The 143577-nt window shown below is 38.2% G+C and overlaps 2 protein-coding genes across 8 annotated transcripts; both read right to left on the bottom strand.

Moving 5' to 3' along the window:
• Positions 1–614: 614 nt before the first annotated feature.
• Positions 615–43422, bottom strand: HGFAC (HGF activator). Its single transcript, XM_027718427.2, has 14 exons — positions 43310–43422; positions 41698–41752; positions 39687–39783; positions 34263–34336; positions 29327–29440; positions 28119–28250; positions 26641–26751; positions 14191–14365; positions 11855–11940; positions 10311–10551; positions 7726–7865; positions 5522–5662; positions 4368–4516; positions 615–1927 (listed from the first exon to the last, which is right to left on the bottom strand). Exons 1-14 carry the CDS (start codon positions 43373–43375, stop codon positions 1757–1759), a joined length of 1752 nt encoding a protein of 583 aa, XP_027574228.1. The 5' UTR covers positions 43376–43422; the 3' UTR covers positions 615–1756.
• Positions 43423–52959: 9537 nt separating this feature from the next.
• RGS12 (regulator of G protein signaling 12) lies at positions 52960–142545 on the bottom strand. 7 transcript variants are annotated; one of them, XM_027718417.2, is made up of 18 exons: positions 142430–142542; positions 134030–135976; positions 119462–119581; positions 99516–99537; positions 91146–91315; positions 87849–87941; positions 86734–86877; positions 83585–83764; positions 82203–82356; positions 80905–80981; positions 79901–80101; positions 78882–78955; positions 76369–76495; positions 75347–75443; positions 73829–73896; positions 73182–73335; positions 69951–70568; positions 52960–58076 (listed from the first exon to the last, which is right to left on the bottom strand). In XM_027718417.2, the coding sequence occupies exons 2-18, from the start codon at positions 135884–135886 to the stop codon at positions 57718–57720; spliced, it is 4515 nt and encodes a 1504-aa protein (XP_027574218.1). In that variant the 5' UTR covers positions 135887–135976; positions 142430–142542; the 3' UTR covers positions 52960–57717. The 7 variants fall into 7 exon arrangements, with proteins under 7 accessions (XP_027574218.1, XP_027574219.1, XP_027574226.1 ...); XM_027718418.2 differs by having other exon boundaries at positions 69990–70568; XM_027718420.2 differs by lacking the exon at positions 52960–58076 and having other exon boundaries at positions 70476–72084; positions 142430–142545.
• Between the last annotated feature and the right edge of the window lie 1032 nt (positions 142546–143577).

The raw sequence follows: 143577 nt of genomic DNA, 5'->3' as shown, positions 1-143577 counted from the left end.
GTATTCATAGCTGAAAAACATAGCCAAGCACTTACATCTGTCTGCTGGAAATTTGTGTGGCACTTGCATAAAACTGGGAGCACCACCAGCTGAAAATGGTCCTTGTGCCCAACTTGCAGATGCCTTCCAGCACAAAGTGTTATTTCATGTTTCTATCAGCTCTCAACCTATAGAACAACCTACAGAGGGATTCAAGGATTTTCCTGTAACTTTATACACAACAGACTAAGTCCCAGAAACAAAGGGTAAATGTTTTTATTAAACAGTTTACATCATTCTTCTAGATTAGCATTGTTACATATTTGTACTTACACAAATTCAGGGTTTGGTTATTTTTCCTTACAAAGTTTCTTTTAACTGCAGATATCATTCACCACTACTAAGAAACCCATGAGGACAGTGCCAGCACTATAAAACAAAACACGTGTCTGAGTATCTAGGCACCAGTTAAAAATTCTGTATCTTAAAGCACAACTTTGCTTGAAACACTTAAGAGAGTTCATAAGTGTTCACTACCAGGGGAGAAATACATTTCACATCAACACTTCAAATGTACAGAGCTGACATGGCTAAAGATTCCAGTATTAAAAAAAAAAAAAAAAAAAAAAGGCAGCTGGAATTTTCTTTGTTGTTGTTGTTGTTGTCATTGAATAATTTTCTTTTTTTGCTAACACAGCTGATTCCATGGCCTCTAAACAGGTATATATTTTAATAATTTCTTTGATTGTTCCCATAACAATTCCACAGACCATGACAGCAAGGCCTGTGATTTATGATACCACCAAATCCCCAAGGAAAATTTCAAGCTGCTCCCCCAGCTATCCAGTTGAAAAATCTATTAAGAAAAACCTCCTTTTTGAATTATATAAGCAGTTGAACAACTTGTTAGTACAAAATCTAAGACATCTTCACTGTCAAATTTAAGAAACGCTTAGGGATTTATCATCAAGGTAAAGTATTTCCATTGCTATCTTCAGGACAAGGAGCAGATCACAGTCTGAAAAAGGTCCTGGCTGTATCGACCTAAATCAGGTGCTCCAACTTCCAACACTTTTCAGCAAGAAACATTGAGCTCCCAGGAGGGGAGCTGAAAAAATTGCACACCAGATTCAGCAGAGCTCTGAGGCACATTCTCAATTTTACATCAGTGGAACATAGTAATATGTTAATACAAAAATATGCTTACGTGTTTGGTTGAAACAAAAACTAAACCCTCTGGGTTTTTTCCCCAGAACTGGTTTCTTGCAGTTAGCTGAGGAGCAGCTTTACCTACGTTATTCTATTGGTGTCTCTTGACCTGAACTTCAAGAGATGACTTCTGAGGGAGAGGGAATTTCATTTTTGGTGCTCCTCCTATTTATTTCTCTATCTTATCTGAGAATACAAGTACAGTGTTATTATGGGTTGGTTTGGGGGATGACCAGAAACCACATAAACACATCAAATCACTTTTTATGTAATCCACCAGGCAGACAGAGAGTTGTAGATTTTTGTGCGCCATCTCAACATGTTTGGGTTTTTTTTTTTATTAAGACAAATAAAGACAGTCATGTACGTTGAGCAACCCACAGCCCCAGAATTCTAGATCAAGGCTGCTGACATCAGATTGATCAGGCCTACTTTTGGTGATCTGGCTTGGAATTGCTATGAATTACCATGACAGTTTTCATACCAGCTTATAATAAAATACTTATGCCACTTTAATGAAACCAGAAGACTCCTGAACCCTGCTTCAAATGCTAACATATTTAACTGTTCAACTAGTTTTTCGGGGGGCTATTTTCTCATTAATCCAGTTTACATAGTTTGTCACTCGTGTATATACTCCGGGTTTGTTGACTCTGCCACAGCCATCTCCCCAGCTGATAATTCCATAGAGGTAAGAGATTTCATTTTCCTCACAGGCCAGAGGTCCACCAGAATCTCCCTGTATTAAAAGTAAACAAAGATTATCTAATTTGATAGAAAGCAGTCAGAAAAAGATCAGTTTGGGAAAGTCCTAAATTAGGAATGTTTGCATGTGAGATTTAAACTTTAAAAAAAAAAAAAATGGAAGCATCAGTGTACTGAAGTTTTGTTATAGAAAGCTTGTTTAGCCATACTCATGTCTAATATAATGGTGGATTTTTTTAAATACACATTGAACAAAAGTATCAGATTTTGTTTAAAAGTAGCAAATTCTTTTAGATTCAGACACCTCATGAAAAGCAGGGTTGATTGAGATCACTTTCAATGGGGGTAAGCAAGTCTTTAGGGATTGGCACTATGCTGTAATATCAGCACTGTATGGATGGGTTACGTGGGTCCATTTGGAGAGTTTCTCAATGCAGTTTACTGTAACTGTCAGAGAACATGATAGTTTTCAAAGAAAGGTGTTGCATATAGACACACTTTTCCATGTGACTGTGGGATGCTGTAATTTTATGTGGCATATGGGGTTTTGGCATCTGTTGAATTTGATGCTACTGAGCATTTACCTTGTCACTAAAACCATAAACCAAAAATCAGCCCAAACTACACTACAGCAAGGATCAATTTGGAACACTTTTACCTATTTTAAAGCTTACAAACATTCAGGATTTGGGTTTTTATTGTCGTTATTGTTATTATTACTACTCTTAGACAGACTTTCTACAGGAATTAAAATGTTAGAAATGAAAAATGTGTACCATTAAATGGTACTGGTGAAAGAGCCACCACTCGTATTGGAGATGAAGGAGAAATATATTTTTTTTCCTATTTCAAAAGAAAATTCCTTCAGCACAAAATACATAGGAAAATTGTGTTGCCTTTACACTAGGAGATTTCTGTGATAAATGATGGACGTCAAATGAACTCTTGCACCTGAGATCAATTTACTTCTCAGAATTTTGCTTATTTTCCACAATTAGTCTCATTGATTGCAATTTTGGTATCAGTGCACTGATCAAAAAAAAAATTTCCAAGAAAATCTTTAAAAAATAATCAAGCAAAACACAATATCTGCTTGGCATTTCTTGGTCTTGAAATATTTTTATACGAAACACATGGTTTACAGGTTAATACCCTAAGTGTACATTGAGAAAGCCTGGAGGTCAGCTACATCTGTTGTGACGTTAAGAGGCCTACAGTATTTCTCCTCAGACCACACTACAAGTCTGACAACAGGGAAAAAGATAATTATTGATTCACTAATAATGATTTCATGTCATGAGCACTGTTCTTCAGCAACATCTGTGACTCTAAATTGCTCCTTCTCAGACTTTGCAATTCTCTCCAGATGACCCATCTTTGTGCAGCTCCTTTCTCCTTCCCTCTTTTTTCTTCTTTCTCCCTCTCATTCCTGATCTCTGTTTTTCCAGGACAGGGAGAGAGAATCGGCTGTGATCCTGCCTCTTGTGTTTGCACTTCCTGGGTAAGGCAAGGAAAGCTGAGCAAGCAGGGTAGTGCCCAGGCTATAGTATGAACACTTGCAGACAGTAACTACCATCAGTATTCAGCCTGAAAATCTTGAGCCACTGCTGGCTGCTGCCATTTCACTCTTGACACCTTTCTTTGGATAAGTTTATGACATATGTATGGGGCTATAGGGCTTCCAGCATACATTATGCATGATATTCTTTGCTGCACTTAATCTCACTGCCAACCATTAGCTGTGTGTTGCCTTTTCACAAATTTATGCTAATACAGCATAACCCTCCTCCTTCAAAATGAACTGAATATAAAATCTGAAGTTTTATGTAAGAAATAATATCTGATCCTTCATTTTAAAAAGTTTCATCTCTCACCACAACAATTCTGCATCCTTGTTCAGAGCAGTAAGAACATGCAGTTATGTGATCGTTCCTTGAAGGACTGAGGTTGCATAACACAGTTTCCAATTGACTGATGTTCTACACCATTCAATCCCATCCACTGTAGAAACCTCAACTCTTTCCTTCTCTAAACTTCAAGACTGCTCCTCACCTCCTACCCAGGTGTCCTTATTTCCCCTCAGGCAAGAGGCAGCAGCTCAGGGAGTTGGCCCCACACGGGTTCCTGCCGGTTGTCCTGCCAGCACATCCCTGCCAGCTGGCCAGGAAACCATTGCCACCACGTGCAGGCTCACCCAGGAGCTAAAGTAACACATCCAGTGCATTGCCACTGCCTTTTGTGAAGGTAGGAGTAATATAACACCCTGTAGCTCTTCTTAGTTGACACGGAACAGGTTAAAAAATAAAGGTGGAAGCAAAGAGTGCAGCCACTCTTCTTTAGGAGCCACTTTTCTTGAGGAGCATTTCTTTTCTTTAGGAATACCGTAATATCAAAAGTATCAATTGTAACACTGCAACATTTCTGGCCATAATATACATTTCTATCTTCTGCCTAGAGATGACTCACAGCATTACCTGACAAGCATCAGATTTGCTATCAAAGTAGCCAGCACAGAACATATTTTCAGTGAGTTCTGTTCCATAAATTTCAGGACTTCTGCACTTCTCCTCAGGAATAAGTGGAACCAGTGATTCTTGCAGGACATCTGAATAACCAGTTATATCTTTAAAAAAATCACAGGGAGGAAAAGAAAGTCAGTTTTGTAGAATGTCAATAACATGAAAACACAAGGCACAATACAACATATAAACACCCAACACCTCTCAGTAATCATGTTGTGGATATCTTTAAAAGAAATAATCTTTATAGTGATCTTTCTGATCCTCCAGTCAGACTCTATGCCATGCCCAGACATTAATCCACTTTGGATTCTCTCATTTCCCAGAGACTCAGTCCCCTGGCACAGCTGTCCTCTCCCCTTTCCAGATGTGGTAATAAATCATCCATTTATCGAAGGCTCCATTACTTCTTTTAGCCTTTAGAGTACACATTTAGACCAGGACAACATTTGCTCATACATCTCTTACCAAAATGAGGCAGCCAACCCCTCAGGCCTTCTCATCTATCTACATATGTCTCTGCATCAAAGCAGCATGATCAAGCCTCATAATCCTGAAATTCCCCATCTAAAACGATAGGATGGATTTTTCTAGCTTTCTCAAGCTGGTTGTAAGCACTAATTAGCCCAAAGTCTATCTATCCCTCTCCAGTAGTTGTTTCCAAAGTTTCTTGATGGTGAAGTTAAAAATCCCCTCCATCACAGACTAGTAAATTGATTGTGTTTGGTTTGCAGTCCTTGATACCTACGTGGAGAAACCAGGGGTAGGATTCACTTGACTAAGGTGCCAGGTGGTTGGCACCTACAAGCAGCTACCTGCTCCCCTCCCAGGCAACATAGATCTAGTTAGCTCATAGCTCATCTCATCCTAAAATCAGTGCAAACATTTGGTCAAGGGAACTATACTCCAAATTCTAAGGACTATAACAGAAGTTCAGGATGACTATTTCAGATGTAAGTATTGTAAACATCTAAAGGCAGGTAAAAAGAATCTCACCAGAAGTCCCTTGCAAAATATTTTACCAAAGTCTCAGTTGTATAACATATACTTGAGCATTATGTTTTTATCATCTTCTTTTTTCTGCAGACACCAGCTCTCATTTTACTCACTCTCATGCTTGTGTCCCCATCCAGAAATCTGACATTTCAACTGGTCAGGGAAAACAGTGTTACTTTCCGGCAAGCAGATGGGCTGAACAAACTGGGATTTGACAGCACAGCGGGTGCCATTCTTCTTCAGCTTAATCAAAGCTGCAGAACAGAAAATACAGGAGGAAGAAAGTGACTGTTCCCTTTCTCTAATGGGATTGGCAGCAATGGGTCTCAGATACAAATTTAATTATCCCCTAAGCCTCTCTTAATTAAGATATTTCAATCAAAGACAGACAGACTCAGCTCAACAGCACCTGATTTCACAGCAAATTGAAGGCTGAAACATTCAGCTACTCCCCTTTTGGGAATATTTATTTTATGCTGTGCTCACTGAGCAATTTTGCTTCGCTGCCTTTGTAGAGAAAGGGGAAGGTAGAAAATACATGTGTATCCTCCCACCTTATAGTTAAATAACAGTGACATATCCCCAACTTTCTGCTGAAATAAGTGGGATGTGCAAGTACTCACTGCTTCTGAAAGACTGGCCACTGGCCTAATTCCAATTCCATTTAAAAAATTAATTACACCAAGAGGTGTATTTTATGCTCAGTTATCACTGAGTTCAGCACAATTCAAGATCTTGAAAATAAAGGAATAAAAACCCAGCATATTTCAAAACCAAGCTTCCAAAAAACCCTTATTAACCCCTCAAGGGACTGAAAGCAGTGTAAATATGAAGCTGTGCAGCATCATGAGATTGATACTGAAAGATTTTAAAACCCTGTAGCAGATTCCCCTGTAGCAAATCTCTTTGGAGATGGAGCAGCATAGGGAGCTTTTTATTTGGTGGAACAAGGGCAGCATGTTGGTTTGGCCACACCACTCAAAGAGAACAGAGCTGAGGTAATGTTGACACACCTATTAAACCTTCCCATCACACTTTTTGGAAGCTCAAGGTTTTGTGAGCACATCTATGGAAAGCAAGTGATCCCACTGGATAGTCTTATTTCTCTACCAGTTACAACTGTTGGCCTTGGTGGAAGAGTATCTCACAGGTTGAGAAGCCCACACAAACCTTGCTCCGATACTCAGCAGCTTGTTTGTCCTCGCCTTCCTGCTCTTCCACACCAACTCTGCCTGTTTCTGAATCTCCCAAACTTCCTAGCAAACACTCATGTGGTAGTTTGTTTCCCTTAGAAAAGTGTTCAGCAGGAAACAACTCTTCTGCTGCATCAGTAGAAATCACTGACTGGACAGAACACAACCCCACATCTTTCGCCCCAGTTTCTGCCTGCTTGTTTGTTTTTGCAATTGGGCTCGTCTTAGGCACTCCACGTTCAGCTCTCCCTCAATTTGGACATTGCAAACTTGTGAGGCATGCCAAATTTCAGAGGCTATGAGGTGGTTTACATATGAAATGGTTTACACCAGGATATTTCAGAGCAGAGTAATGCCTCAAATCTAGTTCATCTGCTACACTGTGACAGAGCTCCCACCAACACAGAATCTGAATGCTTTTTGCATTCAGAAAATATTCGCCATCTGGGTGCAAAAAAGCCAGTCCATGCCTGACCTGAAATATTCCTAATGTCGAGCTATTAAAGTCTCATAGACAAAGTGCTCACACAGCTTGATACTCTGGGGTGATGTGCCACCTTTCACAAGAGCAGATCAGAAAATAAGGAGTGAGTTGCTGTTCCATTGTCATTCTGACTAATATTATAAGGTCAATCAGAAGGGCATTTAACTTCTGACTGATAAGACAGCCAATTTTTAAACCTATCTCAGTGTAAAAAATGATTCTTAGTAAAACAGATTTTCAGAGCAGATGGGGTTATTATATTCATCTAGTCAGATCCTTTATACAATACAGACAATAGAATTTTACCAAGTAATTCCTGCATCAAGCCCACAGTTTCTGGTTCAGTTGAAAAAATGCCTAATCTCACAAAGACTTGAAGTGATGATGAATCTGCCACACATCTAGGTAAATTGCTCCAAAGGCTAATTATCATAATTATTTTAAATTTGCAATTTATTTTTCATCTGAATTTGTCTAGCTTTCAGATGCTGCTATAACTCTGGTAGAACTAAGAACCTCTGGAATCAAAAGCCTCTCCCAGTATCCATGATTTTTTCACTAGGAAGGCAGTTTTTAACACACCAACTAAACTTGAAACTGAGTATACAGAACATAAAACTGTAGGAACAAAAATACTCACCAATATCATGGTCAGTAGGGTTGAACACGGAATACTCAGGATGCAAGATATATTTCTCTATTTCAAATGTCTGTGTTACATCAGTTGTTTTGTTAAATATTTGCTGACCCAGAACTACTGTAATAGTGGATTTTAGGGGGCTATAATACAAAAGAGAGAACAAGCAGTTCTGTGATTGACAGGACAAATGCAGCCAATTTTCCAATGGCTATGTATCCCATGAACTGGTATAACCTCAGCCTCCCATCACGTCCATTATTTACCCTCTCCTAACACCTTGACCTGTTTCCCAGGCTTCCTACCTACTGGGAGTAAGGAAAAAGATATCTAATGTTACAGTGAGACCCAGGCTTTGTGGGTCCTGATTAGCCTCATGAAAGGCTTCTGCTTCTTGACAGAAGGGAAAGGCAAGCACAGGCACTGCTGCCCAGCTGCTGTCTGGCTAACAAGCATCTTTGGGAGCTGTAAACACTTCTTGTTCTAGAAACTTAACTGAGTCAACTTCAACCAGACTTTACCAATGAGTACAAAAATTACGGAGAAAGAAATGAGGGATCAAAATATGAGTCAGTGGTGGATATCTCATTTCTCTGGGAAACCAGTCTCCTGAAAAATTAACAGTCATGGGCCAAGATTTGAAAGGTGCTGGCACATTGGCAACTCGGGAACATCTGGGCAGCCTCCACGTAAAATATATCACCACTTCTGCTCTGAGATTAGATTGATCTGTGTTAATTCTGTTGTCCAGAATCAAAAGCAACCTGGCGAAGGAAAGTTCCAACAGTACATGAATCTAATGGCAAACACCATAACCAGAGGAGAACACAGTTTCTGCGATTCACATCATCTTTTTTGACTCTCAGTTTTTGACTTTAAAAATACCATAGTCCTCTCATATACAGTGTCCTAGGACAGAAAACTGATAAGGACCAGTAAGTACAGCACTTGGGAAGTAAGGGACATTTGGGAATAATCAGGAAATTATCAGTGTCTGGGGAAAGCAATACATTCTCTATCTTTGAAGCAACAGAATTCACATTTCACTCATTTTAAAATCAATTCAATCTGCATCTGCATAATTCTACAATGAATTTAGTTAGCAAGTGTCTTCAACATTGCAGCTCTCATATGTTTTGTTATCCAGAGCTGTAGAAAATATCTGCTGTCACACATCATCCATGGATGCAGAGTGGTTAATATCATTGCAGTTTCCCTGCAGTCATGGACTTAGAGGAAAGAGATTCTGGCTCATTGCAATGCAGAGTGCCAGCAGCAACCCTTCAACAAGAACTATGCTTAAGGTTAATAAAGGAAAAGGCAATGTTTATTTTATACATGAGGTATGAAGAATACAAGAGGACAATAAAATGTTCTTTGATCAATATGCAAGGCCATGATTTTCTCAGTGTTGTTGCAGTAGTAAACCAACCTCCTTGCAAATCAAATTTTGGGCCTGTAAGACAGAATGGAAGTTCGCCTAGATTTTAGAAGCACTAAATGGTTCTACTGTGATTTACAAATAGCTCATTCAGGAAAAGAAATAAAACAGGAGGGGTTGCAGAAAAGGGAAAACAAAGAAATAATTGAGCTGCACAGGTATCTATTGTCGCCTAGTGGAAAACAGTTGGAATTGTGACTACCAGAGGTACTAAACAAACAAAAGAGAGCAAATTACAATGCAGTAATTATGGAAAATCTTTATGTACCAAACCAGCAGCTGGAAGTGGGTGGAAATGTCCTGAATAGCTGCCAAAGTTAGTAGCTATTTCACAACATTTGAAAAACAAATGCATTGTGGCTTAAGTTCCAAATGCTTCAGTACAGCATTCACAGTGGTATTATTAGCTCTACAAGCTATCAGTGTATGTATTCTGGCACAAGGTTTCTGTTTCTCTTGGCTTCTTTACTATGCAAAGGAACAATAGGTATGAAATGATGTAATATTTTTCCCTTCAATGTGATGAAACTGAAATCAGGGAAAGTATTCAACATTTGTAGACAATTAAGTATTTACAATAAAGTAAGAACATCCTATAGTGAATATTTTCTCCAGTGTCCCACAGGAGAAAAAAACCCATCTCTTAAGAAAATCAGCCTCAAAAGTTTAGTTCTTCCCTGTGGCTTTTTGTAAAGCCCAGTCCATTATATTTGTGTCAACCAACAGTAATTTATTGTCTCCAACAAATCACTGCTTGGCTGTTTCAGTCTTCTTGAACAAAACACAGCAGTGAGCATAGTCACCTCTGTTATATCTCAAAATAGCCATAAATATTTGAACAGGTAAGTAAGAAGAAGCAAAATACTTCTATCCCCCTGCAGATTCTTACACGTGCAAACTCCCATTCTATGTCCTACTTCACCCTACCTTTTTCCTTTAGTCAGTTCATTTAGCTTCTTTGAGACTCCTTAAGGAACTAGATTATGAGATTATAGAACTCCAAGCTATTCTTTAGCTCATTAACAGCATTCAAATTGCCAGAAATTCCTTTTGATACACTGGTCCTCTATAATTTCATCTTCTTTCTTACTTGTTTCAGTTCAGGTTTGTTATGAGGACCCACTGTCGCATTAAGGGGTCGGTTTACCTGTTAGCAAAGCAGTGTGCTGCTGACACAACCCAACAAGTCTGAACCAGGCTTCCACCGCAGAAACTCCCTCCAATGTATATAGCTGCTGTCCAGGGATGAGATCCAGGCAGAGATGAAGATCCCCCAACAATCCTAGGTCTCACAAAACTTCTTTTTTTATGTCTTCTCCCACATGGTCTTCTGGTAACTGTGTAAGTACCTACGTTGTCTGGAACTGGTGGCCTCCTTTCCCTGCTTGCTGAGATAAAAAGGGATATGACATCAGACTATAAATCCGTGTGATTTCTGAGGACTATAACTTTTATAGATGTTTTTAAAAGAAAGATTCATTAAATTATGGAATCACAAAATGGTTTAAGTTGAAAGGGACCTTCAAGATCATCTTGTTCCAAACTCCCTGCCATGGGCAACAACACATTCCACTAGACCAGGTTGCTAAAAGCCCCATCCAACCTGGCCGTGGACACTTCCAGGGATGGGGCATCCACAGTTTCTTTGGGTAACCTGTTCTAGTGTCTCACTAACCTTCCAGTAAAGAATTTCTTCCTAATATTCAATCTAAATCTACCCTCTGTCAGTTTGAAGCCATTACTCCTTGTCCTGTCACTACAGGTCCTTGTAAAAAGTCCCTCTCCAGCTCTCTTGTAGCCCCCTTTAGGTAGTGAAAGGTTCTGTAAGGTCTTCCTGGAGCCTTCTGTTCTCCAGGCTGAACATTATCCTTAAACATTCACATAAAACTGAATTTTATTCAGTTCCTCAGGAGACTTGCAAGACAGAAGGCTATGCCTATTCCCAACACTGGCTACATGTGTACTAGTGTAATTTAAATTTATTTATGAACATTCCCAGACACTGTTTCATTTACCAGTACAAATACAACCTTCCCATTATACATGATGCATCACATCTTCATTTTTTGATTCTGGACTGAGCTTTGACATTGAGATAGCAAGGACCAAGGCATTTGTGTTAATATCATCTACCAAATGCTTTAGAACCATAAAAGAGAAATAAAAGGAACACATTATAAACCAACTTTTCAAATTAAAACTCTGTTCTAAAGGTTGGCTTCAACGTTATTAACAGGTAAATATTATTTGAGGGGAAGAGCAGAATCTTTAGTTTTTGGAATTAAATACTATGTCTCATACGTTTTCAGAATACAGACTTTTCATTGCTCACAGAGGCCCATTCCCTTCTCTGGGCCCATAATTCCCAGAGCAATGACAATTTGTACCAAAGCATCAATCATTTCTGACACTTTGCATGTTCTAGCAGAAAAGTCGAGGATGTTGGGATTATTGTGACTGAAAACAGTAGTATGACACCACTGCTGATTCAGGACAAAAATCACAGATTTTATCACAACTCCAAAAGATGCAAAAGAAGTCTGTTGTCATTTGATTTACTGTAAACAGTATAATATTAAACACTCCTGGGTACAGTAGAACATTCAAAATTATACCACGAAAGCTTGTTGTTGTATCAATAAATCTTCTTCATTCATTCATAACATGGATTTTAAGAAAGCCTTTACATACCACAAGTTGGAATGTCACAATACTCCCAAGACAAACTGTTGTTCTTCATGATGTAACACCATGGCTTCTCATCACCATCCGGATTTCTAATTAATTCAGGGGGAGAGAGAATTACAAGCACTAACCACAGTGTTGTTCCAAGCTTCCCAGAGGTTTTCTGCTTTTTCCTCTTGCCCCATACAGAGCACTGACAGTACTCTCAGGTTTTGAGCCATCTGACAAAGTGCTGAAGTACCTGCTAACCCCTACAAGGGGAATTCTTCATCTTAAAGCTAACCAAGCCTAAGTTTCTCTAGGACCTGAAATACAGACACATGACTAAACACCTATAAAACTTGCCTACAAGTATTTGGATGCATGAGCATGTTCACAGGGTTTAACTACAGCCCACACTGAAGTGCTTTAACAGATATGAGCTCAGCTATTTTCAGAATTAAATCCCATAGGAGAGATTCCTTTTTTTAGGTTATTTTTTAAGTGAGGAAATTCCAACACAGGTAGATTCATAGAAAATCCATAACAAGAATAGCTATCAAAAATGAATTTGCAAAGCTTAGGTTCCCATTCCCTGGAGACTCTGAGGAAATGAAAAACTACCTCAAGAAAAAATTGTATTCTTAAAACGGGGGGCGGGGGGGAAGGAGTAAAGGAAACCATTTAGCCCTTTGTTACCTTGGTGTCAAACAGGTTTTGGTTTGATTCCATTAGGATTTTTCTGTGGTACAGCGTGATTATCTTTATCAATGCCTTATAGGTTACCAGAAATTTGCCCAGTTTACTCCTTCAAGAGTATAAGGGGACTTTGAAGACCCAAAAAGATCTTTACTAAACCAAGAAAAATAGACAAGGTAATTTAGGGCTTCAGATAAACAGTAATTCTAATTTCAGTTGGATTTATCACAAGCACTATCTGTTATTGTAAGGTTCTTCAATAATTTTTTTCTTTTTCAATCTGACTGCTCTTCAGAAAAAGATTAGAGCACTTTCAAATTCTCAGAACTGAAGAAGCAACACAGGTTGAGTCATCTTCTGCCAACAATGTTTCTAAATTTGACTATTTGAAGAAGATATCTGCAGGATTATATAGTGCAGCAGAGATATCCCCAGAAATTGTAACAAGCTGACAAAAAAGTGAAAAGCTTTTTTCTCAGCTCTACAGAAGATGAACACATCAGCTCCTACACCATTTTGTTCTTTGCATTTCAAATCTGAAAGTGAATATTGGGTATAAATGATGTAAATCAAAGGGCTCAGGTTTTATCAAAGCATAAAATATGTGCCAGATAAATTTCCATGCTGTGCTGGGACACCATAAATCAAGTACTGAAGTGCTTGCATGAAGCAATTTGAGAGGGTTTAAAGGAGGGGGTAGAAATTGCTTATTGTTAGTTTGTGTTAGATAGAGAAGAACTATTTCAGCATGCATGCATGAACAAATTAGGAAATGCAGTGCATTCTGATTTTCCTGACACCCTGGTCTAACTTCTGTGGAAAAACTTCTAACTTTCTGTGGAAAAAACCAACCAAACAGAAAACTAACAAATAAAACTTTATACATCAACCAGTAATTTATGGAGAATCATCCAAAGTTTGCCAGTTTTAGCATTTGCTCATCTCCAGGATGAGAGATGTTCTCTCTAAATTGGCCTCATCTAGACCTCAGAAATAGGGGGAACATAAGGTGACTGAGGAGAAGACATAAACCTATATAGCACAAGCTATTTTCAGTGTAGCTCAACAGAAAATTTCAGCAGAAATATAGTTTATCAGTATGTGGTTCAGACAAAATTGGAACACTGTGAAATCTTATTTGGCAATATCTTTGCTTTGTAAGAAATCCAAGAAATAAATTTGACATCCCTTCTCAATATTATTTCAATATAGTGTTTTGATTTTTCATTTTCAAATATTTTTTCTCTTTTGAAAATATTTTCCTTTATGATACATCTTTCACAAGCAAAGAATTAGAAATTAAATTTAACCATTTCAATTTAGCTACTGCATTGCTTTCTCCTTTTGGACAGTCATTAACGAACAATTTCAAAAGTTTTGCACTATGGTCTCATTTAAAAAAATAAACATCCCCCAGGGAAAAAAAAAGACTTGGTATTTCCAACATTATTTTGTGCCTGAGCTTCTCTTGGCAGACCCAGCTATTGATTTAGCCTATTACCAGATCTTGTCTTCTGTACAGTCCCTCTTGTCAGGCTGCTGAATTCAATCTAGACTTTCTGAGACAGTCAAAACACCTGCTTTGAGATTCCTGGCCTTTCTTCTTTCCACAATACATCCACGTCTTGCTGCACAAATGCAGAGCAAACAAGAACTTTCCTCACCTGCAGTAAGGGAATGGGCCCAGGCCAAGCTGTACTGCTTTCCCAGTGCTGTCAACGTGAAGCTCTTGGTAAAGCAGGTCTGAATTCCAAGGCAAGCAGCTGTGCCCAGAAATGGTTGTCTTGGCCGTACCTCTGTACTCCGTGCCATTGCCAATGTAGCACCGATGGCTCGGAACTGGCAGAGAGAGAGACTGGTCAGGAATCAATGCTAGCTGCATGTTCAATACTTACTTCACAGCTGTGAGGTCCTAAATGAGAGCCAGCAGGCCTAGTTCTGTAAAGTGCCTTTGATGTTCCACGGGAACTGAATGCATCAAATGAGGATTTTTCGATAAAGTAACCCAAGCAGTTAAAACTTCTGTTTAAAACTAGTAGTAAGTTAACCTCATTTTACACATGCACAGATAATTATTCAAGAGACGGAACAGCAGAAAATTAGACCTAAAATCTGTACTATGTATGGAACATTTCAGTCAGCAATCTGCAGCAAAGTCAGCAATATGGATGGGATTCCTCTGGTCTAATTTTAGACACAACTGAGCTCATCGCTGGGGACTCCCTTTTTAGTCAATTAAGAGAAAAGGGATTGCTAGTGCCAAACTGATCCAGCCTGTTTGAGGTGACTTTTTTAAGATGTGGTGAATCCCATACACTCCTGTCCACATTAACTGTATCACCGATGACAATATAAAATGCTTAAGGTAACCAGCTCAAATAGAGATGTATGTGTTGAAAAGTACTGAAAACAATCCTGCCCTGCTAGCAAGTGATTAAAAGGCCTGATTTTTGAAAGTACTTATTATGGCCTCATATATACCCATATATATATATACACCATACCTGTATATATTACATACATGTAGCTACATAATGCAAACATATCTATTTTGCAAAAATTTAACTAGTAGGTTGAATTTCCTTATTCGAAAGCCATTTCTTTGTCACCTGCATGTGGGTTATTTCTTCAGATCGGTCTAACACATACATATTCTATGACCTATATACTCAGCTGCCAAGATCTATCAACAGCACATACCAGCATTAGGCTGAAAAACATATGGGGATGCATTTGTATACAAATAACTCCACTGAGCAGAAAGCCTACACCTCAAAACACAGCTCAGAGTATCCCAAAGGAAACAGAAAACCATCTAATGCACAAAGAGGATTAATTGTGACCAAGCCTCAGAAGGTTTCTTATCCCAGCTATGTCACTGTGACTTATCCTTGACATCTGCAAGACTGGCGGAATCTTCTTCTAAACTTCCAGACATACTTAAAGATATAACATCACGATATTGCCTGACTGTTGAAAAACACACTGTGAGGATGATCCATCATACTACACAGTGTAGACAGCTATTGACAAGGATCTGTTTGTTCTGACAGAATAAGGTGACACGTGAACCAGGGCCCATAACCAGCACTGAACTGGTGAATTGCAGCACTGAACTGCTGATGTCAATTATTCTTCCAAGTCATCAGTGTAGTGACAGACCCCAAAACCACAAGCAAGCATATGGCATAAACTTGGGAGCTGGAAGTCAAGAAGTTTGGTGCAAGAACTTCAGTGCGAGTTAGCATACAAACACCTAGCAAAATTCACTCTCTAGCTTGGCCTGGCAGACACTTTTGAGATGACGAGACCACAGTTTGTCCCACCCACACCCTGAACCAAATTCCCTTTATTTCAATTACTATGAATAAAACATTAAATCAAATTTATATTTTAACAAGCATAATCTAGGAGCTCACAGAAAATAATTTGTGAGCTATCATTTGTATTGCTAGTAATAGTAACCATGTCTCGGCAATCCTGCCATGTATTTTCTGGGCAACTTGCAAGTTATGCTGCTTTGTTTGCCTGAAACAGTGTCATGAAAATACCGCCATCGTGCTGTATGCTAAATTCTTTCATATTTCAAGTGCAAAATGCTGTTTTTATTTGTACTCTACTTATTACATTCAGAAACAATTTAGAGTTGACTATATTTATGAGGATGAAACAAGAGATTCTGTTTCAGTGTAAACCAGGGCCATGTTCTGCAATACCAATGGTTTGGACATCTTGCAGATAGTGTTTAAAAGTTGTGCTCATCCTTGTCAGTCTTAAAATCCAATGTATCTCTGTTTCATCAGGTCTGCCAGTCATTGCTAAAGCTGCCAGCATATTTTAACTGGAAGAGTTTGGCTCCTTTTTAAACCATTCCTCACGTTCTCCTTCTGTAACTGAGAAGTTTAGGTTACATCTTGCACTTGTTGACAGGAACAGTAATATCTGTCAAACAGTTTTTTGTTTCTTTTTGGTTTTATAAGGAGTATTTTGGGCACAGACATAACATGACTTAATCTCATGTCTTTTGGAGAAGTTTCTGAGTCAGTGCAGTTGTTTCATTAGTAGCTTTCCATTGGTCTGTGCTTCACTCCAGCAACCTTTATCTGACTGGTTGGCAGCAACACCCTGGTACCCACAGTGGCTCTCATTAATGGGTTCTTCATTGTATAACTATGGCCATGAGAAGTATATGCAAAACCCAATGCATTTTATCACTTATAATTCAGGACAAACAGTTTTCCAAAAAAAATCTCTGCAACTATTGAAGTCATATGGACCTTTTTCCTCTAATTCTCTTTTTGAGCTGTTACAGCACTGAAAAAAATCTCTTTTTCTCTCTTTGTCAGAAATGATGTGTAGATGATCTGCTTTCAGTAGTTCTTAATGGGTTGCTCTGATTGGGAATTATTCATTCCCAAATCTGTATAGGTTGCACAATGTCTGATAACTCTGAAACACATTTATTTTCTTATGTGTAAGAAAGTAATGGAGGACATAATATGCATTTTTTTCTTCATTCACTTCTCTGTGCTACTGTCAATCACTGTGTTGAGTAGAAATGGCCTAAACATTCATATTATGAAAGTTTTAATGCAAATGCAGATTCAAGTTACTCCACAGTCCTATGCCACTATCACTATTGCTCATTTCTTTTGGGGAAAAAAAAATTAAAATTTAAAACTAGAAATAATTTCCTGTCGTGTTTTATTTTTAAAATCCAAGATATTGCAACAGTTCACATAAAACATTTCAATTGTGTTAGGGTGGCATATTTTATCAGCATGTCACACCAAGTCTTTGCCTTTTAATTTTTCAATAAAAAGCAGGTTTGGACCTTAAAATTAACATCAACCTGAAATAGCAGTTATACAACCAATTCTAATTGCTAACTGCCTGAAAACATTTCACAAACTTTTTATCTCCAGATCTTTTTTCAAGTTCTATAGTTACATACCTGAATATTTTAGGAGTTTGCTTTGGAAGTCTTTCTGCAGAAAACAATGTATCTTTCAGATTTTCTTTTCCTCAGAACATCTCATCAGCAATTTTCCTAATGTTTTTGAGCTTTGAATGTATTTTCCTTCCAGATACACATAAGCTATTTCATTCTGGTAATAAAAATACATTTTTCCCCTGATAGTCCTAATTCTGGGACAGCAAAGTTTTAAGTAACCCTTTCATTCAGAAACACTTTGTTTTTTCCCTGACAAACCTGTAACGCTTTTATTAAATACAATGTTAGATTTTTTTCTTTTATTGTTCTATATAAGCAGAAGACAGGAAGGGAGAGGGGAGGAGAGGAAAAGGACATACATTTCCTCTCTGCTTACAAATGCCTTTACAAGTGGTCTTCTCCAGTGCCTAAAATATCAATTACTCCAATGGAAGAGTTCTTAGAAAATCATAAACTAAAACAAAACACTGGTGGAATTAAGAGAATATCCTTCATCCAGAGCTTTCCTGGAGCACATTTCCACTCCTGTTGCAGTGTCTCAGGAAGCTCCAGAGCTGGAAGCTTCAAAGGCTGGAGTGCTTTGAGCCTAAGCCCTGCGTCGCCTGTGCTTGTCTGAGAAAGCACTCCAGCACTCACTAGGTAGCAACTGGTTTGCAAGACAAGGGCACTCATATATCTCCAAAGTCTTCCTAATACATCTACAAATGTATATTTTCACCTAAACCTGTTTCATTTATTAAAAATCATAGAATCATAGAACATGCTGAGTTGCAAGGGACCCATCAGGATCATCAAGTTCAACTCCTGGCCCTGCACAGGACACGCAAGAATCATACCATGTGCCTGAGAGCATTGTCCAAACACTTCTTGAACTCAGACAGGCTTGGTTCTGTGACTGCTTCCCTGGGGAGCCTGTTCCAGTGCTCAACCAACCACCAGATGAAAAACCTTTTCCTGGTATCTAACCTAAATCTGCCCTGACAGCTTCATGCCATTTCTTCAAGATGAAAAGCAATGAACAATGACATTTTATGCCTCTGTATAAGTTTATTGCTTACACAGCCTCAGCACTGCAGGATGTGTTGCTCTTCAAGGTATCCTTTACACAGATAATTTCAAGTTTCCTTTCTGTGTGAGCTTGGACTCATCAGATTCTTGCAGAAGGGTCTGCCTTTTCTTGATTCACCTAGAAGTTCCCTGACCCCCTTTCCTGGGTATCTGTGAGATCCCCTCAGAGATGAAAGACATGAAAGCCTTTGATTTCAGGGAGCTGCAAACACAGCTAACCACTAGACTGGGCTGGCAATAAATGTGTGACAGAAAGGAGTCTCCAGTATTCATAGAGATTGCTCTTACAGGCATCTTATTTCATCAAATATCAGACTGAAACACAATACACACAGATATACACCCTGCTACTGAAAATCTCTGTAAATATCTGGGAAGGTGCCCAGGTGGGCATAGACATCACAGAAGAAAGCAGTTGCCATTTTTTTTCACTCTTTAATGATAAGAATATGAAGTTCAATGACTAGGGGCAGAGGACTGCAAGGCAACAGCCTCAGGACTCGACTGTTCCTGGCTTGAAGCAAATTGCTTCACATTTTAACTCCTGTCTGTGAAAGTGAGAATAACAGCACTCTCTGTAGCTTTCAGAGTTTGAAAATTAAAGATGATATGCCACAAGTGAAATATTAGGGAAGCTATATATCTGTATGGCTGTATTTCTGTATCATTCAGTCATACACTTATGAAATCTATACCTAGATTTCAATGTTTCTGTTTGGGCTCATGATTTCATACAACAGTGGATTGCATTGATTTATAACAAGTAATTCCAATAATTGTGCCACTTTCCAGTTTGTTGAATAGCAGTAAAACCTCTAACACTGAAATGAATCCCTGCTGAAACTGTAGCCTGATTATAACACATACAAACAATTTGTCTGAGCCAAAAACTAGGCAGAAAGGTGGAAAAATTGGCATCATTTTGTAATGAATTAAATCTAATAAAAACTTACCATGTAAAACAAGAATGGATCTAAGACTGGGGTAACAAAGTGATTTACATAGCACAAAAATATCTCTTTCAGTAACATTCTAACATAAGGATGGGATACTTCATTTACTGAAACTAGACTTATTTTTTAATATATTTCTTCTTCAAAGTATCTTTGTACCTTCAAATTTGCAAATGCTTAGATCAACAGAGCTAAAATTGAAGAGATTTATGTTTCTTATAAAAGCTAATGTACAAAGCTACCTTCTGAGTAAATTGAATTCTTTAATATAAAAGTTTAAGTCCAGCAATCTATAAACTCTACCAGTATTTTCTGACAGCTTGGAAAAGTAATATTCTAGATAAGAGAAAGGACTGTCTCTTCCATTTCATTTTTCTATTGATTATCTTCAATTCTAGTACAATAGTTATGATTTACAGAGTCATGAATGCAATCAAATATGTAGGTATATAGAGCTGAAAGGAGCAATGTATTTAGGAAATAGGTTGTCAAGAGGTAGAGGAAAGAAATTCCAGCAGCAAAAAGCAAAAATTCCAGTGCTATATTACTTTGACAGTGAAACAACCTATTGCACAATCTACCTTACAGGATTTTCAAGAGTATCTGAGTGCCTAATGCATAGTGAAAGTTTTCATTCTATACCTATACCCCTAGGTCATTATGTGTTTAGAGTATGAGCCAAAATAAGTCTCTGGACAGGAATAGAAACAGACTGTATAGTAATTAATGATGGTCAGCAGATGAGCAGTTGCACTGCAGAGGGACAGTAATGAGTGGGGTGGTCTCTGGAGCCCCCAAAGCATCCTGTGTGGGCTGGGAGGAGAAAGCAGGCAATGGGAAAGACAAACAATACAGTAATCCAAGGATGAGCTGAAAGCCTGTGAGCTGCTGTACCATGTCTTCCACATCTTTCCTTCAACCACCTTCCTAACTGACAATTATACAGGAAAACAGGTTGTATGGATTAAGAGATGTCAGTCCCCTCACACTGCAAGAGAAGATGTGCCCTCTGTAAAACATAGTGAACTGGTACCACTGTCATGTCTCAAATAAATCAAAAATAGGATTAAAAACACCATTATGGCTTTGAATTAACCAGCACCCAGTAACTAATACTACTGCTGAGTCAGGCATTCAATCACAAGAGTAAGGACTAAGCAGCTGCTTCATATTAGCAGCTGCTGATATTAATCATATTAGTTTATACTAGGATTACAACAAAGACTTGTGATCTAAAAAGGTACCTCTGTAGGAGCACAGAGGACACCACAGAAAACCTATTGCCCATCAATATCTGGAAAATGCATTTCTCTGTAAAAATAAAGAAGCCCTCTGTTGATCTCAAACCTACTCCTATCTGGAAATATAGACTCTTTCTTGAGAAATTTTTGCCTCTTTCTTGGAATTTGCCTTATCACTCAATCCTTCCAGAGTTAATCCTTGCTATATGCTTGCTACCAGTATAGCTCATTATCTCATTATCTTTAGCCCACATTTGCCAAGGTCTCAAATGTAAATGACTAATCCATAACCTCCATGCAAACAATGCTTCCTTCTTCATTTATGTTTTATTCTGTATTAGCCAAAATGTTTATTATTATCCTAAACCTATAAAGAAAGCTGGGAGATCAGAATAGTCTCGCTATTATTGCTCACATCTGTCACCTGCATAAATGACACCTTATAGTTGTTTTTTTGCAAAGCCACAGTTATCTCCAGGCTCCTGTTCACCATTCCCTAGATTGGCACTATCTCACTGCAATGAATCAGAGGTGGGTACTTGCTTGACAATGCCATGCTTACTTATTTCTTCATCTTCCAATCCCCCCTTCCATTTATCACTGCAGGTGACAGTCTACTATGTAACTTCTTTCTCCGTGTAACTCCAGCATTATTTGAATTATTTTGGAATAATTCAAAATTAAATGAAAATCCAACCCACCATTACTATTTCTGTAGTGGAGCCCTGGGCTTTTTCTTCATTATCCTTGCATTATTAATCCATGCCTTCCCTTTATGCATCTTCCCAGGGGACCCATAAAACTTTACCTCTGCAAATAAAATAGTCACCTCTCCAAGCTATATTCAGCCATAACTGTGCTTTTTTATCTGCTGTTCCATAATAACTTCATTCTTTTTCAGCCTAGTTTTATTACTAATCCCAGTTCTTCAGACATGCAAGCAACAAGCATCATCTCAGCCCCACTTAGAAATCCTCTTCAAGTCTTAGTCACAGACGTACTAGTCCAAGTTCAGTGGAGAACTGACTGACTGGTTGAAGACTCACCATTGTAAGCCAACAGACCTCATTATTGTACTTCACCCTATTTCTTTTTTTTTGTCTCTTGTGATCCTAGAAAATAAAAAGTTAACACTAGTCCAAAAACATTCTAGCAGATAGTAAGTATAAACCAAAAATTAAGATGCATTATCTTCCATCTTCTTCAGAAGAAAAAAAGTTTTAAAACTTTCCTTCCAGCCTCCAGAGCTGAATTTACTTTACTAAAGTACCTTTTTTAGTAGAAAACTGCAAACACCCTATTTCAGTAAAAGAACCACTGAAAAGGTGGGTTTGCTGTCATTTTTACTAATTCTATTGCCTCATACTCCCCCAGTTTAACCCCCAAAGATGTGGCCAAGAAGGTTTTTTTCATGTATGTAATTATATACTCAGCTATTCTGTCATCTTCCTTTTCTAAGAATCTTCAACCTACATCTGACATACACCACATCTCCTTACATAACCATAAGCCTTCCACAATTAGCATTCCAACTCATACTTTCTTTAAAGCTATGGTGCCACTCTAATTCCAGTACCCATAGCCTAATTGGGGGGGGGTGTGTGTGTGGAGGGAACCAAGAAACCAAAACCAAACACTAGAAAACATAAAGAGGTTTCAGAAATATCTTCACCAACTTCACAGTTCATCATGACCAAAATACTCTCAAACCAGTATTGCTACCTAAACCTAACCTAACCTAAAGAAAACTCAAAATGTACAATCCTCCATGCAGTCCTCCCAATACTCTCAAAACTACTGTAACCCACAACCACAGCGACACAAATCCAAGCAGGCTTTCCATGTGAGACAGACTTTCTATGTGCTGCTTTCTACTTCTTCATTAGTTTAATCATGAAAAGCACCAAAATCTGCCTTTTAGTACACAGCTACCTTGTTTTCACAAATAGTTCCACAAGAACATACCTTAAACTGTTGCTGAGTCCTGATAAAACAATTGAGCCATAAATAAACCCCAGATTTGCTGGTACATTGGGGTACCCCAATGTACCACCCAATGATTAAGGTAATCCTACACCATAAAAATCCAGTTGAAAGCTGACACACCATTGAAATATGTAGTATTAAACCCCACATATCAGCTATTCCTGTATCAGCTATTCCTCTGATAAACAGTAGCACAACAAAGCCACTCAAAAACACTAGAAGTTTCAGGAAAAGACTTGACAAGTAAACAGAATAAAGATATCCCACTAACATATCCTCCAATAAAACAAGAATAAATTTAAAATACAAATAAGTACCCCAAATTTACTGAAAACCCACACCCAAAAAAAGCAGTAACAAAGAAATTGTAAGGAGAAGAAAGTGATTTTACATGGAAATTGGGCAAAATACGTATATTAATTTCCACTCACATATCAACTGAGGCAAATAGTGTGAATGTAGTGGTAGGGTTTCAACCACAGAGAACAAAAAGAACCAATCCCTTGAAAAAAAGTTCTACATCTCTCTCCTTTACCCTTCAACTCCCTTTAACTTCTCCATAAATCTTATTATAATGAGTTATCTGTCCTCTGGTCAAATAACTCCTCCTGTTTCTTTAGCTGTGTGTCCCTCTGTGTTCACCCAGCATCTCCACTATGGCTCCCATCTGTTCAAAGAAACATAAAATGTCAAAGTAATTTTAAAATTACATGTTTATAACTGTTTGTCATCAGTTATCACCTCCAATGAAGTTAAATATTCTGAAGTTAAATATCTCCCATAAAAATTCCCTCTCCACTCCGTATAACAACTTGGGCCAAACACAAAATATCCCACTCCCATCGTCCTCAGGTTTCACTTCTTGCTCACATTTAACACTGCCAAAGTGGCTGGGCCTGGGCCCTTTTTATTACTTTCTCTGTACGAGGAGACAACCATTGCTACTCATGGTTGGATAGTTAATTCTGCCTCTTCACCTAGAGACTGGATTCAGAGCTCTCTCAATAAGAGCTCTGTTTCCAGAGAGAATAAAGCTACTCTTTTAATACAAAATCCTTATTTCTGAAAATAGGTGCATATTTAAGAGCAATTATTATGAATTAAACTTAATTAACCGTGGATGCCTGAAAAATTTTAAACAGCATCTGTTTGGGGAGAGATTTGTTCACAATGTATCTAATTTCCTTTGAAATCAAACTTTGCTGATGCACATAAATCTCAGAACATTTTTTTAAATGGCAGTTCTTTCTTTAGCACTGAAAGTTTCTTCTTTAAGGGCAAGAAAATAATGTATTACCACAAAGAATAGAAATCTATATTAGAAACTGTCTTTTGTATATCTATCTCCTTTGTTATGGATATCTCCTATGTTACTTTTATCACCTCCCGTATTTTTAAGTCAGATCATCCTTTTCCAGTAGCTGCATGGTCATTTACAATAATGGCTTGGCAATATATATACACATATATATACATACATATATATACACACACACACATATATAATGATTGTTTGCAAGAAAATTTTAAGATCAGTGAAAAGATAATTTTTTAGCGCTGACAGGGACCCTGTAGTCCAAAAAAAGTAATGGACAGATAAATAGGTATCTTTAAAATCAAAAAAGTTATGATTATTCCATTACTCACTGTTCAAAGGGGAAGAATGAAATTACCAGGCAATAGGTTTTTAGTTAACAATAGAAAATACTGCTTCTCATCACATCTATTTAAATTCTGGAACTTCTTGACATGGCATGCTGTGAAAGGGAAAAGCATAAAGGAATTCCAAAGAGTTTAGACAAATTCATGGAAAACAGGTAAAAGTCTATCAGGTATGATGGTCCAAGCATGTGCTAAGAAAATCCTCAACTGGGAGAAGTATTTCTCACTAATTTCCTGCTACCTTCTTTACTCTTCTGTCTACTTTGACAGTGCTTGAGCTACAGTCAAGTTACAGACTTGTGATCTGCCTCCGGATGGTACATTGTTCATTAATATTTGTGAGTATAATGTTAAGATAAATTAGCTGTTTTTCCAGTTGATTTCCATATCAAGAGTAGTTATTCTTTGTATAATTTGAGGGCAGAGGACATCAGAGAGACCCCAAACATATCACAGTTCAATAACAGGTTGGGAGACTTACTGTTTATTAAATTGATTGATTTCTTTTTTTTTATAAAAATAAAATAAAATCAGATATTTTAGCATCACACCTTGGGCTTAAGGTGGCCTCTATAACTGAATAATTCAGATTAAAGTACTTTTAGGAGACACTGTAACATTATCTGAATCAAGCATTATAAATACAAGCTATTCAGACTAAAGGGTAACTTCACAATTGTGTCCTGTTAAACAAGGAAAACTATAGAAGACAGTAAGAAGGAGACAAAGAAAAAAAGCCAGCTGTGCTTACAGCATCAAATTGAAGGGTTAAACAAAAATGTAATGCAACACATATTTAAAAATCAGTTCTGTGTGCTCTGAGGTTAGTACTCCTAGTGCTTTCACCAGAATGCCATTGCCCTAGTGTGATGATACCATCAGGTCTAGAGACCTGAGCACTAATTCATTTGCGTGAATTTAGAATGACTAAATCCTGGCAGAGAGGGTTTTTTTCATTTTTTTAAACTTGTTTCCAAGGCCCTGACACATAAACACACTCCTTCAGTTCCCATTTTATGTGGGAGTGTTAGGCAGCTGAACACAGATGGATTGTAAGCATCCAAAGCCATTTGTTTAGCAAATCAAACGTTTGCTTTATTATTTTCAAGTGATCAAAGAGCACCTGCTTATTTCTTGTTCTAAGCCAGTCAGACAGAAACCGGTATCACAGCTATAACACTGTCATCCTGATGTTTATAATCCAGGCCCCAGCTAAAATAGTGCTCCTTATGAAGAACTTAAAAGCATCACAAACCCATTTTGCATAATTCATCAGGTACCTTGTGAGTGAAGGTTCAGGACCAGTTTATACACCATCCAATTTGACAATTCACTCCTGTTATTTGTTATTCCAGCTGTACTGCTGGTCTCCCAAATGGATTTTTATTTCCAGCTTGAATAGTTAGCTGCACAGTTTGTTAACTATCAGAATAAAAAAAGAACACCAGATACAAATTGCAGTGTTCATTACCATTCGGACCAAATAGGTGCCCACCATAGCTACTGGGAGTCATATCTTCAATTTTGATGAGCCATGGGATTTATGCACTCAGCCACTGATATAACTCGAGGATTCAGTGTGCAAACAAGCTTTACAAGCAGATTTAACCCCTGCATGGATAAATGTTAAGTCTTCTGGAGGAATGTTCTATCAAAAACTGTGGAGCTTCTAATAAGCAAAACAGGACTAACACATAGACACCAAAAAGCATATTTCTCTGCCCTAACCCACCAGAGGAAGCAAGTGTTTTTATGTAAGCTGTACTGGGCTAAATGTGCTATTAAAATTCAAGGTAACTCAAAAGGTGTGCATTTTCTCTTTGTCTACTTCCCACAGTAATCTAGTGCTACCAAACACAGTCAGCTGCTAGATTTTGTCAGAGCATAAATTCCAGTTTTATGAGGGGATGCATGGATCTGTGGGGAGGCAGTTGCTCTAGACTACAGCTCTGTGACTGATCCTGCAAAATGGAAGCATGAACTTACCATATGGGCATGAGTAATTGGATTAAAATTTCTGTGATTGATTTTCTATAAAGTTAAGGGCATGAACAAATATTTTTAGAAACAGAGTCTCAGTGTGTGTTGTGTTTTACACTGTGGAAATACATTAGACCCTTGTTCTGTGTGACTCTTCAGTTGTTACAAGAAACGTCCTCAAATGCAGAATACAACAAGGGGCAAAACCCACCAGCTTCACACGCAAATGAAAACTCCATATTCCATTTGCCAGTAGGTTGTTATACTTACCAATATTGCAATACTTTCCCCCATAATTTTCTTTGCAATCGCATACCATTTTCCCACTGAAGGTAACCATTTTACACTCTCCACCATTCATGCAAGGATCATGAACACAGCCTACAAGCAGAAACCAAAGATCAAACCAAAGGTACAAATTATTCAAGAGAGTCAGTCCATTTTATTTTACTTAAGTACATCTTCTCTGTGCATACACATTTTTGGGAAGAATTTTCTTTTTTGCTCATCTCAGACCTACACTTGATATAAATCAAAGGAAATTCGGCTGGTTTCTGCCCACTAAGGTCTGTCTCATTGTTTTTACTGCTATTGGATAATGTCAGCTATTGAAAAATATTATTAATGAACAATAGATAAAATGGGGGTGGTGATTATTATTACTAGTGGTGATGATATTAACACTTCTTTCTCTGAGAGGGTTCTACCAGTTCCAGGCTTGCCACTAAGCTGTATTAAAACTTCTAATAACACATCTAGTAGGCAGTTCAGTTAAATATTTTAGATCTCTGATTGGGAAGTATTAAGTCCTATCAAATTTTGCAACTCTCCCATGGACTCCTGATGTCCTAGAAAGCCATTGACTCTCCATGCTTTAGTTTCCAGTTATGTAAGGTGGGAATAAAAGCACGCACCTATTTCAAAGGGCTTTTATGAAGCTTGTCTGTACTGTAAGTTACTTGGGAGTCTGAGCAGGGTAGAAGTCAGCCAGACTGAGTAACAGAATAGCCATACCAGAGCACCTATAGAGGTGAGGCATATGGTTTGCCTTGCAACATCTCTCCTTCCAAATGGAAGGTGATGTGCTGGCTTCATCGGGTAAGCGAGAACCCCAAGTGCATGCCCTGTGCCTGGCCAGCTGTGTTGAGCACCTGGTAGCCCTAAAACAAGGAAGAGGCTTCATAACCTAAGCACTACCCCAGCCAGGAATGGGTAAGTTTGGCCAAAAATCATGGGGACTCTGGGGTCAATGCAGGTCATATGGGATCCTGGAGGTGGGTGAAGTTTACATGGTAGCAACTTGAGAGTGGGATAGACTTGAGAAGAAACGCAGAGGTGAAACAGCAATATGAAGGGATTGTAGGTGTGCAGAGAAATATAGAGCAGGGCGTGCCACTCAAGCATGTTACAGTTTTGGAGGAGAAATTTTAGCATTTCTACTATATAATCTGTGGCATATTCTTACATGCAGCAGGTCAGGATTACATCCCTCTCAAAGAAAACCCTGCGGTGTGTCCCTAAAATTCATCATAAGGCATATAATTACTTCCTCGGATAAGGATGGACATATTGAAGTGATTTCCTGGGTCAGTATTACTGCTCATGCATGGAAAGGAAAGCTAAAATGTTCTCTTTTAGGGATGGTATGTGAGGTGCAAGAGCAGCACTATGGTGTGTAACACCACGCAGGCTCTAATATCCTCACTGTCCATGCAGGCCTACATCTGTAACACAAAATAGTGCCTTACCTGTGTGTTCAACACGCTCGCACTCGATCTGGCCGTTCACACACATGCACTGCTCCACAGTTCCGTGTTGAACTCTTGACCAGCTCACACCCACATCGAAGAACTCATAGAGATTGTCGTCAAAACATTTCTCTGAAATGAAGTTTTACAAACAACACAAGCTTTCAGATGTTATTCCTTGCAAGAAACAGCGCCACAATCTCCATCATTCTCTGTTCATCCCTTCTTTCCTGTTGAGCAGATCTATGTTTGTTGGCAGTGCTTCTCAAGTAAGCCAGCCTCCAGAGTGTGGAGGCACCAAGCCACTAGAGCAGAAGCTCCAAGGACCTGGAGACAGAGGTGGCTTTCGCCTAAAGCATGACAGCATCATCATTACTTAAGCCCTTCCAAAAGTTCGTTCAGCAAACAGAAAAAGTCAAATCGGTGGTATACACTTGTGTCTGTGCCACTTTAATGTATCATTCACTGAAAAAGGCTTCTTTGTTTATTGTCAGGAGAGAAGTCTAGAGCTGGTGGGGGACTTGGCAGTGTAGGGCTAATGGTTGAACTCAATGATCTTAAGGGTCTTTTTCAAACTAAACAATTCCATGTTTCTATGAAAAGCCTTCATTAAACTTCAGCAAGCACAACTGAAAACCCTCAGAGAAAAATCCAGACTCTTTGCTTGATGTGCAGCAAATTGGGAGTGACATCACCATAAAACTGGAAAAATAACCCAAGCAAAGCTTTTTGGCCTGACTCTACTCCTTTGAAAATGACTGCCCTGAAGGTGGAGCAGCTACCCAGGTACAAAGCCGACATCACAGGAAAAGTTGTAACAGACCCATATGTGCATATACATAAGGAATAAGGCATCACCTGAAATTGTGTTGCTTTGTCATGTCTTTATGCCCTACCTACTAGATATAAGTAATTTCCAAACATGTAAGGGTTATTTAAACCTTAAAACAGCAAAGGAAGGGGAAGAGGCTTTTTGTGCTTCCCATGCTCAGAGCATGCTTGCATTTATAATTGTACAGTCAAGCTATTTTCAGATGTCCTGTCAGGAATGGATTGTCTGTCACAACCATTTGGAAATCCACCTACACAAACACTCATGCTATAGTGGTCTCTCCCATCAAGCACTACCTTTTCATCAAGCAAACATTAATGAGCTTTACTTACTACTCATATTTCGTGTTGTAACACCCATGGAAGAAGATACTTACTCAGCTGACAATCCTCGCCTGTGAATTCCTCGGGACAGGTACAGTGGTACATCCTATGGCTATGGGTGAGAGAACAGGTACCTCCATTTTGGCAAGGGTTGCTTGCACAGTGATCTAGAGAGGCCACATAAGAGGTTGTTGTTAATAGGTGCCAGATAAGTCAGGCTTTGCTGTGTTAGGCATCCACTTGATTGCATGAACCATTTTGGTTCAAAGCACAGTGGCTTTAATACCACCTATTAGGCTAAAACAAAGTTTATCCAACCAATTTACATTGGGTTTGTTTTCAGCTGTATAGTAGCTATATTTATCCGACTTTTAAGAACCATATGGTAAATCACTGAGCTGAATCTTCACCCCTGGAGTAATTATCCAAAGATGGTAGGTCCAGGCATGCCTGAAGTTGCCAGAGCTGGCACTGCAGTGAGGAAGACGATGGGACAGGTGTCCACAAGATGGAGCTGTGCCTTTACACTGGGGAGGGAGGAAGGCTGCAGCTCTGCTGCTGCCCAGCATTCTGTCCTGCAACCTTCTCATTGCAACGTCAATCACCGGGATTAGGCATCTCTCTTTCAAATTACAAGGACAACCCTTGACAGAAGAATTTGCTATTGCTATTTTTGGATTACGTCTAAAACTGATGGGCAGCTAGAACAAAGAGGGAAATTATAAAGCAAAACACAAAGCACATCCAAGTAAATCAGGCCAAGAAAAATTAAATTGGACCGGTCTAGTATATCTCTGTTTACTAAGGAATTTTCTAAATCATGGGAAAATGTGGTGGGAGAGGAGCATATGAGCCAGGATAACCCTCTAACTCCCGCGATAGAAGCTTTACGTGGCAATGTGCCATGCAAATGTAGTAAGTCTTGCTGTCCAGGCAATGTTCCTGATTTCAGGCAGTGTTGAGGGATGTATCTCCCCTGAAGTTAACCAACAGCATGTTTACACCTGCTCCAGAGCTGGCCCAACAGCTTGTTTGCATTCTAATCCTCTTTTCTAATGCTCATCAAACTCTGTGACACCAACTGTAGAGTTACTCAATCCATGTGCTTCTTCAGCTAGAGAGCACGGTCCTAAGCACGGGATGCAACATATAGAGGCACAGGCACACACATGCAGGGCTAAGGTGAAGCATAAATGGTACATCCTGAAGTTTGCTAAAACATTGTGAATGTGAGGTTCCCCGGCACAGATCAAAATATTTACTTCAGAAGAGAGTGATGTAATTCCTATCAGATAGCAGGTCTGGGTGTATTCACTGGGAGTTTCACTCCAGGATAACATCAAGGGAAAGCAAGTAAAGTCAGTGCCATTCCTAATCTTCCTGCTGTTGATAGTTAGGAAACTTCTAGTGGTGTAATGTTTCCTCAAAGGAAAATCCTGTATTTCCTATTCCCATTACATCCAAACCATGACTTGATCTCCAAGACATCTTCTGCTGCTACAAGTGCTCAAGTAGTTTTTTGTACCCTTGTTAAATCTGCAAAAAGCACTTCCAGTCTTCCATTTCTTTCCCAGTGACTACCTCACTACATCCCACCCACCACTCTAGTCTGACCATCCAGGGGTGTTCAGTGTCCCTTCCCACCTTTCCTGGAGTCCAGCAACAACTTCTGCTCATAAGCATCACAGTTCCCTGCAGGGAATCCTGACCACCATTAACTATCAATTAACTGGGGAGTGCTAAGTCCCTGCGTTCTCAACACTATCTAAAGCACCCTCATGGGCAAAACACTCTGCTTGCCAGCAGTTATCTTGACTTCAGCTTCACATCTCTAAGTCTCTACTGAATGAGCAGTAGCCTTGTCTCACCTTTCTACCCATATCTCCCAACAAAAACTTTCTGCTTCTGCCACCCATCTTCCCCAGAGCCCCTCCTGGGGTGATGCCTCTTCCTCCTGCCTGCACAGCCCACACTGCTCTACTTCTTCTTTCCATATCAGTCCAGATATACCTTAAAAATACTCACTGTCTGGCACTTTTTTCCCAGTGTTTGGGCCTCCCTGGGGTTTTGGCCATTTGTCCAAGATTTCCAGATATTCAGAGCAGTAGTTCTACCAGACTGCCCAAGATCTGGAAGTCCCACAAATAGAGGCATTGCACATTTGTGCATATGTGTACATAACTGCAAGCTGTGGATGCACAGCCCAGCTGGTCCATGTGTGTGAAGGGGCTCACATTGGGCAGCTACTACACACACCAGAGGTATCCCCTGGGCAGAGGAGGAGGATGTCTGGAAACCTGGGCAAATAATCCCTGAAGGCAGCAATAATGCTCCCACAGATAGTAGGGGGAGTTGAACAAGGGCCATGGCTGTTGATAAAGCAAGCTCTGACTCTGCACAGTGCAGTACTAACAACTCCCTCCAGCAGAAACTACATACCTGAGCTTCACTTTATCCTGAAGCTTAAAGGCTGTCTGGTTAAACTTTCCCTGAATTTGGCAGATGCATTTTTCTGTATCAATGCCTCCAACACTTGCTTAGCATTGATTTGTAAGCGCCTCCAAAGTTTTGAAGTAGGATCCCCACATATACATCGTATTCTTGGCCTGGAGAGTGTTTGTGCTTCAACCTTTGCTTTCAAGAAACTTTATCGCCGTCCTAGTTGACACACTTCTCACCAACCCCCCATGGCCAAAGGATACTCTCTCCCTGAAATTTCATTTCATCTTGTTTTTCGAGCATCTTTAAAATGTTTGAGATTTCCCCAAAAATTTAATATTTTAGTGGATTTTTTCCCAACAAAATCATATTATTTTAAAGATCAGCATTGTTCAGTTTGATTGCTTATTTATTCCCAGCTGTCTTCCTCAGCAGATGACCTTTCTTCCTGTTTGCTTGAAATTCCCTTCATCCATTTTGTCACTTTTCCTTTCAATCTCACCATAAAACTTCTCTCTTTAAGCTATGGTTGATAATCTGTTAAACATTTTTTAAATTCAAATACAGTGCTTGCTGCTTTAAAAAAAAATAGACATGTTTACAAATAAAACAGCAGCTAAGACACTTTCATTTAATTTTTAAAAATTCTAAATACTTCTAGAAATAAAGATTTTTTTTTCATTTTGCAACAGCTAGCAGTGATCTCTTCCAGGTATCCCATCCATTTTCTCTTTTCTTTCCTCTCTGACACATATAAATCCTATTTGGGCTTTTTTCTGGAGAAAAAACAGTAGCCAGGGAAAGCCCTCACTGATGTTAAGGTGCATTGACAGAGATACCCCTCAGCGAGAGGCAGGCAGACAGGGTGGCTTTCTCGTTCCAATCCACCCTACCCAACCCACCCTGCCTGTAGGTAACAGGCAAAAATGAGCCAAGAATTCTAAAAAGGCTTGCAGGCAGCGAAATATCTTGCAAGACAATGGTGATGGGCAGACAGAAGGACAGAGGCTGCACGAGGTACCCCCAGAAATGCAACACTAGGTTTGGAGAGCTGTTTCAGCTCCTGGAGGAGTCTCTTTGAGTCAGCCAGCTGTCACTGTGACAGTAACTGTTTCACTGGAGGATTAAAGCAGTCACGAGTTGCAGTTACCAATATTTTAAGCTCTGGGAGGCCACTCACGAATAACTAAGTGCAGCCCCCATAACCTGGCTCTTGTAAGGCATGAACTGCCTATAAAGTCCACGTTCATGTCTGACACACTTACATTGCAAAGGCACATACAGTGCTGCTTTTTTTTGGGTTGGGTCATTTGCCTCTGATCTACTGTTAATCTGTTATAAAGCCGGGCTGGAAAATAATTTAAAGTCAGGAAGTTTAAAAAGGTGATGCTATGCACTGCTTAATTTTAGACTGTCAGCATGATTCAGCTAACGTTGGCTTTTCAAGTGCTCTGGTAGATTGCAATCAGCTTGGCACTGAGACTCCTGACACTGCGGAGAACTCCCTGAAAGGGGATGGTGGAAAATACCCTTCCTTTGAAAGCGGAAAATGAATGTCTCAGGGCATCTGGTCATATCCTGCAGACTAAATAAAACAGATTGAGATTAAAAGTAGTGAGATGGCAAAAAGAGGAACATGATCAGCATTTAGACATAGATCCAAAAAAAAAACTTCAGGGGCATCAAGTTTAACCAGAGCAACACCTGATTTGTCAGTGCTGGTCTGTGTCTATATGAACTGAGAATTAGATGTATGCTTTCCTTATAAAATGAGATTCTCCAACATCCAGCTGGGATGGAGCTGGGAAGACAGAGACAAGAAAAGGTCAGTCACTGAGGTACTGCTGAGGACAGGGATGCATGTTCCCAACTGAACTTCTTGGGATGTGGTGCTTTCACTCAGTGTGTCAATTAAAGTGACTTATATCTATATATATAGAAAGGAGAGTCTGCCACAGACCTTGACTTCCCATTTTAGACAAATTTCTGCAGTGAGGTAATTGTAGCACTGGTGTGTGATGACCACATGAAGCCATAGCACTGTTCAGCTAAGTAATCCTCTCACTGTCCCTTGGGACTCTTGCAACGAATGTGTCTAGCCTCTTGCCTTCTCTGACAGAGCCCAAAGCCCAAGGAAGTCTGGTTTTGAGGTCTGCTTTTTCCCAAATGTTTATGTGCCTTCTAAACGATTAACAGGTCAAACAGACAGAAAAAGTAGCTGATTAAATGAAGGAAAAGCTAATAGGCACATCCAAGCTGTGCAGGAGGAGAAGATGTGCTCAGCTCCAGCTGGAGTTCAGATTTCCACGTTGGCGTTACCATAATTTCTCTCCATGACTTCAAATTAGTCAACAGAGAGTGAATTAAAGACTGTGTGATATACACAATTTAATACTATGGTTCTGTAGAGTCACAGAGAGATTATGGAAACAGCTGATGTGAAGGCTTGCTCTGTGTACACCATATAAAAGGCACACTGGAGGCACCATCCCTCCTTACTGCAAAGGAGGAGCCAGGTACCTGGAGCAACCCAGCAATGGCTCACCTTACCTGAGTGGTCTTTGTGCAACAAAGCACAGTGTCCCCACCTCCTGTCCCGGTCAAAGTTAGGTGTTGTTGAACACCTGAAAAGAAAATTAAAGGTGAAGTTTAGTGCAGCTTTAAATAACTGAAACTTCATGGCCTTCACACTTTGGCAACCTGGAAATTCATACTTTTTTTTTTCTAATTAACATTACTTTCATTCAAACTCTCTTAACACCAGAGGGAGAAGTTTGCTTTCATTTGTTAAAGTTGCTCTGCTTCATTCCTCTCAAATTAAAAACAGATAAAAAATGAGATGTAGAAGCAGGATCTGAGATTTTCGACAAACCCTCCAGAAAAATGCCAACATTATTTCTATTTCTAAGATTAGAAAATGAAAGACAGAAATAAAAATAAAACCAAAGCAAACAAATTATGTCTTCTTTACTCATTACAAAACAAGCAAAAGAGGACCCAGACTATTTTTGATGCCTGATGGTTACTTTAATAATCTGTGGAGGCAGGAGAATGTCCACAGAGGGACTTTTCCTGGCTTTCAGTGACAAATGTATTTCACACTCAGTTCCTTTAAAACATTCTTATTTTGGAACTTGCTAGATGAAATGAGGAAATAACTGACATGGTGGTGATTTCCAGACACACAGATAAAACCTCCCCTTTTTTTTCAGAGCAGAGGACTGAGTCCTGCACACCACGTCGCCTGTGGGAATCCTACCAAGGCGAATTTTGACAACTGTTTTCTGTACACCTTCCTTGCCCTCACTGGTCTGTTATCTCCAAGGCTCAGAGCACTCCAAAAAGCATTGAGCTGCTGTTCTTCATTTGCAGAAGTAAACTTACAGGCTTCCCCAAAGTCACACAGGGAACATGTGACTGAGATGAGGCTGAATCTTGGGGGTCCAAGTCCTGTCCCAATGCACCATCCACCAAAACATCCTCCCTAACCAGTTCTAATGCAGAGAAATAGATATCAGCTACATGGCATTAGAAAAATTAGAGTTTACTTTATTTAATGTGCCTTATGATCTATTTTTATTATGCATGGTTTTCTCATACCTTGAACACTTGGGTGATCAAATAGTTTTTCACCCCAGGATGTCACAAGCTAGATTGAAATTTTATTGTGGTGCATGTGTACCATTTTAACTGCCCTACTTTCCTTCTAATTAGATGCTATGTGGCATTTAAAACACTTAATTCCTGTGGAGCATTTGAACAGGCCATGTATATTAAGTTTGGTGACCTCGATTATATAAGGTGCAGTAACAAAAAGGTGCTTGGTAGTCTAGTGCAGATTAACTTGGCACATACTTAAAGAGGCTGTTTTCTCATAAGCATTAAGGCTGTTGTGACTCTGTTGGGAACTGATGGAAATTTCTCAATGATCCTTTGGTGGGAAGTAGATTGTGCTTTTTTAAAGGATGGTCTAGTGTGCATGAAGATTAATATGAGGAATGAGTTAAAAGTGTTCTCAGCACTGCCCGTGTCACTGTTGGCAAAACCATCTCTGACTGAACACTTCGTCTGTGCCAGCCATGATGGGGGAGGAGAATCCACACTTTTCTGACTTTTCTGAATGACATAATTTCTGATTTAGCAGAGTGATGTTACACTGGGCAGCATGGAATAGGCAAATGAAAAAGGCTCTGCATAAACCTAAGAAATGTAAGAGAACTCTGGTCATTATGGGGGGAAAAAAACATTTTTGTGCAATTCAATGCTCTCTGGAGCCTGTCCAGCAACAGTCAAGTTCTAAGGAAAGGGGGATCTCAAATTTTTCTGTCTAAAATGTTTTTTGTTATCAGAGACCCTGACAGAAGCTCCTTCTATCAGCTTTTCACAACCCACTGATCCTCCCACTCAATGCTCTCCACAGCCAGTCCCCTCCTTCCCTATTATCTTGCAGTGACTACAAAGAGGTTGGTCCTACCTTGTGATGCCAAGCTGCCTCCTCAGTGTCAGGCTTCTTGCCCAGTCACATAATCCTTCTATATGTTCCACCACATATCTCTCCCTGTCTGGGACAACCTCAGCACATCCTCAAAACTACTTCACTTGTCTCCCTCCTTTTATTTTCAAAATGCCTTCTTTGCTTTGAGGCTTACCAAAAATGTGATGATATTTCGGTCTCAGGGGATGTGACCTCCAGCAGCCAGACCAACCCAATAGGCTTATTATTTCTTTGTGCTATTTGCAAATGCACCCATGCTCAAAATTTATGAGATAGCAAATGTCTTTACATCAGCCTGTCATTTATTGTTAATAAAAAGTGAAAACTTTAAGACACAGACACTGAACTAATTACACCAGAAAAGTCCACTTTCTAGGGATAGATTTAAATAACATTTTAAACCTATGCATGGTAAACAACATAGGAATGGACAAATAAAATGGTATATCACAGATGAGGCCTCACTGGCTGACAAGATAAATGGAAAGTGGGTTATCTTACCCACTTGGGAGCCCTAACAATAGGATGTCTTAGAGAGCAAGCAAAGGCTCAGGACAGACTGGTGGAAGGAAAGAGTTCTGCCATCACACTTGGTGCTGCTACTCTTTTCAAGACTTGGAGGTTGCCTGAAACCTTTTTAGGTGTTGTCCTGACCATGAGAGATGTCCAGACTTCACCTGACAACACCAAACCTACCACCTTCAGCACCAAAAAAATATCAAGCCTGGTGCTTGACATGTCCCAGCTCAACCCACATGTACTTCTCCTTTACAGGACTGCCATAAACTCTCCAGCTTGTAATCCGGCTGTCCATAAAGCTCTCCTCTGCACTGTTTTCAATCTGTGGCCGAAGTTTCAAAAGTTATCTTCTTGTACTCCAGGGAATATGGTAAGATCATTCCCTTCCTATAGATATCTAAGTGTACCTTTGCACAGGGGACCCACATATCCAGCACCCAAGCATAGGATAAGGCTTCTCCAGGGTATGAATCAATACCTTCCAATTTACAGCCAAAATCTCAGGCTAGGTCTGCTCCTGCCATTCCCCTTGAGCAGAATCTTGAGGAATCCATCCCACCATGAGACACAGGGGCAGGGTGCTGGCAGCTTCCCTGCAACCACAGCTCGGTCCAGTTCAGACCACTGTCCCCATTTGCTCTCACAGATGTTCACTGCACACCCATTTTGTCAGTCTCCACACTGCTCTGTCTTTCTGGAGGTACCAATGAAATTCAGAAGCAATTCCAGCTGGCTTTTTTTCTCCTTAGCACAAAGGGAAAATTTACATGATATCTTTAGTAAGTTATCATGTAAGACTTGGTAAGAGGACACTAAATAGAAACTTATCTGTGAAAATAGCTTATAATTAAAGGGAAATGCAATACAGGATGCTGTTAAAGGAAGTCTATTATTTAAATACTGCAATTATTTTGTCTTCTTTCCTGTATTTTCAATAAATATTTATAAAGATACAACTTGTTTGTTGCTCCCAAAAAAAGTAGGGAGGGCTTTCTGCAGTCAGGAGCTGATTTATGTTGAAACACAGTATCTGTGTCATAGGTACTATGAGAAAACATAAAATTAAAGCCAATTGGAGAAGGTTTTGGCCTGCACTGTGAAGTCTTGCCTTGAAGTATGACTTGAGTACTAAGGACGTGAACTTAGATGCATAAGCCAGCACTCTCCTGGTCTGGTCTCCTTGCATTTGCCCCCAAAGAGGCATGTTGGACCCAGCCTCCCATCATCTCCATCCTTACTAGCAGCTTGCAGGCAGGCAGGAACAGGAAGGACACAAACCTTGCCTTCACCTGCTGTCTGCCAGGTCCCCCGAGATCGGTTATTCAACATAAGTCCAGCCTGGGTTAGTGCCAAGTCACACAAAAATGCACGGAACAGGTTTCCCAACTGCTATTCAGGGCTCTTTTACCGGCATCTCTGTGCCTGAAGTCACACGTTAAGTTGCTTTTAGCTTATAAGCAATGCGTAAACACTGGCCAGAAGGTCACCCATAGGGTGAAATGGCCTGTCAAAATCAAACAGCTCCAGCTGTCCTCCTCCTCGTCTCCCTGCTTGTAAATGGCTTTTAAAAAATCGGAAGCATGAGAACAAGTTGTCCAAGGTCAGCTCTAAAGTGTGCTCTAACCTTGGATCCCATCTATTCACAGGTTTTTCCATTTCTGTGGCCTAACTGGCTAAAAACAAATACACAGAGTGTCATGTATTAACAGGATACATCTTAAGCACTGCACGAAATTAAGTGGCTCCAAAGGTCAAACTCTTTGCAGCTACAGTTCATCAAAGACGGGGTTCAGATAGGAAAATTATTCCAGTTCCCTTTCTTTAGTTAAGATAGTCTCAAATTCTTGTTTCCTGGAGGTTTTTCTTACCTGTGTTATAACTGTGGATATTGGGGGAATTCCAAAGTGGTCTCCTAGCCTGGAGCTCTATGTCTATTTGTGTAAGCAGTTGTGTGTTGTGTTGTTTACATTAGACCAGCACTTACACTTGAAACAGATGTGTCATCAGAAAGACACCACAGATCATGAAAAAATTAGACAGACAGGTATAAAAAATGAGAGTTCTGCCCTGCATGGGCGAGTAAAATAAACTCTAAAATATTATCTCCGCCCTGAAAACATGCAAGTGTTTGCCTTTCACATATATGCTCATCTGGGCATATATTTTCACATTACGGGTGCCCACATATTCCCTGCTTTGTTGCCTTTGATTTCTGTTAATATACACCTATTATATGGGTTTGTCTGCAAAGTTAATCTTGTTTATTCAATGCTTGCTTCAGCAGGGTTCCCGTCTGAGTGCCCCTACCCCAAAATGAGTCATGAATACTTTTAACAGCTTCTGCATATGTAAAAGAGTAACCTTTGCCCAAAAGAAGGAGACCTGGCCTTAAACACACTAGGAGAATAAATCATTACCCAACAAACAGGAGTAACCTCACTTCTTAGTACTGCACTATCCAAAAGGGGCCTGGTGCCAATCTGGACAGAAATTAGAGATACCATGGGGAGGGAGGGCAGGGAAACCAACTTTCCTCAAAAATCAGATGTTCTCTGCTGCAATACAAGTAGTACCTGCACAAATCAAATAACTCCTCAACCAGGTGTCCTCTCTTGCAGGTGTCTGGATCCCTCTCCCTCAGCAGAGGGTTTCTGTCAGGTTCTGCTTTTTCTGTGCAAGCTCTTGTCACTCATGTAAGTCACAGTTCCAATATGAAGGGCAGTGAGGCAACATTTCTGCTGTTCCTGAGCTTTCTGTGGTGCTGGAGATGCAGTGCCTGGGTTGCCTTCTCCCTGAGCACGAGCCTTGACCCGAGGGCCGTGACTATCAGCAGAACTGCACTGGTCTCCTTGGGCACAACACCAAGCTCAAATGAATTATTCCAAAAGCAAGATTAAAGCACTAGAGAGATGACATTTTCATTTGAATACTGTATTCATTTATGAGCAATGTCAACTTACCATTTCTTTCTGGAAAACGTATTTGAAATACATGAGTGATAAAACCTTCCACCAAACCGGAAAGGAAATTTGCATAAATTTCCATCCTCTGTAAACACTGAAATACAAGAATAAAAAACTCATCATGCAGCTGAACACCAACCCACAGGTATATATATTATATGCTATTATATGGATTTATGAAGGTAGATATCTATAAGTTTTTCAGCTCTACTTTTGACTGCATGTCTCTGCAACTTTTAATGCATAAGAGGCTTAAAATCCTATATAATGACAGAATCAACAAAGATTAATGGACTCTGCAGTAGAATAAAGATCTCAGATCATTTCAGTTCAAAATAGATTGCAATTTCTGGTACAGCAAATGCCAATTATATTCATTAATTGCAATTATCATTTCTAATTATGTAGTATTGTAATTGCATATTAAAATAATTTCTGAAGTTGTATCCTTTCAAGATCCATATCACATTGTAACATCTTTTTAAAATAATTAAGGAACCAGACAGTACAAACTGAAATAGAAACAGTCAGGAGGAAGAAAGTTTTAAAGGTTGGGGGTAGACAGATATTTTTGATCATACCACTCTCCCTTTGGGATAAGCGTATTCCTTACAAATGGGGAGAAATTGATGGGACCAGTGTCTAAAAAGGGCAAGTTTTACATTCACCACGTCAGTGATGGCAGTCTAAGGAAGGGTGGTGGGAGTCTAAGGAAGTCTAGTGGGAGTCTATCAGAAAAAAATCCTTCAAGACAAGTCTTGAGAATGAGAGAGGCTGAAGATAAAAAAGACAATGAAAATCTGTCAGAGCTTATTTAACCATTAAGCTAAAAGCAATCAGTTTTGAAAGCCTGAAGCTTGAATGGGAAGCCAACCACTGCCATAGTAGAGAAATGGGGCATACATACAACCAAACTGGCAGCACAGCACATTTCCATGTCTCAGAGACAATGTATGGCTGCTCCTTGTCCTGAGCTTACCCTTTCCATGCTGGCTGGGGCTCCTGCAAACTCTTAGGATATCTGTTAACCCTCATGAACCAAGACTCATCATCTCAAAGAGCTGCCAAGGTCAGTTATCAGAATTATGGAAAAAATAACCCCTCCTTGTGGTCCAAATCCTTCCTAATCAGTTGGAATTACTGTCACTCCCTCTGCCCTAACTATCCCCTTCTCTGTCAATGTGAAATAGTCACTACCAGCCCCTCTGCCATCCTCTTGTTGATCCTAGTTTGCATTGTCTGAACTAATTAAGCAAATGTTCGAATACCAACCTTCTCTATCCAATACCTCTCGTTATAAGTAGTTAGGAGAGTTGTGAAAATACATCCCCATTCAGAAGACATATTGCATCCCAAAGGCTGTTGAAGACTGTTATAAGCTATAACGGTACCACTAATGGCCTGATTCACATAATCTTTAACAGTAAAAGCACAGCAATAAAATAAAATAAAATAAAATAAAATAAAATAAAATAAAATAAAATAAAATAAAATAAAATAAAATAATAAAATAAAATAAAATGGAAGTCTTCAGTGCCTGCACACACCCAGGATGTTTGTTGGCTGCCATCAGAACAAATGCAACCCAGAAAGCTGCATGGGGCTCAAACCCTTCTCCCACAGAGAGATCAAGGGCTGTGGTAGAAATTGAACCCATACATACAAAGAATTTATATGCTTTAAAGTGACAGGGAAGACATAGCTCTGATTAAAGGGAGTTACACATCTCCAGCCATACCACGTTATGAGTAAATATAAAGCCACACCAGCTCAGACAAACTAAAATCTCATCAGCACCTTCCCATTAATCTGCACCTGAAGGAAAATTACCTGAGATTCCTGAGCTAATCCCAAATTCCCCTTTAAACAGAAATTAATATTGGCATAACCATTCCATAATCCTTATTCATGTTGAAACAAAGACGGGCTTCCTACCGACTTGCACAGCACAGACACACACAGGCAGATCATTCTTACTGTCATAAGACCTATTGGATTTGACTTTTACCTTGTCGGCGAGTGAACTCATGTTTTGAGCCTTTTCCTCCCCCAGATTTGTGGCGCTACAAAGAGAAAAAGAGAATGTGGATTGGAGAAACAAATTCACGCTGGGAACTATCCTGTTGGGACAAATGTATTTTCCAGGGTGCCCTGAAACTGCGTTTCTCCCAATGCTTCTGCAAATATCTCATTATTTGCATGTGATTTTTGGTGGGGCACAGTCTGGTGAAAGAGAGCGGATACACGTTGGTTCGTAAAAGATCTCTGTTAAACCAGCACAATAAAACAAAGGCCAAAGTTCTGCTCCTTTATATCTTTCTATTGCCAAGCGACACACCTCCTATTTCTCTCGGCAAGAAGCATACATGCACTCTGGGGCCAGTTCACAGTTACAAACAGTATCTCAGTATTTGACTTTTCCTGTAGTTTTGCTGTATCCCCCAGGGCATTAGTTACAAAAGCAACCTCCAGCTGTGTTTGGGTTTGCTGATCAGCAAGCAAAGAGCACTAGGTTGAGATGATTTTAAGCCACAGGAAATAATAAAAAATGGTAATACACATAAAGTGCTGCTGCCACTAACAGTTGCCAGTGCTGGCAACTAAACTATAGCAAAATAAAAATATTAAAAAAACAGCAAAAGAAGCAGCACATCATGAACATAGAAGTGGACAGGGGACGTAACAAGTGAGGGTTAAGAAAAAGCTGTTGCTGGGATATATAGGAAGGGCTTGAACCATTCTGCAGAAAAAAACAATTTTTGCAGTCTACACTGACTCTGCCAGCACTGAGCAGTCTGCAATTGCTTCAGCCAGGGATGATCTTTTCCTTGGCACCATGAATATTTCTCTCTGCTCCCACGTGTAATATCTGAGGAGATACTTCTGTAATTCTCTGGGATAGTTGGGATTATAGCATTGTTTAAGTATATCTTATAGCATTGTTTAAGTATATCTGAGTTAGTTTTAACCTAGCTAGTGAAATAGGGCTGATCATAAGGTCCAGGCTATTAGCTGTCCTGCTAGTACATGGTGGATGCCAGGCCATGGTGGGGTTTAAGCCAACTAGTAAAGTCAAACCATCATGGCCACACTCAGCAGTGCTTCAAGTGCCTGGCAGATATACCACAGAAAAGGCACAAAGCACATGATAAAAAAATGTAAAAAAATGATGTGGAAACAGAGAGAGGTCTGAGAAGAACAAGATAGCTACCTAAGCTGGCCTGTTCAGTTACCAGACAGCAGTAAAGTCTGTCAGGGGAGCACTCTCCTACCATGCTACTGCAGGTACCTGGCTTGTGTCAATACATTTCTGAGATGTATTTTCAAAGGATTTCAGTTTTTGCGGTCTTTCCTCCCCTCCCATTCCTCGTCCCTGGCAGGGCATGGATGTAAGCAATTGCTTTAAACACAGAAATGTAGAGTACCATCTATCCCCCAGGCCCCCCATTTAGTCAGCACTGCTGCCAACCTTCATCTAGCAAATCCATTTTGGTTTCCATTTGAAGCTCTCATCCTCTTGGTCTGTTTGGTGGCTTCACTCATCCAACCCCAAGGCAACATGGTCTTGCCAGGCAGCACGTAGCTGATCCACCACTCCAAAACAGAAGAATCAGACTTACCGTCTTTGCACAGTCACTGCTAAGAGTCAGAGCCAAGACAACAGTGAAAGGAGCACAGACTTTCATCTTTGCTTTCCTCTCATGAAGGTTTTGCCTGGTACAAGGAAACTACCAGGGCTGGGCTGAAGTGGAAGGGTGAATTAGCAATGAGCTTTCATAAGGGACTGTGATTTACTTCACTTTAGGTATTTTAGTTTTTTAAGTAAGCAGAGCTGTTATCGTTGTTAATCATTAATATCTTCATGGATAGAAGGGAATGACATGTAGGGAGAGACTCTCCCTAAACCACAGGGAGTTAGTTAAGAGTTTACAAAGTGTCTGACCCTCAGAGATGATCCCTAGTGTAATCAGCAAATATTGAATAACACTTCCAGAGGAGCTGATCCAACGCTGCTTGCAACCAGAGATGATTTATTATCCAGATGTTCCCCTTCTCTCTCTCTTTAGGAGCTAATTAAAAGCATGGTGTATCAAAAACAAGGAGCTCAAAGCAAGCCCACTCAGGAGATGGGATTACATTGCAAAATATGGACCAGATCAATGCCAATATCAAACACAAGGATTACTCATTAACAGATGGTTACCTGCCCAGCTGTGACTTGCAACAGTAGCCTTCCAGCAACAGATTGGGAAAGTTACAAAGAAAGAAAACAGCCATTATTCTGAAAACATATTTTGTGTACCAAAAAGCTCCCTTCTGCCACCATCTGAGCAAAGCCATCTCTGTCTTGTAGAAGCCTGTCTGAGAAAGCTGCAATGCAAAAGCATTTTTAATAGGGATGCAAAGGGTATTGCTAAAATGGAGATTTCACCGGTGGAGTGTATTTTAGCCCCACCTTGCCTCACAACCAAAATCCACAGGTTTGGCTGGTACAACTGTGCCTGTGCTCGAGGCTTTTGCCAGCCATGTCCTGTCAATCAGGGACCACACCTCTTCACACCCAAAATCCCCAGAGCCACAACAACAGAAAGAATACCATAGTCCTTGCTTAAGTTGTGTGCTACCCTTTGAAGTTTCACCAGCACAGCTATGGAAGGGATATGATTATTTTTAATTTTTTTGACCCAACAAGACCATGGCAGTAGGGCCCAGCAGTGCAGCGGAGCTACTCCCTGCACAATTTTGACATGATGGTTTATCACGTTGGAGGGAATTTGCACTGGCTGTGCTATCACACTACTGTGGCCTTCATCACAGTAATAGCTCCTGTTAGTACAAGTAGGCATATATAGATTTATGGACTAAACTTTCCTACTGTGAGCAAGGCTTGGAACAGTAGGAACAAGGCAAATTTGGAATTTTCTTCCCAAAATCCGGCAAAGACCAAACAAGCAGAAAAAAATCTTTGCCCCTATGCGTTGCTTGTTGCTGGAAGACTTGAAGTAAATAAAGGTTCAGAATAGACTTGTGGAATAGATTTGTCTTATTTTAACTCATTTCAAACGTGGAAATAGGATGTACAGGCAGTCTGATCTGCCTGGGGTCTCCTGGCAAAGCTGGAACAGATTTCCACTTTCTACCCTCATTCTTAACTTTGGCCATCAGGCTTCAAATTAGTAATGCCTGTACAATGGCTTGTAGACATCTGCTTACCACCGAGGCTACTGAAGTTATGCAAAGAAAGAGCAAAAGAATAGCATTAGCTGCTGTTCCATGTGGAAATACCCTCTTCCACCCACTTCCAGAATGAAAATCATCCACTTCCAGGACCACAAACACTGTGTTTCTATGGTGACCAAGTCACCAGGTTGTAGGAAAGCATTTTTGCATACCTAAAAATAACAGAGAAGAAAAGGAAGAATGCTTTCTGTGTCCGTGTGTATACTCCCAGTTGTTGTAGTTTGTAGGAAATGATCTACATCAAGAGCTGCAGAGTGACTTTCTGGGGAGTCACAACTCTAAGCTTTTAGCTCAAACTGATTCCTTAACATAAGAAAAATGAAGAAGCACCAACACCAGGAACCACTTCAGCTGATAGGACGGTGCTGGCACAAAGCAAAAGGAAAAGACATCAAAGCCAGGAGTTGCAACAGTTGCCGGAGGAGCACCACCATAAAAATGGGAATTACCCCTGAGTAAGGTCTGAATAATGACCAAACAGCGATTTCAGGACTCAGACAGATCTGAATCATTAAAAACCCTAACGGCTACATGTATGCTGCCTGCCTTGGTTCAGCAGAGAGGTGTCTGAACAGGTCTTATGGCCACAGCGAAAAGGCAGAATTTGAGGTGTGGTTTTTTGGTAAATTATGTTAAATGATCAGTGACTCTTTCAGGTATTTATAACCAGAAGAAACTCTGCCTGCCTTCTTCAGGCTTTTTGTAGAATCAGTAAAAATGAAGTATGCCACACCTTTTTTTTTTTTTTTAAGAAACATTGTATCATTGGCAAGAAACTACTCAGAAAACTGAAGATTAAGTTTTGATATTTGAATTCTTATACACTTCAGAGAATGCTGGGCATTTGGGAGTTCATAAGTGTGAAGAGTATGATCTTGGTTAGAGATGTGTGTCACATGTGAACCTTGTGGCCATGAGCAGCACAAGTGTGCACAGAGAGACAGCTGAGGAGCAAACCTGGGGAGAGAGAGCTGAGATGTGTGAATCCCCTACACTGGTCTGGTTTTATGCCATTCCAGATAGAACCATCCAGCAGCACGGGCCTGGGTGAGCTGGGAATGACTCCAGAGGCAGAGAGGCACCCACTCTACCAGACTACATGTTCTTAAGACCTCTAGGGTGCCTGCCATGAGTGAGATGTCTTCTGCTGCAGGGAGCAGATGCTTTTTGGTTTGTATCCCTGCAGCCTGTGAGACCCAGGGCACTGTCCCAAAACCATCGTCCCATGGGTCGGGCTGATGAGCTGCAGAGCTGCTCTCCATAACCTTCTCAAGTCAACTCCTCTGTGACTCACTATTTCCAGTGTAGTGACAGAAACTTCCTATAAAGGGAAATAAGAGTCAGGTGTGTATGGAGCTAATACTGTAACAACAAGGAGAAACACAATGAAGATACGGAAACAAGACGTATGGTAGTCAAGATAAACTCCCTAACTTTAGATTTTAGACTTCATCTAGTGCCCATTTCAGACAAGGCTCTGCAAAACACTAAATAAATACAAATATATGTGTGTATACATATACACATATATATAAAAGAAAGAGAAAATCTGGAAATAGGAGCTAGAGGAAAGACTTGGGTTTGGGGGGACAGAATATTTGGCAGCTCTTAGGCAACTCATCCCACAAACAAAACTGAAGCTAGAGTCTGGTTCTTGTTTTCAAAGAAAATTCCATTTTTCTTTTAAAGGAAGGTATATTCTGATTCTTAATTTTGCTGCACATAATATTGAACATTTCCTGTGGACATATAATCCAAATGTATTTGGAGCCAGATTCTGCTACTACTAAAGACAGTGAAAAGTTTCAAAATAAGACTAGGAATTCTTTATCATGTTTGCAGGCTGTAATCTTTCTATATCAAAGACTAAAATCCCTTAGTTTCAGCAATCATTTTCCCCTTTATACTGACATCATGGGAAAAAGAAAAGGCAAATAAACCCACAATAAATGAGGAGAAACAGACAGAAATCTTACTGCAGGCCATGTAGTACATACTGATAATGCTGCCTCATACATTTGCCTTTTCTTCACTTCCCACATTGCAATGTTTTTTATTTCTTAAAATTTAACAGTAATTAATAAAAGCCCAGACTGAGTCCAGACTCCAAACTGCTTAGTAATAATGACATAATATTAGCAACCATCCTTAATCATTAAGTATCAACAAGAAGTAAATTAACTGAGTCAGCCATCAATATGAAATAATAAAATTTCAGGGTTTTTTTCCGTCAATTAGTTGACTAGACATAACTGAAAAGACAAGTCTAAACACACACAACCCCCCCATTTGCATTCATTTCTATGTACCAGCTACCAAGAAGACTCTGAGAGGGCTGTCCCATGACTGCAAGGTCATGTGTTCTCCATTTTTTCTGACCATTGTAAATGTTTCTGAGAAAACTTCCACTCAGCTACTACAAAACTGAAGAAAAACTGTAAACTTTTCCAATGACTGATCCCCCCTGTATTTTTGCAAATTTCTAAGCTTTTTCATAGTAATAAGATAACCCCAACTAACTAGGTAATGTTGCCTCCTAAGATGATCTGACTTCACAGCTTTAGTTGGCATTATTGCTATAAAGCCCAAATTCAGCTTCCTGGATAAGGAGATGGTTGCAGGAGCAGTGCTGGCAAAAGGAACTAGAGCAAGATCTAAAGTCTCTGCAAGCATGCTCTGCCCAAGACCTTTATACAACCTGAACTGGAAGTAATTAGAAATATTTCTGGCATTAAAAATACAACTTTGGATTTATCTTTCAGGAATGGGTGGGATGCAAGCCAGCCTGTGTGCAATTCTGCTCCTGGTGTACTAGCAAGGGACTCAATGCTCACCAGAGACTGACTCACAGACCAGCTCAACTCTCTTCTTTTTTCCTCTAGGGGACCTGCAAACCACACTACAGACCTTGTTGTCTGTCAGGTGGGATTCCCTTCATCTCTGTTGCTTGAGATCATTCCCATCATCCTGGGAGCCATTACCAAAACTCAGCTGTCCCTGTTACTTAATGAATATCCTAATCACCAGAACTGAGGCTAACACTCCTGGGCTAAAAGTATAGTGACTTTTATATATATATATATATATATACACAAAAATAAGGCAACACAGCAACATTGGGAGTACATGAGGAACCCTTTCTTGTCCCTCCTTCATCCTCCTCAGTTGCTCCAGTATGAGAGGACAGGTCACACCTGCCTTGGCAAATGGTGCAACCTCAATCTTGTCACTCACATTCACAGGCAAGAACTGAGCATCCACCTTCTTTTAAGTCTCCTGCAGTGGTGCCTTGAGAAAAGCCATTGTGTTTCTTCTGCTAAAGCAAAGAAAGCAAGCTGAAATCACTTTGCTTGTTTGCTTATTTCAGAAAGAAAAAAGAACAATTTTGGCTCAAATCAAACTTAAAAGTTGAGTTATTCATATGGGCCTTAAACAGTGCAGGACCCAGCTACACTGCAACCACAAACATCCCTTCATTTCCCTGGAAGCTTCAGAAAATCCAGGGGAAAAAGTATTGACGTGGTTTTGGCTTTCAGAGAGAGGTGGGTCTCAGTCCATCCCCTCCTGCACTAGACTTTGCTGTCAGCATTCGCAGTCTCCATACTGCACATAAACTCTGCCACACTGTACCAGAGCAAACAAACCCTTTCACAAACCACCCTCCCCTCTCCTCAAGGCAGCAAGGCTGGTAAAAGCGCAGCTGCAAGAGGCTGGTTGCTGAGCAGCTGAGACCCAGCAAACACAGATTTGGCGCTGCAGCATTTAGCAGATAATCCTGGGACAGAAAGATACGCCTTCACCCAAATGTTTACTCCTCCTCACTCCCCTCACCTCCCACGCTCCCCCAGCACCTCCAGCAGCTCTCCTGGCTTCCCTCACCTGCAAGCTCACAGATCTGGGGTTTTCTGCACCGATTTCCTTTCTGTTCTCTCCAGGGACTGAAACTGAAACTGTTCTCAGATCTATCGTGTCTTTTTTTTCCATCTCACTCACTCATCACCCTCATCCCCTCTGACAACTGGCTGTGGATGTCCCATCATGGCCCACGACCTTGCCAGCAGTCTCCAATGCCTCACAGTGTTCAGCAGCAGAGGGATTATCTTCCTTCTATGCTCAAGACAGTCTCATGTGTTACCAGGTTTTTCCTTTTTCCACTGCCTTCTGCAGGGCTTGGGACTCTCCTTTGGCAGCTCTGCAGATCTTCACACTACCATCACATCTCCCTATGGACATGGATTTTCTCCACATGATTCCTCCAGTTAGCCTTGGCATGTTTCTGTTAAATATCACACTTCACCAAACCCCTCATCCTGGTGTTTTTCTGGCACTTTTACCCTCTTATCTCACTGCTGCCCCTCAGACGTGGCCTCCTTGGTTGCTCTCCACTAGCACCTTCTCTTCCCATGCTACTGGGTCTGCACTCAGAGCTATACCAACCTCAAAGTCGCAGACCTCATGAGTCCCTCTCCAGTCACAAGGCATTGTATTCACCTCCCTCAGTCCAGAGCTGCACAGCCTGTCCTGATAGCCTGTGTCACACAGGAGCAGGCACAGGACCCTCCACAGCCCAGCACCCAGAAGCTGCAGCCTCTCAAACAGGCTCTGCAGCAGCAACACGGACCCGGGCCACCCCCTCCTCTTCTTCCAGCACCTAGGAAGGTTCTCATTATTTTATACTTTCCCTGTGTCTGTAACCCTGCTTCAGCCTTTCACGTGACAACTGCCAACACTTCCCAAAGAGGCATATAACACACCGCTCAGGCTGAACTCTGTGAGCACAATCTCCTGTACACTGGTCCCCATTGGCATGGGTGGTTGACCTCAGCACGATGTGGTATCAGACAAAATCCTGATGGTGATTTTTGTCTTTTCAATTGACCACACTTGTGTGCACTGGTTTTGTAATGGCTTCATGTGTACTTCTCTGTGAAACCTCATTTTTAGCCAGATACAGCCAGATACAGCCACCGCAGGTATCTATTGCAGGTACATATTTTTAAAGCCTTTCCTGCAACTGTGCTCATGAATATTTTTTCTGATGCATCCAGAAAACTTCGTTTCTGCTCTGAGGAAAACAAATCATAAAAGTTGCAATGGAAGAGCTGGGCTTGAGCTGCAGAAACAAAACCAACCTGTGCTTTTATACCCCTAATCACACAAATCTGTGAGTGATTTGAAGCTCTGCTACAAGCCACAGTATGCTGAATCTTAATTTATACATCCCAGACATCGATCTAATCTAAGCTTTTAGAAGTCCATTTCATGATAACACTTAGTTCTGTTCATACACCCAGATGTCATGATATATCTAAAATACTATGCCTGCAACCAGTCTAGGATGTGTTTGCATGAAGAGACTCCCACTGTATGAATAAGAGTGGAAAGTAGGTAACTGTATTTTTCAAGGACTTTGGTATAAACCTTTGCCAATAACCCTGGCTGAAACAGTAGGCCCATATACAGAGGCGTATGGGGTTTTTTTAGCTGTGTACTCACTGAAAACTGACAAGAAGAGGTGTGGAGGCACCCACCTTCCACCGATGCCAACACATTTAGGTAACTTCAGCACAGGCTGATTTGCAATTGTTAGGCACGTACATTTTTAGCTGTGCTCAAATTTCTGCTATTCCACCCACTTGCTTCATTAGCATATTAGACGCCCCCATGGCATACTTTAAAATGGTCTATAAGTCAAGCATGTGTGAGGGAAGGTGGCTCCACTTCTGCAGCTGAAGGCAGCTGAAGTAGTCCCTTTTGAAGGGGGAAAGAGCACTAACAAGGAAGAGACAGCCCCATGGGAAGCATGCCAGACCCACAGCCTGCCTCAACTTTGGGATGATTTCCTGTGGTAAGGTGGAGAGTAGGGTTCACATATAATGCTCTCAATTATTCTGATTGCAGGCCTAATAATATTCTGTATGGAAACCTGTATATATGTACACACCCACCTTTTCTGTATTTTTTTCATATATATATATATACACACATACATACATACAAACCTGTAAGGGACTCCTCCAGCTTCTCCCCCAAGCCTCCCTGCTGCCAAGTTCTTGTTCCTGTGCTGGAGAAGGACCCTTGGACCTCAGTCCCATGCTCCAGGATACACTTAGGAGAGCTGGTAAGCAGAGAGATAAGGCTGCCTCCTGGAAGGAGGGGCACAGTGTCCCTTACCTGGGCACCCCTCTCACTGCATACAAAAGCCAAACTACTAGCCTACTCTATTATCTCCCTCTGCTCTTGCCTGTCCATGGTCTCATCCTTTTGGATACTGCTGCACAGTTTTTTCACCAAATCAATAGGGATTCTGTCCCTGACAAAATTCCAAGGCCGTTTTTCCTGTACTCCTAAAGGTAAGGCAGGTAGAGATGTCCCAGGAAGAACCAGGTGAGCAGCCCTCTCCCCACCAGACGAATCCTGACTTCAGAAGTGATTGTGTACCACTCGCTGTCTCATCACTGGCCTCTAGAATAGGCTTAGGCTAAAGATTTCACAGCATGGTCAATACCTCTGCTGTATTTCCTTCTCTCTCTCTTTTTTCCCCCCATTTTCCTGTATCTCCAGTGCCACTCCCTGTAATTGCTGCAGAAATGTCATCGTTGTTCTGTGTAATTGCTGCAGAAACAATCTGAGCTGTCATTGAACTACATTGTTCACAGATCAGGAGGAACTGGCAGATCAGAGTCACCTCATCTAGTTTCAGGGGCCTCCTGCATATGTATTTACATCTGAGGTAGGTATCAAGGTTCACAGCATAAGCAATGGAGACCTTGAAAATATAGAAAAGTTAAACTTAAGGGATTCATTTTTGTGCCCTGGTCTAAGAATGTGCCACTCCAATAGGTTTAGCTTTAATCAGATGAACTTCTAGCAGACCTTTAATTTCCTTATCAGTCTGGAATTGAGGTGTGAATCTGCACATAACTGAGTTATATATTATTTTGAGATTGTGAGATCTTTGCAGGGAGAGAATGCAAATGAGGTACAGGTTGGTGCTCCCTGGTAAAGCAGACACAAGGTATTTAGGTACACTTCCCAAACTTGGTCTCCAGGGCCTTCTCCAGTGATGTGGGTGAGTGGCCTTTACAGCACTAGCCCTGACACTTGCTGCAGGCTATGGGCACTTGGAAATGCTCTGGTGGTTTTGCAGCTCTGTGTACCTGCAGGGATGGGATTCAGCATTATCACTGGAAACTGGGATGAGATTATAATGGGCAGCATTATAATGATGCATGGCAGCATGATAACATCTCCAGTGTTGTCATGGACGTGGAAGATTTAGGTTTCATTCCATTCCCATCAGTCATTATTTTCTACTATTGGTACTTAAACTTCTGTATGCCCCCTCACTCTGGCACAGATCTTTCTAAGCACAAAAAGGAATGTGGATTGAAGGACTGAAGGACCGTTGTGTCACTGACACAAGTCAGTGTACACAGACACTGAAGCCCTGTTACCCCCAAGTTTTTTCCCCTTTTTCTCTCTGGTAGGTAGAGCATCTGTATATTTTAGCAGTGCTTGCTGCAAGGGCAGAGAAGTTCTGATGCACTGGTCCCCTCAGACCACCACACAGATCTAGACAACCCACCACGACTATGCAGAAGAGAAGCCAGAGGAGGATTACACTGTAACTGGAAAACATTTGGCTATTCAGGCTTGCAACCCCTTTGTGTTGCTAGAACCAAGCAAAAGGAATTAATTAAAGGCTAAAAACATACCCTACTATTATTAAATTCCAGAGCATGAGCTATTTTTAAGGTATATAAATATTTGGCAGAAATTCTTAAGAATCCTCTTCTAAAGGAATTTCTTTATGTAAGCTAGGTTTAAGAAGATATCTTTGCAGAATCTAATAAAATGCAGGCAAGTCTCAGGTTGTCTCATTCTTCCATTTAAACTGTGATGTCCAAGTGGCAGCAGGTCCCAGAATAACTGAAAAAATCTTTTTCACATCTTTTCCCTACATGGAAATTAGATATCGATGAAACATTATCAGTACCAGTGGCATAAATTATTTACTTACTACATATCCAATTAACATTTTTAATGAGTTTGACACACTTAAGATTCTATAAACATTATTGTGCAGTACATGATTTCTTAATACTTTGGGGAGAAAAGGCATAAGAAACAAAAGTAATGTGCGTTTTCATATTAGAAAGTGATCACATAGACATTTATAGACAAAATCACAAATAAAACAAGAACACAAATGAAGTTCTGTACATCAGCATTTTAGACTGTACAACAAAATGATCAGTTGGGACAAAAAAATATAAACAATTTTCTTATCTTTCACACAAGCAATTCAGAGAGCATCTTGGTTCATGTGCAACATCTTGGATTTGCTAACATTTTGAGTAATGCAGGCAAGATTTGCAGACACCTGATCATCAAGCACTTCTCAGCAGATTTTTTTTTCTGAAAAAAATCAAGACTAAACCAGTTAAAAGTGACAGTTGGTCTAGAGCAAGGAACTGTTTCAGTAAGACCAGTGAAAGCTTTTCTTGTTTTAACTGGCATTGGATTAGGGTTCACAAATCTCACGGTTGTTCAGTGCCCCGTGATGCTGAGCTTGGGATGCTGTTCCAAGAGCACAGAGAGAAGGGTTTGGATGTGCCACTTGTTTCTGCTGAGAACACCCACACTGTCACAGAGCAACAGTGTTGTCACACAGGTTTGCTACAAACCCACAAAGCTTGGAAATCCGCCTGTTCATGCAGAAACTATGGTTGTTTCTGAAGCCAAGTCAGTGAGCTGTGGTTGGGAGTTAGGAAGAGTGCCTCAGACCTGCAAGGGTTTCGGCTTCTCTCACCTCTCGATAAGGACCTGCCATTGGGCCTTTGTCTAACTGAGCCTTTGGAAACTTTTCAAAGTCTTTGAGAAACTGTGAAAAGATGCCTCCAGGTGTTTGCATCATGCTACCACACACTTGCCTGGTCTTCCAGCTACCAAGTACCTTAGGAGAGACCATTTTAAATTACCATATTTGCTATTGATTCTACATTGGAGAGGTCTGCATGAGCAGCAGCACCACTACAGAGAAACAACTACTGGCAAGGATTTCAGTTTTGTGGCAAAAATCAAGCTACTTCCAAAGAATCAAAATATGCTCGTAAGTCCTGGTTATCTCTGCTACAGTGAGAAAAGGAGGCTACTGGTTGAGCCATGTCTTTTAGAAGTTTTCTGTTAAGAACAGTAAATTCCAGCAGCAGAAAAGAAGCAAGAATAAAGCAATGCATGCTACAGCAAAGCCACAAAGAAGCCAAAACTTTCAGGCAGAGAAGTAGTGCCTGAAGGACCCAGCATCCTTGAATGACATTAAATAGCCCCCAGAAGACTTTCAGGGGCATGAGAAAGGACACAGTATAGCTCAGGTATTGGCTCCTTCCCACGGAGCAGTAAAGCTCTTGCAAAGTCTCTCTGCAAACCCTGTTTATGTGTCTTCACAACCCATTGGTTCCTTGTCACGCAGTCCCCCAGAGCTAAACAGAGCAGTGGTTTATTTTGCATGTGTGTTATATCACAGATTTGTTGACAAGGCACACAGCTACAGTAATCCTACGGGGAAGTCTCGTTGCAAGTTTACCTATATGTATATTTTCTATTCTTCACAAAGCCTTTAAAACTAAAACACAACAAAACTGCGACGTGTGGAGCCAATGAGGATGAAACCACCACAATTGAAAATCAGATACCATGACAACAAGTGAAATATAAGACAACTGTTAAATGAGATTTAGAATGCTGCAGGGTTTTCCAGGTGTTGGGGTTGGGGTTTTTATATCACTGGGTGTTACAGTTTCAGGTCTGAGTACTGATACAGGTCAGTGGATCTCCCTCTTTCACATAAGAGGATGGAATAACTGAATTCCCCTCTATTTATCACCATGGGATTAGAAAGACATTAAGAGTAACTCTGCAGAAGTGAAGTTTCAACAGGGAAAAACTGGGAAAAGTAAAAGAGAAATAAAGCCACATAAAATCTGATTAGGAACTAGATGGCAAGATAAAGGATCAAGCTATCAAGCAGGGCTTCAATTAGGCTGATTTTTAATTTCAAGCAGATTTGATTAGTAGTGGAAATCACAGTATGAGGAGGCAATTTAAAATCACATAACAATGTTGAAGTCATACAGTAATTAGAAAGTAGACCACACTCCTAGTAAAATATTGGAAATCATCAGCCAGAGACAGGCTGTCCATATTCCTTATTAACTCCTGATTCCAGCAGGTTTAGCTTTTATATTCTGCCAGATATTGGATAGGAAAGCTAACATTATTAATTATTTCTAAGTCTAAGGAATTAATTTCCATTAGTCCTAGATAAGAAGCCATTCTTTTAAACAATCTGCCAATAACTGGCATGACATTGTGGTCTAGGGAGAAACGGCTTTTCCCATGTACCTTTGTTTACAGGATTTCCAGGCATTATGCCAAGATATTAAAGAAAACTCTGTTCTTTCACATCCTTCCTTTTCCTGCATGCAGCTTGACTCCCATGCTGTCAAATTCTCTTTGAATCCTTGATACAGTCAAATCCAATATGTTGCACTCAGAATTTATGAACAGCATTTTTATTTGCTTTTTTTTTTCCAAACACAGCAGGCTGGGGAGAGAAAACAGGAGAAGATGGAGAAAGAGCTCTTTGATTTATACCTGGCTTCTATTAACTTCATCTGATGGCCCCTAATCCTTGCATTAGAAAAGTGTGAAAGTCAATCCCTATCCACCCTTTCCATGGCACTCAAGGTTTTTCAGCTGATATTGCATCTCCCCTCAGCTTTCAGTCAAAGAATTCTGTATTGCTCACTACCAGTCACTTAAGAGCACTTGCACAACATGAGATAAGCAACCTTGTATCGTCTAAAATACTGATCAGAGATTAATAAAGACTGTAATTGCTGTATTTGAATTTCAAGTTTTTACCATTAGGATTTTATTTTTCAAGACACAAAAACAGTGCAAAGCATATCACAGGTAAAAATGCCCTCTCTTGAGTTTGACTGCTGTAATGTTAGTCTTGATTAGGATGAAGCTATTGATTTTCCAGACAGGGGAAAAAATTGTGGGCATTTATTTGTGCAAAGAAATATTCTCTCATGGGCAATTGTTAGCTAAATGCTACCAAAAAATACCCAAAAACCCCAACAACAACAAAAATAGCTTTAAAAATACATAGATATTTAAATGTTTTCACATCATTGGGCTTCACTGGGCTATGACTGGTTTGCTACATTCTGCCCGCTGTGTTTCCCAAATCTCTAGTATCGTTACACCACCATGATTTTATCAGGACTCTCAAATTAGTTTAAAGCAGGAAAGTTTTTAAAAGAATGGCTATTTTCACAGGATATATCCTCATTCAGGCCCACACAAGGGTTTTCCTCAATATTGAAAGCAAAATCAATTACAGTAGAAAAGAATTAAAGTATTAAAGCTAATGGGTGTTGTATCCCTTTATATCACTGGAATATTTGATGTAATGCTTAAGCATTAAGCCTAAGCTTTAGTAATCTTACTTTACGATTACAAAATCTTACATATCCTCTTTCTCACCTTACAGATTCGAGTTTAAGAAACTGACTGACAGTGTCCAGTACCCTCAGCTATTCAGAAAATTCATGATTCTTGGTATGCTTTAGGAGCAAAGAAAGAGAAGTTAATCAATAATTACTGTGATGCTTTAGACATAGTGCCTGTGTGGATCTGCAGTTCAGGAGCTATGCAGCATGACTTCTTAAGTCTCACAGTAATTGCAAAGCAGTGAACCACCAGAAGTCTCACTATATCCACTCAATATGATGAGCAGCTGTCCACCAATCTCATTTCTTTTTGTACCCTTTTGCATGTCCAGGCTCAAAACCTCTTCTGAAGAAATGGCAAAGGAGAAAAAGGACGAGGTGGCAAAAAAGAACATGTTCAGCAGTCTTAAGTGTCTGTTCTTTCTCAACTCTCCACCCAAGGCTAGAAAATTAACTGAAATAAAACGAATGACAAGAAGAAAGAGAGGCACTGAACCACTTATCGAAAGAGCAGTAACAAAGTGCCTTACCCCAAAGCTAAAAGACACCGAGAGCAGTGATGAGGAGGGACCTGACAACCCTCACACCACTATGTAATTAGATATATATTTTTGGTATGGAAACATCACCAGTGTTGGCTACAAAAGCAGCTATTATTCCCAGCACAGGAAATTCACAGTTGGGGGGGTTTTGCCTCTTACTGCTTGTATTACAACGGTTATATTGCATATATCCAGGCAATGGACTGAATTCCACTTGGACCTCTTCCCAAATGTTATGAGACAGACAGGAAGATATTAAGAAAATAATCCTAATCTCTTTACATCAGTAACTGATTTTACTCACACTTCAAAAATCTACTAAAACACAGGGAATCCTGCAGACAAAAGAAAAACATTAGAAGATTAAACTGAAATTATCTTAAAAGGTTTGGCCGGGGGAATTTAAAGTAAGTTTGTCTTGAATAAAGACAAGAAGGGTAGGGGTGGAAATAGCAATTTTAATTGCACTGTGCAATGGAATTATCCCAGGGAAAATGATATAGAAATGGTAAAAGTACAAAGCTCAATACTTTCACTGGAATACTATCTTTTCATTCTAGGGCTTCTAACTCATATCAGAAGTGATGGTATGGCAGGCTCTTTGAAGGCAACTGGGCATTGAAAACCACCTATAACTTGCAGAAACATCTCTCTAAGGCATATCTCCATTGCTGCTGATGCCAAGCAAAAATACCAGAATATTTAATTAAAAACAGAGATTTAAACAAAGGTAGCCTTATACTCAGTGGCCTTATTCTTTTCGCTCTTGACAGCAATCAGAGATGGAAGGTCTGATGTCCTGTAAACTCCAGTCCTCATCCTCCCTTGGCAAGATCTCAGTTCAGAGACGTAACCTTCAAAGCTGAGGTTCCCTTCAGAATCATCGCAGGACCGTGTGCCAGAGTCTTCCAGTTTGACTCCATCCACATCAATTATCCTGTTTACAGGGAGCTCTGTTCCAGGATTCCCTCTTGCACCAGGAGGATTAAAGCTTCTGCTCGTCTTTGCTTTGTGAGAGGTCTGCTCACAATAGTTTCCTGAAGTTCCTTGTGAATCTTTTTTCTTTCTGTGGTTTGCACCTACCAGAAGAGTTAAAAACAAACAAAAAAAAAAACACAGGAGAGTTATGTATCTTCTGGTTTTAGCAGTTTTCAATATTGCAGCTTCCTCTGAGGCCCTAATGGTAGATAGCCAGCTGGGATATTCATCTACTCCATCAAAGAGACTTACTGATGTACCAGGTAGGTAACTAAACATTAGATCTCAAAGATCAGTGTAAAATCTTACTACATATCTGTCTTAATTTAGCATTTTTCAGAGTTTTTAAAAAGACTCCATTAAAAATAACTACTTTGTATAATTTTGTACACCTCTAGAACAAAAATTCTCACACCAGCAAACCCAAAGGTGAAGGAGGAGAATATAGAGCTTCCAGTGGGGCAGAATGGGAGATGTTTCTTCACTTCAACTGGCCTCCAAGACCAGATCTCTGCGAGATATTATTTTTACTTCACTAGGGCTTAATTCTCTACCAGACTAGGAAGGGATGACTTGAACTTGTAGTTAGTACACTGTCCTGAACTGCAACCAAGCAACTGTGGGCCATGGTTTACAGGGCAAGAATAAAAGAAACTTCACAGAATCTTCAGAACTGGCCTCCAAGACCAGATCTCTGCGAGATATTATTTTTACTTCACTAGGGCTTAATTCTCTACCAGACTAGGAAGGGATGACTTGAACTTGTAGTTAGTACACTGTCCTGAACTGCAACCAAGCAACTGTGGGCCATGGTTTACAGGGCAAGAATAAAAGAAACTTCACAGAATCATAGAACTGGTCAGGTTGGAAGGGACCACAGTGGGTCATCTCATCCACCCTCCCTGCTCAAGCAGGGTCATCCTAGAGTACGTGGCACAGGATTGCATCCAGACAGTTCCTGAATATCTCCAGTGAGGGAGACTCCACAACCTCTCTGGGCAACCTGTTCTAGCGCACAGTCACCCACACAGTAAAGAAGTTCTTCGTCATGTTCAGGTGGAATTTCCCGTGCATCAGTTTCTCCCTGTTGCCTTGTGTTCTATTGGTTGGAAGCACTGAGAAGAGCCTGGCTCCATCCTCTTGACTCTTGACACCCTCCCTTCAGCTACTTATAGACGTTAATGAGGTCCCCTCTCAGTCACCTCTTTTCAAGGCTCAACAGTCCCAGTTCCCTCAGCCTTTCCTCCTAAGAGAGATTCTCCGGACCCTTGACCAACTCTGTAGCTCTCCTCTGGACCTGCTCCAGGAGCCCCATGTCTCTCTTGTTACTGTGGAGCCTGGAACTGGACACAGCTCTCCAGGTGAGGCCTCAGCAGGGCTGAGCAGAGGGGCAGGATCCCCTCCCTCAACCTGCTGGCAACACTCTTCCTAACGCACCCCAGGGTACCATTGCCCTCCTTGGCCACAGGGGCACTGCTGGCCCATGGACAGCTTGCTGTCCTCCAGGACACCCAGGTCCTTCTCCAGAGAGCTGCTCTCCAGCAGGTCAGCCCCCAGCTTGTGCTGGTGTCCAGGGTTGTTCCTCCCCAGGTGCAGGATCCTGCATTTACCTCAACCCTTGTTGAGTTTCAGGTTCTTCTCTGTTCAACTCTCCAATCTATCGAGGTCCCTCTGAAGGGACCCTCTGAGGTTGGCTTTAAACACTAAAGAAATGCCTGGATTATTTTTTTAAGGTTTTTTTTTGGTACAGCACTTCTAAAATCACAATTGTCAGGATTTGGGCCTATTCTCTAAACACTTATCCCAGGAAAACCACGGTTTAAACCAACCATGGTGAGTTCCCAAAAGCTAGTTTTGCCTGAGGTGTGACACTGCGAACTGCTAGGAGCTTCTTAAAGCAAGCGCAGAGAAGCTGGTTTGCCTGTGTCAACAGCTGTAAGAAGGGAAGGATGAAGGAGTTGATTTCAGGATTTGCACCACAGTTAACAACATGATTTCTGTAGTTGCAGTTCCCCCACCATAATGATCTAAAAAGTGGTGATATATTCAGGGAAAGAGACTCACTTTTATTAGACCAAACTGAGAGCCAAGAAAAAAAAGAGAAACTTTCAAGGCACAAAGGCAGACCTGAGTAAGGGCTTCCATTTCATATTTAATCCCTTTTTTCTATGTATCTTTTTATCCATCTTTTAAAAGATACCATATTATCTGATGTACTTTATCCAAAATATTTTTAAACATTTTGTCACAGTACACACATTTAGCCACACAGATCCCATGAGACTGGGGTGGTTAAATGCCATAGCTGTCTTTCAAATCTTTTATTTGTGTTTGTCCCACAAAGTGATTGGTACAGTTTTATGCAAGGAAAAGAAATTTCAATGTATAATCATCATAATCAAGAACTTTTTGATATGGAAAAGGGGTGAAATGCAAATTAAAAAGACAAAAAAAGCACTTTCATACAGTTTCAATCAACTCACTCCAGGGTCTTCTTGAGGGTTAAAGCTTTCTATTTAAGAAAAACAAGCTAAAATTGTAAGTAGTGCAATGTTTAGTGTTTTAGCTACAGTACAGCCCTACATGAATAATGTAGATATTCCACATCAGTAATGCTTGCCTTTTTTCAGAGGAATTAGATCAAACTCCAAACAAATCAGCTGAGTAGAGAGAGGCAGAAAGCCTTCTCAGCCCTGTTAGCGCAGCACGACTCCAGCCTACTAAATCACAGCTAACATTTAATGGGACTATATTACACTTTGTGTTTAAATCTTCCTACTGCAGCCGAACATGGGCTTAATTTCAACTGCTGCTTGCATGGCTGTGCTGCAAAGTGCTATTCTTCTGTTCTGAAATGTTTATCTTAACATGAGTGTACTGAATTGTACTCTTGATGTCTTTAATCTACTATGCCCTTCGAGGAAGATCTCTGATTTTTCTTTCAAGTTGGTTTAAAAGAGCTACAAGTTTCTAAAGTGCACTACAAATATATCCTAGCATTGAGAATACATTCACAATTGATGGAAGGTCTCATAGCTCTGTTGACTTGAACTAGGCTGAAACTCTTTCCACAGTCAGAAGATGCAGACTGCATTAACAGGGTACAACAGATGGAAGAGCTGGAAACTCCTACTGAGGAACACTAGGAGAGGTGTGAGTATTTATTTGGTTGCTACGTCTTTCTACAGCTAAGTCAAAGAAATGCCACTAAGTCTCAGAGTTATGGTGTCACTGAGTCACCACACAAAGCAACTGGGCGTGCAAGCTTTCTAAAAGGAACAGAGCAAAAATAAGGTCAATGTTTGCTCTCAGGCTTCTCAAGACATAAGCTCATTTGAACAGGAATACATCCACGTTATGGACATATTTTTCTATTAATGACCTTTTCAGGAGCAACCTCTCTGTGGCATCAAATAAATTACTACTAGAGGGAGGACAGTAATAGAGAACATCTTGTCTAAAATACCAGTTCAAAATAATATGGAATTGCTAAGGGATGATACTGTGAAGACGATTTCTCTTTTTCTGTCAGGGTAGAAAAGATCTTGACTCATCTACACCAAACAGGAAGACGATTTCAAGACTAGCACTACACAGAAAAAATATTTTAATGTGTTTTTTCCCCTCATTGAAAAAAAAAAGCTTCTATGAAGCAAGGCTGTTTAACATAAATAATAGGAGAGCTTCCACAAAACAGTTGTGTATAGATATATCTCACAAGTTTTTAGAGACTCAAGATTTGCATGTACTCAGTGGAGCTTAATAATGAGATTTTAATGCTTACAACACTTTTGCACTGGTCTCCTTCTCATATTCTGTTTTTGAGTAACAAATACCTGAACACACTTAGCTATGCAGGGCACCATCTAAGGTGCAGAGGTTCACAGATAAAATTTCTCTTCATATATTCTTGCACTGAAGTGATGAAAACCTCCAAGGAATCCTCCCCTCCGAATTGCTTTGCCTTGCATAAAGCATGTCAGGAATGATACCACATTTTCCCAAAACTAATCTGCCAAATGTCCTACCTAACTTCAGAAGGGAAAGGAAGCCAGTGCTTGGAGCAGTGGTCACACAGATGAATTTCCATCCTGGAATAGCACAATCATGCCTATTGGTAATCTCCACCTCCCCTGCTAAGCATTCCTCGCAGCTCTGAGGGAATTTTCTTGTGCATCTGATCCCATTAATATGTTCCAGCTGGTTTAAAGATGGGATAACGCATGTCATCTTTTGTCCTTAAAGAGATCTTCTGTTTTACAGACTCACAGCCAAATGACTGCTTAGAAGGCTGCACCTGTCTGCATTTTTCCAAAGGTTACAAGCAGGCACTGATCTCCTACCTTCCATTACCAATATTTCCCTTTTTCTGATGTTTGGATTTTATATATTACTCTCGAGCACTCTGAATTTAACATTATGATTATGGAGAATTGCCGTCACAGAGGAAGACAAAGGGAAGTCTTTTTCTTCTGTATAAAATATTCCTCAAGCTCTAAGATCTAAGCAAGAGATCACACAACATTGCCTTCCAGATAGTTCAGGAACAAGGGAGCATTTGGCCAAATTCCAGACAAAGGTCAAAAAAAACCCTGGAAATTCCAGGAACAGCATTAACTGTCAAATGCAGATGATAGGATCATATAACTGTAAGTAAAATACAGATGCTTGGTGATTTAAAGGTTCACCCACAACACCTTGCAATGATAGTTTCTACACCACAACTATTAAATTCATTTATTTTCAATGTGCTAAATTTTAGTTATGATTTTTTAATAAAACCCCTTCCATGTAAATTCAGTGTTTCACTTATCATTCTACCTTTGCTAAAATCCTACTGTTCTTGTGAAAAGCATTTACTATTTAGATAACTCTCAGTTCTACGGAAAGATAACAAGAATATCTTCCTAACTTCCACACCACTGATCCCAGTCATTTAACTACTGCTAGAGAGGATCAGATTTCAGTTAAAAAGAATGAGCGGCAGATTAATGATTTTCTGCTGACTTACAGCAGATAAAAATCTGTTTGAAGTACTTTATAATACTTAGAATATAACTCTTGTGAAAAGAAACCACTGAAGTTTTCAGGAACAATTCCTGGAATTGGTAATTTATTGCCATATACCACCCCCAAATTACTTTCAGTCTCCAAATCAGTAAAGCTCTGGTGTGTGCTGTAATGTGGAGATTGGGCAGACACTGTTCTAGGCTCTGGCTCCACAAAGCCTGTCCTAAGGTGGTAACACACTGCCTGAGAAAGCCTTTTTTCATGAGACTTACAAAACGAGCTTTGTGATGGTCACTTCTGCAGTAGGTGTTCACTTTGGTGTCCTGGAAATATGTCAGTACAAGTAACTCTTTTCCTTACCATGGCCATAATCTGACAATTTCACTCTATAAAAGACACTTTTCCCTGTCCAAACTGTCAGGAAATGCTACTTCTAAATTTTAACCCTCCCAGCTGTGGATTCTTGCAAGTGGTGGATAAATGACTTCCACACTGGCTGACATACTGTTACCACTGAAAGCATTATCTGTTTTACAAGTTTGAAAAGTGGTTTATGCTTCTGGAGGGAAAAGGATACTTTACATTTAAGTTTTAGAATTCTGCAGGCTAAATTTTCTTTAGGAGTTTCCTTCTTTTTATCTCTTAATTGATACAGCACTGAGGAGAAAGTAGATTTTATAAAAGATTCCTACCTACAGTTTATGCTAAATCTTTTCAAAGGCAATTTGACTTTATATGCTGAATTTCATTTATATATGAATTTCACTTGCATGATGAAACACCAACTGCAGCATATGCTCAGTGTCTTCAAATCTGACTCAGTAAAATGCAGGCATCAAGCTAGGAAATGGGTTATTATACAAAGCAGCAACATTCTACATTACCAGGCTATTTAGTTTTGTCCTGGGAATTTCTGGAAAACATTTGCAGTGTTACGTTTAGAAAGACGGGGTGGATAGAAATCCTTTCATTACACTCATCTCCAAAGTATTCCAAAGAACAAAGCACAAAACATGATTCAGAAAGACAAATTTGGAATATTACACGGAAGAGGAAGCTGGTATGGCCATTGCTGCTCACTAGGGGCATATAGATGCAAAAGAGGAAACAGTGCAACCTGTATTTGCTGAGGGCAGAGACATTTTATATACATGGCTACAACAGTGGCTGAAGGGAACTGCACACAACGCCATTTAAAGGCCAGGAACATGAAAAGTTCTGAATTTTGATCCAGGCAGACATGTGTGCCCTCATCAACACTGGCCCATTTGCTCAAACTTTCTGTTTCTCCACTGCAAAAACTGAAACAATTTTTTAATACTTTCTAAGCAGCAGACATGACAAAACACCTGTGAAGCAGCCTACACATATTCTGCCCTCAGTTTGGTCTTCCAGCATTTATTATTAACGTTCATTCTGGTTTTCCATCAGTCATCAGTAACAGCAGGTTTAATTATTGCAGAGAGTACTATGTTGAGAAATGGTGGATTGAATTACCTGAATCCATTTTAATTTAATCTGCCATTAATTACATTATTTTTCAGTTAGGAAATTCTAAAATGTGGTTTTGCAGGGCTACTGGTTACATTTCAACTAGTAATTCAACCAAGTTCACTTCATCATCCAAATGCTGCCACGGGTTTGCGTAGATCTGGGTTTAGCCTACGTGTGTTTGGTTCAAAGAGCAGCTGTCATTTTTCTAACATTTTATCTAGTCAGTGACAAAATTTGCAATTCTTTCTAAAATTAGTATCTTGTTGCTTGATTGAAATAAGTTTACAATTCAAATAATCATCCCCCAAGGCCCTCCTTGCATCCTGTTTGTCTGCTCTAAACTCTCCTTTGTTTTTTGTTGATCACAGTCATGTACTACATGTAATTCTCCCATTTAATCACGCTCTGGTTAAAAGAGGATTAACAGGTTCTGGCCTTAGTGTTTCTGGATCCCCACGAGTACTTATTTATATTGATCCAGAATCCAATTATCTTGGATAAGTAACTGCAGGACAACAGCCTTTGCTAAATATAATAATTTACATTCTTTTTACATCTTTAAGTCATAATCCCTTCCTTTTCTTAAATTTTTATTTATGTTTTCATTTATGTGGTTATCTTGATTTACACGGGGAACATCACTGGATTGTCTCTAAAATATGCCACATGAATTAAGAGATTATGTAAAATATTAGTTATGCAAAATATTATATAATTTATTACAAACCCAAAGGTTTATTTTGAAATTTTGAACATAGATATGTGATTGTTCCTTATCTCCCTAATTATTACAAATTTTTTTTGCACTTGGAATTCATTACCCTTAGAACCCTTAGAACAACACCCTTGAAAAGTTTAGTAGCCAAAAAAAGTGAAAGTCACAGAAATTACACTGATATTATCTGATCTTTATTCCTCAGCTGTCATGTACTGCATCCTCTCTGTGAATAATGAAAAGGAGCAGTTTGGAAATTTTTTTTTGTCCTTGGGAACAATAGCCAGCCCCAGGCTCTGAGAGTCCACCCTGCATTTTATTTCTGCATAATTTATCTTTCACAACAAAAGCATCCTAGCACTGGTATTAACTATTCCATTTCTGAAAGAAATCTTTTCAATAAGAAAGGAAGCAAGTTTATTTTGAGGATACAATTGAACATCTATTTCAGAAACAAACAAGTATGTCTTCAAAAAAAGTTATGTAACTTCACATAGTCTAAAATCCCCCTTTAACTTACATAGACATGTTGTTAAAGTAAAATTGCAGAAAGTTCATCATGCTTTTATTTTCCCTAGCTGGCTCTCTATCTTAACCAATGACATTATATACTTATTAAAAGGGAGCTTTCAATAAACTCTTTATTTTTTCTTTTGCATTGCTGGATCTAGTCTATATATCTACTCAAAAGAAACACCTTCTCAGTAGGCAATAATTTCATTGAGTATAATTTTAATGTCATTTTAAGAATAATTCTCATCCCAACTCAAAAAAAAATAAACCAAACAACAGGGAATTTTTTAACAGATGGAGGAAAAATTTGATGGAATCAAATCTACAGTCTGTGCACCTTCAATCTGAATTGCTGCAAATCGTCCTACCTTGGGATGAAATAGTATTATTCCATGAAAAAGCCCAGTTGCTATTACAACTAAAAGCCCACCTACTTTGTAGCAGAAGCAACAATCATCACAAACAATCCACAGGCCAGTGGAATGTTGCTGAATAAACAATCTAGTGCAAGGCCTGTAGCTTAATATTCACAGCTCTTGAGGAGAGGAAGGCTGCCTTTCCCCATGACATCTATTTTGCACTTAAGTAACACATGTGCCTGACCCCCTGGGAAAAACTGGACAACATTCAAAGTACCCAGACTATACCAGGCAATTAAAAAAAAAACCAACAACAAAGAGATTAAATCAGCATTTTAACACTTTCAAAAATTACTGCATCCCTTCAATCCAATCACACCACACAATCATTATTTCTTCCACAGATGGGTACCACCACCATTATACGTAGAGACATTCTTCGGATTCCAGAAATCTCTGGTTTTTAAAGTGGGAAATTTGCCAGAACTGGCAGGCTTATTCAAAATAAAGACATTTTCTCTTGATGAGTAATGCAACTAGAATCAGTAATGATTCTTGTGTTGCTAACTGATTTGATATTTACTTCATAGCTAAGTATTACTACAGTATAAAAACATTACACCTATTTCAGAAAGCTAAGAACTACATTTGAAAATTTGTTCTCAAAAGCTCTGAGCAATGCAAGCCTCATTTTACTGTCTTCCATTGTTCATATTTTGCTTTCTAGATCTCTAAGTGGAAAAAAACCTCAAGAGTTACCCATTACAGGGATGGATACTGGCCTGGCTGTACCACATTAGCAAACTGTCCCCTGCACAACACAAGGGACGATTCATTCCCCCCAGTCCTTTTCCCAGCACTTATAAACCTAACATACAAAAGCCCAAACGTGCAGGGTAAGCACATACGTCATTTACCTTTATGCCAATGTGAAACCAAGATTACAGACCTCTTCAAATTAAATAGTCATGATTTTTCTTTATATCCCAACACTTTAATTGAATAAACCAATTAGAAATGAGATTCCCATTGATAGGAGATTATGATTGAAGAACCATTAAAGCACTTAAAAAAGCAACCATTATTAATGTTTTAGTCCTTTGAGATTTCGATTCTTGACTGGACAGTTTCCAGAAGTCTTTATTATAATTATGCACACCATTGAACAGCCTTTCCATGCAAACTCCATGAAATCATGAAAATAGAAAAGTTTTCTTTCAGCCCACACTTTTTCCATAAAATCACTGTTCTTTTGTAGAATACAGTTCCCATAAAATAGGAGTGAGTTGTTAGTGTAGCATAGAATACAGTTATTGTATGCAATAAGGTTGTGGCAAAAAACCAAAGTGTTTCACATCTTTCTTTCAGATTTTTGTTATTCCTAAGAAAAGAAAAAAAAAAAGGAATCTGGTTTGTCACAAAGCTAAGAGAAATTTAGATTTTTAGTTTTGCAGAATTAGTTTAATTGCTTAAACATCTCTTACAGGTGACTATGACAGAAAAATAAGTCACAATCACCAGTGAAAGTAGAGAAGACCAGTTGGAACACATGCTAATTAAGATCGATTTAAAAAATAAAATTCAATATGTAGGATATTAGTTATTTGTTGTGAAAAACTCTGAATAATTTTAAAAGGGGAACTGCTACAGGACTTTCAGCTGTTTCTTTTTCTTTCATGGAGGCCCGCAAATATGTGGGAACACAGTGACTTTTGGAAAAACTGGATTTTCATCCCCCAGAACACGAGACCTAGTTAACAGCACTACAAGCCTCTCTGCAGAATTTTTTTTTTTCAATTAGGCTTCACACAGTGCTGTTATACAGGACCCATCTCTAAGAATGAAAAGAGGAGTGCAGTCTCCAGCACCCATCCAACCCTTCATTTCTTACCCAAGACTACCAAACAAAGAGGTGGTTACATTGGTTACTCCACATCAGATGAGCTGAGATCACCAGCTCATTTCTTGAAGACCAAGGAAGAGTTGCTTTAGTTTAAAATAAGAAGGAAAGTAATGAATATAAAGTTTAGCCCACGAACCCACAGACAGAAGAGATTCTCCTTTCAGGAGTTCCTGTTGTGACTAATTTAAAAGAAATCTCCTGTCTTATCTGCCTTCTGGAGCACATGTCAATGCTATGGATTCCACATGTGACCCACCAGCATCTCAAGACAGCATTTGCCCTTTGATATCTAAATTATTAACAAATCTAACTTTTGTCAGCTTTGTCTCACAGTAATTGCTAGTTCATATCTATTAATCTGTTTGTTATAAGAAGATAATTTCAATCAGAATTCACAATCCAGGACTGAATTTTTAAAATAATGAAGAAAATCAAAGCTTAAAACCAGTTTGTGTAACTAGACCTAGAATTTATTACTCCTGAGAGAACAAAGATACAAAATACATGTGAAAACTACACAAAGATTTCTACAAAGTAAAAAGTAGAAAGTGGGAAAAGGGAAAGCTACAGCTCAGTGGTTACACAGAAATGTAGGGCATGCATTAAAATATTGTAAATTCATGAAGTTTTTTTTAAGTGCAAATGGTTTTTTTAACAGTTCTCACTGAAAAATATGCAAATTGATACCTATGTTGTACACTTGTCATATTATCAGAAAGACACCAACACAAATCTATGCATATATACATCAATATGTCCGAAGTACATTTTGTGGTTCAGTTATTTATAGGCACTGGTTACAAGTCCGTCCAATACTCAGTTTCGGAAATTAAGTGGTAGCACTTATAGAACATTTCTCAAATACTACTAATAAAGGAATTTGTTTTTAAAATACCAAGAGGAGGAAATAATTTGCATTGCCATTTATAAGCATCCAACAACCAAAGAAGTATTTACAAATCATCAACCATACAGATAAAGAACAGTATCAAATACTCTGTGTAAAAAGATAAATAATTAAACTGTATATTCCCACATCACAAAGAAATGTGATCATACAAATTATGGCACCATATGTTTGTGAAACATCAAAAATAAATGTAGCACATAGATACCTCTTCTTATATTTTACATTAAACTGTACACTACAACGACTGTAAAATGTCAATGTCACGACACCCATCGTCTTCAAATTCTTGTTTCTGGTAATAGCAATTATTATTAGAGTCCATGTTTGTAAAGAAATTCCATACTTCAGCCTTGGGCTAATATTGCTCTGTGATATTGCTAGACCAAGAAACTTATATCCTGAAAAAGTTACATATTTCCTTTAAAATTATCTAATAGAAAGAGCTATTTGACGTGTGAAATTCTGGGAGAAAGCGTGATAGATGCAATCTATTTCTCTGTGTAGGAAAGTATGGGTTAAAAAAAATAACATTTTTATTTTTAGTCACAAATATCTAATTTATTAGAGAAATATTTTTTAAATTGAGGTTTATCCATTTAAGATTTTAATCATGAACAGTACTGCAATTTTCAACACATAATTAGGGTTTTTGCTAAAGTACTTAAACTTCCAAGCCCTAATCATGTATCTCATTATGAGAAATGGATCAGAAAATCTGGAACACAACAGTGCTATGGAGCTCAAAATGCTGACACCCTGTTTTGTACTCTGAGGGTGAATGAGATAATTATAGCACATGGATACGTTTCAAACGTTTGTCTGCATGTGTCCATTTTTGGCCACATGCCAAATCCAAACAGAAGTACATTGTTAAAGGCAACCAGAAATATTACAGTTAGCACAGACTAAGGCAATTAAAATCTTTTTTTCCTTTTTTTTTTTTTTTGTAAAAAAAAATTAAGGTGCAGAGAGAATTTTCTTTCTTGTTTTAATGGGTGCCAAATACTGATTAACAGTGCCAAGGAAAAGTAGTTTTACATAAAAGGAAAGACTATTAAAATCTAGAAATACCTGAATTGGATCTTTGATATCCAGATTTTTCCTGATTACCTGTAAAAGGAGTTGGGGGTGGATAGTTGGCTTCTGTGAGTTTACTGATGTCTGACGGTGGTGTCGGTGGTGGCGGTGGTAGCAAAGTGCTGTTAGGGCTACTAATATCTCCTTCAGCCACAAGAGTCAAGTCTGCCACATTGTCATCATCTACCATCTGTATGCCTTCGGCTTGTAATTCTCTTGACTGCCTTTTCCACACTGTTGCATTGTTTTCCTGTGCATGCGGAATGGGAGACAATGGAGGACTAAAAGGAACACTGAAAGTCTTCTGACTGTGGAGAGCTGCCAAGGCAGATTTGTGTTTATTTTCTGAGTAACCCATTTTCTTAACTGAATTTTCATTAAAGTTTTGTATGGACTCCTGTTTTCCAGTTGGTGATGTACATCCATCATTGTCATCATTTTTTGAAACTCGCTTGTTGAAGCCTTTAGGACCTGCAGGAGTAGATGAGGATGGTTCTGGTCCAGTGGGTGGTAAACGAAGAAAGTCAGGAAGAATAAGGTCTTCTTTCCTTAGCAGTCCACGTTGGTCATCTGCTCTGTTACTTTGTGCTTTGGATATGAGTTCAAAAAATTCTATTGGGGAAAAACCCAAAATTGACAAGTTTTTGTCAGAAAGTGCAATGCCATTAAAATGTACATTTTCAGCACATTTATTTTCCATGAAGATCTTCAATTCTTTCAATGCTGCCTTGAAATAAGATCCCATGTTAATTAGGAACTTTTTCAATTGCAGCAATGTTCACTAGCATCACTATAATTAAGACCATCAGCATTGCTATTGTAAGAGTTTTGCAGTTTAGAACAGCTGCAATTCACTGAGCCTTGAACACATCTTCTATTTTACGCAGTTAATAAATCTGTACACACACACAGGATTTTTTTAATTCTTTATACAAAACAAGGCTCTGGTCTCACAGACAGTGGGTGCACATTTTTATATTCTGGATGGGTTTTACCCATCTTAACTCAAAAATAGCCATGCCATTTGAACATTCAAAGACTCAGAATGTTGCAAACTTCCGTGTTATATTGAATTTCTCTCAGTTTAATTATATTTTATCACAGCTTAAATTCAATTCATGGTGTAGTTTTAAACCAGGATGTTATCATCACAGGGTATGATCAGATGATGATTTAAGTAACCCCATTTTACTTGGTGCTGCAATGGATCAGTAGCTTACAGGTAGTCAATAACCATCCAAGGAACCATTACCAAAAGCGATGGGGCAGCTTTTTTATTGAGGTTTTAACACAATTAGAAGTGATTTTCTGATCATGTCCTTAATGATATCCAATGGTTTAATATGTTTCTATATATAAATAATACTCATAGTAAATCAACACTGTTCTAGAAAGTTTCAAAACTTGGCAACAAGAAACTTATCAATTATAAGCCAAGAATTATACCACTCCTCAAAAAAGAAGCATCGCAACAATAAACAAACTCTTTGGTACAAAACATATACATATAAAAATATGTAATTCTTAATATAGTGTCTCTGCATGTCCTACTTTTTCAAGAAGAGAGCACTTTAACTATAGAATATTAAAAGATGCTTAAAAAGGCCATCTCCAACAGGTTAATTAAAATCAATAGTTTCAATCTAGCTTATAAATATTGTTTGAAGCAAAAGCCGTTACAAAATCAAGCAAGAGAAAGTTAATATCAGTTTTAACTTAGCATAATATGAAGTCATACGCTTGCACTTGTATGACCTTATTCCTAATTCTCTATTCATATTTGGCAGGCTTTGCAATGTATTTGTAAAAATGACTTCTTAACATGCTTTGTCAAATGCCATAAAATCTGAACGTAGCCAAGATGGAAGCTTCCAAATGCTTCTTATTGCCAAAGTTTTGCAAAATGGCGGTAGGCATATTAAAACATGCAACACTTCTAAGACGTCACACAAAAATGTCTCTTTCTGAAATTTCAAAGTTCATAGGACAGTTGTTTTTTTCGTTAAAAAACAGTCTACAACATTTGGTACGCATTTTCCAAACTCTGACAAATTTCACAAAATTCAAAATAAAATGTGAAAGCCTCGAATTCTGAAGTTTTCAAATTATGTTAATGTTTTACTCAGTCCTAGGAAGAAAAATGAAAATATTAAAATGTGGAAAACAAGTTAACAAAATAGTAAGCAGCAGAAAATAATTTAAAATGCACTAATATTTTGTAATAACACTTACATTAAAAGACATCTATTTCGTAATAAAACTTTTAGCCATAGCATTTTTTTCAGTTCTAGTCAGTGGACATTTATTCACAGATGAACATTCACAGATAAACATTCATTTGTTGTATAAATGTGCATAACCAGGTCTTGGATATGCATACTGGGTAACTTCAGCAGTAAATTTTAATCCTTTGATTTTTTTCTACTTGGGAAAATAGGGAGGAACGTGTAGGGCTGACAAGACAAGCAATTGCTTCAGTTAATGTCCTAGGGCAGAGGGTGGTATATCAATATTTCTAGTGCTACATCATTTTTATTCCACTTTCTCCCATGGACATCTTTCTATAAGAAAGCAAATTCTCTTATGAGATTTTTTCCAATGATATCACCAGAACTATTAAGATGTCATGAAGGTAAAAATAATACTCAGAATAGACAAGATTACCAATGACTTCTTTGCTTGTTTCTATTTTCAAATACCTTTTCGGGGCACATGCTGAATGTAAACTAAGTTTTACTCTTGCCCATCACAGCTCCTCCACAGTTATCAGACTGTACTGCCCTTCAGCAGAAAATTTACAAAAATTCTTACCTGAGTAAGTTAGGATCTACACTACTGTGCAGAATGCCTTTCAGTGAGTTGAACACTTATGTAAAGGTGAACAGAAAGGCAAGCTTCTACATGGCTTGCAAAGGGTATCAAATGGGATATTCAACTGCAGTTGAGTAACTAATTCCTTTTTTTTTTTTACAGGAATTAGGTACCTTTCACTTTTGAAAATCCCACTGGGTACCTACATCTAACTTTAGGTATTCTTAAAATTTTACCTTCAACTTAAAAAAAAAAAAAAAGACAATTCAAACACAGCACCAAACAAAAATATTATGATGATGACTGATTTCACAATGCAGTATTAAACACATGGCACCTTATCCCACACAGATACAAAATTCTCATTTTTCTAAGACTACTTATGTTAATATGTAAGCTATAAAATTCACATACCCTCTGCTTCATCCAAATTAATTTTCTGACATTTTTTTTTTCCAATCTTTGCAATAGAGTCTTCTCTCTTTGACAGCCGGACTTCCCTAGCATTTTTTCCATTTTCTCCTTTCATTTTGATAGAATTAGATTTTCCTAGAGTTCTTCCCTCTCCCTGCATTAGAAGGAAAGTTAAGGTACTACTTACATTTAGGCTATATCATTGTGTACATAATATGGTCTAAGGGAATGAAAAAGTTATTTTGGAAACACATTTCTCTAACACCGCAATAAATGCTTTAGTTTTGTCTTGATTATGGCATAGAAACATTTGCCATAGTAGTTCCAAAAAAAGTATAAATAAATATAATATTCTTCACTCTGAGGAATTCACGTAACAGAAACGGCCTTTGAATCTCAGAATAATTCAATCATTTTCTAACATAGATAAGCCAATCAGACACAAAACAACAAATACAACACATGACAAAGTTCTCACAAATAGATGCTGCTGACAGTGGAAAAACATCAGACGAATTGTAGCTATGTTCAATCTAGTTATAGAATTTAGTTGATTCAAAATCATGGATGAATGCAGCCTTTAGTATAGAATTCTAGAAGGAAACAAAAGATGAACTAAGGGACAAAATTCATCGCAGAAGACTTACAGTAGATGCTTGACTTCTTGAAGTAGATACAACTGCAGTCTGTTTTACCAATGTACCTTTTTGTTTCTCTGTAAACAATAAACATAAACATGCCTTCCATAACTGCCAATTTGTAATTTCCCAGAGAAGCAATATTTAAGTGACAATGATTCACAAAACAGATTTCTGCTTTAAAATTGCTCAAAGATGTATCAGAAAACAAAAAGAGTGAGCACAGCTGATATTCCTGATACTTTTCAGTCAAAACCTATCAGAATCTCCCTCCCATCTTCAAATTTTTGTCATACTGGCAATACTTTTAAAGTTTAAAGATGCTGAACTTTTACCTAAGTTCTAAATTTCCAGTTGCTTTAGATCAAATAATTTTAAAATCTGAGCTAATAATTCAGTTTGCAATTCTCAAGTTTAGAATTTAAACAACAAAAAAAAAATCAGCAGAAAAGACCATTGAAAGGTCACATTGAACCTTTTCCTGCATCAATTGTTTTGTAGACATTTCCATATCTTCCTTGTCACCTTCTAAATAACCAAATGGCTCCTTTGAATTCCACCCGCCTACGGCAAATATACTAACACAGACTTACGGCCCTCTTTCACTGGTACATTGCCACAGAACCAACCCACTGCTAGAATGGTGCTCTATGATTTAGTCTTTTATAGCCCCTGACAGTACATTGGATTTAGGCTTTTTTTGTAATCCTTAAACTAATTATCCATGGGATATCCATTTAGATTGATAACTTTTTTCAAAAAACCAGCTGGTTCTGTTTATTACAAAAACGACAAATGTGATTCTTCTCAATAAATGCCTCCACCTTTATTATCCTAGTTCTTCCTTAAAGAGGATCTCTGCTCTAAGTGTATTTAATTTAACCTAATATCTAATGAATTTAACCTAATATCCTAATGAAACCAAACCTTTACTCTTAAGGGTGCTTACATTAATCTAGAGTGTTAATTGTCTTAAAAGATTGTCAACTATTCAGCAGACAAATTTTTATTTTTCTTATTTTATTTTTTAGTGTTATCTGCAGAAACAATCATTTAAAACTGGAAAAGTAGGCTCTGCTACTTTCTCATGTTAAAGAAGGAAGTTTTCATAGCAATATATATAGCTGCTGCCCAAACTGCATCTGTTTTATTTATATAGAATGTTTCTTATTAAATAATTGCCAAATTCACAGAAGTTATTTGGCACTTTATTCTCATCATTATTCCTAGGGACTATGTCCCTAAATATGTATGTGAATATATGGCTGAATGCAAATACAATATTGAAATATTACTAGTGTAAAACTTCTTACAGCAACAGTAAAAGTACTTTTACCAACAGATTCATTTAATCTTCAATCTTCAGAAACTGCACTCCTTTTTAGTTAAAAAGAATATATGCTCCATGTGACAAATCTAAATTTAATCACATTTCTCTCACCTTCGCATCAACAGAAGAAACTCACCAGAGTCAGGGTTCATGACACTGACTTGACATCATAAATAAAAGCTTTTATACCAACTTACCTCTACCTTTTGTTGGTTCTTTTTCTTCTAGAACAACCCGCTGACCATCCAGATTAGATATAGGGACACCAAGATCAAGTGGTTCCTGCTCACCATTCTAAAGTCGGATCACAGTTTGTATATAAGAGAAAAAGCTGGTTTTAGAACAAATTTATGCAGTCTGATATTTTTGAAAGAAAATAAGCAAAGCATTTTTACGTTTCAGCGTAGACTCAACATATTCTTCTTCTACTGCTCTTTTATTCCACTGGTATAAAACTACCTTGATTCCAATGAGTGTAACCCATTTCTTGTGAGGAGAATGGTATTTGGGGGAAAAGAAGATACATGGAGAAAAAAAAAATCATCCAATTTGCAAATTGGATGCACAAATACTCCAGAACCACTGCTGTCTATCTTCAGCACACCATATTTTTCAGAGGATGTTTGAGATATTTTATATTCTAAATTGGTTGTACTTTGTTAATTTTGTAATTTTATTAAATGAAGTTATCTTTATACCAACATGTTTTTCAGTTATCTTAAAAACATGGACTTGTTCAGCTAAGACAGGATACATTCTAGAAATACCACAAAAGTAACTTTACTTTCCTGGATATTCCAGCAAAATAGTATAGAGAACATGTAGCCAAGTGCTCAGTAGTAGAGAAGTTGAATCAGTCTGCCTTCACAAAAAGTTTCTGCAAGGGGAATTGAGGTAACTTTCATGATTCCCAGGATAATGGAACAAAACTTTATTCCCAATCAACATTCCTTGGCTAATAATGGGAGTTGAGCTCTGGAAGAAGCTTGGTAATTTAAGACATTGGATTTATTCTGAAGGGGAATATAAAATAGATGCAGACTAAATATTTGAGGGAACTACTATTAAGTATAATGGTTATGACTATAATGTATTTTATCTCAACATCCAGCTATACCTATTTTAATGCCTGTCAGGATAGGAATAATTTCAGGGAATATCGCATTATCTTCTTCAGACAGAAAGTATTGCTGCTTGAATTACACCAAAAGATACTTACTAGTCTTGCCACAAGTTCATTAAGATTTAAACCATATTTTGCAACCACAGGCCTTAAGACCTCTGTTACTGGTTTAGTGGGTTTAGCCTTCAAACCAACTGACCGATTGATCGGAACAAGATCCAGCCTGAAACATATCAATTGTAACATTAAGTATGAAATATTCCAATAAATAAAATTTACAAAAATATATAAAACCCAACCTACAGCAAAGTTATATTAGCTAGTAACTAGTTGAAAATTCAGTAGCATAAATTTATCCTAAAGGATAGGTATAAAAGGAAGGTATAAAAAACTCTTAATTCAAATAAAAATTCTACTATTTCACTCGCCAGAGTTGAGTGAAGGCATAAGCCAACCTATTTGGATGATGATCTTCACAGCAATTAAATCATCTTTACAGAAATTACTCTGACCATTCTGGTCCAGGAGTGCTTCCAAAGTGATTCTATACCTGAACTACAGACCTGGATGCAAGAAAAATATTTCTCCCCAGTTCCACAAGAGACTCAGAACTTCTAATTCAATTACATGAGATGGGTTTGGACAAGTATTTTTATTTTTAAGCGGAGGAACAAACACAGTGGAATTCCAAATGATGCTACTTTTGGGTTAATGCCACCATATCAGGAAAAATTGCTGTAAGAGAAACTAATATAGCAAAGCTGTAAAAGAAATTCACTTGGAACTTAAAGGCCAAAGACAGCTCTCTTCAGAGTCTATTACATCATTTTCTATCATTTCATTAAAATAGCAAAAAATAATGAAATAGAAAAAAAAACTCCCAAACAACTAATTTGTTAACATCTATTCCCCTGCACAGAACTGTGCCTACTTTCATTTTTCATTTTTAACATGCTCTTTATCTGTGCCCTGATTCCTCCATAATAGGTTTGTTTGACTACAATGGCACTATAGTATGAAAAAAAGGGCAGGCTTATTACTAACAAAACTATCAGAAGAAATGTGCACTACCAGAAGAAACGACACTTACTAGTAATTTTCTCAGTCACGATTAAATGTAAACCCCATCTTTTCTCTCACACAAATTACTTAAATACAAGATGTTTAGTCATGGTGACTTTTCCCTTCCAAACAAAACACGAATAACTAAAACTTTGTCTCTCACATTTTCTTTGAAACCAACAGCTACTGAATTAAAACGATCAATTTTAATCATTAACTGGTAATTGACACAGAAGCAGCAAACATACAGGAAACCCAGTATAGACAGATAGTATTTGTCTTCTGTCTGAAAATGTTCCAAATATTTGACTATATTTGCTTACACAGTGTCTGCCCAGAGAAAGGAATAATGTAGAACTTTTATACATTATAATTAACACATAAATACCATATGGTACTGCCTACTTAAAGTTGCTTTTTAATTTGGAAACTCAACAAACTCACACCTAATAAAAGACTGCTCAATCTCAATTTCAAAACTGAATATTCTATGCAACGTTTATTAACCTGAAGTACCCTTAAATAGAAACTAGCCCTGCTTCCTAAAGAAAAGCAATATAAAGCCAAAATGAGGAAAGCCTAACAAAATAAACTTTATTCACTTCAAAAGTGCAATTCACTAATGTAACACAAACATTTTACTCCATTAATTTTTCCTGAAATAATTATTTCAGGAGTTTTCATAGCACTAGTTTGGATTCATTTGGGAAAAAAATATAAACTGATTATTTTGATTAAAAGTATGCTATCAAATAATATTACATACAGCTAAATATATAATGTGCCAAATTATATTACATCCATACTAATAATTTAGCACTGACTTGCTTAAGATTCAGGGCTATAAATCTATAATCAGATTAATTTATATTTATACATTTAGTCTTACTATAATTTTCCAAGTGGGTACATAATTACAGATGTAACTGAATGGGAACATTCAGTTCAATGGGAACAATAAATATATCCATTTCACCTTAAGACTAAGAGACTGGCAGTTCAATTTCCATCCCTTTCTTGTGCTACTTCAATCTACTAAACATGTCCCTTCCTGATGTGGAAGGTCCTTCTGGGCCTGCAGATCTGTCCTATATGCTTGTTCACAACTGCTTCAGCTCGAGCATCATAACACTATTTAAACATCCCTAAACTGGAACATTGGCATGAAAATCCCACTTGTATCCAGGACAGCAATCCAGAAAGCTCCCTCCTGCAGCACATAATACTCACCAGGTGCTGCCCCGCTCAGTTTGAAACGTTCCTGTAGGTCCATGACTCTTTGCTTGATACTGAGACTTATTTATTTTATGTGCCTGTACAATGAATGGGAACCTTAGATCCCCTCATGCTGGACTCTGGACTACAATCTAAGATGCTGCGTTACATGGCTGACTGGATTTTTTTACTGAATTCAGACAAATTCGTTTCTACATCAACTACCGTTTCACTGCACAGGTAACTAGAAACATACGTTAGCGCACTCACAAAAGGTAAAATGAAAAATGGGGTGGAAAATGCCAGAGGAAGGCAGTATTTTTGACTCTTACCGAAATAAAGTGCGTTTTTCTAAACGTAGGTCCCGAGACTCCAGGATACTACTGTCTTGGTGCAATACCAGTGGCTATAGAGCACATGTCAGGAATAAAAGAAGAGAAAGAAAATTAATTTTTAAACTACGTAAAAAGAACAGCTGCGTTTTAAATTTTTTTTTAAATACTCAGAAAATTATTAATATAGGTTGCATGCATTTTAGTGAATATTCATTTACCATATGGAACATGATTAAAGTGTGCTTTATTTTGGCTAGTTGTGAAACTTCCCCTGGAGTCAGCAGGTATTCAGGAACTTGGTATTTTAAATCAAGTCTAGGTTATTCAACTTAAATAAATTACACAGAATGATGCAATAGAAAATATGGCCAGCTAACAGTCTTTAAAAGATTTAAAAGAAAAAGCCCATAGCTACGCACATTCATTGATTTTTTTCCTTGTAGTCATCTAGACCAATCAAAAGCACACATTTTAAGGGAATAAATGCTTCACATCCACAGCTTCTCTTTGAATTGGAGACATTTCTGCTGAACTAAGTCATCACACAGACACAGCCCCATCCATATAGACTGTTGTTTTGGAAATTTTCCTCAATATGAAAACCTGTACCTTATTTCTAGCATATTTCTTCTTTGAACAACTGAATGTCACTATGGTTTTTGCTTTAATGCAGTACCATCTACTAAAACACATTTGCTTGCTTTGTGGATACTTTCAATTAAATACAAGCTAACATTTTTCCTGGATAAACTACACGGACTAGATACCTAAATTAATTTATTATTATAAGGAAATCTTTGTCACAAGCTCTTTTTTTTTTGTGTAATGTAGACACCATAGAAAATCATGGAACTGCAACAGTTAAAGTTTCACTAAAATTCTCCTTCAATTAACCAGCACTGACAATATAAAGCTACAGGCAGATCCAGGAGATACATAACAGTATAGAGAGTACAGAATTCCTGATTAGCAAAATTATTATGAGAATGTTCAAAAAACCCAGGAATATGCAATACCTTATCACCTCCAACTAAAAAAAGGTCCACTGCAGCTATGTTAATGCCATGCTTCTCACAGAGCCCAGATAGCACCTCTTTGATGGAGAATCCAGATTTAACAGCCATTTTGCTGGATGAACCATCCGGAAGGTTTACACAGCAGTATTTGGGGGATTTCTCTTTATCTGGTACAAAAGCAGGCAATCTTGAGGTTTCAGACTTTAAAGGAAAAAGAAAGAAAGGTCAGTGCCCAATGGGAAAATTAGGACCGTGTGCGCATAAACTTTTAGAGTCTGCACGAATCAAATCAAGCCAAAAAGCATACTTTCTATCATGTCTTAGAAATCTTTTCAAATACCACAAATATCAGATAAATTTAAATCCTGGGGGGAAACGTAAGGTAAAGATAACAACACTGCACAAATCTAAATTTATTTCAAGAACAGATAAAGTTTTAGACAGAGAGTGGGTAAAAGAGTTAAAAGATTCACTGCTAAGACAAGAAATTTTTCTGCAACAGAAATAGATGTGACTTCACCATGCTTGTTTCCCTGATCAGTATTTGCAGCATAGGAAGAACTACATAGTTACTACAATCTAGTACCACAGAAATCAGCCTAATGCAACTTGCATACAGGCCAAGAAGAGGGAAAGCTTTAACATGGGGTTGTTCAGAACAGAATCTCGAAGCTCTGGTAGGTGGAAAAAGCTGTTTATAAAAAGCCCCTTAAAACAGAAACTAGTTTGGAAGTTTACTGGTACCTGAATTTAAGACAGACAAGATGCAAAGCATATCTTTCTGATACAAGGACAAAATAAGAAGCAGTATATGAATACAACCTCTATTACATTTCTAATATTCTAAAATTGCTTAATATTACATCTTGTGCTCTAACTGTATCACTTAAAAACCCTTTCCCAAAGTATTACGTCAAACAAATTACATCACACTACTTAGAAAATTATTAATTCACTGTTTTATCTGCTTCCCCACTTCTTCATTAGTAAGAGCCAGCCATTACCAAGTCAAGACTAGCAGTTGATGACATGGAGCCTTGTGATTCCCGTCTGTATGACAATCCATTGGACTGAAAAGAATCTGTTTGTGGAAAAAATCAGCAATCAGTAAAGGGGCTTATTATTTATTATAATACAGAAAACTATTTCAAATATTAGCTCCTCCTCTGGTAAGAAAAATTATTTTTTTCATTAAAGGAAAAAAACCCACCCCACAAATCTTTATATTGTGCACTGATGCATGGAAACCAAAACAACTTTTGGTCAAGTATTTCTTGGTTATGTAACCCTTGAATAAACCTACTTGCTTTTATATTTAAAAAAACAACTGAACTTCTTTTTAAAAAAAAAATGTAATTTAATTAACTATCTTAAAAAGATTTAAATATTTAATCTCGAAAATTATTCTACCTCTTCAGCTATTTTGAAGGGAAATAAATATTTTTAGAAGTCCAATATGGTGTTAGAAAACTAAAATACAGGACAATTACTAGTCACTTTCAGAAGGTTAAGTCTATAGTCTTAGCAAATGTCTCTGATGTCTTTTCATATATGAGTATACTGAGAACACTGAAAATGTGCATATGATTAAAGATATCTTGTGGGTCTGGGCATTTACCGGAAGCAAAAAGCACAGTAACAATATGGACCAAATGTGGTGCTTCCAGGGAATTTGTCCATTTTCTTTAACTCAATGGAATGACTTAATGTAAAACTTTCATTTCCTCCTTTAGAGGCCATGTACAGGTGCTTTCATAAGGGAATTCTTCCTTAAACTCTCAAACACAATTAAGCAACAAAACAGCAGGGTTTTCATAACTGACTTTTACAGGCAGTAACTGTGTTCAAAAGTTACCACACAGGTATCTCTGTGGTACTGATAGAAGAGTAGGACTATGCAGATGGAGGAATTTTGAAACAGCTGTAATTACAGCATTATTTGCACGCACTGCTCCTGAACTCTGTAAAGATTTGAAATTATCTTACTATAAAAATAGCAGCTTTCTGCTTGAAAAAGCAATTAGCAGCACACAGAAATACACAATGACTGATAAGCTGAAAAAAAGTCTCGTGGAAGTCAATAAAAACAAACTTAAATATTTTAATACTTTCATCTATTTACTTGTATATCTGCTTCCACAAAACTTGCAGTGCTATTAGCCACGGTACGGCCTTCTGACTCAACAGTTTCTTTTCCCTCTGTCACTTCCAAGGATGCACCTAGATACAAACTAATCATGATGAGATTAGTCACATCTGTTGCTGAAACAACCTTGAAACAAAGCAGAATGTGAATACTCACCGTTTGGATAATCACCATTTTCTCTTCTCTTCTGTGATTTTCCCAAACTTTTACTTCTTGACCACGAGAAGAACGTTCCCCGTTTTTTCTTTTCAGTGTCCTCCTCTCCCGACTCTTCATTTAAAGATCTTCCTGACTTTGATTTACCGCTTAGCTATCACCAAAACACAATTAAATCATTGGTTGGATCACAGTTGTAAGTATATTGTCTAAAATAAACCTTCCCACACTTCTTCCTAAAACAAGAGTGTGATGGTCAGGTTAGCTGTCTTCTTTACCCCACGCACAAGTGTATCTGCCAGCATCCCTCTCAGCAGCAACCAAAAAAAAAAACCCCAAAAAACCCCACCAGTGGAAACAAAAAGAAACACAGGGATGCAAATGTGCTACTTGGTAGGGAGTACAAAACAGTAGTTGGAAACAAGGCACAGAGAGCTCCTGCAAATATTGAAGAATTCTTCCCAACTCACCAGTAATGCCTAAGGTTAATGTGGAAAGGCCATCTGCCTTTTTAAAACACTGAATTTAATTTTGGCATTTTTCCTAGGCTAGCCTTGAACATGAACTGCATTTGAAGACAATGACAAAGTACTGTTTAACATTTATAAGTATAATCGAGTATTTATTAGTGTTAAAGAATACAAATGTCAGGAATGTTTGATATTCTTGTTAGATTATTAGAATATTCCTTAAAATGCTACTTTTAAAAGGTTTCTAGTCATAAAAATACATAATGGCAGACGGGCTAATCTGTAGTGATTGACATGAAAAATGAAAAGTTATAATTTATCCATAAAGTTATGTAACGCTAAGGTGGTATCATCTACATGAACAAAAAATAAACCCTAAATAATGTTAGGAGATCAGTCAGTAAAATTACTGGTCTAATTTTTAAGCAACTGAATTTGTTTAACGCAGAAGTATCTTAGTTCAGTAGGGGCTAAGAAATTAAAAAAACTACCCTCTGCAAAAATGAGTTAGATTAGATTAAGACTTCTTCCAAACTTCTGATAAAATATCTGCTCCCAGCAAAGGTTAAATTATCACATCTTAAGTCCAATGTTCAATTAAAATAAGCTTCTGAACCGGGGCATTAAAATAACCCTTACCTTTATTTGTACACATACATTTAAATAATAATAAAGATTTTAAATTATATTCAGGAAGTCAATATCTATAAAACTGTTTCAAAGGTAAGGATAAAAAAAAAAAAAGTATTTTCCTGAGCACATAAATATTTTGTAGTTGTATTTGCCAGCATCTCTAACCAAACATTTCAATTGTATTTTATATGCATTTTGTATATATCTTTGATTTTCTAAAGAACTTCAAAAATATTATTTAAAGACATGGTTTTCAGATAACAACAATGCAAAGGTAACCTTTTTTGGTGTCGAGATATTGGACTTCTCTGAACTGACGCTGTGTTTAGAAGTGGGGCTGCTGGGAACACGCTGAGGATCAGGAAGAGGACGTCCTTCTACTTCTGCTAAGATGCATTCTTGGTAAAGAGGGGATTTGAGAAAGCGAGTATAGCTATCAAACTTCATCAAGTTAAATATCTGAAATTAAAACACAATGGATAATGGTTACATAAGCTTAACACATCAAGCAAATTAAGCTATTTTGCAACAGCCAGCTCCCACAAAAATTTAGCACATTAACCTGTAAACAGCAGTAAGTATGACTTTGTTTAAAAACCTGCTCACAAAGGGGAATCTCTTTTTCAATGAAAAATAAAATCCTTCTAATTTCAAACACATGTAGTCTTCAGGCCAAGTCTCCACAAATTACTTAGTACAGACAACACACGCAGCTTTGAAACAATTCTTGAGTTCTGTTGAGCTCAGTGAATAATACTGAGGTGTATTGCCAAAACAGTGTAAAATATGGGGAAGCAATTACAAGAAATTGAAATGCATCAGAGTCAAGGACTCACAGAAGCACTACTGATATAAGATTATTGGGGGAAAGTCGTAAGTATAGTCTGCAAATGCCAAAACACACGCAAAAACCAAAGTAACTGAAAAATACAAAATATTTCAGCTGTCCTTGAGTTTTTTAAGAAAATGAAACTTATAAAGGTTACATTCCTCGACAAGTCACAGTATTGTAAACTGAATGCATTTTGAGCTCCCAAAAGATAAGACATCATCGTATGGCATGGCTAACACTAGTACCCTAAATATTTAACACAGCTTTAGAATGAAAAACAAAGCTTTGCAGTTTCCCCCATCACAGAATTTAGCCCCAAATGAATAAAATTGTTACTCCATGCTAGGTGAGAAGAATAAAGGAAAAAACTGCAGAAAATCAAGAGACACAAAAAAAGTTACTTCAGAGATGCAGTCTGCAGATTAAATATACTTAATACAGCAAAAACAATTACAGTCTTTTAACTTTGCTGTACAGAATGATGAGAGTATAACTAGTTTACCTTGAGCTGATTATCATTTGCCCTACTATGCTTCTAGCCCACACTACATCCATGATTTCCTATATTTGGCATTATTATCATATTGATTTACATATCTTAATGGCTTCTGTTTATTTGGAAAAGGGTAGCAGGTACTTGTTCTTAGAAATGAGAAAGAGAAATATATCTTATAAAAGCATAATTTGAAATTTACATATAAACAAGAGTATAAAAACTTACATCCATTTACACAACTCTACATGAAGTACATGGTTTTTTTATTCTTATTTTAGTATCTTCAAGTGACCTACACTGTCTTGCATCTGGAAACACTCAACATGATTGTACCTATTCAATTTATAACAAAATAAATCCTAACTAGGTATTTTGGCTGCATCCACACTGTCATTACAACACCTTTAACAACAAGATTAAGGGCAAATTTGTCAGGACATGGACAGAAAGCAACTTCCAGGAGCATTCCCAACAGGCAGAGCTTGCGAGAGAATGGTCTGAGCAGTGCTTTCCAAGGCACTTTCCCACACACTTCTCCAACTCCACTGCAGCCTTGCAGCAACATTTCCTATTCCCCAGCATCACATAACTCTTTGGTCAGTGCTGAAATCTAAAAAATCTTGTGAAAGACCACAAATGCAGAGCTTTCGCTTTATTAAGATCATGTCACCACCATGAGCTGAACTTTGAAAGTCTTTGGGTGGGTTGCAGTAACTACACAACCTACAGCTCTGTGTTCTCAGGGTCATGCCACCCACCAAGACCACAAACTGACCTACTGCAGAAACACCACTTGGTGAAACCAAGATATTAAGAGCCATCAAGGCAGTTGATCACCCAGCACTGACCTCAGCCAGCACAACTAGCTCCAAGGCCACTTGCTTGGGCAGAAGTAACTCTCATTCTGCTTCACCTAATTTTCCAGCGGGAGGAACGGGTCTGACTGAGGCATTGACAACTCGAGATAAGCAGGTCTGGTCCAGACAGGCCATGTGGCTGGGACTGAACCCATGGCAGGACTTCACATGAGCATTTTCTCCCACCTTATGAGCTCTCCAACCTAAGGATACAGCATTTTCAAAGGAAGAAAACCTGCATCAGCCCTGCCACCTGACTCATAAGAACACCATGTACTCCATCAAACAAATGGGAGAGGATGAGGAGGAATTCAGGCATGGTGTCCACAACACCAGGATGAGGAATGCATGAAATAATATCTGGGAAGATGATGACTGGTAATTCCCACAGAAGTCCCAGGCCCTGGTAGGTGTATAGGGGGTAACCGTAACACCACAAGCTTCCAGACCAGCAGTCAGACTCACCTCTCTATCTCCACTTTGCACATGAAGGATGACAATACAACCAGCTGCTCAGCTTGCCCCCAAAAACATGCAGTCTGAGGTTGTGTGCTGACTAAGATTGTGATCTGCTTCATTAAGGCTACAGCCTTGATTTAATAACATGATCTCAAAATTACTTCTACTAATAAACTGCTAGGGTGCAAGAGTAACCAAGCTGATTACTTAGGAACAAAAAATAAGAAACTTAAGATTCTACAGGAAATGCGAAGTGTATTCTGTTGTTATATAACTGTTCTGAACACCAATAATTATTTAAAACACATCCACTTCAGAGGTCTTCAGACATCAACAGTTTTAAAAAGATGTTTGCCTGACAGTACCCTTAAAGCATAAGTGAAGAACTCCTTTAATACAACTGACATTTTACAAACTACTTTAACCAAAATTAGACACTATTTGTGTACTCAACTCTCCACTAAAAAAAAAGAATAAGTAACCATATGCAAACACCATATGCAATGGTGTTGCAGCACATGGAATTATTTACTTGCACGAAACCTTCCTTTCAATAATAGTACTTGTCAGATTATTTTTTAGTTAATGACAATTTTTTACACATAACAGAAAAACAGTCAAGCAGCCTTCCATTATATAGCCTTTTTCTATTCTGCTAGCAGAATCTATGTGATCTTGATCTCAGTGTCTTTTTATACATAGTGAAGCATGTGAAACTATTTTTATAGATTGTAAAGGAAAAGATAATTGACAAATATGGAGCACTGATGTTTACTGTGGTTACCTGAAGCTGCTGTTCCTTGAACATATCCGGATGTGGAGAATTGAGAATATCATCTGCCAGCTGTGCCTGGCTATCAATATTAACTGGGGTTGTAGCTTTGCTACACAAGAACTTACTGAAGATCTCCCGAGCTCTGTAAGAAAGCTACAGAAAAGAAATGCTAAATGTATTTTGACTTTAAAACCATATTTTTAGCTAGGCATTTCTTACACTGATATATTCCACTCAAAAATATATAGCCATTCCTGTTTCCTTTATGTATACATATTTTTCATATGTCAGCTTTTGTTAGTTTTAGGCACATAAATAGGGTTTTCCCTTTAAAATTACAAATAATTATAATACTTCTTAAGCAGTAAAAGTTGTCATCAAAATAAAAATTAAAATAATCAAGCTGTGAAAATAATAAAAGTGAAGCACAGCAAATGGTTTTTTACAAAGGAAAATAGTTTTTTAGATTTTAGACCTTTTACATTACATAACTATTTAAATAAATCCTCTAAGATTCAATTTCTAGAAGTTAGAAAAAGGTAAGTACATAATTTTTAACTTGTTCACTTTGAAACACCCACATCATGGAAATAATTAAAAACACATCAAACTGAGCTCAGATTTGGTTGTGGTGTAGACAGAAGGGTGGCCAGCTTGTACAAAATTCAAAATTCACCTAAACTGCCTGACCAATGCCAGACTACCTTAAAAGGAGGAGATGGAGATTCTCATAATTTGTGAACAAACATGACTATGTTTAGAGCAGCAGACAATCTAAGTTAGTTATAAACACATTATCTTGGTTGGTGGAGGCAGTCTAGCTAAAAGAGTGTAAGAGGGCTTTCCTTGACATGTTAAATTAACTTGCTCTGCACTCCCATGCTCTGGGCTACCAAAGCTGGCCATTTCCAACATCCAGGGTACTTTACCTCATTTTCACAGAGCTACCTCCGCACTTTGCTGCAGTTTAAATATACCCAACATCTTAAATGTAGGTCAGCCAACCCCATTTTAGTGATGTCACATACAAAGACCAAGCACAGCTCCAATAATTTCAATAATCTTGAAGGAGTAACAATTTTTGAAGAGAAAACACAATGTACTGAAATACAACATTGACTTACCTCTTTTTTATCATGTGCAGGTACATGGTTAAAATATTCACAGGCCTGCCAAAATAAAATATTTTCTTCACTAAATTCTTTCCGGAGAAATTCCTAGGGGAAAAAACAAACAAATAAATAAATGTCTCAGAGAAAAGTTACTTGCCAATTCAAACAACTTATTTATAATGCTTGGTATGTTTGCACAATGGCAACTTTTCAATCAGTCTCACAATCCAGTTCTCTTCTAACGTAAAAATCAAGGTATGTCCAATACATACCTAGCGCTTCTCCTCTCTCTCATTTCTTTTTAAGCATGTATAACTGAGAAGAATCCATCAAATTAATCAAACCATTTGCTAGTACAAAGACGAAGTTTGAAATGTCATGTTAAGTAGCGTATAAACTAGTGAATAAACTTTTAGTACAAATTTAAATAACTTATAAACTACATTAAAAAATTACACTGGAAACTGTCTTTAATTGCAGTTCTACTGATATAACAGAGGAGATGTTTATCGAGAAGTGCCCATAATTCTGTATTCATTACAGTGTCTTTCTGCATTACATGGCAACTACACAACAATCTTTTACCACTGCTTGCTAATGTGGTTACATGGGTTCTCCCTGGAAAATACTTATTTAGATAAAAAAAATAAATAAATCTCCCATACAACACACAATAATCACAACTTTTATGTTATAGCATCCTAAAGTCCAAATGAAGACTGGTACTGATTCAGCTGGAAACTCGTACGACCACAAACTGTCCCATATTCAAATCTGTATTTTCTCTCATCATCTTAAAATGAAAGCATTTTAATCATCTTGGAGGAAAAATTTATAGCAAAATTAACTCCATCCTCTAAAAAGTTATCTAGGCACTTACATAACTGGAACCACGCTTGTTTATACTTTAGAGCTTTAAGGTATCTGTGGTTAATTGGAAATCTTATTCTAAGTCAGCCACGAGCCATAACCTTCAATCAACTTACACTGGTATCACTGAAGCTTCCTTATCATACAAGGCAGCCTCAGAAAGCAATGTAAGAAGAATCTCCACAGGAAAAAACCATAAAACTTAAGTTAATTTGTGCTTTTCAGATTTACGCAGACTTTAGGGAGTCCAACTGTAAGAAAGCAATTGAGATAAACTACAATACAGGGAATCTAAATCGCCTAGCAAACTCTCTTTAAATTAAAAGTTCTTCAGATACATAACCTGTGACACCAAACATATAAAAGACAATTATATACATATAAAAGAGAATAGTATAAACATATAAAAGAGAACAGTCAGGAGACATTTCTGCATTTTACATGTAATTACATACTAAAAGAGAATCAAATTACTGAGCAGGAACTGGAACACAACTGCCTACTTCCCCACTCAGCACATTCACTAGCAATCTACAGTCCATCTCCCACTTGCTTGCTTTGTGGCCACATGATTTGGGCACAGCTGCCTGTATAACACTTTGGCTTCACCAGGAAGACCAAGTGGTGCCCCAGTTGGAACATGAGGCAGCCCAGCAGTTGCCACACATGGCTGGGAAGCTGGAGGTGCTGGTTTGAACCCCTTGAGGAGGGAACCTGCAAACATGTCTCTCACTTCCTGGCTGACTGCTCTGATCAGCAGGCTATTATGCAAAGTGTGAGTATTTGCAAAACATGCAAAATCTCTCCGTCTTAAAGAGCAATTCCTGCTCTGTGACAAAGCTGTCCTCAGGAAAGGCAGATGCATGCTGGATCCTAAACACACCAAGATGCTTACTGGGTAACCTTGAATTAAATGCTGATGCTTCAGTGTTCTTGAATATTGGCAGAATCTGTAATTCCACAGTGTTATGACAACGAAGGTTGCAAGTGAACCTAAGCAATGGCTCTGGACATCTCCAGGGCCTCAAAAAAAATGGTGGTGCACACAACAGACTTTAACATTCCCTAATTGTTCTTTAAATTGGGTATTTCTTTAACACACACAGTTTTGCAGTGTTTATAAAAATAAGTTCTAACTAGAATAAAATGGGGGGGGGGAAGTAAAACTTCCAAAGCATCTGAGGTTGCTTTTTTGGTGAAATGAAATGTATCTTTAACCTTTTAATCTGAATATTTATTAAAATGTCATAAGCTACTTTCTACGTTTTTAATATGTTTTGAACATCTGCAGTAGCGAAAGATTGATGCAGCAATTTCCTAAGTGCACATAAGTTTAGTGATGGCTTACAAGTCATTAGAAAAGTCTACTAAACCTACAGCAGCATCCCCACAAATCACATTATTTTCCAGGGGGACTCTAACATCAGATCAGAATTGTAATTTTTCTTCCAGTCTGACGAGAAGTCTCAGTATCTAAGCAGAAATGCTGATAACTCTAAGGCTACTCTGCTAAACCAGGGAACACAATATACATGGTATATTATTTTGCTTTCATTTTCTCTGTTTCCTCAAACAGATGTTCATTGTTAATGCAGGTTTTGGGTCCCCACGCCAGTTCACACACAAGTCTGCTTATTAACCATTTTGATATCTCAATACTGTTGTATCAAGTAAAGGACTCTTTCAGAGTTACTGCAGATTCCAATAATCTACCATAAGTTTCTTCATATTCTCTTCGTGAAAATTATTTGGGCAGCACGAACTGTCCTTGTGTAACATATTCAGAATCAGTAACATACTCTCAGTGCAATAAAAGTGTATACACTCAATTTCCTTGCATGTAAAATAGAGATGATGCTATTTACAACTTATAAATGTGCTGTGAAGCAGCTTAATTTATGCTTTGCAAATACTCAACACTATTCCTGTAAGGTGCAGCTTTATCAAGTGTTCTTAGGTACCATAATTACTTCCAAAAAGTATTTCTAAAAGCCTTTTGCAGGAAAATAAGCCACTATATCATTGAAAAAATCTACATGGCTTTCAACATTTCAGTAGATAAATGTAAATAGATTACCCATTCTTAGGAAACTACTGAAACTACTTCCTTCTTCTTGTGCAAAGGCCACAGATATAAAAATAACGTTTTACAAAATGGGGAAGTTTTCTAAAAGTTCACAGACAAAACAAAGTATAGCTTCCATATGAAACCTCTGCTATGCAGAAATGCATGGCAATATGTATATTACTAGGAACTTACTCAACTGTGAACCCATTTAAACTTAGAAAGGTGCTCAGATAACAACTGAGCATGAATGAACTCCTGTCTCTTGTCCTGTGTAAGGATAGTGCCAAGAAAGAAAGAAAAAAGAATATGGCAAAATTACTGCAGCAGTATCATCTGTTTTGAAAGGCCTGTTATCATCTCTCACAACTCACCGAAAAGTATTTAACACCAATAGGATCCTGAAGAAGACGCTCAAATGAAACAGCCCAACTTGCAACTCTTCTTTCTCGAAGTCGTCGACAGCTCTGTACACTGGGAAGACTGGCATTGCTACTGAGGCTGTTCTCACTGATGCAGTCTTTTAAATCAGTGCTATTCAGCTCTGTTAATAAAAGAAATTAACAAATCTGTCAATAAAGTGCCATTCACTTTTACTCTTCAACACTGTTTACTTGATTTATCACACCTCCTGCTCAAGCTCACAGTAGTGCAGACTTCAAAATATCCCTCTCCATTTTTGCATAGAAAAAATAACCACAAACATCTCTCAAGTTTCTTCTGCTGCACTGCAAAGAAAATTAAATGAGTGTCTTAAAAGCAGTACCCTGCCAGAAGCACAAAAGGCAGGTACAAAATAAAATACCTCCACAAAAATAAAATACCTTGGGCAAATTTTCCTGCTTACATTCCTCACCCCGTGGACTGCATTCCTTCATAAGATTATTCAATGAAGGTAGACCTTCAAGAACCCACCATTCACCAGAATGGTAAAAATCTATTTGGTGATAGGAGATAGCAAAATTTCATATACACTTAAATCAGTAGAGACAGGGAATCTGTGAAATTTTATGTGGCAATAAAAGATGCCTGTTAAATATTGAAAATTTAGGAAAGGATTTGATTGAGTAAAAGAGCACTCAAGGAAATGAGCTACTAATGGATGCCTTCCTCATCCACAGCAGGTAGAGGTATCAAACCACAGATTCTCAATTTATTATGGTTTCTAATAAAAACAGGGATCTCTTACTCCCTTCCAGACTCCAGCCAACATACAGGAATAATCTAGGGACCCCAAGATGAGAAATGACCAGATTCTTTAGACCTCGAAAAAACAGAAGTGCTCTTTGTATTCTGAAAAACAAATTAACAAGAACCCATAAAGAATTCAGGAAAACCCAACCCTGTGTAGCAGCCTAACTAATAATTCAAGTATTACCCCAGACCATCTTTGTCACAGTAAACACAATACACAGAATCTTAAAGTGACCATTTATTCACAGAAGTGGAAAAGTGAAAGAAATGGCTGCTCTAAGTAAGAGAGGGAACTGCTTACAACAGGGTCCTATTCACAAATTTGTCATTTACTTGTTGCATGCCCTTTTACAGCACGCTCCCTTACATCTCTCAGTGCACACAAAGGACAGGTGACACTAGAGATGCCAAACTGAATGAGATTCTGTGATGAAGGGGTGAAAAAAACCCAGACATTCAATTATTTGAAAAATTTGCAGTAAAAGATGTGATAAAATAATATCCTCACATTAAATAGATGGTATATTCAATAATTTTATGCCAAATGGAAAAGCAAGTATGTAGCTCACTAGAAATGTAAGCTGTTTGAGAAAACTGAATTTACAACAAGTCAGAAATGGACTATTCTTTACAGGGACATTTTTATTATTTTCCTCAGTTATTCACTTGGATTAACTAAAGCAAGGAGTAATTTCACCAAAAATACTACTTTATAAGACCTCCTGAGGTCTCCTTTTCTTTTATAAATATTTGAAAGCACTTTGCATTTCCAAACTTTATGTTACAAAACATTACCGTTCCTCCCTGGAACTACGAACTTTGAAAAAAAGCACTACTAAACAACAGCTACAAGAATAGGAAAAAGTTATAAAGATGGTCATAAAGATAAGAAAAAAAATTTTTAAAAAGTTCTAAAACTTCATTTTAAATATGTTCCACAGCTCAGAAATATTCACTAAGACATAACAGTTAATTACTGCGAGTTTCTGTATGCAAAGCTATTTTTCAAGACAAAAAAATCAAATAAGACAAAGATACAGAATTAGATTACGGAAGAATGAAATGTAACTTTATATTTTCAATGAGGATAATTTTTAAGGGCAATAGTAACACATCATGTATACAAACATTTTTCTTTGCCTAATCACCATATTAATCAAAGCTAATTACAAATACTCAGCAAATAATGCCAAATTTTCTTATAGAAATATTTATTCACTTTTTCCTTTAAGGCATATGAAAGAGCATAACCAAGTCAACTGTTAGCTTCATTAGAGAATAGCTGTCACCACAGTGAAACTATTGTGAAAGAAGCTAATGTGAATCTGAAGAGATGATATCTAAATTTATTATCTGAAGTATTTTGCTTTAACTCTGCAGGTGGATATGTTTTATTTTACAGTCCAGGATATAAATAGACACCCACTCCTTGATAGATCTGGAACAGTTTCAGATACTGCCTCACTCCTGGAGGGTTCAATCCCCAGTGTTCTCCAGTGATGAATGATGAAAATTTCCTTGTTCCTTTCAGGCAAAGTCAGAAAGGTAAATTCATCCCACATCCCAAACCCTTGAAACCTACTTGGCTGACGGAGGGAAATTAGGGAGCGGCCACACAAAGTGCTCAGCTCTCCACCAAGGAGTCACAGTGCCTTAGGACTGGGGAGGGACTGAAAAGAGGCAGCAGAGCAGCCATCAGCCAGTCAGCCTCACCTTCCTCCCAGTGGCAGCCGTTCCATTTCCCCATGGCAGCAGGGAGACCGAACTGCAGTTACAACCTCTGCGTGTTTACACCAGGGGGTAACTGCTAACCACCTTTAATTGCTACCAGCTCCTCAGTTACACTCGCTCTAAACTGCGCTGGACTCTCCTCCCTCTGATATGCTGCCGACTCCAGAGGTCCCACAAACACAAATGAACTGAAATAAGACTGTATTTCCAACAACCGTGGAGCAACTGGCACAGGTCCTCCAACGTGTTAACACAGCATTAAGGGATTACGCATTCCCAGTAAACTGTCTCTGTTCTGGTGGATTTTATTTAGCTAATTCAGACCTTTTTCAGAAAGAATTGTTTGAATTTATACCTGACATTGCTTTGGTTTCCCTTAAAGCAAAAATGCAGTCAGTTTGCTTTTAAAATCTCTACAGCTTTCTGCTGGGGTACCTGTCAACCTGAAAACAACGTAGAACAAGGCTGTTTCCCAGAAAAGGCTTGGTTATTGTAGTTTGTTTCACCACACAGATAAACAGTTGCAATTAAAACAGTTACAGCCTAGTGCAGAAATACCGTTAAGAACTGGAGAAAAAGAAAGATGGAAAGAAAAAAAATCTCCCCGACTCTAACACTAGTACACAAAGTACCCAAATCACGCTTAAATGAAGACTGTATAAACCATAACTCCTGCTCCACTCCTCTTGCAGAGAAATGTTTCCAATGTAAGACTGCAGCATCAGGTTTCCTGACTCTCGCAGTTCATGCATTCCTAGGTACACATAGCCCACCTTGGAAAGCGGGAATGGAGAAGTTTTCCAGTCGGGTCACATATTTTGTCTAATGAGCACTCTGTGATGATCATCAGAGGAAACACAGAGCCCTGATTCCCACTCTCATACGTTCTAATCACAAGGTTGTTGTGAGAAGTGGACTCCTCTTCCTCCTCGTAAAGTATTTAAAAAAAGACAACGACCTATTGGGAATCTCAGGATACCAGAGGAGTTTAATGTGAAAAACCCCAACTCTGCATGGACAGCACGGACAATAGCAGTGCTGTGAAATTTCCAAATGCCTGCCTTCCTGTCAGAAGCACCAACTCATCTTGTATTACCTGTAAAAGAGGCTCCTTGCTCAAGCATCCCAAATCCCAGGGACCTAACTTTATTTCTGTTCTGCTTGAAATCAACCATACCTAATGAAGAAAAACTACTTTTGGTGCAAAGTCATTCAGTTTCATTTATTACCTTTTTCAAATACAGAATTAACACAGAAAGCTATCTAAAAAATCCTCAAAACCCAGTATTTTACACCTTTTGCGTTTATACATCCTGTGCAGGGTCTTGGTTTTACATTTTATAAAAACAACATTATGTAAGAAAATGCAGGCACTTAATCAACTAACCTTGAAAGTAGTCAGGATAAGATGGCTTCAAAAGTTTTGATTTAAATAATATAAAGCCATAAGCCTGAATACAATTCACAAAGGGCATTTTTGTATGCACTTTTATGTATTTTGTATATATTTTTCAACCTACAAATACTTATTATTGTGAGAAGCTCAACATATTCCCTGTAATCATCGGAACACATACATATGATTCACATAATTAAGATATTCTAGTTAATCACTAAATACATTACCTGGGTAAAGCTGATAAGAACCACTGTGGTGCCACTTAATCAAATACTTCAAGCCCTTCACTGAAAGCCATCCTTCTGAATCCATACCAAGTTCAGCTGTAACGTCCCGGAACCCATTGGGTGTAGATTAGCCTTACTGTACAGCACATTGTTCCTCTGAAATTTTGGGATGAGGGAAGCTAAAGCACTTCCCCCCCGCAATTCCTGGGAGCCTCTAACACCGTTCTAAACAAATTGATTCTTTACCCTCATGGCTTCAAGCAGAGGAAAGCAATAGTATGCTTACCACAAAGCATTATAAAATGCTACATAAATAATTTAAAGAAAAGACCTTTTGCCACTGCTGCTAAAGGAACTTGAATTATTTATGTTACAGTGGAACACAGCTACAGTAAGCATGCACAGCCAGCGGAACTGACAAATAAGTCATATACCTGTTGAGGAAATAATCCATCTCTATTTAGAGTGTAAAAAGTGTAAAACAGGGGTTTGTTTTATTTTGTACTTCATTGTGAATTTTTTGCTCTACCTTCTTTAGTTACTTTTTAAAATAGAGTTTTACATTATTTATTCTTGTAAACATCAGATGCCTTTCAAAAAGGTCTTTAAGAACACTTTTCCTTATGGAAATTCTTTCCAAGCGATGAACACTAAAAGGCAAAATCAGCTGAAACTACCACAAAGTAGTATCTTGGGGAAAAAATGTGCATTAGTATATGTTATGCTGCAATATTTGGAAGTAACAGACTTTAGTTTCATGGAACTGATCTCAGTAGGGAATAGCAGGTAAGAACTAAGACATTCTCATTAGCTCAGATACCTCACCCCCTCTGTCTGGGAGATGAGTGATGAAGTACTTCTGTTATATGCCCTTTGACCTTAAGGTTTTCCCTTTGTAAAGTGCCATCCAGGTATAAATAGCAAAGTCACACATTAGCTGGGGACTGTTGATCATCCCTGTGATGATTCAGATGGCACAGTGCTCAAAACATCAGCCGCAGCCTGCGTGCTGTGTACACACTCACTGTTCCTACAGTCAGCGGGAAAGGACAGTTTCTGAGACGGGAAGTAAGAGAAACCTGCTAATTACAGGTCGTTGTAGTAACATAAAATGGTTTCTGCTATTCCTAGAGCATAGGTGCTGCAGATTAGATGATCTATAGCAGTGATCTTGCATCTAAGCAGTATTACAGTTTGCATTCCGATTGCCTGCAATTCATTAAGCAAATCAATTACAGTTAAGAGTTGCTACTGGTCACCACCTCTGGAAACAACACTAATTTTCGATCTCCTACACATTACCTATCCTGCAAAGCCCAAGTGCATACTTTTGGCTGGTAAGAATATCCCAGCCTTGCACAAGCTGAGAATCATGTAAAATAAACACAACAAGGGGTAGATGGTTTCCAGTGCCTGGCTCTAATGTAATAAAAGCCATATGACATGAGGCTTCACTGACCTAGGAAAGAAAATGTACAGAGAGCTGTTGTGCCTCCTATTACACTGAAGGGATGTATATAAACACATAATAATTACTTTTTACACATGAATTTCCTTCCCAGACTAAAGCTTAACAATAGTATTTATAGTATCTAGTTATATGTAAAATACTAATATTAATTAGTAATATAATGCAGAAAAGAAGGCTCTGGAGAGACCAAAGAGCAGCTGTCCAACACCTAAAGGGGGTTACAAGAGAGCTGCAAAGGGACTTTTGACAACGCAATGGAGTGACAAAAGGGGTAATGGCTTTAAACTGGAAAAGGGTGGATTTAGATTAGATATAAGAAATTTTTCACTGTGATAGTGGTGAGACGGTGGCACAGGTTCCCCAGAGAAATTGTGGATGTCCCTTCCGTGGAAGTGTCAAGGCAGGTTGGATGGGGCTTTAAAAAAACCTGATCTAGCACAAAGTATCCCTGTCCACGGCAGGGGGTTGGAACAAGATGGTCTTTAAGGTCTCTTCCACCCCACATTTTGTGATTCTGTCATGATAAAGATTTAGTCTAGGAAGGGAAGTATGCAGTGCTGTACTAATGGTTACGCTAGTTAAAACTGCTCTAAAATAGAAATGCCCAAAAATGTGTAAATCTGTGGAACTATTAATGCATTAGTGAGATTAAGGAAGATTGGAAAAATTTCAGTTCTGCGACATAATAAAGGTAAAAGCTGGAAAATGTAATTCAGACACAAATCAGAGCTTTTTACTCAACGCAACTAAGGTAACTCTAAATGAAATTAATTAGGAAATTATTTCATTTCACTTTTTCTGGTTACAGTCTCTCTGGTTCCTATTTTTCCAATCCATTTTCTGGGTAGTTAAGCATTGATTCAATATTATTCAGTATAGTTCAACTACCATTTCTTACACAAGTTACACCCCCCTTCTTAAGTAGCATTTAACAATGAAGAGACCGTTCACATTAAGTATTCTGAACTAGCTGAAAAGATAAGTAATACTACTCAGGAGAAAATTGCATATAACTTCTTGGCTGTTCTTTCACCTCTGCAACCTTACATGGCCCTTAGATTTCATGACTTCACAAAACTGTATAGAATTAATTGTGAAAATGGTTACCTACTGATTTGGAATGCGATAAAAAAGTCATATTGGAAGAACTGAAAGTAAGTGGAATTTTTAAAATAAATTTTCAGCTGGAGGCATAAAAAGCTTGAAATTACTATCATATGATTACTATCACGGGAATCTCCAAGTCTGGATAAGCAACAGAAGTAAAATAATTTTCATTAACATAGAGCAAGAACCCTCTTGGAGACAAGACATAAGCACTTTCCATTTTAACTAAAAAAGGTCAATCAAATTTTTGGCCCTCAGCACCTGGGCTACATACAGAAACAAAAAGTCTGTGCTTTGTTTTGATTTTTATATCAAGCAGGTATCATCTGGGGGGAAAAATACACATTTTTCCCACAAAAACATATGCTACATTTTAGAAACAGAAAGCAGAATAAACACTATTATTTTCTGTTTTGTTGTTTTTTTCACTTTGCAGACAAGGCAGATACAACACAGAGTCTATCTTCTCATCCAGACAGAAGTACTGTACAGCAGTAGACTGTGTCAGCAGTAGAGAAGGAAAATACCTGACAAAGTCAGCCAACCATTGGAAAATGGCTCTGGCAAAAGAACCAAAACAGTAATGTTTCTCACAAGTGTACTTTTAGTCTTGCAAGGAATCAGAAATTAGGACAAATGATGAAGTTTTGTGAATAGTGTTGCTAATTTTGCATTTACATTTGTGTGTAATATAAAATTATCCTTACTATTCAAAATATTTCTGCAATTTCACTTAGAGTAACAATTTTCACTGTTAGAGCAACACAGTTTGTTCCTTTCTGCCCCTTTTATTTAATAAAATTGTCTTGTACTGTTGTCAAAGAATAGCAAATGTAATAATATGTATGTAAGTGAGTTTCTCTGCAGGATGGAGTGAACCAATTCCTGCCAAGAAAGACAAGGAGAAAAGCCATCTCCTGTATACTCTAAACTATACAAATTTCTTTATTCCATTAAGGAAGCATACTTAAACTGTTTCAATTAACTTCAAAGCTTCAGAGAAATCATCTTCTAACGTTTAACAAAGAGTGGACATCCTTTAAAACATTAAAGGCACGTTAAAATTAAAACAAACAAGCTTAGGTGCAATTAAGAAGAGTTTACTTAGAAGTATTCCAGAAGTGCAAAAGCTCCATGCTGGGATTTTACAAATATCAAATTACTTACCCCTTCTCAAAATGCATCATATTTAAGAAATTTCAACATCAACAAATGTTCCAACACAGCTTACAACTTAGAAGCTAGAACATCTCTTCAAAAGCACACAAGGTATATAAAGGACAATAAAATAGAGAATGAGATTTTATCTACCATCCAATTACAAAAAACTCTACCAGCTCTGCCTCTTTATTATTATGAATAAAGAAGCCTAGTTATAATAAAAACGTGCATATATAAATGTGCCATAAAAATATTATGCAAACAAACCAGTGAAAGCATGTGAACACAATCCTGCAATATTTTCACTGGCACAGTTCCCAAAGCAGTCACAGAGTTCTGTGCCACTTTGGACTTACATCTTGTAATATATCACATTATTTACCACATATTATGTTGCCTAATGTGGAAAATTGATTATTTTTCATTATAAAAGTAAAAACAAGCTTCAGCTTACCTCCATCAGAAACAGTTGCTGACTGCAATAAGAAAGAGAAAAACAAGTATTACTTAAGTTTCATGGCAAGTATTAGAAATCTTTGAGCTTCACATATTTGAAGTGTTGGCTAGTTTTATCACCTTATTAATAACAGATAGCATTAGCGAGGAAAATCTAAAGAAACCAGCTGTTGCTTTCTCACAGGTGATTCCTCCCCACAATGAAATTCACCCCAGGCCTTTTAACCACTACTGTCCAGGAATTTGAACCCACTAGTATTTACAGTACTTCCTGCTGTGGTAGCAACACTGCTTGCAAAAGTCCTTCTTAAATGAGCAGAGACAATTTGTTGGTACATATGACAAAGTAGATACCTAAAACTGACCTGCAAAGACCTGAAATGGAAACAACACCTCATATATTATATTTTGCTGCAACATCTGGAGATATGTCAAATTAAAATTCAGTATTCTGTCATATTTCAGATGACTCTGAAAACTTCCCCTGTCCATCACTTCTGACTGCTACAGAGAGAAAAGGTTGTTCAAAGTGTTTTCAGTAACTTAGAGGTAAGAACTCGTCACCATCTCTACCAGTATTGTACATTTTCAAGGACAATCAGTCTTCTAGTGAAACATTGGAAGTTTAGGTGCTTAACTACCCTAAACTTCTCACCTTTGATCACAAATTATCTCAAGGCAGCTAACACCTCTCTAAATCCAAGTAGTGAACATTTCTCAAATGTGTACTCAAATGTCTGCACCTTTGACACTGAACTGAGTGAAGTCTGGAGGACAGATGATTTTTAGATTTGTGTCGATTTGCGAATGACTATTAAAAAACATTTTTGTTTTAGTTTGGGGAATCTTTTCTTGGTCCCTTTAAATAACTTTCTAAATAGTTAAAAAAAATTCTCTTTTGAACTGCTCTTTAAAAAGCTAGAAAAGAATGCCTTACAATATCTACAACTTCTTCAAGATGGAAAACACACAGAAGAAAAAAAGCAGATACATACACATACACACAACTCAAGCAAACAGCTGTCTCTTCATAGTTTGTCTGTAGTTTCTAGCCTTGGGAAGAAACATTCCCACTCTTCAAAATCCACAAACCCTTTGGTAATCCTTAAAAGACTAATTATTCTCCTTCCACTATTTCACTGCAGGATCTCACATGCTGTTAACACTATCTAAGAACATCCCTTGTTATAAATTGCTGTGGCCTCAGCACCCACCTCTCCAGGAGAGGATCTGACCTGGTCTTTGACACAATTGTACTGGAACTTTCAAAGTCTGAACTCGTCCCTATTGACATCATTCCTCTGGTGCTACTTCAGATAAACACAAATACACCTCTCATGAAAAAGATTCAAACAATTATGGCACCTCTTGCTTACCTACACAAAAATAAAGGCTTCTGGATCTGCGAAGCATAATAATATAATCAAAAGTGTATCCAGGCATCTCACTTTAATAGCTTTGTTTCAGGTATGCAAAAAAAAAGTAGTTCTGTTTTAGTTACAGTTCTTCAGTGAGGCTTAGGACATCTTTTCTACTTCTATTTTGCACATAAGTCTAGCAAGCATATGATGCATTCAGAGGCCGTAACTTAATTCATGTTTGTAATTCAGAAAATTTAATTTACATTACTGAAATCTGGTTTATAAATATGATTGCTTCTAATTTCTTAGTCACATCACTGTACAGAGTACAGCTAATGAACAAACAACTTCAATGTCATTTCTCAAAGAATGAAGAAAAGGATGACTCAAAGTAAAGTAATAGTATCAGTTTACACATTAGACATAAAAAAATAAAAATACTTTCAAAATATATATGTTTTAGGAATGGTCATTTACTTTGGCAGCTTGCATGAATCTGGATTCAAACAGCAAATACCTTCATTTTTTTGAAAGGTATGAAGTAAAATTAATAGGATTCTCATGATAGGAAAAAGAATACTCACAGTACTTTTGGCAAAAACTGGGAAGTTAACAATTGTAAAATATTATTTTACAAGGAAAATGGGGTAATTTCATAGAAAAGCTCAGTCATTAATTGACACTGAAATACAGTTTTACCTCAAACCCTTTACCATAAGTTAATGCAGTGAACTTTCTACACACCTTTTCTGGGTTGGTTTTGTGTGATTATTTTAAATGCTTTGGCTAATGCGTGTTACATTACATGTATCAACATCTTAAAATCTCTCCAAGCAAGGCCTTAGTAATTACTATGTTTAGACATTTTTAAAGAAGTACCTGTAGGAGAAACTGTATTTTACATTACAGTGTCACTAAATATACCTATCATGTTCCAAGCATTATCCATTTACTTCTAGAGATCATAGAAAAAAATTTATTTTAATAACGTTTCTTTAAATTCATCTGTGTAACTGAACTAAACCCACCTAATTCAATAAAACCAGCTCGAAACTTAAACTTGTAATTATTGTGTAAGAACTCACAGTAACATGTTCACATTTGTGAGTACTTAGAAATCTCAATATAAACCTTTCAGAAATGGCATACGGCACATTTAGACAAAGAAGTTTCTCTTCTAAACTGTTCAGCTGAAACTTGTCTAGATTTGTCTAAAGGTATAAGTTGCAAGACCAGATTTTTTTAAATACTATGATGATCTCATTTTAAAAATACACTATATGTTGGGGGCTGTTTTTCATTCTTCAGCACTTATGTTTACCACCACTGGAGGCTCTTCAGGACAAAATTTGATCTACTACACAAACCAAGTTTGATCATTTGATGAAATTTAACACTACATACATATTAAGAACCACCTACAGAAAAATACGTGTATTAGAAAGCTGTAAAATTGAACAGTTAATGTAGGTAGCCATTTCTGAAAGATGAGGAAGGACAGGGATGACTTTGTGCCAGTTAGTGCTAATGTGAAGATTTTTTAAAAGTATTTAAGCATTTAATTCCAAATGACAGAACATATATGTTGTGAATGTATATATGAACTATCACCCAGAGATAAAATCTAATTGCATGCAACCCTCAAATCTTTCACAACCAGATAAGATCTGAAATTAGTTCTTCAAATTACCCCAGTTTCCAAATTGGTTTAGGAAAAAGCCCGTGGTATATGCCAGGAATCTGATGGTAACAAATCACAAAAATTTTAAAAATAAATCTAACGTAGGAAAACTAGAATGTCTTCCAGTATATCTCTTCATGGGAACTCTGCTTGCTCATCTAACTGGATTAGCTGCTGTTATACAGACACACACTGCCCACACACACAAAGTTAGGGGATGCAATTCTCTCCTCGATACTTCAGGGCAGGATCTTGATTCCTGTGGTTCAAGTGAGAAGCTCAGTGCCAAGGCCAGCAAGCTAAACAGTGGCTTCCCAGTTATCATAAACCATAAAAGACACTCTAGATCTCTGTAAACTGGCAAATGCTTCAGCATACATTTGATAGCATAATGTTCTGAATAAGAGAAAACATGTTAAATTTCTCTTTGTATCATCTCTCTTTGCTAGGTGGAAAAACCAGAAGGGCCCAGGAGGCTTTTGATGTCATGTTCATGATCTGCTTGCAGCAAATCTAAAAGAGTTTTAGCTTACAATAATTATCAGGGAGAAAACTCCTTTTTAAGTACATAATTTTTTTTTCCAGAAAAGAAGCAGATGACATAGTCTCTTGCACCAACAACTGGGTACAAACGGAAAGAGGGCATAAAGGAGAATAATGCATGAACCCCTACATGAAGCTAGTCTGATGACAACTTTCAGGTGACAGAAACTCTTATCCAGAAAATCCACTTAGTTCCATCTTACATTTTCCATTTCAAATAGATCAGGTCCCAGGGAAGTAACTAGATACTGTCAAATTCTGCCATAACACCATCATGCAGAAAACCAAAAATTACCCTACCCATATCCCAGACATTATATTGAGAAAATAAATCCACATGTGCAGACTACCCAGGTAACCACAATACAAAAATGTCCCTTTTCTCCACCCCAAGATTTGTCATTCAAGCCAAAGTTATGCTTAAGTAATGGAGTAGAACAAAGGGAAAGATGGGGATACCGGGAGCGGTGACACATACTGGGAAATGCCAGGCCTTAGCAATAAAATGGAGCAACATGAAATCATCTCTCTTATCAGAGTGGGAGTGAGTGCCTTCCTGAGTCAAAAAAGACATCTCTGTTTCCCACTCCTTCTGAGATAGGGAGGGTAAAAATCCTTAAGGAGAGTGAAGACGTATTTCTCTCTCCTACTCTAACCATCTAATAATGACAAAATCACAGACTAAACAGAAACATCTATTCCTTTCCTGGGCACCCAGAAAGATTCAGAATAAAAGGGATTATAAATGACCTCTTTGTGTCTCCTTTCTAAATCACACTTTCTTCCAATACAGGCATCTTGCAGCATCCAAAGAATTCTCTGGCTGTTGCCTCCAGCATCTGTTACTTATCCAGTACAGTATCATACCACACACTATTTTACAAAAGCCCCCCTCTAGTTAAGTCTTCCAGGTTGCAACAGCACACTTAGCTCCACCAACCTTCTAAACTGATTTTCTCATATGATTTCAGTACACAAAATAACTTTGGAAATCCTGTTGTGTTCTTTAAGAGAGATGAAGCACTGAGTATTTACAGACAATACAAAGAGCCAACTTTCAAACGTTCTGTCACTTAGCTCAGGGAAAGCCTGTCACTCAGCTGACCGTCTGCTTGCATCCAGCTTTGTTCAAACTACTTCTTAAATCACCTGAAGGCACTCATCCTTTTCCCAAGGTATGAATTACGAGTGGATCCCAAGGTCTTCAGTCACATTACTCCAGGATTTACATTGCATACACATATTTTTATCCTTTTAAATACATTACAGCATCAGTTTTGCTTATACCATGAACTCCAATGATCTCTGGAATGAAGATCCTGTCTCAAAATATAGTATATACTATTCTAACATTTTAAATAAAAAATAAAACCATGTTACTTATAAATTATTGCTAGATTTTCCTTCTAATAAACAGTCTCAAATGTACTTCTCACCTAAAAATTAGAGTAATATTACAGGGGATTTTATCTTCATTTCAAAATATTATTGCAATTTATTTCATGATTTAGAATTCTTTGAGAAGGGTGCCCCTTCAGAATGCCACTTAAAGGAGGACTATTAGACAATTTCCCTTTTCAATTCTCTATCACCAAATTGTATTTATAATAGTTAATACAAAAGGATTCCGTATGCAAGACTTCTGAAGAAAAAAAAATAGTGTAAAACTACGGTACAATAACCTTCCTGAATATGTTCAGTATATTTTTGTCAAATATTTGAATCTATAAAAACAACATAAGAATAAATGATGTGACATTTGGAATTCCTTTAAGAAATAAATGTTCAACTTTTTACCCCAAACAAAACCAATCTTATCACATATAAACACCGTGCCTTAAGTGCCAAATCCAACCCTAAAATTATTTTGATAAAGATATATACAAAATATATACAGTTTTACATCAAGATATAATATTGATATAATGGTACAGAAAGCATATACAAAAAACATTGCACAGAATTAAAAATTAGGCACACATTATAAACATACTGATTTTTTAGCTTTATACATATTGGTCACAGCTCACAAATGCATATAGAAATCTCAGTGTTAGTTGGCATAGTAAGATTACTTTTCTCTGATAATAAAATCCAATGTTTGCATTTACAAAGGAATTATAACTCAAATACTTTAAAGTAAAAAAGCTTAAAGGCTAAGTAAAAAGCATTCTGAAGCTGATACCAGTCTTTAATTTCTTGCCAGTAACAATAGCCTCTACTAATTTCTCACTGCAACGATGCCTTGCTTTAGCTAAATATAATTCATATCACTTACCCGCTCTTCGTAAGAAACAGCAGTTATTTTTCCTAACAGTACTCTTCCTAAATTCATCTTCACTTAATATGGAAAAAGCATTTCCTTAACACATCGGCTTCTCAAAGATTAAACTAAAAAATTCAACCCTGTTCCATGCCTGTACACGCCAGTAAAGTTTAAAGGCATTTCGTATGAAGTTCTATTTTACTCCCTTTATGTTACCAATAGCAACAGGCCAATGCAGGAAGCTGTGGTTCGTCAGGGATTCAGATTAGATCTCAATTATCTCTCACCAGAAAAGCTCGATCGTTTTATATAAATCACGCTGATTGTATTTTAAAACATTTCCTATAACAAATCAAGAAGATAAAATGACGTTGAATCCTGTGATAGTCCTGTATTCAATAAAAGAGATTTCCAAGACAGTTTTCAGAGAAACACTACTTAACCATCCTAACATTAGTTACAGAAACGTTTACATAGTAAACCACTATTTTCAGAGGTTTACATAATGCAAGCCAGAATAAAGTAGGACCTCAAATGGTCCATTCCGTTTAACTTTCCAGTGGTTAACAATATAAATTGCACATAAAAATCCGCAGTACAAGGAGACTTGGCAGATTTCATTAAACCTCGGAGTAGCCTGTTGTCACTAAAGACAAAATTCTCCTTTCAAAAACCAACTGCTATTCTGCCCTTCCTTCCTCACTACCTGAGCCTGTCCTCAACTGATGTCAAGAGAGTTCTGTGCACAGTGCCTCAGGAACAGAGAGCAAAACAGGCTCCTTGTAATGTAAGAGGGAAGTGCTATTCACTTGCCTGTGACAGCAGTGTCTTCAAGAGACTCTATATGGAAAGTATAGGATTTCAGGAAGTTTGCTGCTGTCCACACGTAAACAGTGATTGTATCTAAACCGTTCACCGCCGTTATTTTTAAAGCAATCAAAATACAATTTTCTGCTAAAAATAAACACCAGAATTGCAAACTGGGAATGATTAGTGGGCATTTTTGTGCTAGTGGGATGTCCTTAAACCCCAGGTGGACTTACTAATAGTCGTTTAGGAAAGAAGAACCTTCTCCCTTGTTCAGTGCAGCCTGTGGAATACCCCACATCCATACAGTTCCTAGGCTGAGCCCCTAATATAAAAACAACCCTATGAAGAAGGTAAATATTACTCTGAACTTATAAAGAGAGAAAATGAGACAAGAACAAGAGCCTTCACTCAATATCTCATGCTATGATTGACTTGCAAAAGTCTGCACATCTTCCCATTTTTGGATTTAGAATGAAGAAACTTGGCTAACAGAAAAACTTAATCTTCTCAATTTAATTTAGAGTGATCAGAGAAGAAATTTTACGTTAATTGCAAGTGAAAATGGAGGAAGCATATTTTAACAAGCATGTCAGAGACATAAGCCAATTTCTGCAATGGTCAAACTTAATTTTGTGATTGATTACTTGTTTGAATAGGCACACCACTGCAGCTTTGAATGGTTCTACAAGTATTTAATACCACAACAAAATGCAATGGAAACAAATGGGCGGGACGACAGGAAGAAATGTGTTTTACAAATTACACCCTCCATTATTTTAGGATTTCAGAAGCAAATGCCCTGTGATACCTGCACAGAAGAACAGTTTTCCTGTGTATGGACAAGTATTAGAATGTATAATTTTATAAAGAAAAAATGCCAGAGCTGTTTAAATACTACATTTTGTTTGACACTGAACAAAGTGGGATGCAGAATGTATTATCACTGTCAATACCTTAACCAAACAGCAACACCATTACAAATATGCAGGTGACCAGGTGTAAAATAATCCTTACAGTGGATAAGTACAAATGGATCAGAAATGCCTGACGAACTTCCCTGTGAACATCCCTTTGGGGTAACACAAAACAGGACTTTTATCCTGAGCGTTTACTTTATCCTAAAACCTCTAGGAATCACCTAGAAAGACCAAAAGTACTGGCAGAGTTTTAACAAGTGAGGGTGTTACCCAGAAGAACGAGTAAGAGAAAAATAACCCCCCATGCAATGGGATGTAGCTGCAAGACCAGAAGCTCCCTGGAGGAACTGCTGTGAATGTTGTTCAGAACACTGTGGGTGGGCAACGTTTTACACATTCTGGGCACTCACACTTGGCGTTACAAACCTAATAATCCCTTAGTTTAAACAGACCTTAGAATTGTTGATTTTACTTCATTGTATGTCCACATTTTTTCCATACAGTGACTCTACTAACACTGAAAATAAACTCTACCAATTAGACAGTATCAATTAATGATCATGTCTATGAAGTGTCAGGTGACTCTGAAAGCCCTTTAAAAAATTCATATTCCTCTACATTTTCACAGGTTATTTCAGCAGTTGCAGATACAAAATCTTCTGATTTTCTGTAGCATATTTGTAAACCAGGCAGGCAACTCAAAGGTCAAAGGTCAAAAGCACAAGAAATGTTAATTTGCAAAGCTAATAATGGAAAGTGTTAAAATATGGTACAACAGCTTTAAAAGCCTTATTCAGATACACTGAAGACGACATTTGTAAACCCACATCCATCTGTTTAGAAGCTAAACTGTGGGAAGGGGTAGAGACCCCAGATAAGGTTGATCTGTTTTTTTCTTCTACCCTCCCTCCACTTCCTGCTCATATTTTCTCTTGTACATTTGTTTTCAGAGCAGAAAAAACTGAAGAGAAAGACAGAATGACAGGGAGCCTTGATATGTTTTAACTTGTCAAAAGATTAATAGGATTTAATACAACCCTGACTCCGAAAAGAAGAAAACGCACTCCAAAACCACCAGGCAACTAGAAAGAGGCAATCCCCTGGACCAGCTCCTCGTCACACAGTCCTAAAGTAAATGTGACATTGGCAAAATGCACTATCAAAAATCTTAAATCTCATCAAGTATTGACTTTTTATGTCATATTAAAGTAACTACTACTTGCATGACAGCCAGAGGAAAAATATGTTAAGAATATGATTTAGCTCACTGACCCCAGTTACTGAAATAAAAAGCAGGACTATTAAAAAAGCTTACACGTAAATTAAGAAAACTCTGCTATAAAATAAAATGGTTTTTTCTCCTAATTCTCCAAATTTTCTGTAATCTGCCTAGATATATTTCTGTCAATGATTTGTCACCTCAACAATAAACAGACCCCATATGTGCTACTGATCAAAAGAGGAAAGATTCTCTCATTTATAACATTGTGGATTCCCTCTACCAATTTTAAAGATAAAAGTCCTATTCCAATGCAATATTAACGAAAATATTTTCAAGCCAAACTACTTGGAATTTGTTCATGTATAAATAACTGAAATACAAGCTGCCTTGTCAAACTAAGACTTCCCCTACAGCAAATTCAGGGAAGAAAAGAGAATGATGCAAACTACTGTTCCGAGTGCCCTCTGCTGTCTGCCGACACTGCTGAGACTCATGAACACATTTTCAAGTATTAAGTTCAGGATCTGCCATCCAGAAATCCACTCTAAAACCCAGTATTTGGTTTTAAAAGCCATATTGTAATAACTGTATAGCGCCTGACTGTAAAGTGACAATAAAAAAAATACACTTTTTCAAAAATGTTTGTAAATAATTACTATTTCTCCCCCTTCATTGATCAACATTTTAAGACAAATAAATTCTCTCCACTAATAAAAACATGCAGAAACAGTATAACTTGCACATCTAGATGGAAGGTGACTTGCAATCCAACGGTAAACTGAAATTAAACTACATATTAAAGAGGATATAAGTGACAGACCACTGAAACACATTAAGCCACTTCTGAATTTTCTACTGCTGTACATGGAGCCTCTAAGAATCAATAGATTTTGAGGAAATCAATGTAAAAATGAACATGAAAACTACTAAATTTTAAGCAAATAATGGATATATATCTTTCTAAGCTTTGCAAGTGTTTCTTTCTCTCCTAATTTTAAAATTTTGTTGCCATACTTTTAGCATTTAAGACAATTTTACTCTGAGCTACATAAACATAAAGAATAAGGCTATAATTTCAAAATTTGATAATACAGCTAGGATGCTTGCTTGCAAAATATGTGTTTTCTAAGCAAAAAAGAAACTAAAACCAATCTGAAATCTCTACACCTCATAAATTTTGTATTCTATAAATACTTTTCATTTATTTTCAGTTATTTTAATAACTCATACCATCTGGATTCTATTTTATTGAATAAAAATCCAGCTGGAAGAAGAAAAATAACTTTAGCTGCACAACTTTTTAAAAAAGCTGTAACAATGTAAGGTAACTTCTATCTGTAACAAGACATTCTTGCTTTGCCGAAACACGTGCAAGTATAATGAAAATTAAGTGAAAGACTTATAAAAAAACTTAGAGAAGTATCTGTGTATCTAATACACTCACTCCACATTTTAAAAGCAATACAATGCTGCAAAAGAGAGATTTAAAACATGTCTATAAAAATGGTATATTCTTCATTTCATAATAGAGCTTATATATAAAAGTCAAATACTTATACTTACAAACTTATCATATTTCACTGCAAGATTTCTTAGCTCGGAAGGCTACTCACTAAAACATATTCCCGTTTTCTGTTCGCTTTAGACAAACAAAACTTTATACTTACAGACACTTGACTATCAGTAAAAGTTTTCTCCATGTATAAATGGTTTAATATCTCATTGTTAAGAAACAGCCCCTTCAACTTTATTATTACGCTCTTTCTGAACACATATTTACTTCTTCCAGAGTCCAGTGAAAAAATGAGGCTTCTCTGTCTGTTGCCCTATCAACACCTCTCCCATTCTCCTCCCTCCCCAGCACATTCTCCGCCCTCAAATACTGGTTCTGTATCTTCTCATCAAAAGGAACAGGCAGCTTTCAAAACGGTGTTTAGGCAGGTCCTGTGCAACAATAAAGCCTCTGTAAAGACAACAGCACTGCTGAGGAATCTGCTAATGTAAAATACATTCAGCAAGGGCCTACAGGACTCTGTCATAAAGGTTTGTCCAAACTTGTTTAAGGACTGAGTCAACAGCATTTTCTCATCCAAAGTATTCTCTTTTTTCAGTACATTCCCCTTTGATGAGTTTATTACCTGAATGAACTAGGTCATCAATCCCTACTAAAAATACTTAAAATATAATCTAAAAATACTTTTAAAAAAATATTGCTAAAACTTGTAAGACTCACAGCAAATTTCTTGCAGTTTCTGGCATGTAGGTACGTGCCTCAGTATGATTACAATCACATGTATGCATATTGTGCAACCTATCTCATCCTACCAAAATGCTCCGTGTTCTTTTGAGTAAGCAGGGCATTGGCATTTACAAGGATCATGTTCCAAGTGAAACATTACTCTCATAATTTTCAATACCACACCTACTCTCCAGACAGACCAGCAATATCTGTGTATTTTCAGAAAGAAATGCATGCCCAACAGTAATCCTTAAATACCATTCTCCAGCAATTCCTCGGTCCAGAGGGAAGTAGAGGATGGGCTTTTTACTGTATTTTTTCAAGTATCAGAAGTACTCACGAAATGTTTTCATGATTTAATACTGAATAAAAAGCAATAGCTCATCTAGTAGAAGTTCCACAGGTGACTCAGGGTTTTTTTTTTCCTTTTTTTCTTAAACATCACTGGACTCATAAATGCATAAGGACAGTGAACATTAAATGGTACCAAGTCCTAGCCAAAATCCCAGCAGTTAAAGCATGGAGACAGAGACAGAAATAATTCACAGACAGCTACAGTGCTATCATTTGTGCCGTATGTATTCTGTGACTACACTCTAGAAATACCAATGCAGTTCATTCAATAAAGCCTTAATTCATTTCCTAACATTAACCAGGTCTCACAGGGCAAAAATCCCTCCTTACCCTCATTAGCATGTGACATGACAAGAAGACATACCAGGTAACAGGAAGAGCAGCCAAGGGAGGGCAGGGGTGGAGAGGCACGAAACCAGTCGCCCAGTTCCTCATTCCCACCCAGGAACTGCATGGGCGATCTGTTTGGCAGCAGCAGCTCTCAGCAGGGAAGCGGCCGGGGCCCTCTCCCACAGGGAGCTGCAGCACCAACAGGGAATGCTCCCGGCACCCGGGGCAGTGACCCAGCGCCAGGAGATACCACAGCCAGCGAGCCCTTTACAAACAAACAAGCCTACGCCAAGTGAAAGGTAATGCAGCTTCCTGTGCCAAGGGTACTCCCACAGCACCCCAGTCAAGGAGAAGCAATGTCCACCCTCGAGTCTGCCAACATAATCAGTTCCAACCCAGGGTTTATCAAACCCAGTATTAAGTTTCCAGTGGTGGCCACATACGGAAGTCTACCGACAAGCAGAACAGGGCAACACATAGGACATTTCCCTGATTACGTCCTCCCAGACCCCAGGTATTTTTAGTTCAGGAGATTTCCTGAACCTGGTGTGGCTTGTCTCCTTAATAATCCCCAGTGGCTGTCTTTTCCAAATACTTGTCCACGTTCCCTCCAGGACATGCAAATTTCTTGCATCCACAGCACTCAGTGGTGAGGCATCCCACAGACCGACTCACCTCCTACACGAACAATCGTGTTCTCCTGTTTGTTTTGCTCCTGGCTCCAGCTACCTTTAATTAATGGTGCCGACTTCTTGTCCCGAAGGAGAGAGTGAGCAGTCAATTCCACCTACTTCTTCTATGCCACCCATGATTTTGCACTTTCTTACACCTTTCTGAATCTTTTCTTCTTCTGATATATCAGAACATTTTAAAATAAAGAGACCGGGTATGGAGAAACCACAAATGTATACAATGGACTCATCTATTCCTTCCCTAAAAATTAATAGTATAGGATTTTGCTTCATTGCTACTGTACTGAGCTAATGTTTCCATGCAACTCTCCCTTATAATTCAAAGGCCTCGCTTCTGAGAAGAAACAGTCATTTGAGAGACATATATATCATTTGATATATGAAGCTAGGGCTATTTTGCCTCATTTGCATTGCTTTACATTTATCTGCATACATTTTCATCTGCAATTTTGTTGTCCAGTCATTCAGTCTTATAAAAGCAGCCTGCTCTCATATTCAGGGACTGCTCTTGTCCTTATTACCTGCAGTAACTTCACCCCACTACTCATCTTCTTGAGAGAAGCCTTAAAAAGATATCCTTGAATCAACAAATGCAACATAAGAAACTGAGGCAAGGGTCAGTCTTAAGCAGAAAATAATTCTGCATTTCAGAAACAGACCCCAGTGCAGTAAGCTATTATTTTGCCTTAATGTCACATGCCTCACAAATTAGACCCAGAAAAGGGAAGTTTCAGTTCAAAGAGAATAAGCCCAGTTTTGAAAGAAGGTACCAAAGGTTTGGGAGAAAGACAGCCCTGAGAAATTGCCACCTGCCAAGAGTTCCACTTGCGTGAGCACTGACTGTTTTGTCACTACTCAAGGAAACCAGAACCAAAAGAACAGAGCCAAAACCAAAGTCCAATAGTTTATGTTGCTGAACTAAGGAATGTGACTCCTCTGTAGCTTCAGGTGGTTACTTTAACTTGGTCATCTTGGCTGATCCTTGCAGTTCCACAAATGTGACAGCATCAGAGATGTTGACACGATATGATTTCACCTGTGTCCATTTAATCACACATCTTAAAAATGGAGGTACTGGTTACTACAAGATTTATTTATGCAGAATATAAATTCGTATCTAGTCCCTAAAAGCATATCTTGTGTCTCTGGTTCTTTGACAGAAATTGGCTTGTGCTGGAGAGCCAAGTCCAGAGGAAATAAGGCTTGGACAGCACTTGAGTGGCAGAGTCAAGTCAAACAATGTACTGATTGCTTCCTCAGAGAGAAATTTCCCCATACAATGCCAACTGCTTTTGCACATATGGGGACCAAATTCCCTAAGGAATCTCTCCTAGGCAACACTGTTGGTTTCTTCTCAAGCACCAAAGCATGGGATGAGCACTGCCAAAAAATACCAAAGAAAGCAGAGATGAGATCCAGCTCCCAGCATATGCTCTGACTACTCTGCTTTTTACGTGCAAATTTATATAGCAAATTTCTCCAAAATCTGAAATAAAGAAAATAACCCAAAAGCAGGAGAAAACAGTAAAATTACTAAAGGATGGTAATTTTACCAATTACAATAACAGAAAATAGATCCCATTATTCTCAGTGTCTGGGGGAAAAAAAAAACAACACACAATTTAACATTCTGGATTGTATATAGAAGTAAGTATTTCAAATTCATGATAAAGAGGTTACACACAACTGTATTCATCTGTTGACCAACCCACCTTTGTCAGATATCTGACTTTGTCAGATACTTCATAAAACTGTGTGAGGAGCACAAGAACTTTCCATGAAAAAGTCTATAAATGTGAACTTAGGAGCAGATAGTGGCAATATTTTAAAAATTACAGTATGGTATAAAACACCAGCAAAAGCTTAACAGTAGTGCCAGTGCACAACCTGTGAAGAAAAATAAAATGTATATTACTAGCATGATGTTTCCTTCTTCAGAGAGTAACAACAGATATAACTAAAGTACCTGATAAGATCCCACATGCCAAAGTAAAAGCCTGAAAATGATCCTCCAGAGTATGCTTGAGAGTCTGAAACTCTTACTAGAGCAGTCTAAAGAACAAAATGTGAAACCAAATGATGCTGTTGAATGTTGTTAAGACATACAGAGAATGATGACAACAAGGAAAAAAAATGTCTAAGAGATAACACAGGCAACATCCAGAATGAGATGATGGTAACCTGGCTGTATTTGTACCAGTCAAATAAACAGCACCATAAGCCCTTGTGTAGTTCCAAAGACAGATGGTGCTTTCTGGTTGTGCCACCAACCTCTCCCAATCTCCTGTCCATCAAGCTGCTTGTATCCAAACTGCTGGGCACAGTGATGCTGGCTAGTGAGGCTAACTTCCAAACCATGTCCAAAATCATTTGAGCAAATACATTAGTTGGCCCAGGATGAAGCCACATAAATGACAACTCTAACAGTGTGACAGTACAAACACTGTAATTCCCTGCCCACCCCTGTGTCCTGGCAGTGTTTCACTCACCAGCACAGGTGTACAGCCACTATGCTGCCGAGCCGGTGAACAACTCCAGCCAGGACTGTAACAGCCAAAGGCCTGAACAGAGCAGAAGAATGCCTGGCAGAAATCACAGGATGCTTTCAAAGTCTTACTGATCAGCTCCATGACCACATATGCTACAGTAATTCAAGGCAAAGAAATCAGTGTGTAATGTCATGACTTATCTACACTATTTAAGGCTCTATATCACAGTTCAGCAAGAGGGTTTGTGCTGGTACAGCAAGGGACTGTGGAATCAGTTTACACTGTTTCCAAAGCTGACCCCTGGTGCTAGCAAAGGGGAAAGAGAAGCAAGAGCCTGGACTGTGGGCACAAATCCATGAGGCTTCCAAAACAGCAGTGTCAGGGGCTGGTCTGTGTTAACACTCAGACTTCAGAACATCCGTATATGAGACTGGATTAACCCTTTATGAACTCTATTCTTAGCATGCTAAAAATACACAACTACCTTTTACATACAAAAATGGAGATTTTTCTCATGCATGCACTGTTATTTCACATCTTCTCTTTCACACCTTTCCCCCACCTTCATGAAAGCTGACAGCAAAACTGTCCATTGGTTGGTTTTATCTCAGATAAAAATTAGAACAAAATGATGCCAAAGACACAATACTTAAAGGTGGTACACAGTGGAACTGGCAGCCCATGGTAAGTTATCATAGCTTTAAAAAATTTATGAAATCTAAGACAAAAATATACATTCTTTTCAAATTTTAAATTCACTATTATAAGCTGAGGCTGAAGAGGCCTCTTGATTTAAATCATGTAGTTATACTGGCCATAGTGATGATCTCAGAATGTCAGTAAAGCAACCTCTGCAGGGAGAGTTAATACTTTTTATTAGATTATCTGACAGGTTGGGAAAAGTTTGGGGCATGTTTAGCTCTTCTTGTCTGATTTTCCTAGCATGCTAGTTGGTCTAATATAAGCTATTATCTCCCTGTGTAAGCTTTGTCTGATTATTTAAATCAGTCAACCAAAGACAGGTATCCACTTAAAAACTCCTTATTAAGTCAAATGAGCATTTAGGGGGTTTTGCCACCCACAGATGCCAAAGCTAATATCCAGCAGAGACATGTCATTCATTAGTATAAAAACCTCATATCAAAGAGATGTGTTGCATGCTTTCAATTAGCAGATGAAATGCAAAAAAATAGTTGATTCAGTGGAATTAACAAAACAGGAAAAAAAATCAAGTATTATTATCTATAATAACACCTAATAATACTACATTATTAATGGTTATAATTAAGATGGAACATTCTAACAAAAGTCCTCACACTGACTTTTAAAAGGAATACATGATACATTCCAGCTTTGAAAACATTACTAAACTCTACAAATGTTCTTTTTCATACAGGATATAACTTTAACGTTTACAAAACAGGATGAGAACAAGAAGAAAAGTTGCAACAGCCATCTTTTTTTGTCCTGATATTTGATTAAAAAAATTAAATTGTCTTTAATTTTAAAAATATCTCTACATTAAATGATTATTTAACAATACTCCAAGAGCCTGACATTTGTTTCTCTATGAGATTACGTCTCTCATTATACTACTCTGCCCTATTTTTAACCACAGAGAAATACCAAAAGTACAAGTAACAAAATTATTTTCAGGAAGAAACAGCTTTGAATGTCTCCTTCGTGAGGAGGAACCTAAATTGACTTCAAGACAATACTGCAAGGTTCCCCCATTTTTACAGACTTCAAGAAAAATTAAAAGATCAATGGAACGAACTACAGTGGAAAGTGTTATGGAATCTGTTTCCAAAACTGTTTATGAATTAAAGAATTACTCTGTTAAATTTTTCCATAGGTAGTGTTCTACTCTCTGCAGTCTCACACAGTCATCTTTAATGTGTTTATAAACTTCTAAACAACATCTCTGCCAGGACAGAATTGTGCAAGAGGATGAGAGCAGTGGCATTTACCTACAGGGAAGAAAACTGGGAAGAAAGATAGGATCATGCCCTCTTATTAATTCAAATACTAAGTAATTATAAAGGTCCCTTTAGCTTAAGTTACACCTTGAAAATATGAACTGAAATGTGCTAGAAAGTAAAATTAGTGCAAATCATAGAATTTTAACATGGTTGTTAATGGACACTATTTCATAATGACAAATTATTCACACAGGAAAATTCATTGTTACATAAAAGAGAAATCTGTTCTTAACAAAACCAGGTTTCTTGTAATTTCCTAAAGAAAAAGTTCTAAATACATTTTTTGTGAAAACAACATAACTAAGGCATATATTAGGCACGTTCATTTTCTGAATTCAGTTCCAACTTACAGGACAATCATAATCAGCCCTGGTGTGAACCAGTACAATTTCCACAGTTCAGAAATAAAATTGTGTATTTTATATTTTGTGAGACATTTTTCCTACCAAAGTTGTACCATAACTGCACCATTAATTTTGCACTCTCATCCTATTTTGATCCCTGCAGATTTAAAATAATCTTGAGTATAGGTTGTATTAGTAAAAGCAGCACCTAGATGTTAATCCTACGAACTTGTCTATTTTCTTCTATGTAAAATACAGCTTCTGCACGGAAGAGGAAAATGCTCAAGGAGGAGCAACTATATCATTAACTAATTCTAACCTTATACAAATATTGTCTGTGCATGCATAGCCAGCTGTAATATAACAATTTAAAAGAAAAAATGAAATGTTCTTCTGCAATCACGTTTTTATATATTAAAGTTTCTATAAATATGTTCTATGCTTGGACAGATCTTTTGGAAATAAATAAATAACACATTTCAAAGAAATCACGCCACCTTATGGCAGCAGACAGCAACACTCATGGTTGGCATTTCACACACATGGCAGCTCCAAAGACAAAAGGAGCAAGTTTATACTTAAACAAAAAATCCAAATACAGCATTCTTTAGACCTGTAAGCAATAAAGAGTGTTCAGCAAATGCCCATAAAAGAAAGTCCATGGAACCTACTTACACTGCTCAATTTAGAAGATTAAGTTGGATGCCAGCAGTAATCAGAGCCACTAGCTCAGAGAAGCACATTAACTTTGGAAATTCATGTTTCGATTAGTACCTTATCCATTCTGCTAATTGAGAAGAATACAAAAGCAAGCAAGTAGCCTATACAATATGTTCATGGTCATTATTCCAAAGGTGGAGTCTCTAAGAATTTCCTGGTATTGTTATTTCCTCTTCCAGCAACTCTAAATAGATGGCCTGAAATAAACTAAACATGCACTAACAACATTGTCTTCTACTACATTTAGTTTAAGAGTCCTTGGGACAAGTGCTGCAGTAGCAATGTTAAAGTTCGAACCAAAATTAAAATAATTCAACACTATATTACTTTGATATATGAAGTTTCTCCTGGTGGCTGGGATATCGTTCTCTTATGGCACGCAGAGCAAGAAAAGAAGTAATTGAAAGAGAACAGTCCACACCCAAGCAGCTACATGTAGTAAGGGCATTCATCCAAATAGATTTTAATACAGATTATTCCTTTGTCCAATTCATATTGTGACCTAGAATGTAAATTTCTCCATCCAAAGTAACTGCTGTAACAATTAAGACAGTGGGACACAGATAAGATTCTTAATCCTTCCTGTTGGTGCTACTCAATTTAGATACACTAATGAATACCAACTAAGACATAATGAGGGGAAAACGGACTTTTTAGGCCAGTAACTATGACATCTTTCTGAAATTACCAGAAAGTCCCAAGTCCCCATTTTAATGAATATTTATGCAATGTAAAACAGCTCCAACAACAGAAATTAAATTTTATTCTTGGTGTTTAAAACACTGAAAATATGAGATGTGCACATAAACCTGGATGAAATTTCAGTGTGGAAGAACATGGAATGAACTGGTTTTCCTGTTGCACGTGAATAACTAGCACTAGACTCTTTGATATTCTGAGAGGATTCTCTCTTACTGCAACCAGAAATTCTGTTCAAACTGGTAATATATAGCAGCAAGCTTTTTCAATTTAGAAGAATCACCATTTTCTGATTAAGAAAGATGTAGCTGGATGGTTCCCAAACCCTTTTATCCAGAGGATCTTGCTGTGTTTCTTTAAGTTATGCACTTACAGTATTAAAGTTATGAGTGCAAAGAAATGAAAAAGCATTTTCATGACAAGAAAAAAAAAAGCAAGACACTTTAAAACAAGACACTTCAGACAAGATAGAAATAGACCACAACAAAAAAACTTTAAAACAGCTGAGAAATAAGTAGAGTTCCTACCTGCATTCCCTAAGCACACCAGAAGCTTCTCCATATATTCTGCTCCCTAAAAATCCAGCGCACTGAGCTCCCTTCTCCTTTAGTTCAGAGTCAGTGAAATGCCTTTCTTCCTACATTTTCCTACAGCAGAAAACTCAAGAGTGTCTCCTTTCCTCCTCCCATCTCAAATGCTTTTTAAACACCTCCTTCCCATTTTAGAGGACTCAGTGTGCCACGTTCCCTCCGGTGATGAAGAGTGGTATAATGCGTATTCCATGGCTCTTATGCCAAGAGCTCTGCACATATTTTTGTTTCTCCCCAACCACCAACCTTCTTCCAGATAAGCATGATAAAGGGGTAAGGGAAAAATCTCTCCAGGTCAGGCTTTCCTGAGGAGGCACACTAGAAGATATTATGAAGCCATATTCCTACAGGTGGTTCCTACAGCAGAGCAGGAGGAGGGCTTTTCATTCCTTGTTTTCACCAAAATCAGTATGGTTTGGCCACTGAGGCCCAGGCATCAGCTCACATTATACCAGATGTGAAACAGCACTATATTACACTGAGAAAGACCCAAAATCACCACAGTGATCATGAATTCCGTTTTCTCAACTGCTGTCAAAATTCATCAGCTAAGCAAAAGGCAGAATATGATGAACATTTGATTCTTTTATACATCATGACACATCCATTTCTAAGATATTATAACCGTTTTGATCAGCAAAACTATATTGTTTTGCTTTACACAGATTTAGTATCACTTCCAAGTTCTAAGTGGAAGTTATTTACCTCAAGGTCATCCAGAGAGCGAGTAATACTAAATCGCTTGGATCTTCCAAATGATCTTCGAGCAGAAGAACGCGGGGGAGGAGCCTGATTTAATCCCACTGAATGTCCAAATTTTGCAGCCTAAACAAAACAGAAAACACATATTATTATTTTACTTCTTTAAATTTAGTACACTGCTGATCATAGTGACAGCATCTGAATTTTAAGGAGATGGATTTGAAGATCTGTAACAGGACCACAATTTCAATACAAGTTGGTCACTTGCCATGCCCCTGTACAATCACGTACTAAAATTCATTAAAGTTGACTTTTCCAGTCTCAAGTCAAATGTCCTAAACATTCAGCATTAAGTTACTGTATAAACGTCAGTTAGGTCGCTTAAGTGTACACATTCTAGATGTCAGTATTAAAAGCAAGACAATCCTAGCTCTTTACTGTCTTAACTGGAAAGTATTTACAATTACAAAATATTTGGCTTTTCTATAGGAAATTACCATCCTAGAAATCACGTCACCCAGCTTCTGTTAGAACCTTTCTCCACATTTTTAAAAATCTTACTTTCACTACTCTTGGTTTTTTTAAAACTTTGCTACTGTGAAGTCCAACTTCTTAAATCACACAGTACCAAATGCAGGAACTTTTGCTCTAAGGAAAGAGACTACCTCACTTGGATGTTCCATTACTACAATTGGTGCTGCAGGAATCAAATCTAATGGTTTTCTCTTGTCCACATAATCATACTCTTTCTCCTTAAAAAGCCACCAGATGTCAGTTAAGCTACTCAGCATGTACATATCAAGTTTATGCCAAACAGCAAAGTGTAAGCTTAAACCTAAAATTAGGCACGCAGTCAGTGACTGGTGCTAAGCAGATGTACATAAACTCACTACATTATGAAAACTTGTGATTATGTGCCTGAAATTTTGGATTCCTTTCACTGTGGGGAAAATTCCTCCCTGTCTACTGATGCTTTTTTGCTTTAGAAAATAAAAGACTTTAAATCAGAGTAAATTTTATTCTCTTTTATTTCAGCATCTCTCTTCATTCCAGTAAGCTTAAAAATGTATATATTAGTACTTTCATAATTGCTTATTTGGCAGATTTGTAATATTTATTAAATTTTCTATTTGTGTTCATTTCTTCCTTTGAGCAAGTTTCTGTGCTCTCAGTTCTGAAATATTTTGATATCCCTTTGATCAATCATTGGAAAGTCTACATACGTCACATTAATCAAAAGAACAACCACAAATTTCACATCCTCATAATCTCATGCTAACAACCACTCATACAAAGCAGAGAAAGGCAGCAAGAATATTATACAGCCTCCTCACTGCAATAAAAGGTGTCCAACAGAAGATGTCTGCCTGTTTGCTAATTCCCACAGAGACAACACTATTCTAGAGCAACTGGGCTTGGACCATCACCAGTATTCACAACAGTTCCTGTTTACAAGCTCATAGAAATGTCAAGACATAACACAACATACAGGAATCTGGATCCAAAGTATGTAACAGAGTTCATCCTTTCAACAGGCTTGAGAGTCCAACTTTATTCAGTATTAAAAGTTATCAATTTTTCTACAAAATCTGCTTCCCTTCCAATTTTCAATTTACTAAGGTTAGCTGTTTTGTGGGTTTTTTTGGTGTTCTGTTTTTGTTTTTTTTCTTGGTTGAGAAGAAAATTGGGCAGGTTCTGCCAAAGGAAACTGGAAATCTCGTAACTGGAGATTAGCTTTAAGGTTTTTACGAGAAGATTTAAAAGTGCAGTATAAACAAGCTAAGATGGCTTTTGCTAAAATGATCAGCTAAATGTGAAGACAGGAAAGGTGCTCTCTGTAAATGTCTACAGAGAGCACCCACAGGAGTGAGGACAGTTCCTGGTTTTTTTGAGCATCTTTTTGAGCAAGTTTTAAAATCACTTGTTCATCCAGGCAGGCACTACTGAGGTGGTTCACACTCGTCATGCCAGTCTTTCCTGAAGATAAAGCTTATGCATTTCCTAAACACAGAGTTTATGCCTAATGCAGTAATCTGTCACACAGTGAACTTCACATTAACCCCTGACTAAATTCAGCAGTATCCTTTACTATTGCTGCACAAACCCTCAAACATTACCATGGCTCCTCCTGTATGGCTACATTTCTGTTAAAACAACTTGAATATATGTGTACAACTACTAGGTTTCACCACTAGTCCAGTATGACCACACTAGTTCTGCAATTTTTAAATTTTTAAGCTGAGAATTAGTGATGAAACTCTCAGCCTACAAACAGCTGAGCAAATTAACAATATCATTAGTTCAAGTACAACCGGTATTTTGAAACTAATGAAATAGTTGCACAGTATGGATTCTGCTTAATGGTCTTTCACGTGCTTCTCAAATGAGAGCACATGCATTCTCTGAGATGCATCCCTCAGAGAACTTCATCTTTCATAAAGAAAAGTGGTGAAAGGGAAAAAAAAGGAAAAAACTATCAATAGCAGGCATATCTATTTTGAATAATGAATACATTTTCACTTTTCATTCTATTTCATCCCAAAAAAGAACATAAACTGTCCAGTATATGTTTTTATAGTAGAGACTGCCATGTTTGATTCAGGGAGATTAAGACAGGCACCTAGAGAATATACACTCAAAAAGTTTGAAATAGTAACATTACAAATTGAAGGAAGATTAACAAACTGCCTAAAGACAAATCTAATTAGATTCCACTGAGCAGCAGATTCTAGATAAGATTAATCATCATCAGATGCCCCATTTTGGAAGTAAGCACTGCTTACCTATTTGTGGGCAGAAGCATAACAAAAAGAAAGAGGGAGAGTGGACAAAAACCACTTGCAAATTGTGTGGTAATAGAAAAGAGAAAGTAAATTAGTATCCAATCAAAGTTTTTATTTATGGGTTTTGACATTGTTATAGAAAACTCACTACTGAGCCCTGGATGGAACAGTAAAGATAAAAGCAGGAGGGAAAAAAAAGAGGCTCTGAGAATAAAACAGTGCTTAAGCAATTATTACAAAATATAGAAATTCACTAAGCTAACCACTTCCTCAACCCACATCTGGATAACAATTGCAATTAAGAAAACATTTTCAGCTGACAAAAATATCTTCCTTGCTCTGAAGAATCAAATTAATAATCTAGGAAATTAACAAAGGCATTACTGAAAAAAAGAGACTCAAATTCACAAGTATTTAATTTCCTGGGAAGTCTCCCTTTTCATCTTTTCTTGACTCTATTGCAGACGCTCAGACTATGAAGGCAGACCTCCTTCTGCAAATCAATTAAAAAAGATGCTGTGCATACACACATGCATACAAGTAAATAAAGAATCATGTAACTTAAGCAAATACCACCATTTTGGCAAGTGTTTTTCATGGGACTCTGAAGAGCTGGAAATAATAGCATCCATGACTTGAAGAGAAAACAGCCATTGAAACTCGAATGTATAAATCAGCACAGCTAAAGAAATTGCAGTATTTGAGCCAAGAGAGATTGCTAATGCAGTGACTGATGTTAATGTAAATTTTGCAGTCTCTTAGCCATAAAGAAATTATCATACTTCTAAAAGCCTTTATTACACTGTTAAACAGATATTAAAAAACACTAAATGAACTAAAAACATTTCAGAGCAATACACTGTATGACCAACAAAATGGCCAGGTTAGATGGGGCTTTAAGCAACCTGGAGTAGTGGAAAGTGTCCCTGCCCATGGCAGGGGGGTTGGAACTGGATGATTTTTAAGGTCCCTTTCAACCCAAACCATTCTATGAAAAAAATGCTGTTTCATCCTCTGTTAGCTGCCAAACTAAAACACTGAAATTTCCTACATGAACCCAAGGCTGTAGGGTGGGTTTTTTTTTTAAGTACAGATTGCCTGTAAGCCCTAGAACTGTTTATTATCCTACCTTAAAGATTCTCTTCCAGAAAGACTGTGTTGCTAAATCTATAAAAGAAAACTAAAAATATCTAGGTATTAAAGAAAATCTAAGAAATATTATCACAGAACAGAATTAGAAACTGAAGTCCACCTGACACCTCACTAAGTGTCTTCATTTTAGGAATTTCAGAAATCTGGAAGCCAACAGAAAAAGCACAACAATTTGTGAAAACAAGTTGATTAGTGAAAAGTATGTGCTACACCAACACATCCTCTCCTATCTGCAATACAGATACTTGCAACCCTACTACCACTATCTATCATGGTGAAAGTATAAAAGAACATATCTCTAAAAGCCTTTATCCTGTTATGCTTTGGCAGATGGAGAGGAAAAACAACAAAGGATTAAAAGAATTAAAGTACAAATGCTCCAAAAAAATCCATTCTTTTTCTACTCTTATAAAAAAGTAAAAATTATGAACTAGTATGGACTGGAATACCAGTTAAATGTATAATCATAGGAGAAAAAGGACAATGAATGGAGTCTGTGCAATTTTTTTTTTTAATATATGACTAGATCACCCCTTTTCCTTAGGCTAACAGGAAATGGCAGATGCAAATACAGTCCTCAGAAATAATGATCAATCACCAACCAAACTATAGCCTTTCTTTTCCTTTAAATGCTTTTTTTTAATTTAATGCTTCACCTGCTTATTTGCCACTATGGATGAGCTACCTCTTAATCTACTTGACAAGAAAAGCACTGAAAACTAGAGAAGGACTGATATAGCAGCAGTTTGTGAATGTGTCCAAGGGAGAAGAGTTTCTGTCTGATAACAAGAAAGGTGTACAAGAAAAGTACAAATGGGGAAGTGCAAAATGTTGTACTTTATGTATGAGCAAGACGGAGAGAAGAAGCACATGACTTACAATAGACTGCAAACATGGAGAGAAAGAACAAAAATGATGCAATATAAGGTGACTTGCAGAACTCTAATTATTTAAAGATAGAAAGAAAAAGGATGAGCACTTAAAAGTAATTTTAATGGATAAACAAGGTAGGCAGCAGTTCCATATAAGATTTTCGGTGGCTATGCTCTCTTCAGGTACCTCTGACCACTTGTGCAAGCTCACAAATTGCAGCAGGCTGTCCTGTCATCTCCACTAACAGTAAACTATAATTTATCAAATGAAATAATCCTATTTCTAAGGCAGATCCACAGACAGTCACGCCAACACAACTGATGATATTCACTGCCAACTCCGGCCTGAGCACAACAGGAATTCTTTTAAGCTGGTACTACCAAAGAAAGGCAAGGTGAAACTATGTTAGCCAATATGATACTCTAACCTGGAGCCTGAGTGCACAGAAGCAAGTTGATGAAACCTTATCAATTATTCAGAACCCAAAGAAACCAAACACCTTTAGAAAACATCTTCAATCCTCTCAAAGAAATTCCCAGCTATGGCATGAGCTGGATCATGCTCTTTCACATTCCAGCAAATGCACTTATCGACTGTTATCACGTTGTAACAAGTCATAGGTAACAACCTGAAATTTCCATTTTGTACTAAATAGTCTTCGTGTCTCTCTACAGTTATTGTCTGGGTATTACTAATAAGTATCTGGATATTACTAATAAAACAATGAGATTCCTCTCCTCTGGAACAAGTTTTAAAGCTGAAGGTGCAGGAAGGGGGTTGTGAGGAGAGGACACTGGCAGCTCTTAGAGTACAAGAGGCTAAGGAAGGGGGAGATTTTTGTTAGGAGTTCAGGCATCCCTGACAACGACAGAATAGAGTGAGCTGGCATCAGGAATCCTGAAAGGGGGAAAAAGGAGAAAGAAAAACTGTGAGGCTTTAGGCCAGCTTCTAGCAAATTTAGTATTTTCATTGAAAACACATTACAGTTTGTGATCTTGGGAGGAAACTGAAGGGGCTAAATCTTATGGGACAGAGATTTTGGCTGCTCTATGGAAGAGCAGCAAGAAGGAAAGATAAAATATAAGAAGGGAAGCTAATCTAAAAAGTTAAAAAAACACTCACAAGCCTGCACTTCTATGTTTACAAAGTATAATTTCAAACGCTTTCAAAACTGCTTCACAACAAAAGTTAATCTCACAAGATTCACAGGCACATGAGTGAAATGGTTTTATATTTTTAAATGTTCAACCAAAAAATTTTAAGAAAGTAATTGAATGTCGTGGACAAAGTTCTAAGAGCTCAAAGACAAAAATATCATTACTGGTATGTGCTAATTTTGACAGAAGATATTCCTCCTCCTGTTCAGGTGGAACAAGTGTACTATTCTTTGTCCTGACTGTTTAAGAGAACACAAAAGGACCATGCACATGCAAGAATGGTCACATAGAACTGCTTGCTGGCTGGATTAGAAAAGTTCACCACAACAACAGTTTGGGGAGTTTTATACAATCCATCTAAACCATACTTGCAACAGAAACAGCCATCCTGCTCCAGAAAGACAACTCCCCAGGTAAGCATCTCCCTATACTAAAAAGTCAAATGAATTAAATTTTTAACAAAAACTCTCTGAGTCTTTGAGCATCTGTACAAGTGTCAATTGACTACTAACTTTTATTAAAATTGCCTCTAAAAGCACATAACAAAAGGAGGTTGCTTATCTTCACAGATGAGATGCTATTGCAAACAACCAGAAAAAAAAAAAAAAAGGAAAACCACCACTTAAAATGTCTCAGTTTAGGGAGCTCGACTAATATAGAATTTGGTACATTCTATGTGTCACAGAGCTTAATCATATTAACTATAAAATCATCAAATTTTAATTTGTCCTACTCCTATTTTGAGCTATTGAAGCTTAGGTTTGACTGTATGACTTTGTATGGTAAAATGCATAACGGTTTGGAACTCAGATACACTGATCATATAATTTGAAACTTCTGCAGATATTCAAAACTTGCCAAACTTAATCTCGGCTGTTAAGCAGCAGAAGGGTCAGTCTGGATCAGCAGTTCATCTTTATAAAAAATGCAGGTTGAGACTTCAGAAAGAAAGTTTCTAATTTAGACCTTTTTGAAAAAGGATGGGAAACAGGGATGCCACAGTAATGCCAATATAGTCAGTGCACAGAATCTCAATAGTGAAAGGATCACACACACCAAAAAAAAAGTAGTTGAGGCAAATATTATTCTGCTGTCACTATTAGTCTCAAATCCTGCTCTGGAAGATGTCGCTGTATCTTCCTCTCTTGTCCACTACCATCCCTAAGCACCCGTTCTCCTGACTATGGGTCCTGTTAGCTGAGGGACCACCCCACTACAGCAGTGCAGAACAGTCTGCAGGCCATGACCCCCCTTTTTTACCCATCCCATCAGCATCACCTGCTCCCCACCCAAAACTGACAGTGAAACTTGCAGGACCTGTAAAATGAGGGTCTGTGGGGCCTGAGAACAGGATGGATTGAAATATGGGATATGTTTGGTCAGGGCCACTCGTATCCTGAAAGAGAGAGAGGAATCTGGGAGGGAACTGGGAAAAGAACTGGCTGTGGTCCAGATCCCTGGACCATAACAGGAACAGAAGTAGTAAGTCCTGGAGTACAAGCTGATAGAGAAGGCTCCATGTGCTATGGGCAAAACCACAACAAACTAACACCCTTCAGGCTGCCCTGCACTGCTGCCATCATCCTGGACAGACATCACCTCACAAAACTGGATCAGGTAGGAGAGGGTTAATTAAAAAGGTCTAGCATGATTCAAACTTTACTGTCAGCTTTTCCACAGGCTTTAATACACTGCAAATCCTGCAATGGTTTTGTGTCTGGTTTTTGTTTTGGTTTGGTTTTTTGAGGGCAGGTGGCTGGGGGACACCAGTATGAGAAAGAATTCAAATGCTATTATTCACCATTACTGGTCAATAGATTTGATCACTTCTAAGAATACTTCTTTACTAATCAGATGATAATGACACATTTCACTGCCTTCTAACCATTACAGTAGCATTTTGAATGACAGTTTGACCCATAATACAATCAAGAATGATGTAAAATTTCATGTAAGATCTCTATGCACTCCCAGAAGACATAGAAAAGAGACTGTGCTGTCATGCTGAACATCCAAGTAAATGAAATTTATTGCTTGTCTCCCATACTAAGGATATTAGGCATAAAACACTGACCATCTACACTTCAGTACCATCCTAATCCCTTCTCAAGGAAAAAAAAACCACATAAATGTTGATGTTATTAATGCAGATTAAATAGTAAGATCATTTTCTCAATATAACTAGATAATAGTATTTTACATGAGTTGGAAGCCTGTTGGAAACTGCAGAGGAATAGAAAGACCTTAGTACACTAGGGGAAACTATGGAGAAAATTACAATTACAGACAACATAACAACTGGCTCCAAATCATCTTGAACATTAGGTAGGCATTAGTTGGGAACATTAAATCAGTATAGACCAATAAGCAGTAGCAATCAAAATTCTGATCAGGAATCATCAGAAAAGCAAAAAATCAAGAAATAAGCTTTCTGAATACATTGCCTGCCCACACATTTTTAAAACTGCTTATAGCTCAGGTCAACCCATCTCAAAAATAATATTAGAGCAACCAATTATATTACAATTATGAAAAAACTTTTGGACAGTAGAAGAATAAGGTGATTTCTGACTGGAAAGTAAGTTACTGGTGGTTGAGGTTTAAAACAAAATAGAATCACTAAGAGAAAATAAAAAGAGAGTAATGTTGTTAGTATTTCTCATGACAAATATTAGCAGGTATGAAATGAAACTATATGGAAAGTACAATTATGTGGTGTTCTCTTTCCACACTATTAAACTGTGGAATATATAAATCAAGTGATATCAAGAATGCCAAAAAGTACCACTTCAGATAAGTTTTAGAAATTCCATACTTATTTTTGTTAATTAAAGACCTTTATTCCATATGGATCTATTTCTACAGTGAAGAACTGGTATTTTACAGCTCCTTTTCTTCTCTAAATCTTCTCAACTGCAAGGAATTCAGATCTATCTTTGTACAGACATTAACTTTATAATCTCTTCTCTCAAAGCTTTTACGTTTAAAATGTAAAAATTAAACCATTTTTCATTATTTCAATTCATTCAGTGCTATTTTCTCCACACTAGTTTCTTTCTAGCACACAAATTATTTTAACTTTTCGTACATTTTAAAGATCCTAGAACTGACCATTTTTAAAAATAATTTTAGAAGACTACAATACACATGAAAAGGCTGAATGAAACTACTAAACATGTAATTGCTTTTCAATTTCTCATAGCAAAATGTATCAGAGGACCTATTTCCTATAAATGCCTCTTTGCAGATTAACTCACATTAGTACATTCTCAGATTTAGCTTGGTGTCTGGGATTTCAGTTGAGTTCTCTTTAAGGTATATACATACATCTCAAATCAGACCAAAGCCTATAATTCCAAAGGATAATATTAAATTGTACTGCATAAGAATAGCAATCCAGCTGCCATTAATTCTGCTTTATAAACAGCTGTGGTAGAACAATTTAAGCTAGTGAGCAAACAGAATTATAAAGGAAAGGGAAAAAAACATGTAATTATACAACAAAAAACAAATATGGGAACCACACAGCTTTGCCAACATTGTTTTTGCATCTAAAATATCTGTTTTGCAATTAGTTTACCATCCAGTTACCAACATTAAAAAACTGCAATTCTTGGATCTGAAGCAAACTACAAATTTTCACCTCCCCATAAAATTCCATTTTTAACTTACCAGCATTTCTTCTTCCGCAACACTTGCTTTGGAAACAAAGACAACTCTGAAGTAGTTACAGTTAAACTTCTGATCAAACCAGAGTAACAATAATATATAATAGTTGCCCAGGAAATATATTATATATTATATAATATAGTGAACCCCACAGTACTGCATATCTGTCTTCTCTCTTCTACATTTTTACAATATTTTCAGTAGCTTGAGTTATGAGGGTTCAAAGCAGTTGATACATTCTATAGTTTAGAATACATATATGTGTGTATATATATATATTTGCAGTACTATTGTCCAGTGAGTCTCAGATAATGAGATTATCTATTTAGTCTTCCTTTAAGATCTACAAATATGATCCAGTTACAAATTCACACTTTTCATTAGCACAAACAATAACGTGGTCAAGATAGAAATCTTGCAACAATGTGAAACAGAAAGGGTTTCTAAAAATCAATACCCACATTTTTGAAAAGCTTTTTAATTACATTTTAATGTAATTTGTCATATTTGTCATATTCACTTGGAATAAACCTACCCAAATGCTAGTTATCAGGCTCAGGTTGTAAAACCTCTTTTGATCTTCAATGTTATACTCACTGCCACAATATCAAAAACAAACTTTTTTTTTTTTTTTTAAGAATGGTGAGAGGTCAATGCCTAGGGTTCTGTTCTCATGGAGAAAGAACTTAAAGACTAAACTGACTGTTATAGAGCTTTCCAGTGGAAAAAAGAGTATTTTCCCAGTAAAACTTAATTTAAAACAGTAATGGGTAGACATATCTTTGGCCAGGCACTAGCCTGAAAACAGAGAGCGAGGGTTGAACAAAATCAAATGTATTATATTAATTTAGACTAGAGGGAAAGGAATGCTTCCCTTTTCGGCAATTTCTCAAGCCCCCTGCCAATCCTAACATCCCCTGATGTTTTCATATTGCTTATGCTGCTTTTCATTTGCGTCACCCAAAAATTATGCAAAAAGAGTGAGTAGGTAAGTGACTGGAACTCAGCAGGATGCTAAAAAAGGTGAAAATAGCAATGCAACAGTAAAGGCAGCACAGTGCAAATGGAATAACAAACAGAAAAGCAGGAATTATTGTATTCCCACTGAAAAAAATAACCAGGCTCTTCTTATGTTAGTCTTATAGACCTCACAAGACTACACACCCCTACCCAGCATCAGTCTTAAAACAATTCAGAAGCTTCTTGTCACCAGAAATCTTCCGTGGTCATTCCCAGATTGAAAGGCACCTTGCCTTCCATGAGCTGACTTTTCAGCGAATTTCAGCAACATCATCAGGCCTCCCACTACTTTTTTCAGTCTAAGACCTACAGAAGTCAAGAAGACTCCAAAGAATTCTCATTAGATGCTTCAATAGAAATCTGTTCATGTGACACTTTTAAGGAACACCAGAAATGTGAAGTTTAGTACAGGAAATAATTTTAGAGGTCCACAGGGCCAGAGGCACCTTCCAGTAAATCTCACTCAGAAGGCGTGCATTGGAACCAAAATTTCCCTGATTTAGTTCTCCTCTTCCCACATACAAAAAAAAAAAAAAAAATTAAAAGACACCATTTAGAAACCATTTAAGAGTTAAAAATAGATATACAGCTTTTGTGAAAGTATGAGTTCAGTAATTTAGGGATATTCTCTTAGAACATTTTAAAGCAAAACAAAAAACCTCATGCTATTCACTAGCAACCAAATCAGGCATTTTTAACTAGTTTCAACTATTCACACTTATATTGAATTTTAAAATGCTTTAGAGCAGTGTAAAGAAAATTAGTATTTTAAAAGTGGGTTTGCCAATTATTACAGAATTAACCATAATTCTACTTTTTGAGCTGAAAACATCATCACTAAAGGGAAAACAAAGCTCAGAAAATGTATTTCCTTCCTTGTGAAGTCTGAAACACCATATCTATTCCTACCCACAAGAAACACTTCCCAGCCTCAGTTCTGAAAGTGCAATTTTAAACAGATATGTGCACTAATGCTTTCTCACATCTGCTCCTTTGTGCTGTACAATTCACAAATGTTTTGTAAGTGCAGCTATAAAATCTGGAAATAGTTTAGGCCCATCTTACCCCCCACTAGTATTGTATGATACAAAGTATTTTTCAGAATTACATGCTGTGATCATCACTGTTTAGCTGCACAGCAGTTCTGCTAGTGCAGAAGTGCATCCAGGAACTCGTGTAATGAAAGCTCCAAGGCAGACAGTATATAATATGGAAGTAGAGATTTCATCACAAAAAATTCTAGCTTTGGTAACCTTTTCTCCCTCTAGTGGCTTCCATACAGTCTCACTCACTGGATATATTACCTTCAGTATTGACGTAAAGGACAAAAAACTCACCTTAATTAAAAGCAATTTAAAGACTGCTCTGCCAAACGACCCATTAGACTAAGCCACTAGGTTGTAAAAATATGAATTTAATCCCATGTAGCCACTTCATATACTTTATTCCGTGACTGGAATGAGTCTGAGCATGCTGTGTAAAATAAGTCCTTAGCACTTAAAAAGGTCACAGGAAGCTGAGTACGTGTAGTTTTCTAGAACCCACCTGAATAATGGTTTGGAATAGGCAGTCTTAACTTTTCACACAAAGAAAAAAGAGAATCTGAATTTCTGAATATCACTCTCTTATGAAAGTGAACTAATGCTCTAAGATGCAAACCCAGATTTTCCCTAGTTCTGCAGTACCTAAAATATGGAGGTATGCTCACCAATAAAGTACATCCCCTGACTATTTTCATTACAGATTCAAGATGAGAACATTGTACAACTTCATCTCTATGCCTTACTCCGAATAACCTTCCTAAGCTTTTTTCATCAGTTTCGACAGCCTTCAAAAATACTGGAAAACAACACTAAAATGCAAAAGACATTCTGTAGCCTTAATGAAGACACTAAATGCTAAAGCCATGTAGGAACATTTTAAATGTGTTCTTTCAAAGAAATTTGTTATTAATCAAAGAACAGAATGTCTATTTTATTAGTAAATATATTTAAAAGGGAAGATTGAGATACTTAGTCGGTTTATGCTGATCTGAGTGATACAGTAGGTGAAATATTGTTACTCTTTGCCCATATATAGAACATCCTTCATCTTAAAGTATAAAATTTTCTATGAGATTTTCATTAGTATATTTGTGATTTCCACAAAATATTTTTTTCTGGAAAAAAATGCAATCCATATTACTATCATGGACAACACTGCAGATAAAAATTTGTTAGAGAGACCCTGAAGGAATTTCAGCAGCATCCAATGCAGCTGGTCCAATTTTCAAAGAGCACTTGGGAACAACGCATCTGTACCAGGTGCTGCGTATAAAGAGGTCTTTTCCTTGGTCTGTCAGCAGAGATCATGAAGCATGTAATCTTCAGGGTAGCAGATAGAACTGATTCTTAGCTCGTTGGGTGGGCAGTGTTTACAAATTTAGTGTTTCTGTTTGGATAGTTTCTATTTGCCTTTTGAAAGTGTGAATCGCCTTGGATTTAAGATCACGTGAAATTTAATACATCATTGTGGGTCTGGAAAACTGCTGCCTATAGCAGTCACTTCACCTTCACAATACACTAGTGTATAACTATTCTCTATACCAGTTTACTTTTTTTATTTTCAGCACAAAAAGCATACAAAAGAACATATGTGCAAGTTTTTGGCTTCACAGTGCAGAAAAAGCAATATAAAATAACTCCTCTTTTCACATCAAAACATTCTGAAGGTCTGCAATCTAATACCTAAAATGTCTACAACTGACTGTCACGGCACTGCAAAGATTTTGTTTGTAACAGAATGAAACAACTAATGAACCTCTACTGTCATCAACCTGAGTAGCAGTTGTATATTTTTAATCAGGTGAAAAAAGCCACATTTTTTCAAAACACATTTGGATAGCACGATGGACATTTGAATCAATCATATAAGCAAAACTTCCTGTCATGGACTGACAAAGCTTCTCAAAGACTAATTTGAGCTATAAGGTTCTGTCTTTTCCTGGAGTCAGCAAATATTTCAGATACAACATTGCTACTAATTCTGTTAGTGTTGGACCAATGACCTCCACTTTATTAAAATCCCAGTTATCAACAACAGACTCCCAAGAGATTAGTTCCCTCAACAGCAGAACGCGTATGTCACAAAGGGAACAGTATGCAATCATGTTGTATACTTGGATACTCCTCCCACACCATTTTTTTTTTTTTAATCGCCTCACTTTGTCTAATATAGACAAAACAAGAAGATGCTTCATCTACTTCATCCAGTAATTTGGAATAAAATTTGAACTACAGCTTACTGGCAGAATGTTAGATTTGTGACCTACCACTAAGGAATAGTTTTTGATGTCAGTTTTTAATGCTACTTGTATTGAGAGGTTTGCTGGAATCAATTTTTGTAATAAAATAGTCTTATTCAGTTAAAACTAAAAGTCTATAACCCAGGTTTTTGACTAATGATTAGACTACATCTCTATAAAAATAGATACCATAGATTAGATAGATAAAATAACAACATTTGCAAGCCAGTCTTCTACAAAAAAGAACCAGACTTAAGATCCAGACTGTTTCCATTCTTTTGCTGCTGGAGGTCAAAAGAAACTGAAGTTGCTAAATTGTCATGTCTCCTTTCATTGCAATGCCACTGCAACATTTGGAAACAATGAAGAGACAAGAAGAAATGTGAGAAAACACTAACAGACAACACTTCCAGCAGAAATACAATTCCAGAGCTGCACTAAATTAAAGAGGAATATGCAACGCCTCTGCAAACAAGAAAGAACCATATTATTTCCTTCATCTGAAATTTTGTAAATGATATAATACGTTTACATTTTAGTACGCAAATATTATGGTGTAAAAGTACCATAGGCTGATGGGTTTGGGTGGGGTTTTTTGGGGTATTTTTAGGAACCAATGTCAACATATTCTTACCTTTTTATCTTCTTTAGATTTCCTAATACTGTGGGGAGGGCCAAATTTGTTCTGAATGCAAAACATCTTCTTAGACCATTCATTTTTGTGAGATTTTAGCTGAGGCTGACCAAAGCTGCCATCGACTCTGTATCTGTCAGCTGGAATCTTACTCATTGGTGGGGGAAGGGTTCCACAGTTAACACTTGACCAGCCATCTGTAGAATCCGTGTACGACTCCTGGTCGCTGGCATTTCCATGCTGCCATTCTTGTAACACATGCACAGGCAACCACCTTTGATTGCCTGTGCCTGCAGCATTTTTCTTTGATGGAGGTACTGAATTTCGGGAGGAAACCAATGGCACTTCAATACGAGCAGAAGGACTTAAGTGTTTGCTTACATTCTGGGTCTTATCATTCTGTATTACTTCTAAAGGAATGCTTCCCTCTTGCTCATGACAGAAGCCATTCCAATGGGAAGCAGGTTGATTTTGTCCCCTTCCTACTGGATTTTCCCACAGGCTGTTAGGAATGTGTTTACTCGGGTTGGTCCCTAAATCAACCACCAGAACTCTATTATTCTTTTCTTCCTGGTTGAAATTTCCAATTCCACTATCACTGTTGCTGCTTGTACTATTATTTTGATGAGCATCTGCATCACCATCAAGAAAAGCCCTTGCACGCATTCCCTCAATCAGTTCCCCCATATCCCTGTACAGGACAGAAATAAACTGCAGAACAGGTAGAGATGATGTTGGAAACTCTAGACAGCCATTTGTATCTGGATCCGCTGTACATTCCAGTCCAAAACGTCTTGCTATACCCTGGTGAATTTTATGATGAAATAATTCAGGATCCACCATAAAAACATGGCAAGATGTCCTCAGAACCCCTTCATCCTCTTGAGCCAAGCTTGCATCATCGTTTGTCTGCATTGTAACTAGTCCAAAGAATCTTCTATCATCTGGGCAAACAGCACTGAATGCCAGTTTCTCTGCAGGATATTCTGCCACAACACCTGATTTGTCACTGCAGAGCTGAATACAGTCATGCATTATCTTCATCATCACCAGGGAATGGATTTTCTGTTCCGCCCGCAGACGTCTCATGCATCCACGAATAGCCTGCAAACTGTCACTTTCCAAATTCGAGGTTGTTGAAGGAAGTTCAATTGAGCCCAGGTAACCTACGATCATGGCAACATTTAAAATGCTTGCATCTAATCCAAAGTCTTCTGCGCCCTCCAGTCCAAGTCTAAAAACTGAATCATCATTCAGGACTTTGGCTATTTCTTCCTTTGACAGTAGGTTTGGATTGCTTACACTTTCATTGCCAGTTTCAAATTTCATAGCAGCAGAAACTGAAAATGATCTTTGTTTTGGTGCAGAATTATCTGAGTTACCAGCACAAAGAGCAGGATTCTCAAAGATCATGTTGAAGATGCCACCAGACTGCATTTCTTCAACAACTTTCTCTGCTCTGTTTATACCCAGAGCCTTAGAGTCAGGTTTGGGTTTCAGCCACCCCTTCCCATCATAAAAACCAACTTCTTCATCACTCGAACATGAATCTAGATGACTAATCCCTTCAGCAATGACCATGTGCAGGACTCCAGAACATTTTCCTATAAGTTTCACTACATCTTCATGAGAGGCTTTTTTCACGTTGATTTCGTTAACTGCATATATCTGATCTCCTGCCTTAAGTCCAACATAATCTGCAGGGCTTCCTTTCATCACACAACTAAGAACACAAGGAGCTTGTCCAGAAAGGGTAAACCCATAACCTGCTCTTCCTCTAGCAACTTCCACACTTCTTATCCGTGGAGGAGCATGCATGTTGAGTCGACGTTTGACTGTTTCCCCTGGCCTATACATTTTGGATTTTATTCCTGCAATAGGAAAACTTTTATTTAGTCCAGATTTTTGTCATGTTTCAAGAGCATCACTCCTTTGCCTGATGAAGTCCTAAAGAAAGAAAGAAAAAAGACATTTTAATTTTCAATCACATCTCAGGGCTTTCAGTACTCAGTAGTCTTAATTTTACTTATGAGAAAGGAGTAGCAAATCCAAATGAAGTGGCTGTCTAAAACGACAAAGTGACTGAATGGCAAAGAACAGAACCTAAGCCTTTTGATGTCCAGTCAGTGTTTTTATATTACAGCATGTTATGTCCTCCCAACCCCCTCCACATTATCTATTATTCAGTTAACTTCTGGCTTACTGCACCATTGCTATACCACTGCATTTTACAGCACAGTGAAAATCCCGGATGAAGCTCATCTATCCTTTCCCAGCAGCATCAAAATGAGAGCTCGTGTCTATCCACTCAGCTACACCTCACCCCTTAACATTCAATGTATAGAAACAGGTACCACATGTATCCATGTAAAACAGATTAAGTACCCCTAGAGTTGCCTGTATCTCTCCACTGACTGACTGTAAGGGCAGCTTAAAGTAGGTATCTCAAACTTCAACATTCTTACACACATTTCAGTTACATGTGCAACAACAAATGGGCATTCAGTCATGGATCAGACCAAAGGGATCCAAGATCAGATTTGCTGTTACACTAACCAATTAATCTATTCCAAACCAATTTGTCAGAAAGCAAACACTGTAAAAATGCATTTCAATCAGTCATTCCAACATCCATGTGTTTTAGTTTAGCTTAAAAATTTAAAGAAAAAAAAACAAGAGTGAGAAAGAACTCCACATGCTGCCAGTGTTAATCTAGTCATGACTTTAGAATTAATATAAAGCAGCTTTACATGAACAGCAAGAAATAGTAGATTTCATTACATTTTGGTGTTGACATTGAAGTCTGGATGTCTTGTTCTAAAATATACTCTGGGTAAATTCCATTGTTTTAGAGAGGTTTCTTCCACTAAGCAGGTTAAAATGCACAAAAATGTCTTAACACAAATTAAAAAAATGACAACTTGTTCAATTTTTGAAACTATCCCCTTGTTGTATGATATGAACTCTCACCTCCATAGGTCTGGAGGATGACTGACAGAAATAACCATAGGACTACAGCTACATAAAATCACAATAAACTCCATCTGAGCAAGTGAGAACACATGGCTGAGCTTCGTGAACGAAGATTTGAGAAGGGCTTTACCCACGTTTGTTACAAGTGCGCTGGTGGCTAAAAGGCCAATACGAGACAGGCACGTCCGGTTGCAAAAGGCACAGCAGAAAGACTCCTTAGGAGGTATATTCTGCAAGGCACGAATCTTTCTGCATTGTCTTTTCTCCTCAAGGGTGATCCTGTGTGCTTTCTCAAAAGCATCAGCTGCGTTATAGATGGTGTGTCTCCAGACCTCCCGATTGGAGACCAGAGTAGACCAGTTATGGTGATCAATATGGCCGAGGCTGAGATGTTGTTTCAGGGAGTCCTTGTATCTTCTCTTCGGGGCTCCTCTCTTGTGGCAGCCGATGGCAAGTTCACCATAGAGCAAGATCTTAGGGAGGCGGTGGTCCTGCATCCTGGAGACGTGTCCTGCCCATCGCAGCTGTGTTCTCAGCAACATGGCCTTAATGCTTGTGACAGCTGCTTGCTCTAGAACAGATGTATTGGTCACAAAATCTGACCAGTGGATGTTTAGGATCGTACGGAGGCAGCGTTGATGGAAACGTTCTAGGAGTTGCAGGTGGTGGTGGTAGATGACCCATGATTCAGATCCATATAAGAGAGTAGACAGCACTATGGCTCTGTAAACACTGATCTTTGTACTTTTCTTCAGGTGTTTATTACGCCAAACTCTTTTATGGAGTTTTCCAAAAGCACTATGTGCCTTTGCTAACCTGTTGTCTATCTCTCCATCAATCTTACCATCTGAGGAGATAAGGCTGCCTAGGTAATTAAAGTGCTGGACTGATTTGAGCTCTGATTCACCAATGGTGATATGGGGATGATGGAAGACTAATCTGAAAATAATTACTGCTCTGAGTTGGTCCACAGGCTTATTCACAACTCAGTCACATTGTACCATACTTAAGGCGTGTAAGGTACTTGAAAGCAAGTATCTTGTATATGTGGGCAAAATGCAGGCAACATTTTGGATAAAAACACACAATAAAAATATATATACACATACACACAGAGACAACACATTTCTTTATCACATCTAAAGTGCCAAATTAGTGGTGTCCCACCCACTGCTTGCATGGAAGAAAAATGACTAAGAAATCCTTCTGACATTGTTCTCAGCTACAGAAATAACAAAAAAACCCATACTCAGAATGTGATTCAATCCACAGCTTACTACTTTCACAGCATTTCTGCCTGGGTTAGAACAAATAGAAGGGCAACTATTTCAAAAGTTTCACCAATTAAAAAACAAACCAAAACTAAAATAAAATCTAGGATCAAAGTCTTCACTACTTAAGTACTTACGAGCTCTTTGATTATGAAGTTTAAAAAACCACTTTTATTGCTTGAATATTCCACTAAATACTCTACTAAGGGATGTAATTCCCTTAGGACCCTTCCAAACCCAAAACAGGACAGCCTTCAAGATAGTAGAAGACATCCTGTTGGCTTTACTTTTGGGGTTTAGTGTGTAATGTTTTGAACAAAGGGACATTAGGGTTTTTGTCTTGACGGTGCAGCTGTGACTGTTCAACGTAGTATGGTTTTTGCAAATTGTTTTAATATAGCAATTATCTAGCTTCATTAGCAACAGTTTTCCTACAGTTTTAGACAAAAAAAACCCCTTAACTGTAAGAAGTAATGAAACTTCACACTTAACCTTTGAATGGAAATCATAACATAAGAAATGCTTTGCAAACATTTAACCAAACTTAACTCTTACGTTGCTGTAATAGACACCCCTCAACTTGCATCTGTTCTCATGCCTTAAACGAAGTTTGACCCTTTCCTGATGAAGCTAAACTTGGGAACTAAGACATCACTGTGCATTCAGCTATCTCTAAGTAGGTCTGTTACTTTTTAAGAATAATTATTAAACATTTCAAGATGTAGTTCTCCAACCAAAAAAATGAACTAATAAATGCCTATCAGTAAATAAAAACTTGCTATCTAGGAGCGTGAAAATACATGTGTTTTAATTTGCCTTATAGTGAATATTTCTGTTCTCAACTGTCTGGAGAATAGCCTAATGTGCCCCCTGGGTGCCCACCAAAATTCTGCTGCTAACCTAATATAATGCCCCATAGTATCTGGCACCTAAAAGTGCACTACTAGCTTGCAGGAGGAAAGGAAACAATTAAAAGAGTATGAGATTATAAATAATCTCATTCTAAAAATATAATAAAAAGCAGTTGTTACTTAAAAAATTAAGATTCAATATTGTAATGTTGAAGTGGCTGATGAAAAAAAACAGATTTCCAGTTATCTTTCTATTCTATAAAAAAGTACCCTAAATGCCACTATAAAAAAAAAATGTACAATGAAAATTTAGTTAGGGTGCTCTTGGGAAGAAGTAAACCCCATTGTTGTCTTGCCTCACAATTCCACTTTGCTAAGAGAGAGTTCCTTTTAATTCTATTCACAAGTCATTTTATCTATTTGCCTTCCTAACCTATGCTCCTAACACATCAAGCATTTGTTTCAGATGATAAACACTGATAATGGAACATCAGTCAAAAACCTGACAATTATAAAAACAAAACAGCAGGCTGCTAGTATATTACTTTTCTCTAATGATAATGTTCCACAGGTGTGAAGTCTTCCACCTATTGATATGTTTATGTACTTTTGTGAGTTTAAAGTTAGGAAGTAATTCAACATTAAAGGGGTTTTGCTATTAATGTGTATATCCACTAAAATAAAAACAAAATGAAAAAAATACCAACCAAAGAATAAAACTGTTACTTCACTGGAAAAATCACCCTTTCCCTCCCTCAGTACCTGAATATTACTGTGCATTTTTTGTGCCAATTTCAACCATGACAAAGAACAGCTCACTAAATTTATCTAGGAAACTTTGAGACAAAGGACAAATGTATCTCTTCTACAAGAACCTTCAGTAATCAAGTATGTTTCTCTGCAAAAATGGTGGGACAGGCAAATGGAAAAGTTATAAAAATAGTTTCTCATAAGCAGAGAGATTCCAACAGAGATTTGTTGACTGACAAACTTAACAAACTAGTTCAAAACTAAATTATCTAATTGCCTAAGTTTTCTTTTAATTTCTTTGCAGATTTGAAACCTGGAGCTAAAGAGATATGGCACAGAAGTGGCACAGACTTCCACAGTTTCAAAGTAATCATATGTCTGAAAAACCTTTTCCTGTAATAAATTACAAAACGTGTAGTTTCTCCAACGTGAAACAAAGTACAAATGTAGTGAAACAGACATCATCTTACTTGCACTGAGATAAAGTTTTGTAGTTTTATAACTACAAGATATTTCACAGAACATTTCAGACAAAAACACTAATATATACACGAATGTGAAATAACATAATTTGCCCATATACATCAGCTTTGTCATAGAACTGCAAAACAAAATGAAACATTTGAGTTTTCTGCCAGCACGCATTCTGGTCTACCATTTGAAGCAATTATTCGTGGGGTATAAACCACCAAAAATACCAGTTACAGTTGGATTGTGCTTTAGCCCACAAACACTGCATTTCTGTATGTAATGTTTTTACATAACCATGCTGGCTTTTCATGTCATTTTCAAACCCTCCACTCCAAAGAAAATAACACTTATTTGCTTACTTTCAAGAGAAAGAGGCGGTTTGTTTCCTGCTTCTGCTCTTGTTATCTCATAGCAACAAAAAGAACAGAAACAGAAGGCACACTGCTGATACAGTCTAACCTTCACAGTTACAGAGGGCAGTGAGGGAGCATGTGAAGTTTAAGACTACCTGACTGACCACCAGTTCCTTTCAAAAAGCCTTTACAAATGAGCTGATACTCAGCACTACAGTATCCATATTAATGTGCAGAGACACAGCAAAGAACTGTCTGGCCTAATTTTGTTTTTCAATAGTGGGACTGTAAAAGGATAAAGCATGCAAAGTGGAAGTGCATAGAGGAGAGGGACTGTTCCCTCATCCCTCACACACATCTTGAAGTAATGCAAAAGACTCTTCAGCATGGATGACACACTTTCAGGCATCTTAAGGCATCATTGTGAACTGACTTTCACAAATGATGCCAAGTAACTACAAAGCTCAAATGAAGTTATAAAATTTGAATTCCAATAACTATTCAAATGCGGTACATGTTTATAGACAAGTTACACGAGAAATGTAACAGCATAACTGGTAGAAGACAGCTACCAGTTGTTTGAGAACTTGGGCAGAACAATATTTTAATAAAAAAAACCTTATCAGCATTTCAGAATTGGCAAAACACACCATTATGTTCCCTGTATCAGCAGCAACTGCTTTGCTAGAAAACAATTAGTTGTACCGAGCGTGATCATTCAAAAAATACTGACTGTAATTAGTAAAAGCAGGCTAAAAAGTAGCTGTTAATAAAAACTGTTCTCACACCGACGTCGATGTACGAAGTGTAAGGAACATAAATAGGACATTTGCTGTTTTGTCTGACAAGAGCCATGCGACTACGGACAAAGTTTTCTAAAGCTGTTGTATAGACAGTCATGCGTCTACAGCTCAGTTTCATTTGTTGCATTTAAGAAGGGGAAAAGGTTTTTTTGGCAGTCAGGCATTTTTTTTTCCCCCTTCTTTTCTTGCAAACACGTTACAGAACTGTTGGGGCGCCGCGCAAAGAAAGGGCAGCACTTCAGGCGGGATCCGCTCAGGGACACGAGCGGCCGGGAAGGGCTCGGGGCGCTCTGCCGGGGCGCAGGCAGGAGGGGCACGGCTGGATGCTCCCAAAGCCTCGCTCCCGCGGGCTCCGGCTCCTGGCGGCGTCTGGGTGCATCCCGCGGGCACCGGGGGCATCCCGCGGGCACCGGGGGCATCCCGCGGGTACGGGGGGGAACCCGGGACGCCGCGGGGGGCGGGCGGCGGGTCCGCTCCCCGAGCAGCGCTCCGCGGGGTTACTCATTAACCGGGGCAGCCGCTCCCCGGGTGGGTGGAGCTGCGGGGAGGGGAGAAAACGGCACCTGAGCCCGCAGGGACGGTTTGAAAAATCAAGCGGTAAAAGACAGGAGTTCAGGGAGAGCCCCCGAACCTCCCCCCCCCGGGCGGACCGCCCGCCCGCCCCTCCGCGCTGCGCGCCGGGGGTCGCGGGCAGTGCCGCAGCCCGAGGGGCGCGCACAGGGGCTGCCTGGGGCTGCCTTTTCTCCCCTCCCTCCCCTCGGCCCCCGCCGCCGCGCTCCCCTCCCTCGGGCCCTCTCCCGCCGCCCATCTGCCGCCCCCGCTCCTCCCGCCGCACCCCGGCGGGGTCCCGGGCCGGGCGCTCGGCGGCGCGGGGGATGGGAGAGCTGGGCGGGCAGCGGTGGGCGCTGCCCCGCTCGGACTCACTCACCTCCGTCCCCCGGGGCTGTGGCTGCTCCGCCGAGGCAGCGGCTCCGCCGGTCACCGGGGAGACGGCACCGGGCTCGGCCTGAGGGCGCGGCGGCCACTGGCTGGCCGGCGCTGTCAGTCACGGCGCCCGCCCGGCGGGGTGGCGGTCGGGTTCCCGGACAGAGAAAGGGGAGAGACAATACCAAGCGCCGAGGAACTACAACTCCCAGCGTGCCCCGCGAGGGGCCCACTAGCTCCGGCCGTGGGGAGCGGGCCGCGCGAGGCCTGACGGGGCGCGTAGTTTTTTAGTCTCGCCTCGCCGACTCGCCTTGTCTTGAGCTCCGGCGGGGCGTGCAGTGCGCAGGCGCGGGCTGGCGGCGGCCGTTCGAACGGGGCCGGGAGCGATCCCGCGGCGGGATCGGGACCAGGGCAGGGATTCGGGGATCGCATCCCGCAGCAGCCACTGGCGTAGAGTCCCCTCGGAGTCGGGAAAACAGGGTGCACCTGTCCCCATCTGAGCGGCGGCCGGCGGCAGGGAGGGACCCAACAACCCACGGCTCCCGCGGCGAAGGGGCGGGTTGGTGAGGGAGGCGCTCGGAGGTGCCTCAGACAGGTGTGCCCAGCCTTTGAAGCCCGGGAACAAAGGGAGACAGACCTGACAAGGTAAAGACAAAGGTGGGAGGGAGAAGGGTGGCACTGGGTTCAGTCTTTAGGGCATCCAGTGAGGGTGAGGAGGTATTAACGCGTTTCGTAGTATTTAAGCATCCAAAGGACAAGAGTTGTGGGTCCCGTCCAACTCAGTGTATTCTGTGCCCAGGGCACAGGCAACAAGTTCTTAAAATACATCGGGGACAGTTTCTTCATTTCCAAAGGGCAACTCTAGTAAACCTTATTTTAAATAGCAGAAATGGGAAGAGAGGAGGACAGTACACACAGAAGTAAACACCGGTTAAGAGATGCCTGAGGAGTATAAGATTCCAAAAAAAGGGAAAAATTAACCAAATCTATTGGACTTTACTACAGAACCTGAAAAGATTTTGTGATCTTTGCAGAAGATTGAGATCTTTAATTGTTAACACATACTTGTAGAAATCCTTTGTATGTGGGGTATTTCATTTCAATGTCTATCTGTGCACTGGAAACCTGAAATGGAACTGAACCTATCAGTCG

Source organism: Pipra filicauda, unplaced genomic scaffold, assembly GCF_003945595.2.
Source record: "Pipra filicauda isolate LSUMZ 115617 unplaced genomic scaffold, ASM394559v2 scaffold459_size522612_pilon, whole genome shotgun sequence".
NCBI lineage: Eukaryota > Metazoa > Chordata > Aves > Passeriformes > Pipridae > Pipra > Pipra filicauda.
The sequence above is the reverse complement of the archived record's forward strand: the minus strand, read 5'-3'. Positions and strand labels throughout refer to the sequence as shown.

Coding starts and splice junctions, on each gene's coding strand:
- HGFAC (XM_027718427.2), bottom strand. CDS start 43,375: ATGAAAGTCTGTGCTCCTTTCACTGTTGTCTTGGCTCTGACTCTTAGC. Junction 11,941..14,190: donor GGCCCATTCCCTTACTGCAG/GTGAGGAAAGTT, acceptor TGAATTAATTAG/AAATCCGGATGGTGATGAGA. Junction 7,866..10,310: donor GCACACTGCTTTGCTAACAG/GTAAACCGACCC, acceptor TTTGTATTATAG/CCCCCTAAAATCCACTATTA.
- RGS12 (XM_027718417.2), bottom strand. CDS start 135,886: ATGTATAGGCCAGGGGAAACAGTCAAACGTCGACTCAACATGCATGCT. Junction 80,982..82,202: donor AAATGGTGATTATCCAAACG/GTGAGTATTCAC, acceptor TTCCACAAACAG/ATTCTTTTCAGTCCAATGGA. Junction 76,496..78,881: donor GAAAAACGCACTTTATTTCG/GTAAGAGTCAAA, acceptor GATATGTTTCAG/GCTGGATCTTGTTCCGATCA.